We start from the raw sequence: 144179 nt of genomic DNA on the forward strand, positions 1-144179 counted from the left end.
TGCTGCATGCTGGTTTGCAGCAAGCATACGTTACTCAAACTGGCCACACCCTCAATTCTGCATAATTTTAAGCCTTAATAAAACGTAAACAGGTGAGTTGTATAAAATTCAGCCCTACAGTCGTCATGAAGAAGGAAATGATCTCTAGAGACCAGAACAGTTTCTGTACCAGGCTGTAAACATGTTTCTTTCTGCTGTAAAGTTGGACATTTGAACATGGGAGTCTCTGGGACTGACTCACTGTTGGAGCCAGACTCTAGTGGTTGTTAGTGGAACTGCAGCTCTCTCAGCTCTTCACTGTTGAAACTTCATTTATCAGCCCCGCAGGTTGACGCATGGTTCACCTTCACCACAGGGGAAAGCTGAGAAAGGCGCAACTTTATGCAAATATCCTCTGATGCAGTGTGCACGACAGTTAGGAGAGAGCCAATCAGAATCTTCTTGATCCCAGAGTTAAAGGTACTTCAAATAAATGATCATCACAGTCTTCAACTTCCCTGTTCTCTTACGACATGTCTTTAACGTGTTACCGGGACAAAAAAAAAAAACGATGCATGGAAACAAATCACTGACATTCAGTTACGTTCAGAAAGGACCAGTTCATACAACGATGGACAGTCTGTGTTTGCTCTTTTGGAGGAAGCAGATGGTCCCAGCTTCACAGAACATTTGGGCTGAGAAGTACTCAGGCACTTAAGCCAAGGATTTAATCTCAGTTATTACAAAAGCAAGGAAAGTAAATATGCAATGGATTTACATCTGTCTGAGTGACACGGTAGAGTGAAAGGCTTGAGGTTGATTGCATTTTTTAAATATTCTTTACATTCTCTGAAAAAAAAAGAAAAACACAGGCTTCATGGACTTCATGTGTTGCACCTGATCTAAACTGTACTGGACTGCTTTTTGTGGTACAAGGGGAGAACACACTGTCTTCTCCCAGCTGTGTGGATGTAACATACATCCACCTTATCAGCAAACATCACTGTGGAGCTCCACTTTACATTCACCCTCTTTGCTTGAACTAATTTCAGCGTTATCTGTGAGAGCAGGCACGAAATCTTCTCCACGTGGAGTAACAAGAAAACTTGAGATTGAAATCTGGGACTCTGCAAATTAACCCCCCAAATGCCAACCCCACTGACATGCACTGCTTCATGTTGTATTGTGTGCTGATGCAGCTCTTCATCATGTGCTTGCATTACTTTCTTTCTTTCTTTCTTCCTCTCATGCAGTCCCTCCAGAAGTATAGTTCTTCTTCTTGTTTTGCTGTGTATAAAAAATGAAATGCAGCCTTCATGACAGTTTGCCGTCTTGATCCCTGTTGCTACAGTTTACAGTTTGGTCTGCAGCCCACCTGTTCCTCTGCTCTGCCAAATCCTTAACCCCCCCCCTCCAGCCTGCTCCTCCCAGCCCGTCTCAGCCTCCCTGCTCTGAGGCAGGGCCGACCGTAGCAACGGATGACAGATCACGAGTGGCTCTGATCTGAGCCTCTCTGTCGTCTCTTCGTGCTTAAAGTTTTTAACTGACTGACATCTATGCAGGAGACTGGTGAGAGTGTGAGGCACTGCAAATGTTTTTGTTTGCTCTGCATCAGACATTTGGATAATAAAGGTCCCATGTTGTGTAAAGGTACTTGTCCATGTGTTTGTGATTATAAAGCAGGTCTAGGTTCTATATTAATACTGTGAAAGTATCAAAGCCTCAGTCCACAGAGAAATGCACACAGCCTGTATTCAGAAACTGAGCCTTAAAACCAGCCGTCAGGACTTCTGGAACTTTGTGATGTCACAGCAAAGCAGTCACTGCTGTCAGCCACGCCCCCAAGCCCTGCCCACCTGAATCCACTATCAAACCTTACAGGATTTGGTTTCTCTGAGTGTTTTTCTGAAATCTGCTATATTTTTATTGGATCACTCAGAAAACAGTCAGCCAATCAGAAGAGAGGCTCAGATCCTCTCCTCTGATTGGCTGACTGACCTGTTGTTACTAGAGCTCCAGAGAAAAGCCTGAGAGAGGAGATGTAAAACTACACTGAGATGGTTTTTGGTTCTTAAAACCACAAATATATCTTCTGATGGAGATCAACACTTCAGATAAAACACAGAAGAAGAGTAAAATATGGAGCTTTGAGAACACTGAAACACAGTTAAATGACTACAGCAACACAAGCAGATCAGTGTGGCTGTAGCCTTCATCACATGATGGATGGATGGGTGAAAGGATGGATGGATGAGGCAGACCAATAGTCACAATTCATGTGTAATGAGTCCACAGTTTTTTTCCCTCAGTCAGAAGTTGCTGCTATTTCCTCTGGAGCAGTTTAATCCGCTTCCTTCCTCAACAGAGTTCACAGACCAAAAACAATACAGACCTCATTTCACAAATCTGTTTTACCTCCGGCTTGAACTGTGGCCCCTGCTGTCGTTTAAAGTTCAGAGAGGTGAATGGTGACCGGAGCCCGAATGAGAGCTGCCCTAATGAACTCTACCTTTGTGTTGGCTGGATTACTGTCCATGTTTGAGCTGGAACTACAAAAGATACAAGTGCTTCCCTGACTTTGCCCTCGACTCCTGAACAGTAATGACATCCATATACTTTGTCAACAAAATCTGTATCTTGGGAAAAAATGCAATTGCATCATTTTTTTTCTTTCTTTCTTCCCAGAAAAAAAAAATCACTTGCCTCTCAGAGTTGTTTAAACAAATAAAAAAATTGAAAAATTATCTGGCAAAAAATAAAAAAAATAAAAAAATTCACTTGTCTCTTGGGGCTTGTTTTCACAGATAAAAAAAAAAAAAAAAAAAAAAAAATGTACCATGGCTTTCAGGGCTTCTATATAAACTCTTTATTCCGAAACACTGACTAGAAATCATCAATGCTTTGAATTGTATACACACTTACCTAAAGCATGTGAATGATTTCATAATCCTGTTCACACATAATAATAACTAATAGTTATGTAATTTGTTCTCCTAGGTTGAAAATAGCATCTGACATTTTGTCAAATAAAAAGGCAAAATCCCTCCACACATTGGTACTGCTCCACTTCCTACACGTCAAACTAAACAATCAAAACATAAAGGGAGAAACTTATAAATATATTTAGACATAAACCAGAAATAAATGTGAGTGTCTTATATGAAAGAGTCTAATAAATGGACGTCTTCAAACCTCCACAGGCTGAGAGGCAGCAGGTTGGAGAACCTACACGGAGCGACAGTGCATGTGACAAAGTGCAAAAGCCATCAGTAGAATCCCACACAGGACATAGTTCATCCTTCTCCATGCTGACACTGTGATTGCCATTTTAGACAATAAGAGTCAGGAGTTCTGCGGGACAGAAGGTCTTCAACAAAGGCAGCAAGAAAGTCTGTCTATTGACTATACCTGGTTATCCTGTGCAGGGTTTGAGCAACCAGTCCTCCACCCTGAACAACCATCAACCTTATGATACGACCCACAGCAGTGTCTCCTGAAATATCAGGTGTGCTGGACCTTGGTTGTCATGGTTACAATAATAAACTTACTGACAGTGGCATACCTTCCTTTGTTGCCATAATAGTGGTCATGGCTTGGTTAGGTTCAGGTAAAGATGGTGATTTGGGTTAAAATAAGTACTTCCTCAATATTAGAAGATCTTTGTTGCCATGGTTACAATAATAACAACGAACGGTCATGGATGATAGAAACAACATAAACTGCTCCTGTCACATGGGAATCGAACACCGCTCTCCTGTGTCATATTCATCCATCTACCCCAACCTCCTCCTGACGTGGACTTTGTCGCTCTATAAACTACGTCACCGCACTTTTCCCTTTGCTCCTGTCGTCATTACTACAACCACTAGATGTTGCCTAGCAACAACAGACTAGGGGGTGGGGAGGAGGGTCCTGGAAGAAGGTCCTGGAAGAAGGTGCTGGGGTCTTGCCACCAATCCTTGACAAAAGAAGGTCTTGGGTTTCGGTCCCACAACCTTCTTCAGCTTGGTTTGGAGGCTAACTCTGGTCTTGCTGGGGGGCTTTGTCTGGAATGCGCACGTCCCTCCTTTGTCTGTGTCGGTTTCCCTCTGGATGATTTTGTTTTCCTCCCAGAAAATGGGACTGTGGGAGGAAATGATGGGACCAGCAGGGAGCCAACACAGAGGCTCCAGCAAAATAAATACAGGGTCTCGTAAAAAATAATGAAAAAATAAAATAAAACTGAACCTGTCTGAACTTTTTTCTGCAATGCGGTGTCGTCTGGCAAGCTGCTGCCCTGACCAGTTAAACACGTGTAGGAAAACATTCCTCCATTCAAATAAATCAAGAGGCTGCAGTTTCTATTCTTGGTTCGGCTAAAGTTGGGCTTAACACAGTTTTACACAGAAGGTGGTTCCCAGATAGCAAAATAAATCTGGCCTATGCTCAGGCCACATGCTTGTTTTCTTCTGGCCCAGTCCACACCCGTTCCCATGACCTGAATCTTGCCCAAATACAGCACGACTTCCACATCTGGACCAATTCTGGTGGTACACACAGAAAATCTTGCAGCTGTCAGTCAATGTTGGAGAATAAGCACCAGACTCCGCCCAGAAGTATAGTATATGGGCCAGACTTGGGCTAAGGACCAAGGCATGTGCCAGAAGTTTCATTTTGGGATGGGTCAGCAATGCTATGACTTGGACAAGGAAGACACTGTAAATATTATGTTCACCAACAGGTGATGTTCTATCCTTTTAACTTTATTTTTGTATCCAAGCGAGTCAAACTGCATGTCGTGTTGTGGATGCATGTATCGGGTCAGAATGTACTCAGCAGTGACAGACAACCTGACGTTGAAAACCAACTCTGAGCCTGTCTCCAATACACTAGAAGTGTTGAAGGGGTTTTTCGCTTGACAACTGTGTTGCTTGTTTCTTAGAAAAGGACAAAAGCATCTGAGGGTCAAACACAGCAACATTTTCTGAAAAAAAGGTATTTCCATTTTTTTCCCAATGATATTGGCATTTTTCATGAAAGCAGATGACTTTCGTAATTCTTCTGTGGTCATCCCAGAGTCTAATTAATCATGCTAAAAGCTCTGCAGACACACAAAGTGCACCATTTGACGAACTGATCAAAAAGATGAGTGTGGGAGTCTGTGGTAGATCCTGCAGGGCACTGAGTTAATGCATCAGGTGATTAGTACGTTCAAAGGCTGAGCACGAGATGCAGTTTTGAGGCAAATAACCACTGAAAATATCTCACAGTTTGAAGGATGCAAAGCTGATCATTCCTTTTCTTGGCCCTCTGCAAGTATTTGAAGCTACAGGGTTCCATTAATTGCCCACAAATCTTAATTAAACTACTTATGAACAGTGATTCCACTCACTGTTATATTTAATATGTAACCATGAAGAACTTGAACTATGAGTATTGAGTCCTCAGGCTTTTTCTGTGCTTGTGCATAAGGCCTCTGGGGGAGAAGGGCATTATTCCAGGAAAGTCATCTCACTGACTCTCAGTGACCTTTTCATTTTTTAATGATTAATTCTCATTGGAGCTGAACATTGTAGTGTAGCTGTGACAGAAGGAGTGTACAGTCACACAAGCAGCTCTGCAAGGCCGAAATCCTCATTGTAAGGAAACTAAACTATGATTGATAAGTGTGATAAAAGCTGTGCAAAGTCTGTTTTTAATCCCCAGCAGTCGTAAAGGTAATATACAATCAACACGGTTCATCCTGTGGTGAGCATGAACGTCACAAGAGGAGGAAGCTTACTGACTTTGGTGTCCTCTGACTTTTTATCTAGTGCCATCATCAGGTCAACGTTTTAATGCTATGACAATAGAAAAATTCCAATGCTTTAATTAATGACCAAATTCTACATTATACCTGCTAAACATCAACATTTTAGGGTTGTCATTTTGAGCATGTTAGCATGCCGATTTTAGCATGTAGCTCAAGACACAATCGTACATTTGAACTTTGAGCTGGTAGCTTGGCTGTAGACTCTTAGTGTTGCTGGGTCCCATACGTTCACTGGAAGAAAGTGGCATACTTTAATGCACAGAAATTTACAGATGTGGTATATTGCAAGAGTTGCATACAACTGTAGTAATGAACGTTATTTATCTGTTGCAGTGGTTGCCATGCTAACATGCCCACATTGACTTCATTAGTTTTGCTGGAATTTGGTCATAAACGAAACCTCTTGTATTGTAAATACAGAGATGGCGGAAGCACTGTCTGCTCCATGCAAGAAACCATATTCAGCAGCAGAGAAAACTTACACATAGCCCCTTTATTTAAGATGTTGACCTGATGAATGTCTGAATCCATCCATCCAACAGTTGTCTAGATATTGGTCTCTTTAGACCTGAAATGTCAAACTCAGGGAAAAGTCCCAAACCTCCAAAGCCATCATGGTAACACTTACAATGATGTTTCTGAAACATTATGTTTGACTGACACATGAAAAAGGTATAAAACATACTTTAAAGAGTCTTTGCAGTGGAGTTACTGAGGAAATGAGAGATACAGCACATTTCCCATCAACAGATCAAACTCAGACGTCTAATGTAAAACAACATCAATGGAGCTTTAGGTAACAAGCCTAGAAACTGATAAAAGAAAATAGGAAAGTTTTCTTTGGGGATATTTACAAAACCTTCTTTTCTTGTTCAAAGGCAAAAACCATCAAAAACAGAGCTGCTGAATATTCCTGCATTACAGAGGTTCGACTGTTTGAAGAATAAAAGTCTTTGTTTCTCGTAGGTGTTGAAAGAGAGCTGTTTTTTTTTCAAAGAATTCGACTGATTGCACAGTAAAGCTTGTGCTAAATTAACCTACAGGTAGAACAATCAATCAGCTTTGACACAGCTTCCTATACAGTCTGTGCAGCAGAAAAGGATTTTCACATTTACCGATCTAAAACCAACTCAACACAATGATCAATGGAGGAGGATGAATTATAAGTGAAGAGTAATTTCACACTCCACCACCACTTCGTCCTGGTGGTTACATCTTGTCATGTGATGTGGAGGAGGTGAGAGCCGCAGCAGCACTCCGAACACACGCTCTTACATAAAAAGAAAATGCATTGTATTTCCTGCCATTAAAGAGAAATTCCTCCCCAGTTGGGCTCTGTCTACATTTCTGCTTGGGCTGGTGATTTCCTACATTTCCCAGAGGGCCACTTGACAAGTCCTGGGAAGGCACATTGACCTGTTGTTTTTAGCTGTCTCTGAAGTAAGGCCAGCTTGCTGTTTATGTGAGATGCAATCTTTGCTTTGATAAAGTCATGATTTCACAAGCATCCTATCATTCATCACATCCGTGTGTACAATTAACCCAACATTTGTGTGAGCATTTGTAGTTTAATATCCGTCCAGGCCATCCCCACCATCCATCAGCGACGCTTTAATCCAGCTGATGTTTGAAGCCTGACTTCGTTTGCTGCCTGCTGAGCTGCTCTGCGTATCTGTATCTGCATCACTGTAGCTTCTGAGACTTGCGTTTCGTAGCCCTGGGCTAACTTATATTTTCAGCACCTAGCTTAACATCATTTGACATTTGGGGGAGCAGGAAATGAAGTGTTAAAGAAACACTCTGGCATTGTGGGAAATATGCTTGTTTGACACCCTGAGTTAGATATGGCCACTGACATGAATTTCAGACTTTAGCCTAGTGTAGTGCAAAGAGTGGAAGCAGAGAAAACTGCTAGCCTAGCTTTAGCAAAAGCTAAAATACATACATTCTCAAGTAGGGCACTGCAGATGGATGAAACTTAAGGAAGTATTCACAATATGCAGCCTCAGCAAATTTTTTTATTTGTTTTTTTTGCTATAGCATCTATAACTGTAGATGTATATAGCATACCTTGCTAACACATGTAGAGAGCGGACGGTGCCATGAGCCTGTAATTAAAGAGTGAAAACTGAACACAAACATCAGAGGGTTCAGTATTTTGTTAGGTAGTGGGCCTAGCTTAATGTTGCTGGCTAACAAGACGCAGCACTGTTTGCACCAATATGCTAGCTCTGCTCCTTTAGCCACAGGATTTTATTTCTTCCTGTTTCATACAGAAGATGGCTCATTTTACTGTGTTCTTATGGTCCCACAGAACATTACCCAGCAGTTATCAACCTTTTCAGCACCTTACTTTACTGCGTTCTTTTTCTCTGGTACAGAGGGTGTCGATGTCTTTGCCCCTGGCAGCTGCTTTGCATCAGTATTTGTTGGATTTCCCCTGTTAATAGTCTGCTGAACGCACAAAGTCCTGGGACAAAGTATGTATTTGTGTTGTGTTGGCTCCTCCAGCCATCACATCATTATCCTCTATCCTCTCCCATTATATCCGACAGTGTTTTCTGTGACTGGCGTGAGCAGAGGAGTGAGAAGACAACTTTGATGTTCAGTGAAGCGCTCCACTTCAAAGTTCTGCGCCGCAGGATTAGCCAAGGAAGGAGATTACTGTAATTGGGGACCGTAGAGGTGGAACAAAAGGTTCCTCGCTTTGTCAGAGAGGTGGATGTTGTACAGTGAAAGCACACACACACACACACACACACACACACACACACACACACACACACACACACACACACACACAAACGATTACAGTGGAGAATGTTAAAGGGAAAATGCACTCTAAAACACAGCTATTTTATTAAAAAAAAGAAAGAAACAGCCACTTTATGGCTTATACAAGGGCTGTCAAGATGACAGAGTGTGTATTAAAGCTAAAATGAGCCTGTAGATAAAGTCGCAGATGTAGAGGACACTGTGCGGCAGCTGGAGAACATTGTGTCCAAGATAAATGGATAAATAACTCAGTGTTTAGCACCGTTGTCTCAAGTCTAGGCTGAAACCAGACCCAGCCAGCTGATATGAAGTTTGCATCTCCTGACATCTTTATGCAGAAATGAAAATTACAGCTGTTTAACCCCCTGTGTGTTTTTACCTTGAATAATAAGACAAGAACCTTGTCAGACCTGCAGCTTTTTCCCTGTAATCAGTCCTTTTTCTCTCACTGACACAAAGTGAACATTCAGTGTGGCATTCATTAACCTAACTTAATCACTGCTGCTGTGAGAGATGAGGACGAGGACGAGGAGGAGGATGCTGTAAATCCTCACAGTGACATCACAAACAACAATGCGCTGGAGTGCAGTTTGGAATAACCGAATTATCTCCTCATTACTTGTGCAGCGAGCTGTTCAAGTGGCAAATAGGTAACGATTTCTAATTGTCGGACTCGCTGTAGAGATTATGGGACAGGTTGGTGGATGACTTCCTAAGTGATTTTGTTCTGCCCGGCTTTCTCCCCAATTGACTGTTCATCTGTAAATTTTCACACGATGAGACACAGACCCAGGTACGCAGAGGAAGCTCCGATTCATCTCTCATCGGCATCAATAACGACTCGCTGATGCACAGAGGAGACGCTGATTCAATAAACCCGGCATTGGAGACGACACGTTACCGGGAGCGCTCCGCGATATCGACCCTGAGCTGGATTTAAAGTGAAGGATGCTGTTCTGGCTCATTGAAATTAATGAGGTGACAATCAAGCTCCTCTGAGCTCAGGGGAAAAAGTCCACAGTGCTATTTCTGTCAGAGTACTTCCTGTGTCTACAGCGCATATTATTTTCATAAAGTAATGTTGCACCCAGTGTCAGCATCTCTCTACCTAATATGGAGACTGTAAGACCATCTGTGTGTGAGAGAGGGTGAGAGGAGGTTTGGGGTTGGTCCAGTTGGTCTGACCTTTTCAGAGGGTACAAACTTTTTTTTTCAGTCAGTGCAAAAACTCCAAGGTCCCCAGTGAGAGATTTTTCTGTCTCCTGTTCATATTTATGCTCCAAGACCAGATCTCTGCACCATCACCTCGAGCTTCCACTTGTTATTCGACCTGTTTGAAGTCAAAGTTCAATATGTGAAATGCACTGTCCACCTGAACACATCACCTTGTTGACTTCGCTGTCTTTGCTGATGCAGAATTTAGAAAACTAACAAATAACACCATCTGAGGAGTGTGTGTGGAAGCATCTGGGAGATGGTTTAAATGTGGATCATAGTTCGGCTCTATCACCATGAGGTCAGGAGGAAGCTGCTGCTTTGAATTCATTCACATTTATTGTTTGTTGTTGTTGAACAAGTGGCAGTACCACCAACAGGCGGCTTTAAACGTGTGCAGCATTTTAAAATCATTTGCTTTTGACCAAGTGTCTCATAAACCTGACTTAATACTCATGATCCCCAGAGGAGGAATCCTAATGATTTTGGTGACCTCCTGACCCCGTCTCCCTCAGGCCAAGATGCCTACATCTTTACAAGCTTCTATACATCTTAAAATCAGATGTACAAATTGATGTGATATTTTCTGCGCACGGCCGCGCTCCCCAGAGGATGAACCTTTGTTATGGATGCAGAGAATGTGAAATTCTTATCTGATTCTGATGTTCGTTTTTATGATCTGGAACATGATATCTCAGTAACACCTCGGGGAACTTCATTTGGACGCTGTGCGGATGAACTCATTAGATTTTGGTGGTTAGAGGTCAAAGGTCAAGGTTAATGGGAACTAACAAACACGTTTTTGGCCATAACTCACAAATTCATACAGTAATTATGACACAATTTAATTCAAATGTCTGGGATATGTAGATAATGCGGATAAAATGAAGTGATTACATTTTATATCCAAGAGGGCAAAGGTCAAGTTCACCTCTGACCATTATTCAATGCAGTAACTGAGGAAGGGGAGTGACCATGTGACCATGTTGGCAGGGAAACAAAGAAATCTTCATGATAAAAAAGAAAACTGAACTGTTTTAGTCTTTCCCTTCATCACACCACGAGAACAAATTCAATCATCAAATTTATGAAACAATCTTTAAAATAACCTTCTTCCACATGACAAAGATTCCTCCTGCTGTACAACTACCCACTCAATGAAAAGAATTTTCCAGTATTTTGGATTTGCTCTGCGCTCCTCCTCTGCAGAGCGTCTCATCTCCAGCACCGACGCCAGGCTTATCCCGCCCCCCTGTGCACGTTGTTTCCTTACATCTGGGATCCTGTGAGGTTGCACAGCAGAAAATGGGATCAGACTCAATCTGATCGAAGTGTTTACAGCCTCTAATAATGTGGTGTGTGTGTTTGACGTCAGCAGACGTCAGCAGCCGATGCCTCTGATTTTCAACAGGTTTGCAGTGAGGGTTACAGGGAGGTCGTAATCTTTCCTTCATGTAGAACGTATTGTTCCACTGAGAGGCAACAACTTGCCTGCGAGTTACTTCATCCCCAACTGGTTCCGCTCAGCCTGCTGAGGCTGAACCTCTCTTCTGATTGGCTGACTGTTTTGTGAGTGATCTGTAATGGGAAATGTTGGTATAACTCATGTGTGCCTATTCAAAACTGTGTAACCAAAGACTGTGTGTCTATTTCTGATGAAGTTTTGAAGTGACCTATGTTTACCTTTTGTGGTTTTGTAAGAGACCTCTGTGTGAACTGATGAAGAACACATGTAGACAATATATGTGGATGCCTTTGCCCCTCTCTTAATGATAAGTGCTGCTCATTTGACCCCTGTGGAGACAGAGCTGTGAGTTACAGTGACATTGTGTGGGGGGGGGAGGCAAGCAGGTGAAGACTCAGGCCAGAGACAATCCCGTGAGAGAGAGTATCGTATTTTGTCTATTTGGCATGTGTTTTGGAACTATAAGACTGTGGCCCTGGGAAACATCTTCAGGCCACTCACTCACTGACTGTACTGCTGTTCGGTTGTGTTTGTGTGACTCCATTCATGAATGTTTATTAAAACTCAAGAAAGACAGCTGACGCGTGAAGATCTTCTTTTCCAATTCTTTATTGAACAAGGTAATATTTTTGCCACCACAGATCAAATAAAAATATAGCAGATTTCAGGTAAACACTCAGAGAAACCAAATCCTGCAAGGCTGGATGGTGGGTCCAGGTGGGCGGGGCTTGGGGCAGGGCTGAGAGTGGTGACTGTATAGTGACATCACAAAGTTCCAGAAGTCCTGACGACTGGTTTTAAGGCTCAGTGTCTGAATACAGGCTGTGTGCATTTCTCTGTGGACTGAGGCTTTGATACTTTCACAGTATTAATATAGAACCTAGACCTGCTTTATGATCACAAACACATGGACATTTCATTTTATGTAATATAGGACCTTAAAGACAATACAACCAGCATTATATTCTGATTTATGGGACTCTGAAAGCATGAAAAAAATTTGCAATGGACGTTATGAGAGACAGTTTAGAAAAACTATCCACTTCAGAAAACACTGCTAAGGAAGTCAGTTTAAACAATTTACTCTTTATTTTGTAAACTGTTTGCTCAGATTATTCAGAAAAATCTAAAAAAAAAAAAAAAAAGTCAGTGCAGATGTGAAACAGCAAGAAAATCATTTCTTAGACCTTACGTTTTTAAAACTGGCCTCTCAACCGTCACAGGTGACTGGTGCAAAGTTATTCCAGTGTAATGACAGCGTGCAGAGAGATGTATCCGTGGGCGGCTGTGTTATTGAGGTGTGACAGTAACACAGTCTGAGCACCCACGGGCTTCAGTAGAATCACTTAGCGAAGCTGTTTTCACCCTGGCCTGTGATCTTGACATATATATGTGTGTGTGTGTGTGTGTGTGTGTGTGTGTGTGTGTGTGTGCATGTGTGTGTGTGTATATGTGTGTATATGTGTGTCTGCTTAGGACATCTGAGTAGTGTAGAGTGAGATTTCCCTTCAAGCCTGTTTGAGATTCATAGCTTTAGAATTGGACTTTAAAGTGCAGGGCGGCCACGTTTTAAAAGCAGACACAAATTCTGGCGCCTGTCTGGAACCTTATCCTCTGGAGACCCACTTAAAAGTTTGGTTTTTTTCAAAGTTTGGCATCTGAAATCAGCCACAACAACAACAACTGGCGAAAGTGAGGAAGAGACAGTGTCTTAGAGTTGTCCGGGTGTTACCTGAGAACCGTCCAAAGCAGGCAGGAGGCTGGATATATCTGCGCTGTCTGTGTCCTTGGGGAATGTTACACCTGCAGTTAATTAAAAACAAACCGTTCTATCTCTCTGCTCAGCTCTTATTTTTATCGTTGCGTGACGTGTGTACGTTTTAACTTTCACGTGAAGAGAGTGAAACCAGGTTGATCTCCACCTGTTACCAACACAGTGTCCTAAGAAACTCTCACAGCTTAAACTCACCGCGACCTGCAGGGTTCACTTTAATTTGAAAAGCTACACACCTGTTTTGTTGAGGGGCTCTGAGGGGGGGGCATGATTGGCTACCTGCATCCCTGCAATGCAACACTGCAGAAAGATCCAAGAGGGAAGTCAGGTGAGGTTAATGCAGACCCACAGTGTCCACAGAGGGAGGCTTTTGTCTGGAGCTCTAGTAACAACAGGTCAGTGAGCCTCTCTTCTGATTGGCTGACTGTTTTCAGAGTGATCCAATAAAAATACAGCAGATTTCAGGTAAACACTCAGAGAAACCAAATCCTGCAAGGTTGAATGTGGGTCCAGGTGGGCGGGGCTTGGGGAATAACTGAGAGCAGTGAGTGTTTCATAGTGACATCACAAAGTTGCAGAAGTCCTGACGGCTGGTTTTAAGGCTCAGTTTCTGAATACAGGCTGTGTGCATTTCTCTGTGGACTGAGGCTTTGATACTTTCACAGTATTAATATAGAACCTAGACCTACTTAATGATTTCATTTCATCCAGATTAATGGACATGGCCTGAGTTGTGTTACATGTATATCTGAACACTTGAGCACACGACGAGGCTGATTCCAGACCTGTCCTCTGATGTTCTGCAGCTGGAGTGATGAAGATCAGAATTCATAAAACACCACTCATGACATTCAGCTGAGATCAATGTGAGAACGGAAAGCCCCCTCTCCACTCTGGTCTTTTGTGAAGTATTATTGTTAACTGACCCAGTACACAGATACTGAGGCACTTTATTTTGGGCTTCAGTCAGATTAATTTCATTCCCGTTCTGGTCTGTGGTAGTGGGTGTGTGTGGGTGTGTGGGAAACTGCTGATGAAAGAGTGACACTGTTTGTGCTGCTCAGCCTGCAGCCCACAGAATCTCTGTCTCATTTACTATGTACATTTTCACATAAAATGCTAAGATTCCCACCTCTCCCCCCGTCCCCCCTCTTGCAATCACCCTTCGGCTGCCGTGTCTCAGACCCTTGAACTAATTCTTAACAGTTAAAGTTTGTAATGTCAGCGGTCAGAAATCTTAAATGAAAAACAGCGGAGCTGAGAGCTGCTTCGGAAAATGACTTATTGATTTTCAAAATGACTGAATGTCTAATGTTTTCTGAGGAAAGTTCAATTGAATTGACTGTAGAGCTCAGGGGAAGTGTCAGCGAGCAGAGCTGAGGGGAAACGGCAGCTGATCCGTTAAAAAAAAAAACGTTTCCACGTACGACACAAGCTGTGTCAGCTCAGGGGCTGCGTCCTTTGGAAGGCTGCATCACAGCGGCGCCACTTGACTGTTTGAAGGCTCCTTTACCCGGCAACAGAGGCTCCAACAGGTGGATCCTTCATGGGCCAATCTATCCCAAGATTCATTGCGTGCTGGGAATGAAATAATGGCACAACTGTTAGAACCACAGGCCTTAAAAACCTCAAGGTTTTCTGAGAAAAAAGTAAAGTGCGGTCAAGTTTGTCAGGAGCAGCGCTTTGACTGTCTCATTTCGGTTGTACCTTCGCGTCTACGACAGCTGAAAAGGTGTTCTCTGAAGGATGCAGCCTCTGAATTAGGACACAGTTTTATATTTGGGCTGTCGAATTAAATAAATGAATGCAGATTAATCGCATTCTGAAGAAGAAGAAGAAGAAGATGATGAACAGAACTTTTATGTTTAAAAAATGACCAGATGGTTCTGTTGATAGGAACATTGTTTGCAATTCCTGATCTAATACCGTCGGAGCACTTCAAACCTGAAATATCACCGAAACACAAAGCACTTAGCAGCAAACCCGGGGGGGTCCGGGCTAGCGCTAGTGTTCCGACGTAAACTGAGTAAGTCTACCTGTGACCGACTAACTAAGTCCCCTGCAAAATGGACTGCAATGGACTGCAGGCCGCAGGGACTGCAGTGGTCGAGGACGGGGGGGTTAGCAGAGGTTTTACAGATTAGCATCTACTGTGCGCAACAAAGTGCTCTGAAATAAAATGTATTGGAACATTACAGTCTGTAATGTTGATTCATTGATTCACTTATATATATATATATATATATATATATATATATATATATATATATATATATATGTCATGTGAGACTCTTTTCATGTGAGTTTCTTTTCTTACTTTATTATTATAACCTGATTTGTGGTTTGGATTAAATTATGCAGCAGTGTGTGTGTAGTTCGGCTGCAGTGGGGGAAGAAGTATTCAGGTCCTTTACTTAAGTAGCAATAACACAAAATTACTTCATTAAAAGTCAAGGCCCTGCATTCAAACTCTCAATGAAGTAAATGTATGAAAGTATCTTCCACTGAGTGCATTAAAAGTTCAGATATTTGGTGAGCAGAATGTCTCCTTTTATTATTATTATTATCTACTTCTCTTATTATTGCTGATGTATAAAAGATATAAAAGATTTTTTTGTGTGTGTGTGCCAAATAAAAACTAACTATAAACTATGAAAGAAACAGGACTCCAGCAGTTTAGTGTTGGACTTTTTCATTTGAACTGTATTTTTATACAGATGAAGCAACTTCAACTTGAACTGAGAAAGAATGAACTGAAGTGAGGAAGCAGAAGTTGAGATGATGTGACCTGAAGTCTTAAGTATGGATCAAAAACTCTTTGCTGCATTGTAAAGGAGACTGAAACGATGTGATCGTTTTGCATTTCTTTCTGATCATTTTTTTTGGCTCTTTATGATTTATCAAAATTACTCATATCTTAATTTTGGATCCTTAAAGCATCAGCTGTGCTTTTGTTTAATTTTATGGCTCTGACAGCATCGTTTACTCTTCAAAACCTCAAAAATATCACTTCTACATTTTCTTCCTCTTATCCCATTCAAAGGCTGTGTGTTCGTGATGGGTAAGGCTGGTGGCGAGCAGGCCGATCCGTTAAAAGCCTGCCTGATTACAGCCTCTCTCTGATGGCAGCGGGATCTTCAGGCTCCATTAGACTCACAGATGCTCTCAGAGCTGCAGCCCTCACCTCAGAGCCCTCTTTCACAATGCCTCCTGCCCAACACTTCCACTTGATGGTCTCATGAGCAATTCGAGGGAGAGGCAGATACATTCAGACTTCAGAAGTTCAGAGGGAACTCAAGGAAACGACTCACATCAGGACCGATGTGCTCTCGTCAGGGCATCGGTTTTTGATTTGGCCTCAGTGAATCTGGAAACTGGGGAAACCTGCTCCTCTCCTCCAGTTTTCACCAAGTGAAGCCCACAGCAGGTCTGTTTTTTTTCCTTACTTTACTGCTCCTCCTGATGGAGCTGACCACAGCTGCCTTCCAATTCAAAGGAGCAGCCTACAAATGTCCGTCCAATCACATAACGTGTGGTTTGTTCATGTAATTACAGTGGGATGCTCCAACACACCTTCAGCCTTAAACGACAAAAACACGTGTGTGTTTTATGTCGGTGGTTTAGCCACTGTTTTTACACTTTTGAGCATCCCCTGGTAACCATGGTAACCTTGTGCTTTAATGTCACATCACTATGAACTTTGGGTAATTCCCTCAGGCACAGTCTGCAGAATGTGGACTTAGGCTGAACGTACACTGTGCGATTTTAGCAATCGTTTTGTTAAATTCCAACTCAAACTATACGAGTAAATCACAAGCCGGCTGGGAAGACGTGGACAATACGGTCTGTCCATTTCACAACGAGAACTGGAGTTAAGCAGCAGCTACATTATATTGCAGATATATAAGATCTCCCTGTTTTCTCTTTCTTGCTGCAAAGTTCAGACTAGTTATGCTGTGGTTGTTTTATTACTTACATTACTTTCATCACTTCAACTTCAATGTTATCCATAATGCACAGTCCATAAATCTCGCCATGCTGCTACTTCTGCTCCTGTTTGCTGTTTTCGTGCAGGCGCAGTGAGGGAAAAACCACAACCTCAACTCTGCGATATCCTCATGAGGGGCGACCAAAATTTCTGACAGGTCTGAAATCCATCCAACTGTCCAATTGCTGTTGGGAGCGGCTCAATGGCTGTCGTTACCCCCTGTACACTACACAAAAATGGACGCACGATGATGCTGAAATTCGGCTGAATCCAAAAGCAGTCGTACGTCTAAGGATTCGGTTCATTATCGGACCGAAATCATACGGTGTATGCCCAGCCTTACAGAAAGTTTTGTATAAAGGTGTCAAAATGTGTGCAATGGAGCCCTCATGGCCCTGATGGTCGGACAACGGGACAGTGCTAAGCCCTCATGGACTTACCGGGACTGCACCGGTGTGAGTCTGTGAGGGTGGACACTGGGAATCAAGCCCATCTTTGAGGCCATATGGACATTTGTACCAAATTTGAAGCAACTCCCTTGAGGAGTTCCTGAGATGTTGCGTTCACAAGGCCAAAACCCGTGTTTTTGTGAGGTCACCATGACCTTGAACTCAGATGGAAAGAGGTCCTCGGGCCCCGGATGTCACCGCCGACACAAAACAGACACAAACCGGTTTTCATATCAGATACTTCTAACATGTCTGTCAGCATAACCTGCTGGCACCTGAGTCTCATGTATGAGTGTGTCTCATTTTTAAACAGAAAATTAAAACAACTGGTCGAATAATTATTTACAAAAGTCACAACTATTTTTAGAAAATGACAAAATTTACCTGCTCCAGCTTCTAAAATGTGATGTTTTTTTGCAGGTTCCTTCATCTCATTTCTCTGTAGTAGAGGGTTAACCCAGGCTGAAAACAGTATCTCTACCTTTAACACACACATAAATACACCGGATGTGGATTCAGCACATCCATTATCATAATTACATCAGACTGATGTGTGATTTATGTTTAAATGTAATCTGCAGTCATAACTAAATAAAGACTTAGAGACACATTCATCCCCTGACAGCAAACACATTTAAAGTGATTTTATTACAAACTTCAAAAACAAAAACAAACAAACAAACTGAGGACTGTAACCATGACAACTGCTGTAGCTACTAGCATCCATCAGCTGTAACCATGGAATCTCTACTCATCCTCTAACCAGAAAGCAAAAGTTTCTCACTACTCTTAACAGAATAAATGTGTTTAGTAATAAAACCAGAAGTAAACATTGCAGAGGCTTTGACAGTTATTTCATCGTAACCTCCTCCCTCCTCCTCCTCCTCCTCTCAGTCTAAATGGAGCCCTTCTGTTTGCTGCTCTCCTCCATCCTGCTGTGTAACAATACCATTGATTTATTCTTCCTCACTAACTCTGGCCTCTAATGGCCTGTTGCCACAATGAACATCTCAAGGCTAAAAACATGAGCGCTGCTGCTCTACCTATTGATGAGCCCTGTGTGGCGGTGGCGGATCATTAGCCGCAAAAGACCACTCAAAGGACCAGCAAACAAAGGCCGGTGTGTCACTACGACACACACTCACTCAGCTTTTAGTAACCAGGTTTCTCAGTGATCTCGGTGTTGATTGTTTTGTTTTGTATGGAAATCTATTAATGACAAACTGCTGACCTTTATGGTCTAGTTTGACATGAGATCGGTGCTACTCCCATCTTGATATGTGTCATTGTAGAAGCATTGCAGCTTCACCAGAGTCACAAATCACAACTTTTTCTATCACAAATGAAAACTTAGTTGAAACGGGATCTATCTCACACCTTACAACAAACTCCTGGTTCTTCTCTGACTTTATTATCTGTGCAAATGGGCACAAACAACAGATGCCAAATGCTGTGAGGCCTCTGAGTTTGTTTAGGTGTCAGAATATCTCGGAGAAATGTATTCAGAGCACATGTGTACAAAAAAAAAACAAAATGCATGGGTCCATTCTCTGATCAATGTGTCTGTGTTTCTCAGTGACAGGTGGTGTTGTGTGTGAGCATGGCTGAAAAGGTGCAACTTGTTAGCACTGGCTGCTGGAGAAGTCTGTCCAAGGCTCAAAGGTGGACTGGGATTCAATTCAAGAGTTTTTTTAGTTTTTGGCTGTTGGAGCTGGACACATCTGTGTCTTCCCGTTGGTTTTATGTCTGGGTCCAGCTGTCTTCTTGATTTTCCATCGCACTGGGTGGCTAATAGCATTCACCTGGCATCCCAGCTGTAAATCAGCCCCTGATTAGAGGGATGAAGTGTGAACCGCATGGAGTTTGGGAATCAGGATTTTCCAGTCCTTTTTTTTTTCTTCTTGTGCACACGTCCTTGAAGTGACAGTTGCAGTTTGCATAACTTCTTTAAAGGTTATGTAAACAAGATTTTGAACAATAATTCAGTAGCAAGCTTTGTAAAGATAAAGTGTTGTGTGTGTGTGTGTATGTGTGTGTGTGTGTGTGTGTGTGTGTGTTGTAATCTGAGTTTCTCTGCTCCATGTTTTGGTAGTGCATGCATGTTGTGCACGTAAGTGTGCATGTAAGTGCATGTGAGTCCCTATTGTTAAACCGTTGGTCCTCCTCACATTTATAAACACACAGGCACCGGCCACAGGTGAGATGACACAGCGCAGTATGCTGCGTTCAGGTGAAAGCCATCTTCCAGAATTTCCTCCACTGAAGAAACATTCAGTTGACAGACAAGACAAGACCAGGGTGCAGGTGGACTGAATGCGGGGAGTACAGGCGCAAATCCTGGTCAGCTGCTGGAGCGTCAAAACATCCAGAGAGTTTTTTTTTTTTTTTTACCAGCTCCATCAGTGTCATTTGTGTGACCTGGTCCCAGTGGATCGGTCCAAGGCTGAATTTCTTTCACAGTCTGACTGTGTAACCAGTCCTGGTCTGTCTTTACTGAGGTGGAGAACCCTACGAGCTGCTAAAGGCTCCAGCTGGACTCAGAACTGGTTTTCTTCTCCTCCGTGTGTCAGTAACTTGATGCTACATGATGTTAATGTCTGTTTTCATAAGCGATGGCTACATATCGTTAGCTAACTTGCTGTTACCCATATTACAAATGTGTTTGGCAAATGTTGCTATCACTAGCTAGCTAACTGTTAGCACTGATATAGCCTATCACAGCAATGCTAGCGAGGGCTAATGGTTGTGGCTGGGTTGTTTTGTTAACTTTATTCAGTTGAGCCTCTTGTTGTGTGGTTGATGGGCGCTTTCCCTGGGCTTCGTAGTGGCTGACGAAGCGTTTGTTTTGGTCCGAGATGTTGCTGGTCTAGTGCGACATCGAGTGGCAGTGACGGTCGTTCACAGAAACTTTAATGAAAAGGGAAATCTTGAAAATGAACAGCAATATTAAATTCAGTGTTTCACAGTGGAATCAGAGAATTATCAGAGGTGCTGAGGACGTCTCCTTGATTGGAGTTAACAGCACTGACAGACCTGTTTAGTTTGAGCTCACCTTGCTCTTATTCTAATAATGGGGAATGAAGGAAAGCAGCAGAGTTTGTCCTGGCTGAAGTGCCTTTATTATTGTGTCCTGGCCGAGTGGTCAGGGCTGACTGACAGCAGTTTTGGTGAAAGGGTCTGAGTTTCAATTAGCTTCTCCCTCAGGAGGACAGAGGCTGCTCATCCACAGCACCGAGCACAGAAACCTGCCAAGACCATTTTCATCTCTCCAGGTCCAAAGAAAGAAAGGAAAAAAAGAAGAAAAAAAAGCAGTAAAACTCCATAGTTTCACTCCCCATTTACTCATTTACAAAGGTACATTTCCTGGTTTTGTTTCAGCAAAAATTAGTCGCCTGTAGCTGTTGATGTTTTTTTGTTTGTTTTTTTTTTTACTTCTGACTCATTTCCCAAAACCATCGTAAGGCCAGGATGATTTTAGCCCTGCGACCAAATAAAAGTTTAAAAGGAAATTACTGCCTTTAAAGAAAGGAGTCTGCATGCAACATAAAACAGTGAGGACAAAGTACGCAGTCCTGATTCTGTGTCCAACTGAGTTCCGAAGTTCAGCTAACGCCAACACGAGGCTTCAGTCGCTGCTGCTCTGTCTAATAAGGTCAGGTCAGATCTTGTTTTATAACTTTTAGAGTTTAATATTAACATTTTTCATATAAATATTTTGTTAATTTCTGATAATTGCTTAACTATCAATATCCCAACATCTGCCATACAGTTCTGGTCCTTTAATAAATTAGTGCAAATACAATCTGACTGTTCAGAAGCTACAAACAGGCCACAAATCCACCATAAATGCTTCCGCTTGAGTCAGTTTTTAAGAAGTGTGTCTGGAAATGATCAAATAGTAAAATCGTAAGATGAACACGTTTTTTTGTGTGGTTTTTTTACAGTCTGTGACTCAGAGAGAGAGAGCGCTGCGTCGAGTAGCACCAAGTTGCTTTTTAATGATATGACTTCGCACTTGAAAGAAGTGAAATGAAATAATCCGCACAGGTTAAATAAAGCCGCTGCAGGAAAACCACACAGAGAGCGGAGGCGGTGGAGAGGAGCAGCCGGAGGCGGGTAATGAACATCGTGTTGTGTTGTTTTCCTCGTCCCACTCTCCATCACAGTCGGTCGGCTCGTCATCGTGGCGTGTGGTCAGTGGAACCACCTGCAGACCGGATTAGAAAGGCCTCTGTCTACCTGCCGCACACAGCCGCTGTGTTTTGATTCACTGCCTGCTGCGTCCATGTATACTGTGTGTGTTTGTGTGTGTTTTTTTGTATGTGCACGGTGGTAGATGTGTGTCCGAGCCTTTGTGTGTTTGTAGGTGTTATAGAATGACAGAGCAGATGGAGGCAGATGGCGACTCCTACTGCTGCAGCGAAAAGGCATCTCATTACAGCTCCGCCGGTTTAATCTGCTACCAATAACAAAAATAAAATAAGAGAAATAAAACTCAGCAGAAGAGGAAATGTGGGGGCGAAGGAGGAGCAGGTGGTGGTCCGGGGTTGGGGGAGGGGGGACAAGACAACAAGACGCAGACTGCACAGGGAGAGAAGTCTGCTGTTGATGCAAATGTCCAGAGTATAAATTGATTTATTTGAAGATTATTATCACTGTTACAGGATGCCTCATCCAAACACTGACCTCATGTCTCATGTCTCCACACTTCCTGTCTGTGCCAAAATAAAAGCTGTAGAAGGAACAGCAGAGTACAGTTCATCCTGAGGGGACCACAGTCTTTACACCACATTTCAGCGAAGGGCCCAAACCTTTGTGGCTTCTGAATTGGGATATTACTTTTCAAGTGAGAGGGTTAATGGTTCATTTCTGATTGTCAAAGTCAATAAATCGATCGGTGAAATGAAATCTTTTTTTTTATATTTTATATATAAAACAATTGATTAATTGGAATAATCAGTAGTTCTATTCATGATATTTGCTGCTCTGGTACGGTGCTGTTGGCTCTCGTCTAGTTTTACAGGGCAGAAAGTTTGTCACATCTTAGTCAGAGTTTCTTTGCTGGTTGACCTTCTTGTCTTACATTAGGGGATAATGCTGCTGGAGCGGCTCACCCTTGGGGGCCCCTACAATCACACCGTAATGGAGGTCGAAGCAGACTGGAGCCGTCCTCCCAGGTCTTTATTACAGCTACACTTTGGCAAGTCACACCCGAGCAACTGTTCACCTCCGCTGCGCCGCCAGCTTGGGAAATGTCAGCGTGCCACTGTTGAAAGCCACAACGCATACACTTAAACGTTATCACACGTATATATGCACACACACACACACACGGCGCCACGGCTTTTCTGCAGATCATGGGGCATACAGCCAATACCGAGGCAGGGGGAAAAATGCCTCCGCAAATGGGGTAAAATGAGAATATTGGCGAACTGTCATCAGTGTGGAAAAGTGTCTCAGATAAAGCAGCATGGTTTCTGTAGCTGTGAGCTGGAGCGTTCCTCCTCTTCATCGCTTGTCCTCTTCAGCTCTGTGGGCTCACAACCACACAGGAGAAGAAGAAGAAGAAGAAGAAGAAGAAAGATGTTTCATCTGTGACAGTCTCAGTAACTTTTACTGAAATCATCTCAAACTCTGAGAACAAAAAGTCAGGAGATGATGATGATGTCACGGGCTGCCCCTCAGTTCCTCCTCCCTGTCTTCTGTTTGCCCCGCCCATCCTCACACCTGTTCCCACTTCCCCTCAGCGTGCAGTCACATGGTCTCTCCTCACCTGCACCTCCCTCAATAACCAACCTTGCACTATTTATACCGAGCAGGTTTAGAAGTTATCGAAGTAACTTCAGGTTTAACTCCGGGTATTCACTTGTTACCACGGTAACGGATGCTGAACTCCTAACCTGCCCCAGAGCAGGTTAACTTCAGAGCATCAGATCAAAACCTGCCAACAGCCCAACTACCAACCAATCAGATCACTGGAAAACCTGAGTCATCATTCCTACAGGATCCTGAAAGAGTTTACAACAAAGTGATAAATAATAAGGAGCCATTTATCACACTTACTCCTCTTCATCACTCTGTGACCAGAAGTGGAAATAAAAACTAAAACTCTGATGTCTATTTTTTTTGTACTAGTCATGTGATCATATTGTTTATATATAACTCAATGTTGTTGGGATTGTTGAGGTATTATTTTCATATTTTTCAAAGGAGGATAAAAAACAATTTTTGGACTTGTCTGTGGAAGTGGTGTCCAAGCTTCGGGCCATCCGTCCGGTCATGGCGGCTGCAGACTAAATCAAGGTATTACTGACATTTCCAGCTCCTCCTGGGGATCCCGAGGCGTTCCAGCTGGGATATATAATCCCTCTATTGAGCTGTGGGTCTCCGACTAGTTAGCCGTGGCAGAAAACCTCCAAGGGAAGGCGCCCAGGAGGGTCCTGTTCAGATGCCTGAACCACCACAGCTGGCTTCTTTCAACACGAGCCCTTGACCCTATCTCTCAGCACAATCATAACAATAATAATAATAAAATGAATAATGTTGAGTGTAGTCTGGAACGTGCAGCTCTAGAGTCAGAGGCACCTACAGAGCGAGAGTCTGCAGCTTTCATCTCTGTGCTGGTTAGAGAATCTGGGATTTGTTGATATGCAATCATCCAATCATGAAGGGGAAGGATTATGTGTTGTTCTTGATGCCGGAGGCAGCTGGAGCTCCGCTCTCATCGCTCTCCCAGCAGACTCGCTCGTGTACAAAAAAATATAAACACACACCAACTTGTATTGTCTGCTCGTTCAGTTCTTTCATCATTTGTTCGTACGTTCCTCGTGTTGGTCGAAGTGTCAAAGTTCATCCTCGTTCTCAGTTTGGCGTTGGCCTTCACAGCACTGAGAAAGTTCTTACTTGTGTTTTTTTCAGATTTCTACAAAATAAACCAAAATAACAGTCGAGATCTCACCGGTTTTCAATCTAAGCTAATTTGTTCCGAGTGTTCGTTTGTTGGTTCTGGTGTCTTGTTCCCTGAAGCAAAGTGTAGTCGTAACAAGTTACATTAGTTGTTGTTATGGCTCCTAAATGAAGCTGAAATGAGGCTGGATGATGTGTTCAGATGGATGTTTTTTTTTTTTTTTGGCAGAGAGACACAACACACATCTGTCAGAGGCAGATGGTTAATTTTTCCTCTTATCCAATTTTATGTTTCCCCATCGGACATTCACGTCTTATTGCTCAGATATTCTTAGTCTTTTTCCCCATTTAAAGCGCGTCTAATTCAGATTTGCCTGCACTAATATCCCAATTTTAATAATCCACATCTATCTTTAATGGCTGGTTTCATTTCAGCATTTAATAGAGCATTAGGTTTGGATGGCTCCACGTGCCACATACGCATCATGAAAGGCTGGAACAATATAAAACCTAATATCAGAGTTCATGTTAGAGGAACACACACACTGCACATCTGCTCAACATTTAACCTGAACTGTTTTCTCATGTTTTCGATGCAAAGAACCACATGGAACCAAACCACATGAGCACTGTTGCCAACACACAAAGAAAGTGATTTCTGCTTCTCCACCTGCAGGCAAAGAGCTTTTAAGATGCATCCTGACAGGAATTTCAGAAGCAGTGTGACTGTGTATAAAGTCAGTGGAAAGATAAGTGTGGATGAGTTTCAGCTGAAGAAATAAAATTGACTTGTTTTAATGAACACATGATGGCAAGAGTGAAAAACTGGAATACGCAGGTGTTTAGATGTTGAGCATCGAACGTGAACTCACAAATGGCAACCAGGACACCACTTCAAGCTGCTCATCTCTGTTTACCATAGACTGCAAATAAAGATGGACGTAGCCTCCATGACCGTCACCCACAGGTTTCTGAAGAGTGATTTTGAAGCTCGGAGTGGGCTGCTCCACTGTCGCCATCTTTGACGATGCAGTGGGAGGGGGAGGAGACATGTTGACCAGCTTTATATACACTGAACACACAGCTCCTCTTCCATGTCCATGTCATGTAGGATGCAAGCGATGGAAGAACTCACACACTCAGTTCTCACAATGAACTGTTGATGAATGAGCTGCAGAGTCGGAGGTGAGAGAGAGAGTGAGCGTGAATAAAACTGTCAGAGTTTAGTTTCACTGACTGATTGGACATCAGATGTGTGAGGTGTTGTTTCCTTTTCTACACACTGACAGATCGAATGTAGCAAATCACTCAGAAACCTGCTGATTCACAACCTCTCTGTAGAATAGAATAGATAGAATAGAATAGAATCATCTGTTTTTGACACGATTCAAAAATGTTAAAGTTCCTCCAGACTCTGTCTAAATCCTCCACACAACATGTTTATACACATAAAAAGAAGAAAAAAAAATGGAAAACTGGTCTGATCCCGTCTACTCTGACTTCCTGATTGAGGAACCTGGATCAGGCCTTGGCCCCGCCCACCACCTGCTGGCTCCAGGTGTCCAAGTGAAAGAGCAGAGAGGATGAAGATGGTTAGAGGAGGAAACATCAGAGACCTATCTTTTATTTGTTTATGCTGTTTGTTAGCTTGTAACTGGCAGTGGCTGACACAGTGCTAACTCTGGCTCTCTGTGCTGACAAGGTTTCAGGTGTATTTAGCCCCACCCCCTGTCCTGACAAGTTGACAAGATTGGTTGCTTAGGTTGTATGTTATACCTGATGTCATCCTCAGCCTTTGTCTCAGCACAACTCCTCATTTTGGCAGTTTGTGTGTGTGTGTGATGAATTATTGATGTGTGCGTCTGGGTCTTGATGTGTGTCTGCAGTTGGACTTGGTTTCTTTGATCACCGGATCCCCACCATTGAAGTGCACACACACACACACACACACACACACACACACATGTTGTCATAGGTCACTGTTGGGGACATTGCACAGACTTACTTAATCAGCTGGGGGACACAACTTTTGTCCCCAACTGGATGAGCTGTCCTCAGGTCTTTCGTCTGAAGTTTGTCCCCAAAAGTAGCCTATGACAGACAGACAGACACACACACACACACACACACACACACACACACACACACACACACACACACACACAGGTACCCTTGACTACCTATATTAAAGATGGTTATTAAAGCTCTACTGTGCCATCTGGCAGCTCATCAAATATTAAAGGTCTGTCTGCAGCAGCAGCCACACTGACGCCTCTGCACATACAAATACGCCGCGAACATGTGATGTGATGTGTGTTCCTGCAGCTGGTGACGACACATCCTTGTAGTCGTGGAGAAGTTTAATGTAACCTTGGAGAATTTTTTTTCTGCTGCAGTAGCACAAAAAGACAAGAGACAGAGATGGTGGTGACAGAGAGAGAGAGAGAGAGAGAGAGAGGGAGAGAGAGACACTGCAGAAGCTCAGGACTCGTTATTTTAGGGTTGATTTTAAAAAGAAATAATTTATGTGTGTTTATTTTAATTTGATAAGGCATTCAATAATGTGTTAAAAAACACCATTAGGTCTCTCCATGAATAATTAACTTATTTATTCTACTTACATTAAAAGACTCTGCTGCACCAAAACACATTTGGTTCAGAAATTGGGGTCGAGGTTTCATAATTATGGCTTCCATATTTTGTAATTATGACTTAGCATCTGATCAATATGCGTAAAAAAACCACTCAAATTTACAAGATCTATATGTATCATAATTAAAAAGTAAAAGTATCTCCTAAGGACAAGGTAAAAATCTTGTGATAGATATTTTTAGAAGATATTTCCAATAATCTTCTGTCCAATTGAATCTTTGTGTCTCATAATTTAAGTGTTTGCTCCTAATAATGAGATGCTGAGTCATTAAAACATATTAAAATTTTACTTTTCTTCTGTGCAAGTAGTGTGTATGATCAGCAGCCTATCTGCATTTAACCCCTTAATTTCTCTTTACTCTCCACTAGTAGAAGCATCTTGTGAGCTCTTCCCTGTAACCTGCAGAGTTCAGTGTCGTCTCGCAGCAGGAAGCACAAAAAAAAGGTTTTGGGTTTGAAGTAAAGACTTAAAAGCCACGGACCTGCTGAACCAAAGTGATCCTGAGAACACGGGCTGTAAAAGGTGTCAGCATTTTGATTCACAAATGATTATCAAGCACAAATTGCAGACACATTTCCAAGTTTTAAGAGCCTAAACCTGCCGCATTGGTCGAGACAATACATTTTACTGCAGCTCATCACCATGGCAATAAAAGCCCTGTTAAGATTTTAAAGGATTTCTGTCCATCCAAACACTGGGGAGCTTTTAATTTGAAACGGGAAGTCTTGAGTTTTGTGCTGATAATGTAATAGAAATTGTTTGTGCCAAAACATTTTAAAAGAGCAGCAGCCAATAAAACAAAAACATTTCTGTAAAAGACCAGTTTACAGAGCAAATTGTTGCAGATAAAAATTCAGGGTCATTAGTCAAATTCAGTCGTGTTAGGTTTGATTTTTGGAGGGACTAAAATAATCCAACGTTCCATGTTTGTGCATTTAAGTGTGTGAGTCTGGCTTGTACTTCTTCACATTAAAGATGCTGCTGTTCTGCAGCCTAACTCAGACATGGACGAATTACGCAACAGACTCTGCCCACAAATGCATTATGTGGCCAGAGTTTCCTGAGGAGACGGTTCAGCTGAGTTTACAGTAAACAGGCTCCGCTGCTGGTGAGGTCAGTCAAGACAAACCCTGCAGATGGAGTTATAGATTAGAGACATGGTAGAATTACAGCAGATGGTATTTTAGTCATCGACTGTTCACATGGATTTTTGCTTTTTTTGTGTGTGTTTAAAACTAAACTTTAAACTTTGAAAAACCTGTAAATAAACTGAAAAAAAAAACCGCCAAAGTTTTAAATGGAGAAGAAGAAGAAAGGAGGAGAGCTGCAGATAGCAGAAGGTAGGTTAGAGAAGGTTAATTATATTGTAAACCTGTGTGTGTGTGTGTGTGTGTGTGTGTGTGTGTGTGTGTGTGAGTGTGTGTGTGAGTCTGTGTGTGTGTGTGTGTGTGTGTGTGTGTGTGGTCCAGGTATTACTTGTGTTGTGGGGACCTAAATCCATTTACAGTGTCATGTTATGGGGACAAAAAGCAAGTGTCACTGTAATGTCCTCTAAAGTCATAGAGACATGACTGTGTGTGTGTGTGTGTGTGTGTGTGTGTGTGTGTGTGTGTGTGATGTAGTGCACAGTAACGGGCTTCTCAGGACGGTTGTCCAGCTGGTCTTTAGGCCTCTCATCTGACCTCTGACCCCACTGCTAACACAATCTCCCAACTACGATCAGCTGTCACACCAATAACCCTCACGGTAGACACACACACACACACACACACACAGGGTACAGAGTACCTGTGAGACTGCTGCTATGACAGGCAGCACATATGGGCTATTTGCATATGATGCGTCCTCTGAATCTTCAGCCTCACCCTGAATTTGTGTATATTTGTGTGTGTGTGTGTGTGTGTATGTGTGTGTGTGTGTGAAGCGTGGCTCGTCTCTGACTTGAGCTGCGGCTCAGTGAAAGTTGTCCTCGTCTGATTTTTTTTCATGCTCTTATAAAAACAACTTGTCTCTGAATTATTTATGATCTGCGGGTTTTCTGCTCCTCATGCTGCTTCACCTTCTTTTCCTCCCCAAAATCTAGTTTGTAAACTCTCCGGCTGCCTCTGTCTTTGTCTTCCTCTCTCTCTCTCTCTTTCACCAGCTCTCGGAGCTTTTATTTTTAACCTTCGTTTTTCAGCAGAAGCTTTTCTGATCCTTCGTCTCTGTGTCTTGCTGACCACTGACGAACACCGGGACGATGCTGCGGTGACATCAGAGCGCTGACACGCCACCATGGCTGTAGTCAGGATCACCTGCGGCCATTTAGCTGAGTCAGCATCTGATTGGCATCTGTGGCTCCTGGTTTTTCTTCAGCATATTATAAAGTTGCATTCAAATGAAATAAGGACATATTCAAAATGCACTAATGCAACAAAAGCCTTTATCCACAGGATCAACTCTAGGACCAGAACACAGACCAAGCACACACTGATCTAAAAACACTAACTGGTGGCTTCCTATTGTCTTTTAAGAAACTTTTAGCAACAGATACAGTGGGGGCTCAGGAGGTAGAGTGGGTTGGCAGTTCGATTCTCAGCTCTTCCTGTCTGCATATCCTGTCCTGGTCGATAAGACTAGAAAAGCTCTATGTATTCAACACAGCTTTTGCAAATGGGCTCAGCACTTACACAGAGATCAAAGGTCCCCACAAAGCGAGAGCCCTGAAATGAGAACTGTCTGGTCACTTATACTATAACAAGTAAAGGTGGTAGTTGGTGATTTCAGGCAGGTAGCTGTAAATTGTCAGGAGTAAAAACAAGCAAGAATCCAGATAAAGAACTACTCCTTCACAGTCAAGGGCAATTCAGCTCTATCAGGGATAGTCTATCAACTACAAAGGAGTTAAATGAGGTTAGATGAGAGCACACATACAGTGGCCTGTTAAAAGAAAAAGAATACAACTTACAGATACATTCACAGTGAAATTTTACCCACCAATGTCTTATCTACTTTTAAGTTTTGTTAAATTTCAGTCCAATGTACGGCAACATTTGTCATGTAAATGTAAGTGTAAGTGTTCTAAGAACCAAAACCATCTCAGTGTAGTTTTACATCTCCTCTCTCAGGCTTCTCTCTGGAGCTCCAGTAACAACAGGTCAGTCAGCCAATCAGAAGAGAGGTTATCATAAACTGTAACGCCAATGTTAGACTTTCTGCATTCAGCGAGTACGCGAGAGTCTGCACGGGGTGGGGGGTGTGGGGATGTACGCAAGTCTCTGGTACAGATGTCTGTTGCTGCCCTAACCTCTACAGTTCGTCTTTGAAAGAATAAGTACAGCAGACAAAGCCGCTCTTCTTCTTTTTCGTATTGGATGTCAATTTTGATTTGATTCGTACTTAGCATGTGCAGAATACGTAGATGACAATACACTGCACACGTATGGAACGCATTACAGGCTGGTATAAGTGAGGCCTCAGTGTGTTCCTCCTAAACTAGGAACTGAATTGGCTGAATTGGATCAAACACAGAGGGTTAATACTAAGTGATTCTCTCACTGCACAGTTTGTACTTCAGCTGGTCCGCTGACCCTGTAGGTTTCATTATTCACAGTTTTATCTCTGAGACCATTTTTGGTCTGATTGTGTTTATTCTCTTTAGAAAAATGACCGTCCACTGTCTGAAGAACGTTTCTGTCCCCAAAGATCCAGACTGATAAAACAGCTTCTACTCTTCTCTTTTCTGCTCTGATGCAACAGGATTAATCAGATCTCAAAAATGCTCCCATGTCGATCTTCAACTTATTATGAAAGCATCTTAAAGCAGAGTGCAAATGTTTCCTGTGCTTCATAAAGAGAAGATTTATCTAGACCCCGCTGCTAAACTGTGATGTGTGTGTTCAGACTACAGCTGCTGAAGTTTCCGCAGACTTTGGACTGTAGGTCTACAATCTCATGTCTCTGCAGATTTTCTGTTTGCATTGGCCAACTTGTGTCTTTGTGTTTACAAAGAGCAAAAACTTAATTACTCTCAGTGACAGTAATTTGACTTCTTCTGGCTCATTTAATGTTTCTGGTTCTCCGTGTTTTCACTATATTACCCTCAGAAAAATAAATTATTATTTATCCCAACCTTTATTTCAGTCAAAGGGCACAAGAAACCATCAAGATTATGAACATGACCTTTTTTCTCTGTGTGGTTGAACAGCTCAGGTCAAGTCAAATGTGATGTTTGAAAGTAAATAATTGACATACTAAGTCAATATGCAGTTAGAGATAAGGTTATTTCAGTCACAAGGTTCAAACTGTACCAACAGCAAACTACTCAGCAGCTCTAACTGAATTCCCAGTATATTGTATGTTCAACTCTGAAATTTCAACATTTCAAATTTGCATTACTTTTGCAAATATAGTTTTGAATGATGTCTGCACACCTACTAGTATATAATGGAACATTCCATTCATTACTGTATAGTTTATTGTGTAGCATGAGATTTTGGAGAAGCTGTTAATGGTGTTGAAAGTTTCCTGTCATGACTTTGGAGGGTTCTGTAAGTATAATAGTAAATCATCTGCGTAAAGACTGATTTCATGTTGTCATTCTGAAGTCCTTCAATTTTATTATATTGTTGTACTGCTGCTGCAAAGTTTGTAGGGTGTTGACTAAGAAACACCAGTTGACTTTGTCAAATGTTTTTTCAGCACCCAGTGATACAATTAAGGGTTCATTCTGTTTTTGTTGTTATATATTGATTAAGCTAAAAAGCCTATGAATGTTATCTGAAGCCTGTCTGGTCAGGGTGGATTAGCGTAGGAGTGACTGTCTCTAATCTGGTCTCTAATGCTTCGGTAACAATTAATAAATCAGTGATGATTAGAGAGAGAGAGAGGGTGGGTTAGGTCCTTATTGGGTTTAAATAGAAGAGTCATGAGGTATTCAGGTATTCATGGTGATAAAATATCCTAGAAGAGTCAACAGAATTCAGCCAGAAGTAAATCTGGTCTGGTGATTCATTATTTGGCATTTTATTCAGGGCTTTATCAAGTTCTTCAGAGGTACTGGAGCTTGCTTTCTAGGTATTGTTGGTTGAGTCTAGGTTTTTCAGAAAATCTATTTCTTATTGATTGGGTTTGTGATCCAAGGAATATAGATAGCTTTTTTATATCACTTGATGTAGTGGATTTGCTAGATATTTTATTACTGTAAAAGGTAAAATGCCATATTCATATTATAAGTAACTTTTTCTATGTATAATACTTTCAAGCTGGATTTTCTGTCCTCTCAATTCACTTTGTATTTTTTCTCTGGGATTATTGTACATTGCCTTGTTAGATGTTTAATCCTTTGCTCTGGGGTATTCTCCAGCTCTTGATGCTGTTTTTTTCTTGTGCAGTGAATATGATATGATTTTTACATCTAATTACTGCTTTGCTTGTTTTACATAATAGTGATGGTGAGATTTCTGGAGCGTCGTTCATCTCCACAAAGGATGTCCACTCTCTTTTTAATGAGTTGAATGTGGGATCGTCTAAAAGTGATGCACTGAAGCACCGTCTTGTAGGAGGCCTGAAGTGTATTTTGTCTATTGTTGGGGAAACAGAAGAGTGGGTGCTGATTACGACTGAATGATTTTGTTTTTAGGATATGTTGGGTGAGCAAGTTACACATTTTAAAATTAATATTAGAATTGTTTCATAACTTAACCCCAACACTAGAAATGCTAGATGTATCCCTTTCATAGCTTTTTGCGCAGATTACTTACAAACTCCTCTCGGATCATATTTGCTCTCCTGCATTGAAAAGTAACAGTATGGGATTGATTTTGATTTAGCTCTGAACATTATTTGGATCATTTCATAATTAACTAAATCATTAAATTTCATAGCATGGGAATTAAGAAACAATGGACAGTGTGATTATAGTAACCAGCCTTATTAATAATACAAATGGCTCATTTTTGTAGTAAGACTATTTAATTTATTCTTATATTTGTATAGTGTATATACGTGTATGAAACATATATCAACCATTCATTTATCATTTTTCATGGCTACATCTCACCACTCTCAGAAAGATGGCTGTCAGCCCAGATTTCAGGTACAACAAGGAACAACCTGAACAAAGTAGGTTTCACACACAACAGCCTGTCTCTGTGTTGTGGTACATAACAGTTAAAATGTGAAAATTCATAGGAAAAAAAGTTTCAAGGTTCAAGGTTCATTCAAAGTTCATAAAATATAAAATTTACTATAAAAAGATATGTAAAATATTTATATTTTAAGAGAAAAGAGCTGCAGTGTGTTCGGAATGAAGATGTGCACGTCTTTCCTGTTCTTCAGATATGGTATAAATAAGGTCTTGAGTTTGGTTCCTGGGTTTATTTGGTCAAACAATTCTGTGCAGAGCTGAGCTACAGGTGGTGACTCGGTTTTAAAAAAAAAAAGTTGTGAAATCTCTTGAATGTGGTCGAGTCAAATGTGGACAGAAGTGTTTCTGAGTGTGTGTCGGCTTGTATTAGAGGCTCAATATCTGTGATTGGTTCCTGCTGAGAAGCTGAGCCTTCGCCATTGTTGCCAAACTGTCTCAGAGTTCCTATTCCTGTGTTTTGTTGACCCATCCATCCACCCCAACCTCCTCCTGACGTGGACTCTGTCGCTCTATAAACTACGTCACCGCACTTTTCCCTTTGCTCCTGTCATCATCACTACGACCACTAGATGTCGCCTAGCAACAAAACCTAACGATGGGTCATGGTAACCTGCTGACAGACGACCTGGGGGGTCAGTCTCTTTGGCAGGTGCTCACAACTTTAAATGGTGGTTTGAAGGTTAAGACCTGGTTTTAAGGTTCAGGTTAGAATCAGGGTTAGTTCAGTGTCTGTGATGGTTAAGGTTAGGGTGAGGGGCTGGGGAATGCCAGTGTCCTCAGAGCTAACGTTAGTCAAGTAGGTGTGTGTGTGTGTGAGAGAGAGAGAGAGAGAGAGAGAGAGGAGAGAGAGAGAGAGAGAGAGAGGGAGGATAAGCAGTAACAGCGGACAGCCTCCGCCATTGGCTGAGCATGTGTGGGAGGGAGGGATTTGTCTCGGTGGGGGGGTGGTGCTGCTGCAGACTGCCTCATTTTCAGGGGGAGCTGAGCGGAGAGAGAGCGGAGTGTGTTCCCCTCACGGCGGACGCGGACCGGCCGGCGAACACACCGACGCAGACGGGGACTGCTGAGAACCAGCGACTGGATCTGACAGCCGCGCCGTGCGCGCTGCTCCGACCCGCTCAGGGTGCACCGTGCCCGGGTGGAACTGAGCCCTCCCCTGCGGCTCTGCAGCCTCACCCGGAGTCTCCGTTGTTCCGCCGCCGGGCTCTGCGTGCGTGTGGTGGTGTGTTGCATGAGCGTCTGAGGACACATCTACAGCCGTGTTCACACACACACACACACACACACACACACACACACTGACTGACTGTGGAGCCTGGATTGAGAACATTATCACCTCCTGCAGATGCGTTTTCTCTGATTCTGGATGGATTTTTGAATGGTTTTCACCCCCCCACCCCCCCGGATTAGGATATTGAGTGATTCACGGCTCAGAACAACAGTGGAAGTAACAACCTCCAGAGCTGCAGACACGGTGAGCGAGATTTCCACTTTGTGCCTGTGTAGCAGATGAAGAAGCAGAAACACTGAACTCAGATCAGAGTGGCTCTGCTTTTGCTGGATTATGTGCACGTCTCTGATCAGAGGTGTGTGTGTGTGTTTAAGGCAGGTCCATGTGACCTGTGTGTTGGATAAGGTCTGATTGAGCCACATTCTTATCCACTGAGCCATGCTCAGAAACCCCCCTCACCACACACACACACACACACACACACACACACACACACACACACACACACACCAATTTGAAATGCAAATAATTAAGTGCATAACAAATCACTCAGATAAGTCAATATTCTGTCTTGTATTGAGGTCCATAAATCATGACTGAACCAGATTTCAGATGCTTTCATGCAGCCGAATCCTCAGGTCATGGCTGTTGACCCACTTCTGTACTGGATGCATAATGAATTCTTGAAACACACATCCAGTTGTTGAAGATGTGCTTGTGAATGTGTCTGGACTGAGACCAGGTGAATGTTGGACTGGAGGCTCACATCTGTGCTGCCGAATACACTTATCTAATCTTCACAGTCCGTTGAATGTAGCGTCAGTTCTCAAATAATAACAACCTAAATGGAGTCTAACAGTCACCAGGGGCAGGTTTCACAGAACCCCCCCCCGGACCGCTCATAGAGAAAACTATGAGTGTTACCATATCTTTAATCATTATGGCTGGTTTGGCTGCACTGTGAATGGATGGACATGGTGTTTTTTTTTGTCTTCAGTGGTTGATATGTGCTTGATTTTTAAAGGTCCCATGTTGTAAAAAAGTTAGACTTCCATGTCTTGTTTTTGGATTATAAAGCAGATCCAGATTCTATATTAAGAAAGTATCAAAACTCACAGCCTGTACTAAGAAACTGTGTCCAAAAACAAGCCATCAGGACTTTTGGAACTTTGTGATGTAACAACCAAACACCCCCAAGCATGGCCCGCCTGGACCAGCCATTCTGTTGTTAAGCTAGCAAGCTACAAGACAGAAAAATTTTCCAGGCTTCTTTAGATGTCAGGAAGCTAATCTTCATCATTGCTTAGTTTTCGCACCAACAATAGAGACCAGTGTTATTGTTTATTCTTTCTCAAATACCGGAGCCTTTAAGACGGGAGCCTCAGAGGCACAAAACTTCCTGTTCTTGCTCGTGAGTTTTGGAATATAAAATCACAAATATGTATTCTTATTGAAATCCAAACTTCAAATATGACGTGGGAAACGTGAAATATGGGACCATTAAAGAGGCTTGAAAAGGACATGGGCTGAAATATGAAGATTGTAATTTGAAGGGTGTCATAGACCGTGTTGATCATCAGGTTAGAAGATGCTGTGGTTCTGGAGGGTTTTTGTGTGTTTGTGTCCAGTTGATCAGTCCTAGTCCAGTGCTCCCTCTCTTTTAGCTCTGGTTTGGTCTCCACCAGCTCCTGACTCTGTGTACAGGAGGTTTATCAGATGATTCCCTGCAGGTTCTCCACGATGAACGATACAGTTCATTATAAACAGTCATGATAAAATATTGATTAGAGCAGCTTTAAATGGAAAAAATGTCTTTATAGAAATAAACCTTGGTATTAAAATTGAATCTGTATTGACACATTTGAAAGAACCACTTGTTGAAACCATGAAAAGCATCGACACTGTGACTGAGATATCTCCGGGGTCCAGTTGTAACAGCTGTGGCGTCTTTAACACTCTGCTGCTCTTACCTACCTCCCTCCCAAAAGAAACCCCCGCCGTTTGCCATTTGGCAGATGAAATGCATTATGGGTGTATCTGTGACTGTCTCCTCTCTGCATTGTGCTCCCTCTGTTCGTTACGGAGGAGAGCTCCCAGAAAAAAAGAAAAAAAAAAAACAGTTTACAATCAGACATTTTGGTTGCCTCTGTCTCCCTCTGCCCTCCATCTCCTTCCCTCCCTTTTTCTGATAACGGAGCTGAACTGTCGTCCTGAATGTTTCAGGGAGCAGCGTTTACATATTCATCACTTGTTAGAAGGTGTGCCAAAAAACCCTGCGCTTGCGAGGGAACAGGCACCCAACCCCCCGGTAGTAGCACTTGGCTCCCATTGCCACTGACTCCGCACTTAACCCCATCTGGGAAGTGTAAAAATCTGATTTAGGAAATGAGAAATATCATTTGCATCCGTTCAGAAATCCCTCAAGTGTGCGATTGGAATTCCGGATGAGTCGCCCGGGGGTTCGGCTGCGAGGCCGCTGCAGACCCATTTCACACTTCAGCTCGAGCACTTTTATGTGAATGCCGTGGTTAGTGGGGGTGAATGGAGGGAGCCCGCGACGCATGTCAGGGTGGTGTGTGAGCGAGGAGACCAACCCCCCACCCCCTCCCGACTAATATTGTATCAATAATCAAGAGTTTAAAGGCAAATTCCACCATTTTTTTAACACATTCAGATTAGTTTACCCTTAATGTTGGGTTGTCTGTCTGTATCTACGATATCTCAGTAACACCTCGAGGGAACTTCTTCATATTTGGGGCGAACATTCACTTGGACTCAAGGACGAACTCATTAGGTGTTGGTGGTCAAAGGTCAAGGCCAGTGTGACCTCACAAAAGCCATTTTTTAGCCATTATTCAAGACTTCACACAGCAATTTTGACAAAATTTCACACAAATGGTTCATATTGTATATGACTGTGGATAAACGGGGGAGTTATCTGAAACTGGTCTGTCGAGTTCTAGTTTTTTATTTTTTAAATCTGTCTCTCACAAGTGTTTATATGAAACTGCTTAAATATCACTTTATAAAGATGAAATATAGACTAATATTCATGACATAGACATTTCTCATCAGGAAACTTTAAACATACTGTTTGTACTGAGGGATAAAAATTATTAATAACAAATACGACAAAAATACATTCAAGATGAACATTATTTCGATTTTTTTTTTTTTTTTTTTTTTTTTTTAAAGCAATGGACAGATAACAACATCCTCTGTCCACACAGGGGTGGAGTGTTCAGGTCTCCACATACTTTTGGGTGTGTGTGTGTGTGTGTGTGTGTGTGTGTGTGTGTGTGGAAACAAAACAATCCCAGCTCCTCACCATGAGGTGAGTCATTCTGCAGTGTAACAGAGCGAATAATTACAGAGCTGTTTTGTGTACATGTGATTACACCTCACTATCGATGGTCATTGCGATTAGCCCAGGATGCTGTGTGACCTGTTACCATGGCGACAGATGGCTGATTAGTTAGAAAGGCAGGAAGGAAAAATAAGTAAAAATAAAGAAAATGAGAGCGAGACAAAGAGAAAAGAGAAAAACAGCAGATGTTCCACAATTATTCTGCAGAAGTATCTGGGGAGGTTCAGGTGTCGGCATAATTGCAGCTTTTTAGCAAAGTTTAATTTCAGATCCACAGCCTGAGTTTCTTCTGCCTGTACCTGAGATAAACATGGGATCAGGGCTGTTTCTCTCTGATTGTACCTTTTTTAAAGAATTTCTCAAGAAGGCGCAGAACTGTTCAATTTCACTGATCAAAGAAATTAGTCGGGATTGTGAAGTCAGAAAATCTTCACACGCTTTATGAGCAAATATTTAAACATTATGAATCTGGTCCGAATCCTTTTGGCACCAGGTGAGGATTGTGTTAATATCCCAGTGTCCTTAGAGAAATCAGTGATTCCTTTTCAATGAAGTGTTGTTCATGTTGTAATTGAAACAGTGCTGAAACATTTTATTGTGGTTGGAGATGCTCATCCTTGAGGCTGCAGAGCTGCCAGCGGTTCATGTTGATGATTACTTTGCTGTATTCACTAAACTTAAAGCTCCATGTTTTACTCTTCTTCTGTGTTTTATCTGAAGTGTTGATCTCCATCAGAAGATATATTTGTGGTTTTAAGAACCAAAAACCATCTCAGTGTAGTTTTACATCTCCTCTCTCGGGCTTCTCTCTGAAGCCCAAATAACAACAGGTCAGTCAGCCAATCAGAAGAGAGGATCTGAGTCTCTCTTCTGATTGGCCGACTGTTTTCTGCGTGATAAATTTCCCAGAAAATATACTTCATTTGTAATCCCTCCCCCATCTCTGCTGCAGGCTGCAGGACACATTAGCTTCTTCAAACACAAATGTTGGGTTGTATTGTGGGTAATGTAGTGTGTGTATACCTCAGCGTGCTCTAATGGTTCCAGTGTGAATCTGCTGTCATTATCAGAGGAGGGATTATATCAGAGCCATTTGGCTTCCAGTTGATTGTAGCATCCCTTCAGGATCTTACTGAATCTTATTGATCACTGATAGGGAAGTGAATATTTGGATTCAGCCTCGTGATCCAAAGAGTTTAAGCCTGTCAAGCTTTAAAGTCTCATATCTCCTCATCCTAAAGCTCTGCTGACTTTTTAAAAAAGCCAAAGATAAACTCCCGCAGCGAAGATAATGAAACGGTGGAGTCACATTTGTGACAAAATCTCACTTCAACTTGAAGTTTTGCCTCATTTAAATTTGTCTTCCTCAACTTCTTAAGGTGTTTTCTCAACGTTTTTAGGGTAAATTTTAAGGCGGATTGACTTTTGGCACATGCCACAGACTGGATTTTACTGTGACATTTTCTTCAACTAATTCCCCAAAAAATCCAAAGCACTGATACTGATGCTTGTCACGTTCCTGTTTCTCTTCCCTCCACCTCCTTGTGTTATTAGATTCTTCTTCATGTTCTCTTTCTCCCATCACTCTGACACAGGCTGTAGTGTTGTAACTGACTCTGTGCCGGTCTCTAATGAGCTCCTCCTGCTCTATTGTCTGCTCAACTGAAAAGGAATTTAGCCATTAAGATATGACTGATCAATATTTCAAAGGTATATGCAGTATAATATTAATGTAACAAGCTCTGCTGAACGAGCCTTAATGTGCTCTGCAGCTCATATTGCAGAAATGTTATTTTATTCTTCCTCTAATTCTCTTATAATAACATACGTCAAAGATTTGACTGTTACAGGAACAAAAATCTTTCTTTTTTTTCCCTTAAAGGAAAAGTCTAGTGATATTTTTCTCATAGTCAACAAATCAAGACCAAATGCATCAAGGAGCTGATCCATGAGCGTCGTCCAGTGATGCCTGGAGGTATTCAGTTCAGGTGAAAAATGACAAAAGTAGCTGGAAGAGTAGTGTGTTTTGTGTTTTTTTTTTTTTTTTTTTTTTTTTGGTAACAGACACATGTCAAGAGCAGAATGATAATAAATAATAATAATAATAATAATAAACTTTATTCGTACAGCCCCTTTCGTACACGAAATGCATCAGAAAGTGCTTAAAACTGAGAAGCCACCAACGGGATTTACATGAAACATGTTAAAAACAGTAAAATCAGCTGGAGTCATAATAAAATCCTAACACAGGGTGTTAATCCACTGCTGAATGGTCCCGGACATATTTCCTCCTGTTTGAGTGACGTTCACTAAAAAAGAAAAAATACAGAACACCATCAGACTTTTCAATTTAAAAAAAAAAAAAAAAAAAAAAAAAAAAAAAAAAAATTATAATTGTGTTGTCATTTTTTTGTTTGATTTGATCCCGTTTTAAGTGCTGACCTCTCTCCGAGCGCTAAGCAGCAGGGTGGCAGACGGATTCATAATCAACCGAATTAACGACTAATATCTGCTGATTGTGCCCACGGGCTGTATTCGCCTCCTCGTCTCCTTTCACCGTTTCCCTCCATCCGTCCTCTCTCTCTCTCTCTCTCTCTCTCTCTCTCTCTCTCTCTCTCTCTCTCTCTCTCTCTCTCTCTCTCTCTCTCTCTCTGCTAATGGTTTCTCCATTAACCCCACCTGATGACTGTGTGGGTAATTACAGATGTATTTACGGCCTGTGGCCACACACAATGAGAAATAAATAACGGGTTTGACCGAGCAGAAGGAGACATTAGCCAGCCGTGCCTTTCTTCTTTCACAAATTTAACCACACACACACACACACACAGACTCAGACTTCTCTCTTTAATGGAGACTCTTGCCAGGAGGTCGGACTGTGACATCCTTGTACAGTATTGTCTCTAAATGTCCCTGTTGCTGCTGCATCAGTTCAGCTCCAGCTCTGCACGTCTCTCCCTCCCTCCACTGCTCTGTTGTGCAACAGGATGTTTAAAAATAAAATCCCCTCGGTGTAGGTTGAGCGGACGGCACTTTACTCCCTCATCGCTCGCTTTTTTCATCTCCTTTCCATCCGATCACAGGCTCCACAGGTTTTTCCTGCTCCCCAAAGTTCAGCAGATTTAACGAAAGGTATGGACCGGCGTACCGCAGCTGGACATAAACACCCACCACCTCTTGGTCTTGTTTTATCTGCTGATGGATGTGGGCTAAAGGACCATTTTGGTGATTTTCAGACCACATCCACACTAACCCGGCTAAATCTGGCAGTGATGTTGCTCCACTCCAGCCTCTGCTTCTTCTTCCCTTTTTCACTTTCTTCTTCACTGCTCTAAAACTCGTGCTTCGCAGCCTCTGGCCGCTGCTGTTATGTGCAGTGAAGAAGAAGTGATTTCCAGTGAACAGTGTAACGTTATCCCTGTTAGCAAAATGTCAGCAATTACACTGGCAAGGTGTACAGTATGACAGGCTTTCATTTGGAGGAGCGGCTCTAGTGTTAGGAACTGTTATTTATTCCTTCTTTATTTTTTTATGACTAAATTAGATCATGAAATAAAGATTATTTGCCATTTATGTATTCAACAATCAATCAGCCAATGCACAAGTTCAGGTATCAGGGCCTGCACATTTACCGGTTTCACTCTTGAAACCGTCATTTCCCCACCGCTCCCCTGAGAGCCTGCAGCCTTGTGTGGTCTGCTGGGCTGCATGCTAATAATCCGTCTGAAGCTCTGATTGATTTCAGGTCATCATCTGTTTGCTGTGTTTGTGTTTTAGCTCCTTGTGTTTTAGCTCCTTGGCTGAGAGCTGTTGTCAGATTTACGTTGGCCAATACTGAGGGTTAAACGTTAACAGGTGCGAGTCAAACTCTCACCACATTCACAGCACATCCGTGCATGTTTCTTTTTGATTTATGTGGCGTTGTAAAAATGTCTGGTTGGTGGGAGTTATATTGTCATTTATTCAATCATGAGCTTGTGTTAAGAGCGTTTTATTGTGATTTTTTTTTTTTTTTTTTTTTTTTTAAGACTGGTCGACATCATAGAGTGTGATGGGAGCTTGGGAGAAAATCCAGAGATTGAAATGAAATATGAAAATGTGCCTTTGTTCTCTGAGTGGTCTGAATGTTTCAGTTTTATGCTTTTATGTCAGCTTCACTCTCATTTCAGTGAAAGTTTGGTTTTGATTTGTCAAAAATATTAAAACTGCAATTCACATTTTGAGTTGCTTTGCATTTTGCAGCAGTGATATTTTAAAGCTCCACAGTCTAAAGGTGGATGTCCATGTGTTTGTGATTATAAAGCAGGTCTAGGTTCTATATTAATACTGTGAAAGTATCAAAGCCTCAGTCCACAGAGAAATGCACACAGCCTGTATTCAGACACTGAGCCTTAAAACCAGCCGTCAGGACTTCTGGAACTTTGTGATGTCACAACAAAGCAGTCATCACTCTCAGCCACGCCCACCTGGACCCACCATCCAACCTTTGCAGGATTTCAGTGTTTACCTGAAATTTGTTGTATTTTTACTGAACAACTCAGAAAACAGTCAGCCGATCAGAGGAGAGGCTCAGATCCCCTCTTCCGATTGGCTCACCGACCTGTTGTTTTTAAAGAGTTCCTCCACCAAGTTTACTCATCATGTTTAGCACTACTCAGCTGGTGAAATGCAATATAATCATATACAACAAAACAGAAGCTTGGATATTAATTTAACACACCGGTATCTCCTCCTTCAGCACCATGGACAGCGGCTCTAGGCCAGACCTGACAGAACACTTATTTCTAAACTTCAATATTTGATAGAAAATAATATCAGAACAACAAGTATTGTTATAGGAGCTCGGGCGCTAACGGTGAAAACCCATTTTCAGTTTTAATGTTGTTTGAGCCATAAACTGTTTTATAGTCTGACTTGCTGTTGGGGGCACTGAGATCCTGGTAAACCGTCACATTGGTCCGGTCATTCATTCATTCATTTATTCATTCATTCAGAGCATGCTGTGTGCATGTTCAGGGACTGGGCTCACTGTAACTTTAACAGGGCAAATGGGAGCAGATCAAAACTAGACATCAAACTAAAATACTGGTTTACATAACAAAGGAAATTAGAGGTTGCAGTGACTATCTTCCATAGAAGAAAGCCATTAAGAGGCTAAGTGGCCTCTTCACTGCGGCGCATTCATAGTTTAGTCCAGGTGAGTTTAAATACTGTCTGGTAAACAAACAGGCAACTGCAGACCGGTAATTGTTGTATTTCAATACTTAAAGCTAAATATGATGGTCATTAGAAAATATTGCAGCCCTCCTCACCCTCTTTGTCTGAATCCCGCCACACAAATGAGCAGGTAAATAATATCAGCTGTGTGTGCATCTCTCTGTGGACTGAGGCTTTGATACTTTCACAGTATTAATATAAAACCTAGACCTGCTTTATAATCACAAACACATGGACATCTACCTTTAGACTGGATGGAGCTTTAAAACAAAGTCACCAGGGTTTGTGTCAGAGTAAAATTCCCAGTCAGACATGTTTTATATTATTTATATTCAGTTTTGACCTCATGGTTGGCAGTAGGACAAAAAGGTCACAAAACTCTGCAGAGAGGTCATATGATTGGTCGAACATGGACCGAACCTGTCTTCCTTTCCTGATACCATCGCAGTTCTTTGGTCGTGAAAGGCACTCAGGTAACCAGTCAGTCGTCGACTGACTGTCAGCAGCAGCAGCAGCAGCAGCAGCAGCAGCAGGAGGAGGAGGAGGAGGAGGAGGAGGAGGAAGCCCTGACCTGTGTCCTCCTCTTCAGTTTGCAGGGCGACGCCGCTGCAGCGCTGATCGCCCTCAGCTCCGAGCTGCACGTGGGAGTCCAACTCCGATATGATGCCTTTTATAGAGGACGCTGCTGTTTTTCTCCAAGCGTTCCTATTTCTGTGGAGTATGAAAGGCTAGGTGGGTGTGGGTGTGTGTGGGGTGTGGGGTGGGGGGTGGGGGGGTGTAATTCTGACTGCTTATGCCCCGGGTGAGTGAACGGACTGTACACAGATGTCAGTGTTGTTACAGGAACACAAACCCAGTGTGTGACCTGTGTGTTGTGTTGTTCTGGGAAGAGAGCGGCCAGTAATGAATGAAACTAAATAAAGGAGAGTTCCAGGAACATTTCGACCTGAGCTGTGTGAAAACTTCAGCGTTTAATAGTCAGATAAATTACTTTTATATTGGTGAGAGACCTTTTGTGGCTGTAGAAGCTACGTGTCAAAGGTCACTGGATTTGATGTGTTTTTGCTGCTGTTTCTCTTTTTGTTTTATTCTTGTTTAGTTTATTGAAGAATAAAACAGAAAAGCGAGGTTTGTAGGGCATTCAGACCAAAAACAGCTCTGTGATGAAATAACCAGAGCTGTGCTGTGAGGGCGCGCTGCTTCATGAATCAATAAGATGAAATATTTCAAGTTTGAAGGTCTCTCAGAAAAAATGGTTCATGATACTTTTAGTTAAAATGACTGCTGGCGTTGTTAGGCTGTGTGCATTTCTCTGTGGACCCCCCCCCCCCCACTGCACTTTCTCCTCACCCTGAGTGTGAACCCACTCTGCACAGGCTGGATGGATGGAAATAACCTGAATGACCCCTGACCCCTGAAGAAGACACATTGTTCTTGTTTTTAATCATGCAGACATCTTTAGTATGGCATTGTGGTCTTCACAGTTTACCTCTGTATTTTGCTGAGCAGAGTAGTATTGGGGGGGGGGGGGGGGTTGGGGTGGCGGTGTGGGGTGAGGTGTTTTAGCCTTGGGAGGTGTCGGCCCCTTCCTGGTAGGGTCTTTTGTCCCTGTTAACGGCCTCTTCGTATTCAGATCAGATGGGGGGGCGGGCAGAGGCAGGAACAATTTTAGTCCGTGATGTTGCAGCTTCAACGGGGGGGGGGGCAGCAGCAGCCAGGTACCAGGGCTGTAGGGAGAGAGTGTGACGATGTTTCATTGTTCATCATATAGTTCTTATAATGAAGCCACATTACAGAGAGACCCCCCTGGTTTGTGTCTGAGATCATGTTAATGAGCTGCCCTCGCTCTGTCAGGCTCTGTTCCTTACATTTAAACCGACCGCGGTGTACGACCTTCTACCGGGGGCGACTTTTATTCTGACAGCTTCCTGTTAGTTGTCGGCTGATGCTTCAGACGGAGGGTGTCGCGTTTGTTCTAATGTTTAATCTGAGAAAAAAAAAAAACACAAACAGATGTTTGGTGATGAAGTGTTTCACTGGTTTGATTGATTTCACTGAGTAAATGCTGCACTGACGCAGGTGCTAACTTCCTGTTTACTCTGCAGACGAGCAGGATTAAAGATGAGCTTCTCCTGTTGCTGGTATGGAATCAAGTCTGTGGTACATGAACGATCATAAACCAAAGTACTGATTGACCTGATGCTGGTGCTGGAGCAGTGGTGCAGTCTTCAATCATCAATCAATCAATGATTATCAATCAATCATCTCCGTGTTCCTCAATAAACACGGAGCTTGTCAGAAATCTAATCCCACAGTACACTACACCACTGTGCCGGGGGAAAAGTCAGTGGATCCGCAAAGTCATTAAGAAAGATCCTGGAGGACGACTGAACCACACCCCGGATGCTAATACGACAGTGAATCCAGAAAGTGTCTCTAGTGAGGAGGTTTAAACCGTCACTTGTTAATATAAAACGTGTCTCACTGGGAATTTTACTCTGGAACAAACACTGGTGACAAAAAATAGAATAGGTTTGTTTGTTTGTTTTAAAGCTCCATCCAGTCTAAAGATGTCCATGTGTTTGTGATTATAAAGCAGGTCTAGGTTCTATATTAATACTGTGAAAGTATGAAAGCCTCAGTCCACAGAGAAATGCACACAGCCTGTATTCAGAAACTGAGCCTTAAAACCAGCCGTCAGGACTTCTGGAACTTTGTGATGTCACAACAAAGCAGTCACCACCCTCAGCCATGCACCAAGCCCCGCCCACCTGGACCCACCATCCAAGCTTTGGTTCCTCTGAGTGTTTACCTGATATCTGCTATATTTTTATTGGATCATTCAGAAAACAGTCAGCCAATCAGAAGAGAAGCTCAGGGCCTCTCTTCCGATTGGCTGAGAGCAGCCTGAGAGAGGAGATAAAACTACACTGAGATGGTTTTGGTTCTTAAAACCACAAATATATCTTCTGATGGAGATCAACACTTCAGATAAAACACAGAAGAAGAGTAAAATGTGGAGCTTTTAAAAGTTTATTCATATTTAAGCAACTTTCATCTACTTGGTAACAGTTGGTTAAAGGTCACAGTCATGGTCAAAAACAACTGGCTGTTGATTCTAAACAGGAAACAAAGAATTTCTACAGTGTGGCGCGACTTCTGCCTTCGCTCCCGACAGTCCGCAGTGATGGGTGACGCCACCTCTCGAGGTCAGTCATCACATGAATGTAAGTGTAGGTCGGTTGCAGCTTTTTTTTTTTTTTTACAGTTTGTATCTGATGCTGTCAGAGGTCATGTTTACACCCCCCCGTCTGTTTATCTCCAAAATGAATTAAGTCTGGTTGACAGCCTGATCTGAGCCGGAGGATACAGTGAATAGATTTTTAGCATTTGTTTCAGTCTCAATCACGACACAGTTGTTGTAATTGATTCATGATTTTAGCTCTTCAGGATTGTATTTGTGTCCTAATCTGTTGCAGATAAAGGTGGAAACTGTGGAAACGTTGCAGGCTTTGTTCACACCAGTATTTTCAGATCCCTCCTTTATCCAGCAGCTTTAACGTGTATTTTACAGTTGCAGTTTGTTGTGTGAGTTTGGATTTCTTTGACGACTAATGAGGTCCAGGTTAATGTAATTTTTCCTGTGATGTTGTCTAAAAGCTTAAAAAGGTCTGAGTGCTGCTTCCAGGCTGCTTGAAGTCGTCGTCTGAATCCCAGGAGAGGACTTGTCATCCTTCCTGTCTGTATCTGTCTTGTTTCCTCTTGTCAGTCCTACTGGAGCTGAACTTTGCTCCCAGCATGCCTTTATTGTCCCTTTGATTGACAGATCCACTCCTGAACGGGGCGACCAGTGTTGACAGCCGATGATGGATCAGCTGGAGACGACGCGTTTGCGTGAGATGCAGCCTTTCGTGGCGCCGCTCGTCTGCTTTGTTTCCTGTCCTGACACGCGAGGGTGGAGTTTTGATAACTTGCTGATGTGACCCAGCAGCCGGTGTGGACTGACACCCTGCACGTGGTTCAGTATTTCAGGAAAACGTGTGCATGAACAGATTGTGTGCGACATGTACTCAGAGAATAAAAAGTTTGAACTTATTTTGAACTTTTCAACAAACACCAGATGGCAATCGTTACAGTGGTCTACATATTGTATCTAATATTCCTTCAGCTGAAAGATGTGTAATTACAGATAAAGAGCTATAATTATGGACACTTTTCCCATTCCGGTAGCCTTTGACTGATATGTGATAATATTCAATATTGCAATATTTCCCACTATATGCATTTTTCTTTATATCTGGATTTTTTATTTTTTTTTGCCTGTCTGCCGAGACCGACCCTCACTTTACTGCTTTGTTAACTGTACAAAATAAAACCTTGAACTGCTGTTTAGCATGTCTTACACCTGAAACATAAAAGACAATAATATAATTATATATTATTTAAAGAAACTTGACACATTAAATACAATAATATAATTATATATTGTTAAAAAACACCTGAATAATAAAGTACAGTAAAAAGATTATATATTATTAAAGAAAACATGAAATATAGAATACAATAATATAATTATACTTAATGGAAAAAAAACCAAAATAATAAAGTACAATAATATCATTGTTATTTTAAAGAAACCTGAAACATAAAATACAATAATATAATTATATATTATTAAAAAATACCCAAATCGCAAAATAAAATAATATAAGGCTTATTGACTTGAGACAGACATGTAAAAATGTCAGCATATTTATTACAAGATCTTAAATTGCGTGATCCATATGATCCATCTCTGTCAGTTTCTAAATGTCTTGAGAAAGGAAACAAACCAAGCAGCAGCGATGGACGTGACGTCTGCCGCCGCCGGCTATAATCCTGTCGCTTCTTCTTCTGTCCTGGTCTGTTTGGGGACAGGAAGCAGGCCAGGAGGCGTCCGAAGGCTCCGTCCTCACAGACTCAGTCAAACTTTGAGGATCTGTCCAAAAAGTTGCTGTGCTCCATCTCGTGTGTGTGTGTGTGTGTGTGTGTGTGTGTGTGTGTGTGTGTGTGTGTGTGTGTGTGTGTGTGTGTGTGTAGATTTGTGAGACCCCAGAGCTGTTGTAACCCTGCAGTTTTTGCACATCGCTGCATCACCACGACCAGAAACTTCCTCACATCATCTTCAACATCTACGTCAGCTCGGGTCCTCTGGATTCAATTTGTGAAATAAAAGCTTCTCAGCTTCTCCAGTTATCTGATGGGAGACGTCCGAGTGTCTCCACCATGAAGCAGAGATGATTTTTTTTTTTTTTTTGAAATCATCTCTGCTCACAACTGCAGCACCACATTATGTTAATGTAACTTTGGTAAATGAAATTAAAGGCAGCAAAGTATCGACTGTGATGGATCATCTTTCTGCAGTGTCCTGAAATAAACCAGAGTCTGCCCAGGAGGAAGGAAGCTAATCCAAAATCTTTCAGACTGTTGATCTGAAACTGGTCAACAGGAAAAAAATATGATATAAAATATAAAATAAGTTTATGAGGTACATCTGGTTGAAACTAGTGTAGTCTATTCAGTGTTGATTCTACTTTATGATCATTTTGGCGGATTAGTTTGTGTGTCTGCTGAACTGTGTTGTGTTATACAGAGAGGTGTGTTGGTAGTTTAACCCCACCCTCACTGAGTTGAATGAATAATAAGCACAATAGTCGATATAACACAATAGATTCTATATTATGTAATTTATTTATTTATTTTATTTTTCAATAAACTAAGATTTTTTTCTCTCTTTATTATTCATATATATTCATATATTTTTCCCCCTGAAGCTGCTCATTAAAACTCCAGTCTGGATGCTGCACAGCTCTTGAACGTCCTCCGCTCAGATTTCCACCACCATCCCGGTGAAATCACTGATTTGGTTTTAAAGACACAGAGGCACAGCTATCATCAGCTGGAACAGGATAGATATAAAGGGATGTTCCTTATGCCCCCCCCCCGCTGAACCTGAGCATGACTGCAGTGCCATTTCTCCAGGTGCAGTGTGTGTGTGTGTGTGTGTGTGTGTGTGTGTGTGTGTGTGTGTGTGTGTGAAATCCTTTTCCTCCTTCTGATGCTGAGTCAGAGAGAGAGAGAGTTAAATATTTCAGGAAGGTCGATGGGAGCAGCAGCTCTGTGTGAGCTCCTCACCCATTCAGCCTTGTGTATGTGTGTGTGTGTGTGTGTGTGTGTGTGTGTGTGTGTGTCTGTGGATTGACAGTGAGGGCTACGGATGCAGAAATGGTTGAATTAAAGGTCCCATATTTTACTCTTCTCCTGTGTTTTATTTGAAGATGAAAACATATATCTGTGGTTTTAAGAACCAAAAAAAATCTCAGCGTAGTTTTACATCTCCTCTCTCGGGCTTCTCTCAGCCAATCAGAAGAGAGGCTCTGAGCTGTTGTGTAAATCCCCCGCCATGAGTACAGAAACCAGGTTTGTTGTTTACCTGAGGTTTTGATGCTGTTGTATAAAGCCCGACTGTAACCTGGTTACCTGACTCCATTGATATGGTGCTGACTGATGCTTTTTTCCTGTACTTGAACGCACCAGAATTATGTGCACAAAGACACACTCTGGTTACGTTCCTGCAAACACAACTTTGTCTCTGGGAAATATATTTTTCTTGCTCTGTGTGGGATGTGACTCAGGTATTCGGTGTGTGTGTGTGTGTGTGTCACGATGAGAGGTGTGTATAACCAGGGAAAGCTCAGTGACTGTTATCTGTTTGTGTCTCCGTGTGGCTCTGCCAGCATCCTCATTATCTCTATTTGATCCAACGGAAGGCACCGCCGTGCAGCTAATGAACCGGGGGAGACGAGACGAGACGCAGGCGCGGCGCTGGGCCGGACCGCCGCTCAGCTCGGTTGAGGCTAACATGATTGGCCCTGCTGGTAGCAGGGGAGAGGGGAGGGATGGGGTGAGAAAATGCAGAGAGGAGCCGGATGAAGATAATGTATGAGAGTTCAGAGTAAAAGCAGAGATGCACTAAACACGAGCTGTTAATCGTGTTCATAAATAATGCAGCATCCATTTGGCCGACTCTCCTGAACTCAGCACCCTGAGTGCACCGGGCGTGGCTGCTCAACTATGAGTCTGTGTGTGTTTTTATATTTTAGTTTCATGGAGTGTCACTGAACAAACTTGCAGCCAGAGCTTGTTAAAACTCACAGGACGTTTCTTCTGAAAGAAGTCGTATTGAATTTTGGGAAAGTGTTTCAGATGACACAGCACAAAACATCTCAGTGTTTCCATTTGAAAGGAAATGAGTTTAAATCTGCTTAAGAGGAAACAAGGCTCAGCTCAGCTGAGGGGTTAATGCAGCCTGTATCTAATTAGATTTTTAAACATCTAAAGTTGCTCTTCATCACTGATGAGAGTTTGAGTGTAATATGATGCGGCACTGATATGAAAACACTCGACTCTGAAATCAGCAGTGAAATCAGTTTCCTGGTTCTTTGCGACGGATTATCTTCCTCTGCTGAGGCTGGATTTCCTCTCCGAGCGGCGACGAGCAGCAGAAAACACTTTATTCTTAGGGAGAAAAATGAGCTCTGACTGTGTGCAGATGAATCTGAAGATGCTCGTTATGTAATTAAAGTCGTCTAAACAAAGTACTCACACTACATCAGAGTGTTGCCTCCTCCTCTTGATTGACAGATTTGACTGAGGGACATGAACCTGCGCTTCTGCTGCACTGTATTTAAACCCTCCATGAAATCACTGTTAATGAATACCATAGCTGTTGTCATGACAACAGAAATGATGGCAGAGGATATTTCTATTGCGACACCTGAGCTGTGTTTAGCTGTAATTAAACACAAAATAAGTGACTGTCGAGAGGCTGAAGGCAACGCAACAGAGCTGGACGACAAACTCAGTGCTGGTATTTCAATCAAACTTACTCATCACAGTTTTCAATAAATATATTGTCTGAATGTGACATAACTGAACAGGAAATGACCACGACAAAGGCATTGGTTTCTAATCAGAAGTTCAACCAACCAACCAACCAATCACCCAACCACCCAACCAATCAACCAGCCAGCAAGCCAGCAAGCCAACCATCAAACCGCCCAACTTGTCTGTTCAGTCAAGAGAGTCTGTTCATAATTAATTAATGTTTCCATACAAACATATAAAAAGTGAACCAGCAAAAGACAGCCGGTCAGTCTGGGTTTGGACAAGTATTTAGAAATGAAGTTGGGATTCAGTCACGTTGGCCTTTTGTTGGTCAGTAACATGGAGCCCACAGATGCGTAATCAGGGTAAACACAAGCTGTGACCATGGTAACAACATGGTGTGTGACAGAGTAATGCAAACTTACGTCAGTTTCGGGCTCGGGTTGGACTTAGGTCAGGTTTTCAACAGCTTGTTCGTGTGTTCAGCCTGGGTACACCTTCAGTGTGTGTGTGTGTGTGTGTGTGTGTGTGTGTGTGTGTGTGCGTGCATGTGTGTGTGTGTGTGTGTGTCAGATTTCACCTTCACACTGGTGTGTGACTGTAACACCACTGTGTGACAGGCTGCTTCAGTTTGTCTGTAACAACCAGGACGTTTAATTAATTTGGCCTCTTTGTCTCAACAGAGAGAAACTGAGGTGAGACCAACCTGAGGAAATGAAGACAGAGGAGACAAACCTGTCAGGGGGGGTGGGGGGGTGGTCAGTGTCCCTTTCATCTGCTCTGTGATTGGCACAGTTGGATCTGTCTTGTGTAAAGATGCCAGATGTGGTTTTAGGGCTGTGGAACTGGGCCAGAGTGGGTTGGGAAGCAGCTCTGGAAGGCTGAACTTATTTCACATCATTCTCCATGATGTGCCAGATTTCGCCTGCTGCTGTGGTAGCGTGCTAGCTTTTTTTTTTTTTTTTTTATAAATCTTATTAATCCTTCATAAAAATCTGGAAATCTACATGTTTTGACCTTTTTTCTGCCATGCCAGGACACGTGTTAAGCGTCACACCTGTAACAATACACACATATGAAATACACCAATGAAAATCTAGCATTAAGTTTACTATATTATGTTTTTGTCAAACTTTCCATCATCAGATGACAATAAAACTATATTCTAAGATTTCATAGTCTAAAAAGAGAAACATGCTGTCAGTGTGGGCGCAGATTATTCTCAACTCAAGAGTTTTCTTTTTAATTTAAAACCACAGTGACACAATTTTGCTCTAAAACGAGCTTTCGCACATAAAACGGTCTTGAACTCCGACCTCGCTCTGCGTGGAGCGGTGCTGTGATAACCTCATTATTCTCCACCGCTCACTGCAAACTCTCTGCCAGCTCCACCAGTTACTGAAGCAGCAGCAGAGAGCGAGTCGATGGGTTAATCATGCATGTAGGGTGGATATCTGTGTGTGTGTGTGTGTGTGTGTGTGTGTGTGTGTGTGTGTGTTATACTGGTTGTTCTGAATTCTTGTTTATTGGGCAGAATTAGATTTAGGATTTTAATTCAAAGGTTTCAGCTCCTGATATTTATTGTGGATATGAAAAATAAAATTCTGTTTAAAAAGAAACAAAAAAATAAACCAGTTCTTTCTCTGCGTGGAAACATTTTCCGATCTGGAAACTTTTAAAACAATTTAAACAAAAAATCTTAATATTTTAGCCATAAAGGAAACGATGACCCAACTCTGCGCCCCCCTCTCCATTTTATTGCTGTTTGCCAAAAAGCAGCAGCATCAGCAGAAGTGTATCTGTAGCTTATAACCCCCCCCCCCCACCCAGTTCCCCCACCTCCAACCAGAGCCAGGATCTCTCCCAAAGTCCCTGAACTCATCTGAAAATCTCTCTTATCTCGGCCCCTCCCCCCAGTTTCTCACCCAGCAGCAGCAGCTACTCAGCGCCTGTGGGCGCTTCACACCGAACACGCTGAGAATATCACAGCAGCTCCTGCAGAGAGGCAGGGAGGGATCTGACTGGACGGTGTGCCCCTGCAGAGGCTCATGGGTAGTTAACACAAACTAACGCTGATGGACAGAGACGTGTTGCTCAAGACAAACTCACCAGGACTGGGTCTCGTTTGAATTCTATTGATTTAGATTCTGTTTTTAAAAAAAAAAAAAAAGATTCTGGTTTCTATTGATTCTGCATGGAGTTGAAGCTGTGGGGGCCACCGGCTCTCTCACTCACCTGATGCTGTGCTCGCTTGCTCCCTGGCAAGTTTATAACCTTTGTTTGCAATAATAAAAAGTTCTCATGTTGAGGAACCAGTAAGCAGAACCAAAATGGACCCTGGTCCTGGTTCTACTTTGGAGTTTTGGTTCCCAACCCGACTGAGCTCCATGTATTTCCAAAGTAAGAGTGACGATGTAGAGATGTGTCCCTGAAGCCCTGAATAAACTTCCTTTTAACAATGCGTATGCGGGGGCGCCTCGGTGGCTCACCTGGTAGCGCGCATACCATTAAGGCTTAGTCCCACCCGCAGCGGCCCTGGGCTTGAATCCGACCCGCGGCCCTTTGCTGCATGTCGTCCCCCCTCTCTCCCTGACTTTCCTGTCACTCTCTCACTGACCTATCCAATAAAGGCATTAAAAAAGGCCAAAAAAAAAAACTTAAAAAAAAAAAAAAATATGTATGCGTGCACATCATGGCTGCCGTGCGTATCCTGCGTTCGTTTGGTTACGTGACACGTTCGCAAGACGCAATATTGACTTGAACGCTTGGGGCGGTGGCGTGACTACAGATCAATAGATAAGATAAGGTCGACGAAATGGTGGCTACGATGGCGCCGCTGCCTCTTTTATTGCTGTGATTGCAGCAAAAGCAAAACACAGACCTCTTCCAGTGTCACCAACGCTTGGTGGAACCAGGCCTTAGTGTCAGAGCGAACAATTAGATCTGATAAAACAAAAGTGTATCATATAATTCAGCATCACATCATCCTGAGTTCCCGCCTCACACTTTTAAATTCATCATTCTGTTTCTTTGAGTCCAACAAGTTAAAAAAAAAAGGGCCAGCATCTGAAAACTGATAGGTCAAGGCTGATGACAATGTCGAAGTGTTTTAGTGTGAATGTAGTTAACACAAAACATCTGGATGATATTAGCTTTAATGGTAATTAGCAGCATTGCCCAGTGATCTGAATCCGGTTTATCTCTCTACTGTTAGTTTTGACCTCTCTCTCTCTCTCTCTCTCTCTCTCTCTGTCTCTCTCTCTCTCTCTCTCAGATTTTCCCTCTCTTCATGTTCTTTCACTCGGCGTCTTTTCACCAGGCTGCACCTGCAGTGTGATCACAGATGATTCCTCTGTCATTTCTGTCATGTTGCTTTCAGAAGTCGCACATCAAAGCACTGATTGGCCGACCTCCTCTGTGCCTACAGAAGGCTGCTAATTGGCTCGAGTCCTGTGTGACTCACGTTTGTGTTTTTGTGATGGTGATTCAGTCGCTGTTTTTGTTTTAAAGTGTTTTTGTCTGATTTCGTCCACGTGTCGTCGTCGCTCGGCAGCTGGAACAAGCTGAAGCAGAAGCTCCGCTGAAGTGCTGTGCTGGTTACAGATAGTTAAAGGTTCTCTGCTGAAACAGATTCATTTTGACTTGTAGTCTCTGCTCTCTGTCAGGTTCAGTTTCAGTCAGACTCTGAATCGAGTTGTTTTAAAATCTGCAGATGCATCTTTCAGCTGATCCTGCTGCCGCCGCCACAGAAACACTTTGTCCGGCTCATACTTACACGCTGAAAGCAGATTACAAACCCAGTTATCTCCACGCGGCTTCGTCCAGGAGAAGTTTACCCCGGGGGGAAATCAGGTTTCTCTAATCCTCCGGCCTGATTACAGAAACCAGGTCTCTGCGTTAACATACACGTCATCAGTGATCCAATCACAAGTGGTCAGCTCTGAGTACGTCAGATCACACCTGGCTTTAACGTGTGTCGCCAGTCTCCACTGCTGATTGGATCTCACTTCCCTGCTTTGTGCACAAATAAACATGTAGGTGTTGTTGTTTACAGCCAATCTCATGGGTCTGGTGTGTGTGTGTGTGTGTGTGTGTGTGTCTGAGAGAGAGAGAGCAGGACATGGAGCGGTTGAGTGAATCACTGCTCTGCTCACAGCTCTACAGTGAAATCAGGTTTTCTCCATTAGAAATAGTAAAATATTTTAGGTTCATTATAAACTATGATGGGACTCATCAGACTGTCAGAGGACGTCAGCAGAGGAGGGGGTCCTTCATGTGGTCCAGACCACCTGTGAATGTGGTCTGAGTGATGGGATCTCAGGTACGTTCACACCTTAACTTAGAGCTGAACAATTTCTCCTCAGCTGAGGGAGTTACTTAAGGGTGCTGCACAGAATCTCTTAAAAAGTTTCCTTTTGTTAAAGAAAAAAGTCAAAGGCATTTGCAGCAGTGAAAGAGATTTTACAGCAGTAAAATTCCACAGTTTCCATGGAGACCGTTGATTTGCTGCCATTAGCACTTGGGACACCTGTTACCACTTTTAGGAACGCTGTCGCATCCTGTTGTTCTGACAGGAACTTGGTCGGAGTGAGTGAGTGACCCGGAACGCCGCTGATCTGTGACGGCGTGGACGACTGTACCTCACCGGAAAGATCCGTAGCATAAAACTGTAGAGAAATCATGACGCTGCAGAGAGTCAATGGTACCTTTAGTTTTTTCCTTACTTTGGTCACTCAGGTCTTTTGTGCAACAGTTTAACTGACTTTAAGTGATTCCTTAAGTATAAGACTAAGCTAAGGAGAAAACCTTAAATACGCCAGTGAACATTTTAAGGAAACCTTAAGGAGAAGACTTAAGGTGTTTTGTGGAACTGGCTCCTGGTGGTTTTTATTTCTTCCGGAGATAACCTGCAGCTGAGAGCAGTCGCTTTACCTCACATTTCCTCTTCTTCACAAAACCTGGTAGAAACATAATCAGCTCATCGCTCAGTGTTAAACTCTGTTAATCCTTCACCCTCACAGAGAACAGCAGATTTCTCTCAGATCACTGAGGAGCGTCTGAACTAATCTGTTTACTGCCGAAGAAACAAGAAAGAGGTAGAAATTACCCATGCTCACATGGGGCGGGGCTCTGTTTGGGGTGCCCCCCCCCCCCCCAGGTCTTATCAAGCAGCTTTAATGGCTGCTTTTGTTTCACACTACGAGTCAATCTGGCTGTGCTCCTGCAGCCATCAGTGGGCTGTTAGCACACAAACAACAGCAGCACTCTGCTATCAGCTGCAGTAAAAACAGCCCAGGACCCCCTCCCGCGGTTCAGGATGACCCCCCCCCCCCCAAATCCCCCTTGTGGTGGATGCAGATTAGACTGTAGGCATGCGGGCTGACAGTTTGTCACAGGCTCTGGTTCGGATCGGGCTCTGGGGCAGAATTTGGCGGGGGTACGGCTGCACAGAGGAGCTGCCATCTGGACGGAGCACAGCGAGCGTTGGGGAGGACGAAATAAAGACAAGACTCTTTTTGTTGAGTTTCTTTACTTTGTCTTCCAGTCCTCCCATCAGCCCCTCTGCACTGATAGCTGGTGATATTTGTGTCTCAGTAAACCTGATTGAAATCCAGGCTTTTCCATTGGCTGATTAATTGATCAATTATTTGTTAATGATAAAGCTTAAAAATATAAAAGCTGTTCAGTAAATTCACATTTCTACTGCCCCTCAGGGTAAGTCACCCAGAATTATCCAGCTGCCACATTCAAAACTGCAGGTTGTGTTGTTGTCTGGACGGACACAAACAGAGACCTTTGGAAACATTGACGCAGACGCCCACGGTGGCTCCTGATTGGCTCTTATCAGCCTGTACTAACAGGGGGAAACACCATGGAGAATGAATGAAAGTGTTACTGACCTTGTTGTCTTTGCAGCAGCTGTTGTTCAGTTCAGTTCTCTATTTGAACTCTATATTGTCTTTGCTCCTCTTTTGTGGTATTTTTTGCAACTAAACAACTGCAGAGGCGACAGTCTGCTTCCTGTTTACACCGGCTTGCACATGCTCAGTGTTCGTGTGTTTTCAGGCATGATAGTATGGATGGAGACCGTTTTGCATTGGGTTAGAGCCAGGTTAGGAATTAATGTAGACGTAGCGTCCGTCTGTTGAATCTGTTCCTGGTCATGAGGTCTGGCTCCCGGGCTTTGGTCCAGCTCATCTCAGTGTTTTCGATCGGGTCGTTCTGTGTTCTTCTGTGAAGACCAGCTGAGCTCTGGGTGAACCATTTCTCCATGAAGTTGTTTCCATCATCATGTTGAAACTGTGAAGGGATAATTGCCCTCAGAGGGTCGACGTCACACTGTGAGGAGTCCAGAAGGTTCCTTTTTATCAAATAATAGAAAAAAACCCAAATAAAATCAGCTGTTACAGATATCAGCACACATCTCCAAAACAGGCTCCACATTTTATCTTTGGGACCATGTGTACGGAATGAAAGGAAATAATAAAGATCGAGGATCAGTCATACAATAATGTACAAGAGTGAAACCTTTATTGTCCCCGACCCGTAGAGACAGAGAACTCAGAACATCACTGTGCCGTCTGTTTGATTGACAGCTGAAGCAGAGGAAGACGCCGATGAATCGAGCGATGGAAACAACACAACACAAATTAAGAAAGAGACTAAAACTTGACTGAGGACAGTAACAAGCAGCTCGTCTGCTGTTTGACTGACAGTTTCCTGTTCACGCTCAACACAAGTCTCAGTGTTTCTCTCTGTGTCATTATTGAATTGATTCATATTTAATGTCTGATCCATATTTTGACGTTGCATCAGTTGTCTCACACCTAATGTCTTCCTACAGACAGATTTCCTCCTGGAGGTTCCTGCTGTAGTTGGTGACTGCGACTGAGGAGCTGTTCCGTCTCTTCCCATCAGTTTTCACCACATTTGGATTTACATCTGCGAATCTGGTGAGGAGCAAATGATATATATATATTTTTTTGCTTCCAGTGTCACACTTTTTTCTCCTCGACTTTGTGTGTGTGGAGGTTTTTATAGCTGATGGCACGTGATGTGTAAAACCCGTCGTATGGAGACAGTGACAGGTGTCAGTGTCTGTGTGAGAAATGTGCACGGACACATGCATGGTTGCACGGAGGCGTCAGACTCCTGGTTGTGTTATTTTGGCTCTTTGGTGTTGATTCCTGCGCTCGTGACTGTTTTTCTGATTCTTTTATTGCTTCTTTTATTGTTCATGTGATGAGAAGAAGAAAAACATGGGATTTCAGCGCTGCAGCTTCAGTGTTTAACTCTGTGACAACACAGAGGTCGTGTGATAGTTCTGGCGTCGTGTTAATTGGCTTTCAAGTAATTTAAGGTTGTTTTTTTTCTGTGTTTTTTTTCTTCCTCCTCTGCTTCAGTAGCTCTGGAAGCTGCAGTGGAAATTGTTAATGTTTGCTTCAGGCGTTTTGGAGCAGATTTAGCACAGCAGCATCGAGCTGAGGGCTGAGCTCTGAAGAGAAATATCACAGACAGATCGATACTGCAACACACGTGGCTTTTTGAGATTGTTACCTGCTTAATATGAGCAGTGCAGTGTTTGACACATAAAGACAGTTTGTTTCCAGGCCTCTGAATCCCCATCCACAGTCTGTTTCTGTGATTCAGATAAGTCTGGTGTCTGCTGGACAGAGTGACGTCATAAAAAGCTTGGATGAGGTGTTTGCACCTCTACAGGTTGTTGTACTTTGACTTACAGAGATAAGAACCTTTAAAATAAGGACAGTCCACCTTAAATCTCCTTTATTCATCAGTTTCTCCCGTCGTTTTACCACAGCAGTGACGCTTGGCTTCATGTTTCCTCACAAAAATCGTCTCAAGGAGTCAATTAACATTTTAGGTTTAGGGAAAAAGCATAGACTGTTACTAAAGATGGGCGGAGCCTCTGAGAAGTCACCGTCAGTTTTCTGAGTGAACTGCTGCACTGTCGGCATCTTGGCAGTGCCTGACTCCACCCCCAACTCCCAGCTAGTACAAATATGGTTAAAGAGGTGGAGCTCAACGTGATATCTCAGCAACAGCTCGATGGAACTTCTTCAAATTTGGCACAAACAAGGATGAACTGGTTAGATTTTCGTGGTCAGAGGTCAAAGGTCAAATCATAAGACTTCACACAGAAATTATGGCAAAATTCCTTACCAATACTAATGAACATTTTCTATGATTCTGAATAAACAGGACTGTCCTGGAGGCAGGACTGGTATCAACTCACTGCCTCCTCCCACATCACACTTTCTCAACACACATGCAGAATGTCTTTGCTTTTTATGAGACCTTCTTGTTTTTAAGATGCACACCCTCCACAGCGTGGACACGGTGCCTGCTCCATGTGCTTGTGTGGCGACGGCTGCATGAAAAAGATGTAATTTCCGAGGCGCCCGGGCTTGGTTGCAGTTGTAGCGGTGGAAGGAGGAAGTGTGAGGCGGTGTTTTCATCCTGATGAGATAAAAGGAGCAGCGCTGTGTGATCCGTCCTGCCTCGCTCCTCCGGCTGCAGCAGATTATTTGGAATTTGGGAATAAACGGCCTCTGAAGTCTGTGCAGAGGATCCACCAGCGCGCTGTCAGCTCCGTCGCAAAACATCAAACTGTTGGTTGAATTAACAGGGGGAAGCTGTGTGGTGGTGTGGGCGGCTTCTGGAGGCGTTTCGATCTCATTTTAACATTTGGAACAAGAACCTTGATTGTTCTCCTTTCTGTAATTCGCTTTGGATAAAAGCGTCTCCTAAATGACTAAATGTAAATGTAAATGTAACTTTCCACTTGATGAAGCAGGAACATGTGGTTCCTGTACCACCTCCACTTTCTCTCCTGTCGTATATAAAACTACAAAACACAGTGAAAAGTAAAGCAGTAAAGTTATTTTATTCATTGTTATGAGAAAAAATATTGATCAGTTTAGATACTGTGTGTGTGTGTGTGTGTGGGTCCTTAAATCAGTGTAACCCTGCACCTGCTGTGTGCAGAAAGGCGACGCCTCTGACTGATTGATGTGCTCGCGGCTGCAGACGACCTGTAAGACTGGTAATGAGCTTTTACAAGGTGACACACACACACACACACACACACACACAGTGTTCTCCCCCGCCACAGTTTTGCAGACCTAGGTGACCTGACATGGCCACAGGGCACTCACCCACAATCCCTCACTCTCCCACACCTAATCCTCTGACCTCTGACCCCTCCATTGCAAACCCCCAACTCCCCCCACCCTCCCTCTGATTGGAGATAACGAACACTAGAGGTCATGTGATGTGCTGATGGGGTCTTCTGGAGCCGCTGGGAGGCTGGAGGCTTTGTTTTTAATTAGTTTGTATCCCGGGGGGGGGGCAGATTTAAGTCTGATCACATGTCTGCAAATATTTGACACACACACACACAATTTCAAGTGTGTGAGTGAAGAGGAAAAATCCTTGTTTCATAACTGCAATGGTCGGCCTGTTAATAAATAACCCTCCAGCAGCATCAGAAACACTGACACACTGGATGTAGTTGTTGTTTAAAGCTCCATGTTTTACTCTTCTTCTGTGTTTTATCTGAAGTGTTGATCTCCATCAGAAGATATATCTGTGGTTTTAAGAACCAAAAACCATCTCAGTGTAGTTTTACATCTCCTCTCTCAGGCTTCTCTCTGGAGCTCTAGTAACAACAGGTCAGTCAGCCAATCAGAAGAGAGGATCTGAGCCTCTCCTCTGATTGGCTGACTGTATAGAAAATATAGCAGATTTCAGGTAAACACTCAGAGAAACCAAATCCTGTGAGGTTGGATGGTGGGTCCAGGTGGGCGGGACTTGGCGCATGGCTGAGGGTGGTGACTGCTTTGCTGTGACATCACAAAGTTCCAGAAGTCCTGACGGCTGGTTTTAAGGCTCAGTCTCTGAATATTAATATAGAACCTAGACCTGCTTTATAATCACAAACACATGGACATCTACCTTTAGACTGGATGGACCTTTAAAGCCCATTAATGAACTTGAAATGGAAAGCTGGTCTAAGTCCTATGTGAACCCAGTGGAAATCAAGGTCACAGATGTAGATCATCAATTGAAATCACCTTAATAATTTCTTTAGATAATTTGCTTAAATATTGTCTCATATTGTATTATATTACAACATAAATACAGAAGTACAGAAAAAATCCAGAAAAAGTGTGCGGCGTGGGACCTTTAAACCTTGTTTCCGGAGCTGTGTCGTGTGATTTCAGCAGTAAAAATAAAACGTCCTCAGAACTGACAGACAGAAAATAAGACTCAGGTTATTTATTAAGAAAAAAAAATCCTTAAAGGTTGCCAACATCACAACCCTCCTCCCCATCTCCCACAGTGCTCTTCTTCACAGAGGGTAAATGATGAGGCCCTTCTGTGAAGCTATCGACCACATTTGTTGTGACTGCCAGAGAAATGAGGGGCAGAAGATTGAAGGGGGGGGGGTGTCGAACCAAGACAGAGAAAGACAACACGTACAGTGAAAAGATCTTATTAATGGATGTCTGCCACTCCTTCTCCTCACTGCACCTACTGTCACTGCCCACACACACACACCCACCCCTCCCCTCCCCTCCTCGCTGTCAGAGAGATGAATCTCTGTTGGTGGATGGGAAGAAATGGAGCCGGGGCTCCGCAGGGGAAATGAACTCACAGCTATACTTAATCATTTACCTCCACCTCCACCTCCTCTCCCCACAGCCCCTCCCTCCCCTCTCTCTCTCTCTCTCTCTCTCTCTCTCTCTCTCTCTCTGTCGCTCACCATACCTCTCTCGCCCTCCGGTATGCGACATCCAAACTGAGAAATCGCCACAATCTCAATTGAATCGGTTGGCGGCATTACACACGCGCCAGGTCTCTAAAACAACGCGAGAGCTGAGGCTGCCCGCGAAACGCCGTAGCTGCCTAGCTTGTATTAGCATGAGTGATAAACAAGGGACGACACGGAAAATGGAGGAGGTGGAGAACGAAAGCGTCAGCCTGACCGAAGGTGATAATGCACCGAGAAAGATTTCCAACGCATCGGGGGAAACAGAAATCCAAGGTGTGGACCGTTTTTGGGTTTTATAAGAAAGAGGGGAAGCTCGAACAAAGTTTGTTGTTACTATTCTGTGCTACTTTTACCTCTGGAGTTCCCATCCAACGATTCAGCCAGACTTTTTTTTGGTCCATGTCTAAAAATAAATACATTGACATGTGATTTTGTTGCTCTGTTTTTTTTTTTTTTTGCCAGTGCCAGTCTTTTACATATTTAAAAAGAAACTATTGCACTGTCTTTTTCATAGACTTGGCTTCTTTATTATATAAAATATCTACAACAAATATTAACCATAGAATTGAATCGTATCGTTCTTACACTGTATGGAATCGATTCGTATGGAATCGGTCTGTAATAAAAGGATATTGTTTTTGAATCGAATCGTAACCTGTGTATCTAGATGCACCCTACTAGCAACCTTCGCAAACACATAACATTTAATTTTTTTTCCACAAAAACTTGAGGTTTTCAGGCCCTTGGTTTGAACAGTTTTACCGTTAACTGTTGAACTGAGCTGAAAGCCTTTTTAAAAGAGTGATCCTCAGGCTCTCTGTTGGTCTGTCTGTGTGTTCTTTACACGCAATGAATCTTGGGAAAGGAAAAAAAAGATGCATTTCTTCAAGGGGCCTTCAAAAAACGAGACAGTCTAGTCCTCAAATGCAGCCTCTGAAGGACGCGGCCCCCCCTGAACTGAGACACAGCTAATTTTTCCAGCAAGAGTTCCTCTGGTTACTATGGCAGCCTCATGTTTTTCCTCTGGTTTCTCTTACGTCACTGTAAATCGTCAGCTGTCGGCCAAACAAACAACTTAAACTTAATCAAGCTATAAAATTGATAATGATGATTATTTATTTTCTGTCAAAAAAAATAAATAAATCAAAATGCATGTTCCAAAAATGGCTTAAAAAGATTTCAGGTGGTATAATATTGATTCAGATACAAAAAACTGCAAATCATTCATTTTCTCCTCGTCAGGTCTGATGATGTGATTTCACCACCTTATGATTCAGGCTCCTTTAGTCTGATTAGAAAACAGCACACCTCAAAAATGTCAGGCAAACCAGGGACACGGCTCTTTTTTTTTTTTTCAATTTGGATTAACTTCACAGTTGCGAATCCACCTTTCCAGGTGAGTCAGTGGATACATGACAGAGAGGAACACTGTGTCCACAGCACAGGCTGCTGAGTTCAAATTTAATCTCAGAATAATGGAAATTTTTAAAAAAAAGCATTTTTCTACCTGTGCAGGGAGAATGTTGAACTGATGAAGTTTTGATTTTGACATTAGTATCCTGAGCGGAGCCTGGGAGTGGGGGGGTGGGGTGGGCTGTTGCTGCAGCGCTAATGCGTCCTGGACAGAAATAGCAGCATGTGACTCACCACATTAGCCGAAGGCCTGATGAGGTCTCGCTGCATCAAAGTGCCATCATCACTTCATCAATTTCATCACTTCATTTTCCTCCTGAATGACACAAAACCCGTTGTCTGATCTCACCTCTGTGGATAAAATAACTGCAGTTACGTCCACACTAAAGCCAGTTCTGTCCTGCCCCCGTCTCTGGGAACACTGTGGTGTTGTGGGTATCTTTCACGTGGCATGGCTGCAGCCTGTTGTGCTGGACGTGGTGGAGGCTGGTGCTGTGCAGAGCGTGTCATGCCGCCGTCCGGTCCTGTTAGTGCTGACGACTGACAGCCGTGACAGCGGAGAGATCTGGAGAGAGCAGCTAATTAAGACGAGGGACAGGGAGAGGCTGCAGAGAGGGTTAACAGCTCTGTGTCTGTGTGTGTGTGTGTGTGTGTGTGTGTGTGTGTGTGTGTGTGTGTGTGTGTGTGTGTGTGTGTGTGTGTGTGTGTGAGTGAGTGATTCTTTGCAGCCTGAGCACAGTTTTTTGTCGCAGGTTTGGGTGAATCCGTTGTTCCGGAGATGACATTTCTCACTTGAAACTGAAAAGTTGTCTGATTTCTTATTGTTTGTCCAGGAACGACAAAATAAAATTGAATTGAAAATCGATCAGACAAAAAGATGAGTTTTCATTGTCTTTTAATTTAATTTAATTTCTGTTGCAAAATTAAATTTGAAAATTAACTTCACTAAAAAAACAGGATTATGATCTGGACCACACTGAAAACTGCCAACACTGAATGAAATAAACTTCTAGTCTCAGTATTTTAAAAAGTCTCTGCAGGGAAGATTGTAGCTGACTCCTCCCACCCTGGACACAAACTCTTTGAGACACTCCCCTCTGGCAGGAGGCTGCGGTCCTTCAGGACCAAAACCTCTCGCCACAAAAATAGCTTCTTCCCATCTGCTATTAGCCTCATCAACAAGGCTAGAGAGCCCCACTGTTGCTGATCAATTGTACCAATCACCAGAAAAAATTCCTTGTATGTGAAAACATACTTGGCAATAAAACTGATTCTGATTCTGATTCTGATTCTGATTCTGATTCAATAAGCAGCAGGTCACTATGACCCGTTGTTAGGTTTTGTTGCTAGGCGACATCTAGTGGTCGTAGTGATGATGACAGGAGCAAAGGGAAAAGTGCGGTGACGTAGTTTATAGAGCGACAGAGTCCACGTCAGGAGGAGGTTGGGGTGGATGGATGAATATGACCCAGGAGAGCGGTGTTCGATTCCCACGTGACAGGAGCAGTTTATGTTGTTTCTGTTATCCATGATCGTTCACTGTTATTATTGTAACCATGGCAACAAAGATTGTCTAATGTTGTGGAAGAACTTATTTTAACCCAAATCACCATCTTTACCCGAACCTAACCAAGACATGACTGTTATTATAGTAACCATGGCAATGAAGGTAGGTACGCCGCTCTCAGTACGGCCTGTGTGTTTGTTATTGTAACCATGACAACCAGGGTCTGGTACCAGTGGCTAATATTATGTTTTTTAAAATGGTGGTTAGAATAGAGAGAAATGGCATCGAGACAAATCTTTGATGTCCACGTCATTCAAACCCATGGAGCCTTTATTCGAGATTCTGACGGAGATGCTGGAAACAGGAAGACGTCTTGAATGATGAAATGGTGCAGTCAGAAGAAACACGGGTTTTAAATATTTCTGGGACTCACAGTCACTGACCTTATTGACGGCGTCTGGACTAAACCGAAATCAATTTCACACCATTTATTGCATCATGTTTCGCTATAGCAACAGGAGTGTGGCGAAAACCCCCGGACTGCTCGACCTCTCTTTTCCAAGCAAAGAGCGATGTCAACAGTGCAGGAAGGAATAAAAAAACTGCGAGACGTCTGCAATCAAAGAGGACAGCTCCCCTCTTCTCTCTGGAGTTCATGCTGTCTTCCAGAGTTCTCTCAGAAAACAAGTTTCTGCAACGGCAGAAATCTGAGCACCCGGGCCGAGTAACCGTTGAGTCACTGGTATCGATCGGTAACCCCCACAGGTTTTTTTATGATGGTGTATTTGCTCTGTAGGATGTGATCAACCTTTGTTTTTCTGCTCAGAAACAGCAGATGAATATACAGCAGCTGGCGGCTTATAATAGACTCTCAGCAGAACCTCTGACCCTCTCCACCATCCTAATGTGGAATCTGTGTATATGAATCTTCAGCATGTGGGCAGTCGGAGCCACAGAGTAACAGACAGAAGGGCCCTTGTGTGTGTGTGAATCTGTAAACTGTGAGTTGATTGTCATATTATTTATGCAGTCGGTGTGGGTGGGCGGCACAGAGCTAGAGGGCAGCGCATGTTTACACGGAAAGAGACGGGGAGAGATCCTCAGCTGTGCGATCAAATACTGATCCTCTGCTTCTTGAGCTGTTTTCCCTCCTCCTCTTTTTTTTTTTTTTGTAGGTTTATTTTTTTTTTTAGTTGGGCTTGGCATCTGTCTTTGGTGGCTTTGTTTACATCGGGGTTAGAGGTAGAGGAAGGTTTGGGTTGATATTGGGTCATATTGAATATCACATTATTTCCTGTGATATGTCTCAGATCATTGGGAGAAAAAATGTTTACCAGGACTCAACCGCCAACAGTTAATGTGGAGATTTAGGTGTGTTATGCGAGCTCACTTCTTTCTAACTCCACACCCCCCCCCCTTTTTTTTTTTTTTTAACTAGTCGTCAGACCCGACTGACGCTGACTCAGGTGACATCACCTGAGGAAATTCCCTCTGGAGACACTGATGTTCTCACAGGTGCAAGTTTCCCTCCATCATATCTCTGAAAGTCAGGACATATTTTATGTCAGGACTCGCCCTAAAAACAGCTCCTGTATTTTGTCCATTTGCATACAGGCTGTTTATTAATAGAAAAAATATGTTTTTCCTTATCAAAAAAAAAGGAAAGGCTTCATTTGTGATGAGCTTTTTAAGAGTGACATTCGACCGTCTCTGGAGCTGGACGAGGAGGAGGCGCAGATTAGACAGAGTCTGCAGAGTCTGGGGGGGGGGCAGCAGCAGGTGCAAGGGTGAAACCAGACTCCTCACCACTGCCTTCCCCTCCACTGACACCCACCCCACGCACAGGACACTGGACTTTGCCCAGGAAACTCAAGCTTTTGTCTGGTTTATGTGTCACCAGCCTTGCCTTAATGCCCCCCCCCCCACTTACCTCGCTGTGGGCCAGTAAACCTGACCCCCATAACAAGGAGGGAAGTGTTGGTGCTAAGTCCTCCGTCGTCTGGAGGATGGTCACCGGGCTGCGTTTGTTTGTCTCTCCAGGATCGAAGAGAGAGGAACCACAGGAGCTGTCAAAGCCTCATGGGAGCTGCAGCTGTTGAAAGCTAAGACTCATGGGACATGTTGTTGTTGTTGTTGTTGTTGTTGTTGTTGTTGTTGTTGTTGTTGGCTGTAACAGAGATATTTTTGTATCTTTGTTAAAGGGCCATGTCCAACTCCTTGAATTTCAATTTTTTGTGAAAAAGCTCAGTTTGCTTTTGTGTTATTCACTGACATTATGCAAACTGGTCACCTAAAAGTCGTCTTTATATACTAGAACTACCTTATATAATATATTATATTACATTTTTAATCATTACAGTTTCCAGTTGATAATGATTCAACTTTCTCACATTCAGGAAAGATCAGCATCTCGGTTTAATGTTGAAAAAGTCAAAAAGTGACCAGAAGCTTTAATGATTTACCAAAAGCAGCATCTTTCACTAACCTGGTTTATTTATAGTCCTAACCAATCACAGGACTGGACAGGACACATAGGATGTGATGTCATTGAGCAAGGGGTTGTCAGCAGACAGGATATATGTAAGGCAGCAATTTGAAGAATCCTATTCTTTTGAATTTCTTAATTTTTTTATTTTTATTTTTTTAAAGGTTGCTGACTGTAGTATTAAACATGAAGTGGTGCATTAATTGGGGACTGTTTTCAGCAGCGGATTCATCACGGTGTGTGGTTCATCAGGCTTTAACATACTGAATCCTTGTTAGTGTAGGTTTGCATATGTAGAATGGACTCATGCTTTAAATATTCCACAGTGCTGAAGGCTCTCTGTCTGTGTAACAGTGGATTCTTACCTCACAACGTCGGCATAAAGCCTCAGTATCAGGTTTCAGCTCTTTAGAAAAGTGATCGCAGACCATCGTCTGACTGAGGCTGGAGGAACAGGCGCTGCCTTGAAAAGTTGGTGAACAACAAGATATTTGTGTCAGTGATCTGCTGTACATCACTGACGATGACCTGCAATAACCTCCTGAAACAAGCGCAGGATCCAGATGGAACTTGCCCCCGGTGCTCTGCTCACAGTTTACGTTACAGGAGGTGATTACAGACGTCATTGCAGTTGTGCAATGTAATGCCTCCCCCCGCCGCCTCCCCGAGGCTACAGCTTCAGGTAGAGTGTGTGTGAGAAGAGATAAGAGCTGTGCTCGGTTCCCGGCCTCCCTTCTGCTCCAGCTCCAGCTGATCTCAGTTTTTAATGAAGCGTCCGTCAGCAGAGCGTGCTGCAACTGGTTCTCAGCCCGGCGATGCCGAGCACTGTGGGTCTGTGTGCGCCTGGCTCCCTCGCCGTGCATTTGTTAACACAGGGAGCTTCATGCCTCCAGGCAGCCAGGATGGATTCACTCCGGATGAAATAACATTTGGCGAATACAAAAGGCTAACGAGTGCATACCTGCACGCTGACTGCAGGTAGTCCAGGTGTGTTTGTTTAAAGGCTCCTCTGCCAAGAAGTGAGGAGAGCCCAGTTCAGCTTCAGGGGCCAGTTTCCTGTGCAGTTTATAAATAAAACCAGAAGTAGACCTGAGTCTAGAGAAGTTAGATCCTGGTTTAGAAGCTTCGCTCCGACTGTGGGAGGGTAAGAGATGAAACATGCAGGAGCTGGTTCAGGGTTTTGGTGCATCTGAGCTCTCGCAAGTGAATTAATGACTCTTGTGGATTAAAATGAAGATTTAAATTTCGACACCTTGACTTAATTAAAACTTTGTTAAAATTGAGCATCATATTGTCTAACGTTAGCGGTGCTAGCACCAGCAGCCTTCTTGCCTTGCAGGTTATCGTCCGTATCCCTGCACTCACCGTGGTTTGTTTCAGTCGTTATAAAACACTCTTTTTCTGACACAACCTTATTTTTTCATTTTCTAGATCAAAATGCTGCCGAACTGAGCTGGTTTTACGAGACGTCGTCTGTCCGAGTTTCTACCCTGATATTTTTTTTTTTTTTTTTACAACACCTGGGCATAAGTAAGGGGCGGCTGTGTAACACCTGAGGAACAACACTTTACCTGTGTTGTTCATGAATAAGATATTGATAATTAGTTTGAACTGTCATGACCAGTGGCAGGTGAACTGAACATTTCTCTGTTAATCTTCCTGCAGAGCCAAACCCCAAAGCTTCTTTTTCAGCCTCAAAGACTTTTGAATTCCACAGCTTAAAAAAAAAAACCCACAAAGCTCCTCTCTTTTAGTCCTGACAGTATGTAAGGTGACACCGCTCCTTTCTCTCTGTTATTCCTCCTCTTTCCACCTTTCTCCTCCCATCTGTCTGATGGAGCCGAACTGTTTCCGCGGAAGGAGACGGGGGGGGGGGGCTGAAATCAGAGCCGTTCCCTTGGAGATGGAGGCGATTTATGGAGTGTTTGTGCACAGGAGGAGGAGGAGGAGGAGGAGGAGGAGCAGTGGGAGGAGAGAAGGAAAGGAGGGCACGAAGCAGTGACAGAGGTTGAAGAACTGGGACAAAAGTCTGCAAAGAGAGAAAAGAGAGGAGCTGTGGAGTTCATTGTCAGAGCTGGAGAGCTGTGAATGAGGAGGAGGAGGAGGAGGAGGAGGGAGAAGGGCTCGCTCTGAACTCGGACTCGTGAGCACATGTTTTAGATCATGCTGAGCAGGAGAGGAAATATCCAGGTAGGACGACGGGGCAAAGGTCGTGGTGGTGTTTGTGTGTCTTTGTGTTACTCTGTTAGTTTGATTCAGGAAACGGAGGAACTGCAGGTAAAAGCTGAAGAGGAGGAAGAAACATACTGTGTGTGTGTGTGTGTGTTCAGTGTGTCCTCAGTCTTCCTCCATTCAGCGCCGAGCGGAGCGTTTGTAGTGCAGATTAAATCCACCTCTGTTCGACTTCTTTCAGCCTCTCCTCTCGTCAGTTTTCTGTCTGTTGAGTCATCAAAGGTTTTTTTTCCCATCTCTCGTGCGACTGCTGACTTTTTATTTGTTTGCCTCTGAGATATTAGAACAAGGCATCTTCACACCTGCCTCCGTCAGTGTGCCGTAGCAACGCCGGTTTTCTTGATATGCGCTGTGATGTTTAACAAGCAGACCCGCTGTGAAACTTTACCTCCAGTGGTTCAGTTTGATTCAGTTTGCGCAGATTTGTGTCTCTGAGATTCAACACAGTGGAGCTAAATGAAACTGAGCAGTAACATCTGGAACCACTGTCCCCGTGGCTCTGGGTCGTCCACAAACCTCACTGTGGGCAGTTTAAACTGGGACTATTTTTTTGGTAGAAAGTAGTTCCAGTTGGAAGTAAACATGCTTGACTTTACTTTTGACCTTTGACCTTTGTTAGACTGGAGGAGGCTGGTAGAGAGTTGGTTATCTGAAAACCTTGACACCCCTCCACTCCTAAGCTTTCAAAATATGATTGCAGGCAACAAAGGAAGGTTTGGGGGGTTGGAAAAGGTTTGGTTGGAGAAACATTTCAGGAACAATCTGAATGTCAAGGAATCTCAAGCTTAGAGCTAAATAATTTAGGAACAATTTGAGATTCAATCATTGTGTCCAGATTAGATGAAATAAATGGAAATGGCATCTCTGATAAAAGGTTAATTGACCAAACACACCTGAGTAATTACATAAATTATACAAAACAAATTATATAAATTACATAAATCCCTCAGAAAAGCCGGGTCAGTAGAACAAAGATAACATATGTCTATGAATTAAAAAGAATTGTCTCAGATAAAGTGACGGACACTTGCGGTGCAGTGACATAACACAACAAACACTGCAACAAGAACGCCTTTAACTCAAGTTACAGCCCAGTTTTCATGAGCCTCTTAAGGCAGAATTCACATCACACCATCTGGAGGATTACTCCTCAGCCCCATGGCTTCGTACATGAATGATCTTGCAGTGGTTTTACATAAAGGAGCACGATGTGACCACAGCAGGTGGTTTTCAGCATGAGTCATCACGTGGTCACTCGGCGTCTGGATTCAGGAATAACAACTATTACACCCAGTAGACACACACTACGGATTATTGAGGCCATAACAAGATGCTAATAACAAGTTACAGTTAGAACCTGCACGGTTGAACTCCAACAACAATAACACCCGGTGTGTTGAATAGAGTGTAAAATGAGAAATGTAGCCTGGTTAGAAAGAGAGAGAGAGAGAGAGAGAGAGAGAGAGAGAGAGAGAGAGAGAGAGAGAAAGAAAAGAGTGTATGATTATGAATTCCTGTCTGTGTCTGTGGGGCTGCAGGGAAATGAAATGAAAAGGTCATCCCCGGTCACAAAAGCCACTAATCCCTCCATACTCTGATAAATCACAAAGAAACACACTCGACCTCACGGAGCAGGCCACGCCGCTGACAGTACAGCAGATTATCATCGAGCGCCTCCGTGACCCCGAAGAAATCAAATTAAAATCAGAGCAGGAGAATTTATTACAGGATCTGTGTGTCAGGACAGGAAGCGTTCAGACGTCAGCGTGAACGACAACACGAGTCACGTTTGACCTGTGAATCTGTGACATGAAAAATGATAAACTGATGTTTAACGGGTGTAACGTTTACCATTCAATGCTAACATTTGCTAAGTAGCAATGAACACAAAGTAGCAGGGGCTGATGGGAATGTTCATAAACCAAAGTATTTGACAACATTAAATCTTGGCAAACAAAGCAAATGTTTGGGGCCCCTTACGACCCCTCACGTAAACAAGGCTAATTCTCTAAATCCACTGTAGCATCTCTATGAGACGCTGCTGAGCTAAATGCTAAAATCAGCATGCTAACATGTCCTCGTGCTAGTATACTGAAGCTTAGCAGGTAAAATGTTCACCGTCTCAACTTTGCGTGTTTGCATGCTAACATGTGCTAATTAGCAGTAAACAGCTGAGGTTGATGGGAACGTCGTTTAGTTTTGACATTGTGGAATGTTGACTTGGGACCCACTAGGGGAAAATAGGCCCCCAATGGCCCCTCATCTTGGCTGTTTGCAATGACAACTACAAACCACTGTAAACCCATAAAAGCACTACTGTTGCCCCAATAACCCCAGTCTTCACCGCTCATTCAGCAAATTTCATGTCTGAGTCCATCCAGTAGCTTTTGAGATATTTAAGCCTGGACCAAAGTGGTGGACCGACAGAGACCAACCCACAGAACCGTGCCTCTAGCGTGGCTAAAAATAAGCTGCTGTTTGTCTGTGCTTCCTCTGCTAGAGGACTAACAAGCCCCAGCTTAGCTGTGTCTTCATTTCATTAAATACAACTTGCATCAGAAATGCACAAAACTGAAATAATGAAGAAGAATCTTATCAGACACTTTATTCTTGACCTTGGAAATACTGGTTTGAAATATTGTTTTTATTTTAATCAGACATTTCCTGCTCTGACTCTTTATTTTACTTTGATCATCTTCTTTTTCAGCCGCTTTATAGTAAAACGGAATAAAACACTAAAGTGTTTAAGATGTTTGGCTCATTTCAAATGTAAAAAGTTTTTTTAAATTTTCTTCACACTGAGATATGAAAAGAAAATCGGTTTTAAAAGCTTATTTCTTCTTAATTGCTCCTGGTTCTTGACAATAAAAGTTGCAGTATTCTCATTCATCAGGTTTCAGTCATATTGACAATAGTATGATCAAATTTTGTTATTGCTGAATTGCAATTAAAACTCAACTAAATTAGTAACCGAAATTTCTTTGTTTTTGTTTTTGCTCATTTTAAGGTACGTATCCAATCAGATCTTTCTTTGATTTTCTTTTATTGAATATAATGATATTTTGCAGCCAAAGCTCAGTTTTTTGTCATTAAATAATTTGGTGTAAGAATACACGAGCTGTTACAGTTTGATTGTTATGTATTCAGAGCATTTGCTGTGGGTTCCTCTTGAAAAGCTGCTGCAGAGCCCTGATGTTGGCTGGGAGGGGGGAGCGGGGCAGCGACGACGGGGCTTTGAGGAGAGCAGAGTCATGAAACAAAGGAGGAGGAGGAGGAGAAAGAGGGCAGATAGGAAGATGCTGGAACATGATAACAGTGATGCTGGAGGGCTCTGAACTCTGACACTGACACCAAACTGATGAGAGACAGACCCGGACTCCAGCGTCCAGCGTTTTCTGGACTCACTCCTGAGGCACGGAGCTGATTCTCATGTGCCCTGACCGCCTCTGCGCTCACCATGACGCCCGGTCATGATCATGAAGATTAATAGCTCCGGATGTCAAACCAGCAGGTCACAGCTGTGCTTTGGATTCAGGGAGAATAGAAAGAATAAAATGGGACTTGATGGGGAAACATGTAACTCTGTGGATTCAGGCTGTTGTTAAGATTTTGGGCGGTGTTTTGAATGTTTTTTGGCGCTCGTTGAGTGAGTCAGCTCTGATTTACCCAGCAGCCTCCTGCTCGTTGATTGTCCTGGTTGTTGTGGGGTGCGTTCTATTACTCCAATACTAATGGCTGGTTTACTGATTACATAACAATCATGGCGGGGGCTGATTAGCAGGAGGCTACATGCCCTTAATTTAATTGAATGTGTGAATGTGTTAAAACTTAATGTGTATTTCGATCGAATGCAGAAAATTTTCTGAGATGGCTCAACGCCAGAAACACAGATTGATTCCTCTGTGGGTGGCTCGGTGATGGTGGAAGGCTTCCTGCAAGTGGAATATTTCCTGCAGGAAAATAAAAGACCAGAGTTTCTTGGGAGTTTGGAAAAATCAGTTTGAGTCAGACTGAAGGCACAGAGTTGATCCCTGTTGCTTCTTGTTAGGTGGCTACAGGTAATGTCGCTACTATCTCCAGCATCCAGTCTGCAGAACGACCACAAATCAAGTCTCGTTGTGTTGTTGTTGTCATTCTGCTCATATTAGCATAAAATGTGACCTGGTGTGGAGGATTCCTGAACCTCAAGACAACACAGAGAGGCAAACATGGCTCAACACGTGCCTGGGTCCTCGGCCCGAGTCTGGCCCATATACTTCCACATCTGGGCCGATTCCAGCTGTTATTCTCTGGTATTGGCTGACATCTGGAAGATTTTCTGTGTGTGTTGGTGTGCACCAGTTGTCAGTCTGTGTGGAAGAGACGACACTCTCCTGTCGGGCACGAACGCAGCACAACAATTAATAATTTAAAGGATCAGAAGCTGAGAGGGAAAATTAGATTCCTGTATATAAACGCATGTGTGACAGCGTCATCGATGGCAGCATGATGTAACACGGTGTGTATTCTGACACACACACACACACACACACACACTCTCACTCTCTCTCTCTCTCTCTCTCTCTCTCTCTCTCTCTCTCTCTCTCTCTCTCTCTCTCAGGAAATCACAAGTATATTTGAACATCAAGTCGACATGAAAGAGAAGGAGCAAGTGGTCTTGAGGTCTTGTCTTAGTGTGTGTGTGTGTGTGTGTGGGTCGGTGAGGTCAACAGACGAGTGAGTGGAGTTGATTGCCCCTCTCCACTCTTATCTCCGTCCCCTAATGCAGGAAGCGCCTGCTGATTATTCCCTTAATCAGGACTCTCCACTCTGTGATTAGCTCGCTGCTAAGAAGCCCTTCACTTTGAATGGGGATGCGGCCGCTGGACCAGAGCTGCTGCTGCTGCTTTCAGCTCTTAATTGCATTATCATACTGTATCACACTGACTGACAGGATTCACTGAGATAAGAAACAACGCGAGGTGAAACCCAGGAATCAAGGAAGTGATCTGTGCAGGATTTTCCTTTTTCCCTTCTTGTCTACTAAAGCTAATAAACTGACTGATTATTAGCTCGGCTTCCATCCACATTTAGTTCATATCTGAAGTCAATCACTGATTTCAGTAGATCAGGTGAGGAGCAGAGGAACTAAAAGCTCCTTCACCTGGTTCTGGTTCTGGGGGTCCCAGGAGACCTGAGGGTCTGGATGCTTCATATCAATCAATCAATCAATCAATCACACTTTATTTATATAGCACTTTTCAAACAAATCAAATGGCATTCAAAGTGCTTTACAAAGGGACTGACAAAATAAGATTAAACATTTAGAGACTAATGCACACCAAACAACAGAGGAGAATAAAATAATTAAAGAATATTTGAAATAATAAAAAGATAAAAACAATAGCATTGAGTAATATAACAAGAAAGATGAGTAGTTAACATGTTAAAAGGTAACTAATAAAGCAATATAAAACATTATTTAGAATAACTTGATTTCAATAAAATAGTAAAAACTGTGATCAAATACAATTGAATCAAATAATAATGATGAAAAAGATGCTAACACAAAAATAGCTAAATGATAACAGCTAAAAGATGAGAACCAGAGGATCTGAGAGGCCTTCCTGGTTCATAAACCAGGAAATCATTTCAGTTAGATAGTCGGGCGCAAAATCATAGTGGTGCTTTATAAACTAATAAAGGAATTTTAAAATCAAAGACAAAAACTAACAGGTGAGTCAAGTGTGATAGAGCTGAGTGTCCTCAGCGTAGCTGTGGAAAGATATCCAGTGTCTCCTGATGACATGGGGGGGGGGCGATATGAGATGGATGAGAGTGAATAAATGATGAGTTTGGGGTCTGTTAATGCAGAGATAACTCTTTCAGGAGAATATCGAGGAATGGGCCGAGTCTCTGTGGTCAATGTTATCTTTTCATTTCCACCCGTTACACCAGGTTATTTGTTGTGCCGCCGCCCACGCGGCCTCCTCGGCCGTCCCTCGTGTGCTGCTCTCAACTCGGATTAGACGGCGATGGAGGAGGCTGCTGCAAATGCGTCCTCACATTGACGGGCCGAGGCTTTTTGTTTTTACAGCTACAATTAGAGCCCAGAAGTGCAAAGCGTTTTGTGCAGCTCCTGCAGAATCAACAAAAGCTGCCTATTAAACTCCTCTTTAGTGGCACTGTCCCTCATTTTTATATCCTCACCAGGTTTATGAGCGATGGAGGCTGAAAGCCCAATAAACCTCCACAACCCACAACTCAACCTGGACCTTATTTACTTACTCTTCCCCTCTCTTTCCTCTTCCCCTCTCTTGTGCTATTTCCTCTCCTCCCTGTTGCCCAAATATTCCTTTATTGTCTCCTCTTCTCCTCCATCTCCTCTTCTGTTCTTTCCTTGTGCCTCTTTTTCTTTTTCTTTCTGCCATCATCTCTCCTCATCTATATATTTTTTTTATCTTTCCTATCTTCTCTGTCGCTCCCACTTCTCCTTTCGAAACCTTTCCTTTCCCCCTCCCTCTCATTTCCTTCCCTTTCCTTATCTCTCTTTCCCTCTCCTCTCCTCTCCTTCTTTGCCTCCTCTCCCCTTCCTCTCACTCATCCATCTGTTTGCTCTCTCCATCTCTCCTCTCCTCCCTTTTTATCCCCCCTCACCACCTTTCATGCTCTTAACGACGTACAGTGCATACATCAGCCTCACTAATGAACTCATAAATCATCTCCACGCGTTTGGAGAGGTTGAACGTCTGGCAGAGGGTCGGCGTCTTTCCGCACAGTTGGATCCACGCGTGCAGCTGATGGTTGTCGTGTTCTCAGTGACGAGCTACAGAGGATTAACCAGAAAACGACCAAATCTCTCCTCTGAAGCTCAAAAGTTCAACATTTAGTCAAAGAGGTCAAAGGTTTTAATGTGTTTCAGTGTCACAGACCTGATCTGTGTTGTGGTACATTTACAAAATGATCTCAGCAACAAACATGTATCAGCTGATCATCAATGAAAATATCATTGATATAAAAGCAACTAACACGGGGCACCTCGGTGGCTCCGGCCTGACCTCAGCGGCCCTTTGCTGCATGTCATCCCCCCTCTCTCTCTCCCCAACTTTCCTGTCTATCTCTCTCTCACTGTACCTATAGATAAAGGCATCAAAAGCCAGAAAAAAATAAAAGCAACTAACACCGGATTATCTATATACCTAGGACATAGGACATAAGGAAATATTGCGATATTCAATATTATTGTACATCACATTGTTTACAAGGTACAGTAAGAAAAGCAGTGAAATGCTGACAGACACCACAGGCTGCTTCTTTGTTTTCATTTACATTTTCACAGCTGTAAGAGTCGGAATAATTCACAGTTCCGCAGCAGAGTCGGTGCAAAGAGGACGTGAGAAGCTGCTCCCAGGGACTGAAGTCAACACCAACCTTTGTTTTCATGATAATGAGCCAAAAAGCAAACATGACTTCTTTTAACTTATATTAAAGACTTTTCTTCACACTAGAAAACAAAGTGGTCTCTGGGGAGAATCCACTGTGAAGAAATGCACGCTGGGAAGTCTATCACCGTCATGAAGGAGGCTTTATCACAGGACTGCTGTAGTAACTTTAGCTTCAGCGTGACAGCTGAGTTCCTGTGCAAACTTCCAGCTGATTCGATTTTGGTGGTCAAAGGTCAAAGGTCGAGGTCACGGTGACCTCATAAAACACAGTTTTGTGTTGTGTTGTGAATGCAGTATCTCAAAACTCCTCAAGGGAATCCCTTCAAACTTTTTTTTTCTTTTTTTCTTTTTGTCCTGTCCCAGTATCATTGGCAAGCAGTATGAGTGGTCTGGATGCCTTGCGTTGTTGGGGCAGATTTACTCTGCGAAGGGGGAGTGTGGGATACTCCTCTTGTCGCATATTTTAACTTTATTAAGACAACCGGACCGCATCAGGAATGAGAGTGGACAGGAAGAGGAAAACAGAGAGAATATGGGGAAAAGGAAACTGGGAGTGGGGAGACGGGGAAAAACAACAACAACAACACAACAACAGAGAAACAACCACAGTAACAATAGCTAATAATCTCCACATTTATGGTCACTCTATAGTCCTTAACCATTAGATGCTCCGTATGTGTATTTGTGTATATGTGTGTGTGTGTGTGTGTGTGTGTGTGTGTGTGTGTGTGTGTGTGTATGTATGTGTATGTGTTCATGTGTGTATGCAAGTGTGTAGCGATTTGTCATTGGATGTGGTGGGTAATTGATGTGGGGGCTGCAGTAACAGCGCCCCCCCAGACCAAAGGCACAGGTGGCCAGAAACCAGGCCACCGAGACTCCCAGCCACCCCCAGAGCCCCAGGGCCCGCGGCAGCATGCCCCCCCGGCAGCCACGTGCCCGACCCAAGGAGGAGCCCGCAAGGGAGTACAGAGGCAACAGCCCCCAGTGCAAGGAGGCCCACAGATCCCTTCAAACTTGACACAAGTGCTCACTTCAAGAGTCAAGATTCTTTGTCACATACTGAGAAACATGCACAACATCACCAGTGATGAAAATCTTTGTGCACAGTGTCTGCTCGACTTGTTGCAACACAAGTAAGAGGAAAGATGGAGGAATATAAGAGAACAGTAAAGATATAGACAGTATTTTATGTGTGTGTGTGTTTGTGTGGGAAGGGGGGGGTCAGCAGTTCAGAAGCCTGATGGCTTGTGGGTAAAAGCTGCCTCTGAATCTGCTGGTTTGGGTATGGATGCTCCTGTACTGGGGGGACTCAAGGCTGAACTATTAGTTCAATGCTATGACTCAGGAAGTAGAGATTGTGACCATATGTCCTGCGACTTGGCTAATTGGTGGAGGAAACAACCACAACCAGGAAGCTTAGCTGTTCCTACATCAGCATCATCAGTGATGGAGATGAAGATGTCAGGTCTGTGTCCTCTGGGTAGCAGGAATGTGCTCCGTCCATTTCACCTCCATCTTTCCATTAATTTCTGGTACTTGTTGAGTTCAGATTACCAAGCGGTAGTTGTGGGAGAGTTTTCTCCACCCACAGACGTCACGGTCACTTTAGGAATCCAGCACACATCACGGATGACGATGGTGAGAGGAGGAAGATCTGAGGTGGTGATGTGTTTTTTTTCGTCTTCGTCGTTCGGAGCTGTTTCTTGAAGGGCTGCAGGAGGTGACTTTCAGGTGCTGCCACAGAGGCGTCAGACGTAGCTGTTTGTTTTCTCCTCCAACACCAAGCTGATTCAGCTGGTGGAGGAGAGAAAAGAGCCACAGCGGCAGAAACGTCCTGACAGAGACGTATGGAGCGGGGGCGTGTCCTCAGTGTAAACACAGGGCTGTGGATCATCGTTAAGAGGAGCAGCTGATGACTGACGTGTCAGGAATGTGTTTGTTCTGAGGAGAGGTGACACTGTGAAGTCAGCAGCTCCGATGTGTTTGTCCCCTCTCTGTCCTTCACTTTGTCTTTGTCCCACTGCAGATGTCTCACTGAGACTCTGAGGGCCGAGTGTGTTTTGTCTCTTTGCTGTGCTGCTGTTTGTTCCTTCACCGTCTCTTCCAAACTGCTCCTAAAGATGATGCACAGACTCTCTTCAGTTCGTCCAGCGTCTCTCAGAAACACAGGACCAGTCAGTACCAAACATCATAATCAGAAACATCTGGACATGATTTAGTTAGGGGTTGATCGATATTGGTTTTTCATATTGGCCGATATCAATACCGATAATTATTAGTTAATGAGGCCGATAACCGATATGCATTTACAGTAAAAATGAAAATCTCTGTCAAAATCTTGAATTTTCGGACAGCAAGGCTTCAGCATTGATTGGCTATTACTCATGTGACATCTAGCCAATCACAAATTGTTGTGGGTGGGACATTAAATGAAGCAGACATGGCAGTGGAGCCACAGTAGCGCACTTTGTATTTACATAATAATATCGGTGATCGTTCAAATAAAACGCTGATACCAATAATCCAGGCCGATAATTAGTCTGTTAGAACACAAACAGTGGTGATATCCAAAATGTAATAACTAATAACCACAAAGTCCAGCCCAAATATCACAATATTATCAAATATGGCAGAAATATCACGATATTCAATATTATCGAATATTGGCCCAACTTTCTGGAAATTAATAAATATATATATATATATATATATATATATATATTGAACAAAAATATAAACAAAACTTTAATTTTTACTCCCATCTAAGATCTAAGATTTATAATGACCTTATAAAATAACTATTAATATTTCAGCTGAGTTAATTGTTTGATCAAAACAGATTCTAAACATGAAATTATTGATTTAGTTTTTTTTTCTTACCAAAAAAATCTGCTAATTCCTGTTTTCATATCTGAAATGTTCATGTTGAAGGTGTAAACTTGGTTTCCATACCTGTACATACATCCATAATCATTATTATTATTATATCATCTGTTGTGTTCTATGGTCCCAATGTCCTCTGTCTTTTTGTTTTGTGTTTCTCACTTTATGTTGCAAAATGATAAAGACAATCCTGTGTCTGTATTGTGAATGTATTGGTGGGAACGGAGGTCGACGCTGACACGTGAGGTGGTTTTGACGCGACCGTCGTTTAGTTGTGTCTATATCTGGAACATCGGGTTCCAGTTTCAGTGAATCCAACATTAATCGTGAACATTTGTCATAGTTTTGTTTCTCCTCAGCTGCTTTATCCTCAAACTGAAACGTGCCAGCTCTGTTTTTAATGAAAGTTTCCCCCCTTCTTCTTCTCCTTCTTCTTCTTGCTATCAACTCACACTCTGCTGTTTTCCTGTTGGCGGCAGCTTCTGGTTTTGTTTCCTTCGGGGCTTCTGTTTAATTAAAGTGGGATTAATGAATCACATTGTGAAACAAAGACAGACCTCCAGCTCTGATCAGGCTCAGCACAAAGAGGGAGACCAGCGCAGACACACTGACAGTGGGGAGGGTTTAGTTCCAGCTTGTTCAGGATATTCTCCTGTTCAGGGTTTTCCATGATACAAATGTGACACTTATTGATTCCTTCTTGTAGTTCACTTCAGCCTCGTTAGACCTAAACAATTCAGAAGCATCTGATCTCAATGTTCTGATGTTGTTGGGATTTTAGCAGAGAAGTTTGATTTCTCTGCCGCAGACATGTTTGTTTTGCACTAATTCATATCACGTGTGTCTCTCCTCAGCTGATCCTTGACCGAAACGAGATTTGAAGAATATTTTCTAAGTTTGTTTCCCTCCTTATCTACACGACCTTGGACACTACGGAGGACAGTCGCGGCTCCATCTAGACACAAACAGTCAGAACAGAAGCTAACCAGTGAAACATTGTCTAACAGTGTGAAGGTTGTTCTGACCTGAACTGTTGGTGTGAGCGAGGCCTCCTCCCCCACCCCCACCCTCCCACAGTTAGCATGTACAGCCTGACAGAGACTTTGTATCTGCACAGGACAGGCAAATGCTTGGAGCCCCCCAAGGGGGGAAAGTGGGCCCCTGTTGGCCCCTCATATTGGCACATTTCTCAAAGAGCACAACCCACATGCAGACTACTGGCAGAAGCTACAATTTACAGATGTTCCCTAAATGCCTCACATCCACTTAGAGGAGTTTTGAGGCAACAGCAGTGCACTGTGTAGTTTCCTCAAGGGAGTCTTAGGGGGGGGTTACAGGGCAGTTGGGAAGGGTTGTGGGTGTCTTTGCCTGGAGCCCTGCCCCCCCCCCCCCCCCCCCCCCTCAAAACAAGCTGATCTGAAATTGAACAGTCTGTTCCTCTCTCTCCTCCTCAGATAAAAGGATGCTGCAGGGACCTGACGAGGGACTGAGCCCTACCTGAACCCCCCACCCCCCTACTCCACCCCCTCCCCCTTCCTCTCCCCCGACCCCTCAGAGCCGTCCCTCAGCGCCGTTGTCCCACCATGAACCTGCTGTGTCGCGGGCGCCTGAAGCTGCTGGTGGCGTCTCTCACGGCCGTTGTCTTGCTCACCTGGCTCTACCTGCTGGCCGGAAACCTGGAGAGTGAGTATGAGAGATGCAGCTCCACCATTCCCAGAGTCGCTCACTGTGGAATTCTCATGGAGATCGGAGGTTTGGAAGAAGTCAGAAGCTGATTTATAATAAAAGACTTGAGCTGTGGTTTGGGTCAAACAGAGTCTCAGGAATCCAACCAATGGGAACAGAAAACATCAATTATCAGTCAGTTTTTTCAGCTTGATTTCTCTTCGATCCGACTATTAGGTTCAATTTTTAAACACACGGAGCCTGTGTTTTCTGTTTGGCTTGATTTGTCATCCTGACATCCCAGAGAGCCGCCGAGGCTGCGTCAGCGAGGCCGCAGTCAGCACTTTTGTTTGGGTGGCGGCAGCCAAGGTCACTTCAGAGAATTTCTTTGCCATGAAGCTCTGATGCTGTTTCCAGGAAGAGCTTTTATAACACACACACACACACACACACACACACACACACACACACACACACACACACACACACACACACACACACACACAGAGTCAGGAAGTCACGAGCTCATGAAGAACTGAACAAACAGTTTCCAAGATATTCAATCGATTAGAAACGTGAAACTAAAACTAACATGAAATATAATTATGTTAAATTTGAATCGTGCTCCTTGGGGAAGATTTGGTGACTTCAGTGATCCTCTGAACTTTATTCCAGCGCCACACAATGATCAAAAATCTCTGCTTTACCATAAGAAATCTAATGACCAGATACTGGATAAACCTCTCCAAGACTCGTGGTGAAAAATCGATGAGTGATTATTCTACAGGCCGATTGTTTGTCTTCCATTCTGCCAATGACCCACTTTACCCAGACGTAATTACACATATTTGGGCAGCTCTGAGCGTCCCATGGTTTCGATGTCACCCAGTGTCGAGTTTAAGTTCGCTCTTGAATCTTGGAAACAGCAGCTGGAAAAAAAACCCCAAAACATTTTCACCACCACCGTGTCAGTTAGTGGCTTTTCTGGAGTGTTCTCATCAGATGAATTGTAGAGGTTCAAATTTCCATTTTCCTAAGCGCTTCAAGGACATCTTATCTTGGCTTATCATCATTCAATATCAATATTATTGAATATCACAATATAATTTGTTGGTTTTTGTGCAGTCTTAAACAGTCAAGCCAAGCCTGACCCTCATTTCACTGCTTTGCTTACTCTACATTATAATATGGTATATGGTGATATTTGGGCTGGACAGAACCAAGCCTGTTCTCAGTCATCTTGACTTAAAGCTCCATATTTTACTCTTCTTCTGTGTTTTATCTGAAGTGTTGATCTCCATCAGAAGATATATTTGCGTTTTTAAGAACCAAAAAACATCTCCTCTCTCAGGCTTCTCTCTGGAGCTCTAGTAACAACAGGTCAGTCAGCCAATCAGAGGAGAGGATCTGAGCCTGGCTGACAGTTTTCTGAGTGATCCAATAAAAATATAGCAGATTTCAGGTAAACGCTCAGAGAAACCGAATCCTGCAAAGGTTGGATGGTGGGTCCAGGTAGACAGGGCTTGAGGCGTGACTGCTTTGCAGTGACATCACAAAGTTGCAGAAGTCCTGACGGCTGGTTTTAAGGCTCAGTTTCTGAATACAGGCTGTGTGCATTTCTCTGTGGGCTGAGGCTTTGATACTTTCACAGTATTAATATAGAACCTAGACCTGCTTTATAATCACAAACACATGGACATCTACCTTTAGCCAATAGGGGACCTTTAAAAGTTGAGATTGAAATTTCATTGTGTCAACAGTAGCTGCTTCTGCACAAACTGAAGTCACTAAACGAGGCAGATTTCAAACACAGGGTCCAGTTACAGTTTTGTTTCCATTAAAGGGGATTTCCATCATGTGAACATATTCACAGATACACAACCAGATGACATTTTAATTAAGCTGCAGTGACTCATGCAGATGACACATTTCTGCCGCTTCTGCTCAAGGTTTTAATGTGCATGTTGAAAAATGCACATGAAAACAGTCAGACTGCGACGTACCTGTCGCCTGGTCCATTGGAAAGTAGAATTATTCTCATATGTGTCAGTTGGCTGTGAAATGACTGTGTAATAAATAAACTTGCAAACCTGAGCAGGTGCCACATCAACTGTCAGGTCATAAAATATCTGAGCAGATGCTTGTGGGAGAATGTGATCCTCAGATATCTCAGATATCTTCTGACTCCCGTCCACGCCTGAGGTGCGGTTTGTCTGGTCCAGATCCTGACCACAGAATCACAGTCTATCTAGTGTGGCAGCAGTTTTCTCTCTGGGTGAATTTACCCTTTAATGTTGAACGTAACGTGTTTTTCTGAGATCCCACACAAAGACACATTCTGTACATTTCCTGGCTCAGATGTCTAATATTTGAGGTTAGCAGAGCAGAGAAAAAGGATTCCACTCACTCACGCAGTCGGACACAGATGACAGATGAGTTGTCGCGGCGCTGCATATCCGTTTTAGCTCAGAGTGGTGAGAGTGATGGAGTAGCTTTTGGAGATTGTTCGTGCTCTGAGCAGCAGCAGCTCATGGCTTCAGAAATAACCTGCTGCTGTTTTCTGCTGATCAGCCTCTGCTTAATCTGTAGCCTCTGGTCGAGTTTTCCTGTGCCTCCCTCTCTCCTTCGCTTTCCATCTCATCCTTTGTCTCAGATTCAAATTTGCTTTTGTCACATTACATGATTAAAACCAGCACTGCCAAGGAAGGATTTACATGGTTTGTAATGCGAGCATGGTAATCAAGAATGTAAAAAAAAAGAAGCTAAATTACTCCATTATCTACACCATACAACAGTATATACACTATACAGACTGGTGCATGATGACAGGACTATAATTAAAGGTCCAGGATTGGCTGACTGTTTTCTGAGCGATCCGGTAAAAATATAGAAGATTTCAGGTAAATAGAAATCAAGTCCCGCAAGGTGGGCTCAGGTGGACGGGGCTGAGGGTGTTGTTCGTGGCTTTAAGAATATTTGTGGTTTTAAGAACCAAAAAACCATCTCAGTGTAGTTTTACATCTCCTCTCTCAGGCTTCTCTCTGGAGCTCTAGTAACAACAGGTCAGTCGGCCAATCAGAGGAGAGCATCTGAGCCTCTCTTCTGATTGGCTGACTGTTTTCTGAGTGACTAGATAAAAATACAGCAGATTTCAGGTAAACACGCAGAGAAACCGAATCCTGCAAGGTTGGATGGTGGGTCCAGGTGGGCGGGGCTGAGGGCGGTGACTGCTTTGTTGTGTATGTAATATAGAACCTAGACCTGCTTTATAATCAGAATCACAGGGACATTTATACCGTATCTTTATACTATATGGACCAATTCAGAAGTACCTGGAGTATTGTCATGTCATGCTGCTTTATGTTCCCACTCTGCTGCATCTCTACATTTATCTGAGCTTGTCTTTAGATTACATCCTGCCATGAAAATATAAAATATGATGTATAACAGTAAACTAAACCACTCTATTGTATATAAACTGGTGTAAACTATAAACCTGTAACCAGTTTAATACTAACTAATACAACTGTCACAGACGTCATCATTCCTGCACAAAGACTTCATTTGTACTACAGTACTTTAACTGAAATAAAGGTTTGGAGTACTACCACCACTTTCTATACAGAACTACGTATGTAAATTACAATACTGCACAAATACATCGTTATACTACATAGTGTCCTGCAATGTAAACAGATGCTGCAAAGAAATGATAAATGAGATAAATAAGAGGAGTCAGATTTTAGAGGAGCTTCCTTCCTTCCTTCCTTCTCTGCTTTCACTTCGCCACAGATGAGGGGTGTGAACATTCCCAGCATGCCTCACTTCAGCTGTGGGCCAGCTGCTGCTCTACAGGGTTAGAGAGAGAGAGAGAGAGAGAGAGAGAGAGAGAGGGCCTTCTGTGGGAACAGAGGGATGAAATCTATCAGGCTTTAGGAGACATCCACTGTTGGTTTGGTCTTTTTGTGGGATTTGTTGTTGAGAATAGAAATGTGGAAAATCATCAGAAATCCTTTTTCTTGAGAGCGTGTGTGTGTGTGTGTGTGTGTGTGTGTGTGTGTGTGTGTGTGTGTGTGTGTGTGTGTGATGCATTAAGCTGCTGGCAAGTTAAAATCAGATTTTTTTTTTTTTTTTTTTTTTTTTCCCTGCTGTCCTCACTTTGCTTTTAACATTTCCATCCTGACGCTGCTGAACAGAGTCTGTGGTTAAAAGCGAATAATCACAGAAATAACTGCTTTTTTTTTCTTCTTTTTGCTGGTTGTGACTTTCAGATGAAACCGTGGCAGGAAATGAACTCAGGCGGGTACACAAGAGCCCCGAGCGTCGCAGCAAAAGCGCAGTTTAGTTTGTGTTGTTGGCTTCTCTCCTCTGTGGGTTTGTAATGAAACAATGTGAATCCTTAAATGTTGTTTTTTTAAAATCCAATGTGGGAAGACTTACACCTGGAATCATACCCAGCATAATATCAAGAGAATTCACATTTTCATACATTTAGTGTTTGAACTTTGTCCCCTAATAAAAATAGATCAGCTGCCCCCCGGACCTCCATAACTGTGACACCCCCCCCCCCCCCCCCACTAATCTGTGTTCCCATACACAGAGATGAGAGTTCCCACCTCTGGACTCCTGCTGAGCTCTGATAACATCTCTGTCATATCTAATACCTCGTTCTTAAGTTTTAATAATTTTACTGGCTCAAACGCACAGACGTTGCCCTGAAGCATTCTGGGATTTGTTCACACCCGAGTCTGTCAGAAAAGAGTGAGGGAGGGAGGAGGAGGAGAGAGAGAGCAGAAGTGCGAGACTTCTGCTGAACGTGTCACTCACAACTTCTCGGCGTGTTCGTAACCACAAAGTAGAACAAACTGTCTGTGATTAATTTATATTACTTGACCCTCATGTGCTTGTGTTTGCAAAGCATGAGACAGAGACAAAGAGGAGGCGTCGTCATGACGACGCTCTGTATGACACCAAATGACCTCAAACGTCACAGGGACCCTTTAAGAAAAGGACATAAATATTTAGCATAACTCCTTAACTCCCTGTGTCTCCCCCCTCAGATGGCCGCTCCCTCCTCCTGGCTCCCTGTCTGGCCGACACCCCGGCGGCCCAGGTCCTGGAGCGGGCCGTGCTGGAGTCGCGGGTCCGAGAGGTGGAGGAGGAGAACCGACAGATCCGGCTGCAGCTCAGCCAATCGCAGCAGGGCACCGCCGCCCAGCAGCCGGACGGCAACTACGGCAACCAGCAGTGGGGGGCCTCCGCGGACACTGGGCCGGAGGAAGGGGACAACACGGCGGAGGAGAAGAACAACCACACCGAGTGTCCCCGATCGCCCACCGTCCAGAAGTGTGAGGTGGGGGACAGGAGCCCTAACACTAACGCTGTCTGTTTCCATGGTTACAGTGCAAACAGGAAGTGGTTTTTCATGCTGAAAATTGACCAGAACTATTCAAATGAAACAGTCTGTGAAGAAAACTTCCCTCCCTGGTTTAACTGCTCACAGCTCAAACACAACCTGTGACGAGGAGACAAACAGGAAGTGATGTAGAGCGTGCACTCTATCATGATGCAGACGCTGCCACTCTTCCAGCTTCATTACAACCTAGTGTGAATGTTAGTTCTCAGAATGGAGGTGTGATTTTTATCTGTTTGTCACTGCTGCTGCTGCTGCTCACCTTCGAGGTCAAAGGTCGTCTCGTGCACGAGCACTGTGAGCAAACACAATGTGAAACAGATGCAGCAGCAGCTCAGCCTCTATGAAACCTTTCATACTGTTGTGAATCCAATGATGTAGTAATGTTTTCTCCACCCTACTATATTCTCCATCCAAATATTGAACACTGAAGTAAGTATAAATAATATTGCTATATTTTTTAGGCTGCATCTCGACACACAACATATGGACATGGGTGTGGCTAGTTTCAAATTTCCTCTAAAGCAACATTTGTCTGCATTAAAACATTTTGTTTCCTGTTAATTCATTAGTGGTTGAGTGGGAAAAAACCCACTAATCATGAAACCCAGAGCTGTTTCTGTCCTGAAGCTGCTCTGGTCTGAGACAACCATGCGAGACTGTGTTATGTCACAAATAAGATCTTAGGAAGGTTTTACTGTAAATACACCATCAGAGCAGGTTCATGCAGACTGATGGAAGAAAGAGGCAGCGGTAAGTTTCCTGAAGTCTGAGGGAACACGCTTGCTCTTTGATGTGGTTTCACCAGCCTTATTTAAAAACTCCAACTTTTTCCAAAGGTTTTTGCTGCTGAGAAGCGAGTGACACGAAATTATACATATTTGAGAAGCCAAATATGAAGTTTCACATCAGAGAGCGGCCTGGATTATACAAGGTTATGGAGCTGAACTCTGTGAGCTGTTCAAGGCTTTTTAAAGACAGAGCCGCTGACTCTCTCTGTCTCCTGTTCTCCGCAGCTGATCCACGTAGCGTGCGTCTGTGCCGGTCACAACGCCAGCAGGGACGTGGTCACGCTGGTCAAGTCCGTCCTCTTCCACAGGTGAGTCTGTTCATTGGTGAACATTCTTTCACTTGTTCTTCTTTCTCTCTCTTTCCGTCACCGAATCTGTACATTTATTTCAGCTCCACTTAAGATTTTTTTTTTATTCTTTGTAGCATTTTCTACAGGCTTTGAAATCCAGGGATCCTTGAAGCTGACTGGAGGGAATATTAAGATAGAAAGATCTGAAAATGAAAAGATGACCTTTTATGTGGCACCTGAATTAAAGGAAAACCCCCTGAACTCTCCATCTCAACATCATTCCTCTCCAGTCTTAGAAAACAGAATGAACCCTTGTGCATCCTTTTATAGAATTTACACTGAGGTCAAAAATGTCCACATCAGCAAACTGCAATAGAAATGTCATGTATTTCTACTATTTTCCAACATTAACCAACATTAATCCTGATCAAAACAACCACATATTCAGGATTTTAACTCTTTTTTCTGTTGAAATGCCGAAGGGGAGAAATTTTTTTTTTCGTCTTTTTTTGGATTGTCACAGAAACTGGTGCCGTGAAAACTTTTTTTTTTTAATTATTTTTTTGGGCTTTTTATGCCTTTATTATAGACAAGTGGCGGCTGACAGGAAAGGGGCTAGAGAGAGGGGAATGACATGCAGGAAAGAGTCGGACCGGTCGGGAGTCGAACCGGTGACTGCCTGCTAAGAACGTCTTGCACTCAACATGGTACGCGCCCTAACCACTCGACTACCGGGCCGCCCTGTGAAAAACCATTTGATCTCGGTTCATATAGACATGCAATCCACACACACACACACACACACACACACACACACACACACACACACACACACATACTTGTACTTCTATCTTTGTGAGGACACTCATTGACATAATGCATTCCCTAGCCCCTTACCCTAACCTTAACCATCACACCTGAGAGCCTAACCCTAACCCTGACCCTGACCTTAACCTAAACCTAATTCTAACCATAACTCTAAAACCAAGTCTTAACCCTCAACATGTGATTTGAAGGTGTCTCAAAAAGTGAGGACCGGCCAAAATGTCCTCACTTTCCCAAAATGTCCTCACTCTGTTAGTAAAATACTTCTTTTGGTCCTTACTATGTAGCAAGTACAAGTACACACACACACACACACACACACCACGTCGAAGCTCAATAACCCACTGTAACATATACAGAAATGTAAAGCACCTATAAGTTTAAATAATTAATCGTCTGTTGAGTTTGAAGGCCTGTACATGCACGTGCACATACACACCCGTGCACATCCACACACACATAAACTCACTAATTTCTCAACACACACATCCACAGCACTGTAGTTGCACACATGTATTTCAGTGGCCAACGGTGCAACATAGTAGAGCAGCAATGTTACAGGAGCTGAGGTTGAAATTCCAAAATGTATGTCGTTTACATTGACACAGACCAAATGGTAAAAAAAAAACCCAAATGAAATGATAAAATATTTCAGCTGTATTTCTGCTTTATTTGAGCAGATTTCAGGATCTTTCTCTTTTGGACCGTTACAGTTAAATCTAAGTGTGTTTCGAACACATTATTGCTTTTATAGCACTGACAGTGTGTTTCTGTGAGGACACATCAGTCCTGATGGTATATTTTTTACTGCTCTGGACTCAGGATTTACGTGTTGAGAAGATTTCGGGGTTTTGTCGTTGTATGCTGGATTGCTGTTTGACCTTAATCAGCTCCACTCAGACTTTTAAAGACGGAAACATCCACTGAGTTGTGTTTCCCCGTGTGTTTCCTCGGTCTGTCTGATGTGCTGCTGGTTTGAAAATGGAATTGGATGCACTTTTTTTTGTGTGTCCTTTAAACATATGTCTATAGTTATGTTTCCAATTAAATTGCAAATGGAAGTCTGAGCGGTTTGCTCTTGAAGATCTCCTCGAGGAACCTGGATCTGCGGCGTCATGGTCTGTGTGGCGGTTTCTGGTTGTTCCCTCGGGCACTGTTTACATAAAGGTCTCACAATACAGATCAAAGTAAAGTGTGTGTGTGTAGAAAAATACATCTGAAGAGTTTTATGATCTTTAAGTTAAGGCAGGAAACTTTCACATTGATCATCTTTAAACAGGATCCTTTTAAAACAACATATACTTCTCTGCTGTCGCTCCTGTCCTTGGGAAACAGCTGCAGACTTGGTGTCGTAGCAACTGGCACTGAAGTAAACTTGTTCACTCTTGGTTCCTTAAGCAGGGACTCACTGCTGTAGAGGAAGAGTGAAGTGGAGGAGTCTGCTGTGAGCAGGAGCAGGAGAGCTGGTGTTCCAGGGAGCAGTCTTATGCTAGCCTGGTGCTGGGAGCCTTGTTGCTCCTGGAAGGAGGTCCACGAGGAGAGGGGCTTGTTGCCTCTTGGAGATCCAGGAGGAGAAGAGCTTCCATTTAGCAGCTGTGCTGACCTGATTCTGGAGCCTTGTTACTCCCACCATGTGGGCCAGAGAGAAGAGAGAGAACAAAGGGCTCAGCTGGTTTTATTGTCTGGTGACACCTTGGGTCACATGTCACCCAGTGGCCAACACTCACTGGTCAGTAAGAGTCTGTATGGGAGGTACCCATCAGGTGTGAAAAGTGGAGGATTGTGGGGAATGATGTTCACAGGCCCTTCCTTTGTCTGTAGAACAAAGGAAGATGTGGTCTCCCCCACCCTGAATGGTCTGAGTCCCAACAACGTGGTCTAAGAAGCCCTTTATAACCGTCGTAGACCACAAAGGCTGAACCGAACTGAGACGGTCTGGCTTACAGATTTAAAGGAGGCTTCAAAATGAGACGGTCTAGTCGCGAAGCTGTGTTGAATCAGTTTTAAAAATGCAGCCTCTGAAGGAGTTGGGTGTTTTCATGGGTGTGACGACAGAAAACAAAATACAGAATATCACCAGACTCATGTTAAACCAGAAGGAAAAGGTAAAGATGGTAGATGGTCGGAGCTATTTGTAAGTTTTGCTCTCGCTACATAGCTAACGTTAGCATTAACAGCTGTTTACTTACCAGTTTAGAAGAAACTTTGTGAGTTCAGCTTCAAACTTCATTCCTTTACTCACCAACATCTGTCTCCAGAGGTGCAAAGCAACCCCAGTGTTAACTCTTGTTGCTATCACGTCTTTTCTTCTACTGAAGTTAGCATGCTAACCGGCTAGCCTCGGCCCGTCTTGATACTTTCCGACAGTGACTCACTGTGGCCTCCAATCTGCCCTGAAGACATGATGTATTATAACCTCTTGTCTTGTAAACGCAACAATGGCCGTAGCTCTTCAGTCACCACCAAGAAACAATGTTCAACGCCAAAGAAATTTAAAATGGGCCCTTTAAGGTGGCGTTAGTCAAAATGTCGGCCGGGAACCTCTTGACCTTGACGTCTCTCTTTCTTTCTGTTTCTCAGGAGGAATCCTCTTCACTTTCATTTCATCACCGACACAGTAGCCAATCGTATCCTGAGCTCTCTGTTCCAGTCCTGGATGGTGCCGTCTGTGCAAGTCAGCTTCTACGATGCAAATGAACTCAAGGTAAGAGCACAAACACACACACACACACACACCTCGTCATGAACACACCATGTCAGCCCTCATCCGAACACCTCCACATATCCCTGTTTGCTGCTCTCTGTGAGGACAAAGGTGAGTCAAAGTCAGATCCTACATTTAACATATCAAAGGAAAATCTCGTCCGTCCGCCGCAGCAGCGAGTTGTGAGGATGCGGAGACGAGTCGAGTTAAATGTGTTTATAAATCTCCTTCAACAGAAGAGATTCGCCTCAAAGCGGCATCAAAGAGCGAGAGACATCAATACAGAGACGGTGCGGGGCGGATACATCACTAACTCTGCAACAGGAGGTCGCAGCTCGAGTCTCTTGTGTCAGATCATGTCACATTAACAGATCAGAGCATCCTTAAAGCTGCATCAGTCTTTACTGGCTGTTGCTTCAGGATGTGGTCAAGGGGTCAAGCTTCAGTTTAGCCTCATTTTCAAACTGACGGCCAAACTTCACGTTGAAGTTAGTCATGTCAAACTGATATCTAAACAATGTCTGATGTTTATGATAGACTAGAAACACATTTCACAACCACGCCACAGCCTGAGAAGTGACCCTGGAGCAGATGGATAAAGTCCTCTCTTCTGTTACTGTTAATGTAGTGGACATGGTATGTAGTGGTATCTGGCACAATACAGATGTTATGAAGATGATAGTTTCCATAGTTTATTATATTACCATCTTTTTATTATCTTATGATCAATGGTGGAAGAAGTACTCACATCTTTTACTTCTGTTAAATTAGCAGTACCACAGAGTAGAGGTACAATTAAAAGTCCTCCATTTTAAATTTTACTTAAAGTTCCATATTTTACTCACTTCTGTGTTTTATTTGAAGTGTTGATCTCCACCAGAAGATATTTTTGTAGTTTTAAGAACCAAAACCCATCTCAGTGTAGTTTTACATCTCCTCTCTCAGGCTTCTCTCTGGAGCTCTAGTCACAACAGTCAGCGAATCAGAAGAGAGGATCTGAGAGTTTTCTGAGTGGTCCAATAAAAATATAGCAGATTTCAGATAAACACTCGGAGGAACCAAATCCTGCAAAGGTTGGATGGTGGGCCCAGGTGGGCGGGCCTTGGGGCATGGCTGACTGCTTTGTTGTGACATCACAAAGTTGCAGAAGTCCTGACGGCTGGTTTTAAGGCTCAGTGTCTGAATACAGGCTGTGTGCATTTCTCTGTGGACTGAGGCTTTGATACTTTCACAGTATTAATATAGAACCTAGACCTGCTTTATAATCACAAACACATGGGCCATGTCTCAACTAAATAACTACAGTTATTAGGGTTCTTCCTCTGGGGACCATGAACGTTGATACAAAGCCTCGTCGAAATGTAGCCATGAGTTTGTGACACCTTGTTGTGTGGGGGGGGGCATGAATATCCACAGCAGAGTTTAATGACAGCCTGTGTCTGTGGTGGTTTAGAAGTCTGATGGAAAAACAGAGAGAGATTCATGTGATCATACACAATGAAAAAAAAAAAATCCCTCCCTCTCTTTCTCCCTTTGTATTTTGCCAAAAGTTCTTCTTATTAATTCAAATCCATTCATTTATTCAACTGTACCCTCAGAGAAATGAAGTGAGGAACCAGAGCCCTGTTCTCCAAGTGTTCTGAGGTTACACATAACAAAAACACGTTAACATATGCACCACAAGATTAAAGCAAAGCATAGTACATGACGCACAAGGTTATTACCTGACAGCAGTGCACCATGTTTCCTAATGTTTTCCAAGGGAAACCTTGTATCTGTATCATGACCTGACTCATTGTGAGCTGCAGACTCACACCCTTAAAGTTAAAAGCTCGACAATCGCCACAAGGGCGGTTACAAGGTTTTCACTTGACGGCAACAATAGGTGATGGAGGTGGAGGAGCTGCGGAAAACTCGTTTTGTCCCAAAGTCGAGTGACACTTCAGCACAAAAACCCAGCATCATTTCTTTTAACGTAAAGCTGATGAATGTGCTCTCACAGTGACAGGGAATGTAAGGAGCAGCATGAGTAAGTTAGTGTGTGTGTGTGTGTGTGTGTGTGTGTGTGTGTGTGTGTGTGTGTGTGTGTGTGTGTGTGTTCAACTCCAACCTGCATCTCCATCCTTCACATCATCACATTCTCCTCCCTCACAGTCTTTGTGCTGAACAATGAGTCCTTTCAGATGCTGCGACCTGCACCCTCTCTCTCTCTCTCTCTCTCTCTGGTTTCCATTAACTCACATTAATCCAAAGAAAACAGCCGAGACTTTAAGCCGATTATATTTGCAGATGATGCACTTATGCAGATCCAATTACTGTGAATCAAGAGAATTAATTAAAAGACATTATTTGCAGTGTCACAAAAAAAAAAACCACACACACTGAGTCTTTGCTAAACTATGCTGAATGTAGCTTTGTGTTAGCCCACATGCAGAACACTGCACATGTATAATGAACAGTGCAGTGACAGTTTACCTGTTAAAGAGAAAAGAAAATTAGACGGTAAACAAATCATCCTGAGATTGTTTTCCTCTTTGTCGTTTCAGTCCGAGGTGTCGTGGATACCCAACAAGCACTATTCAGGTATTTACGGCTTGATGAAGCTGACGCTAACCAAAGCTCTGCCCTCCGACCTGTCAAAGGTCATCGTCCTGGACACGGACATCACCTTCGCCACCGACATCGCTGAGCTCTGGGGCATCTTTAGGAAGTTCACAGGTGAGACAGTGAACTCTGAAGAGAAGTGAGAGAGGTCAGGTCAGGCAAAGCAGTCGCAGTGACCGCCACATGCATGAGGATTTCCTGCACGACACTTCCTGTCACCACTAGGTGGCGATATGAGTGTGACTGAATATGAGCATATAGATGTGTTCAGGCCGGGACGCTTATAAAACACAGAAAGTCTGAGGCCTATTGGACAATGCATGCCAGCACTAGAGTGAGTTGATTTCTCATGGCGAATCATCAGAATATTCGCCACGCCACAGGTGGCGGGGATCTCCAGCCAAAACTCAAAAGCTTTGCAATTGAACATTGCAAAGGTGTTAAGATGACATCCCCAAAAAATGGCGGACTTCCTGTTTGGTTTAGAGTATGGGTGCAATGTGATCTGATGAAGACTGAACAAAGTAATGAGGAGGGATTTTAAAAAGTGTCCAACAGGTGATTAAGTATAGAAAAAAAGTAGGTCTCTTACTCCAGTTTTAGCTAATTTGTGATTTGATTTTAAACCAAAGCTGACTGACCACGGTCGCCGCTGAGCCTGGTCTTATGACACGTGTTCACCTGAATACACGTGAAGTGGTGACTGTTGCTAAGCAACAAGCGTCACTCTTACGTTGACCTTCAAAACAAGCTGAAAGAATCTTTCTCCTTTTGACGCCTGTTCATTGTTTATTCTGTAAACAAGACGCACTGCTGTCCTTGTTTTTCTTCCTGGTTGTGCAATTAATATTTTTCCTGCTACTGTTACCATGGATACTAGTCTGACTTTGCGACTTACATCTGCTCCATGCTAGATGTAAAAGTTACACTCAGGCTCAACACATAGAGAGCTGAAGTCTAATGGCGTGTCTCTGCTGAGGGTACCGGTTCAGCACCCATACTTGGTAGGCGGGGTGTATACCAGATGGCGAAAGCCACGTCAGCAAGATGAGTAGCGTGACATCATAAAGGTGCGACAACAAAGAACACAACATGGGATAAGTGACGGTCTAGCCTGGTCTAGCTCCACCCTTTAGGCACCGTACCATTATGCTTGGTACCCCAACGCAAGGGCGCCAAGAAATGGTACGGTACGGGTCGGTTGTTTTGGAACCATTAACTGCGTACCGTACCGTACTATACTGAACTGTACCGCTCGGTGGAAACGAGCCATAAGTGATGCACTGGTCATAACTTGACTTATTATAGTTTTTTTCCTGATCAGCAATTGGTTGCTTTGTTTGCAGATAAGCAGGTGATTGGTCTGGTGGAGAACCAGAGTGACTGGTACCTGGGGAACTTGTGGAAGAACCACAAACCCTGGCCTGCACTGGGACGAGGCTTCAACACAGGTAACAAATCCTGACTGCCTGGCTGGAGACGGTTAAAGGTTTTCACAGCAGACGTTCACATCCTGACTGGTCCGTCCACTGTCATGTGACCACACACCAAACACCTGCTGCTTTTTCCCGCAGGCGTCATCCTTCTCTACCTGGAGCGACTGCGGCGAATCGGTTGGGAGCAGATGTGGCGGCTGACGGCAGAGAGGGAGCTAATGAGCATGCTCAGTACATCGCTTGCAGATCAGGTCAGACACACACACACACACACACACACACACACACACAGAAATACGCCAAAGACAACACAAAACATTGAGTTTTGAAGATTTGAGCAAACCATGAAACGCATCAGTCACATTCAGAGGCGACGCAGTAAAAGTGAGTTTTGATTTGATTTCTCAGAGAAGCAGCTGCAAGAGTGCAATTATTCAGTTTGACATACAAGGTTTTAATATAAGAGCGCAGAGGATGAGATATTCAGAGATACACTGTAGGTGTATGAATGTTTTTCTAAGAAATGTTGATACTGCTGTTTTGTAATTGAATATAAACATGCAGAGATTTAGAGACTTCATTTATCACTGCACAAGAGTTTTCAACTCCATCTTATGGTCTTCATCAATCTATGATTTTCAAGGTCAACAATGAACATTAAAGGTCCAATATTGTTGATCTCCATCAGAAGATATATTTGTGGCTTTAAGAACCAGACACCATCTCAGTGCAGTTTTACATCTCCTCTCTCAGGCTTCTCCCTGCTGCAGGTCAGTGAGCCAATCAGAAGAGAGGATCTAAGCCTCTCCTCTGATTGGCTGACTGTTTTCTGAGTGAAATAGAGCAGATTTCAGTTAGACACTCAGAGAAACCAAATCCTGCAAGGTTGGCTGCTGGGTCCTCACAATATTAATATAGAATCTAGACCTGCTTTATAATCAAAAAACACATGGACATCTACCTTTAGACTGTGTGGAGCTTTAATGCTCAGTGACACACTCACATAGCTAAATAAAGTGTCAGTTGCAACATAACGTGGAATTAGATAAATGCCATTTTCAGGTTCATGTAAAGAGCCAAGAAATCACAGCTCTCCCTCAGAGGGTTTGACAGCATGTGACAGCCTCCATCTACACACTCCAGCACCAATGAGGAAACCAGTGAAAAAAACATCTGTTAGAGCAGTGAATCAGCTTATTGGATTTTATGGATCAAATAAAAGCTCAGTTTTATTTGTTAAATAGTTTGTTTGAAGCAGTTTTAAATAGACTTGAATTTATTGTCTGATACCAAAACTTCAATACTTTGCTGTGAGGAATTTATTAAAAAAAAGCAGCCAGAACTGTAGATTAGAAACCATCAGAGTAAAGAGTGAGGAACAAGAGTACAGAATACAGGAGTCCATGTCTCCAGACTCCAGTCCAGGTCCTCAACAGATTCATGTCCTTCCAGAACTGCTGTTCTTTGTTCTGAGGGCCGATTTCTTTTTGATCTGAGCTCCATCCTCGCACTTTATCTGTCAGTCTTGTCACACACCCAGTGGTTACAGTGTGTTTATTGAGCTTTGACCGTGATTGTATATTAAAAGGCACAATGCAGCCTGCGCACAAGGAAGCCAGCCTTTGTGAAACTGCTGGTGCAGATTGTAAAAATCAAAGCTGAGGCCGCCGTGACTCGTGCTTCAGGGAGAGAACCCAGCGCAGCTGCTCTAGCTGTTGATGACGCTGTGTCTGTCTGTCTGTCTGTCTGTCTGTGCAGGACATCTTCAATGCCTTCATCAAGCAGAACCCGGTCCTGGTGCACCAGCTGCCCTGCTTCTGGAACGTCCAGCTGTCTGATCACACGCGCTCTGAGCAGTGCTACACCGAGGTGTCCGACCTCAAGGTGCGCACACACACACACACACGCACACACACACACCATCGATTATTTACTGCTGGGCTCAGAGAGCTGACATCGTCATCCAGAGACACTTCACAGAGAGAAAGAAACAACAACAAAACAAAACACCATGAAAGCATCTGGAGGGAAACAGAAATGATGAAATATCACAGAAGGTTTTGATCAAACCAGTTCAAGTCAAAGAGCTGCATTTAAAATCTGGTGTTAGCAACAAAGTGGATGTCTGTATTAATTCTAAAAGAAATGCTGGAGAATTAAATTATTAACATACACCATAATGGTAATTCTCAAATATAGAAATAAAGAATGAATGAACTGAGGTTTTCACCATCTTCTCTCCAATTTTTTTTTTCCCAATAAATGCAGAGATTAGATGATCGCCCACAGGTTAGAAAAGTTCTGGGTAAATCCTCCCAAGCTCACTGTTAATAACACTGTCGTTTCAAAGATAAAAAGACAGAAGATATTTAAGCAGTTTAGTGGCAGAACCTTTAAAGTCTGATGAGTGTGGGGAACGTGCTGAGTCACCTGTCTTGCTGTGGCGTCAGGTGATCCACTGGAACTCTCCAAAGAAGCTCCGTGTGAAGAACAAGCACGTGGAGTTCTTCAGAAACCTCTACCTGACCTTCCTGGAGTACGACGGAAACCTGCTGAGACGAGAGCTGTTCGGCTGCCCAAGTCAGGCCAGTCCAGACACCGTCCAGGTGAGACACACATAGATTTACATGACACGTATTTGGGGGGGGGGGGGGGGGGGGGTTTGATGACGATTCATTTTAAACATGACACAAACATTTTCAGACAGGATCCAAAAATCAATTATCATTTGGTGGGATGTCAGTTTGCTTGCTGAGTGTGGTTGCCATGGTAATGCAGTCTCAGCTCAGGTTCTTCAAATCATGATTACAATCCAAATGAATTGAATTGGGTTGAATTGGTTGTGGTGTGTTTAAGAGTGGGAAAGATTAAAAAAAAGAAAACAAACTGAAACTTTGATTTTAAACGAAAATGCGAGAGAATTGTTGGGTCTGAAGCTGCAGGTGGGAACAACAGAGTTTATCTAAAAACACTTTCCTCAGAGAGACACGCTGAGTTTGTTGCTTCAGACGTCTGTGCATCATCCTGCAGGGCTTTGATTTCTGTCGTTCTGTATCCCGCAGCTGCAGAGGGCGCTGGAGGAGCTGGACGAGGACGATCAGTGCTACGACTTCCGGCGGGAGCGGCTCACGGTTCACCGTGTGCACCTCTACTTCCTGCAGTACGAGTACACGCCCACCGAGGACGACACCGACATCACACTGGTGGCCCAGCTCTCCATGGACAGGTACCCGACCAGTGAACCCAGAACCACCAGCGTCACCGTCACTGATTCAGACACTTTGTCGATTATCACTGAGGTTTAAAGTTTGATCTCACCATTTAGGAGCTTTCTACCACATCATGTGACATGCATCAGGCCAGGTCAGGGAACTGTAGACGTTAAAGTCGCCGTGTTTTTCTGAGCACGTTAAGGATTTCCATTTTTTAACATCAACACTTCCATAACAACCAGGCAAACACCACCTGCTGATGAAGACCATATGCTATGTTTGAAAGCTCTGGAACAGCTTGTACAATTGTCTTATGCAAGATTATTTTCTCAACACAGCTACTTTTGTTTCCTGGGATTTTTGGCAGAAAAATGGTTAAAAAATAACACAATGGCGCTAGATTTTAAAATTACAGTCTTTGTTAAGGTTGAAATAAGTAAAGTCACTTGTTAAACAAAATGTCAAAGATTCTCCATTTATTTCATCTCCAGTGTGTTTTTCTCTGTTTTGTATCATTGTAATCTGAATATCTTTGGGTTTGGACTCTAGAGACTTCCCATGGTTTTGTTTTTGAATATTGTTTTCTCACATTTAATTGAATACTTTTAAAAAACTGGAGAAAGTATTTGTTAGTGAAACTAATGTTAAGTTGTGTCTCTAACTACCGCCTCAGGCTGCAGATGCTGGAGGCCATCTGTAAGCACTGGGAGGGCCCCATCAGCCTGGCACTCTACATGTCCGACGCTGAGGCTCAGCAGTTCCTGCGCTACGCCCAGGCCTCCGAGGTCCTCAAGAACCGCAAGAACGTTGGCTACCACATCGTCTACAAGGAGGGCCAGTTCTACCCGGTCAACCTGGTGAGGAACGTGGCCCTTAAGAACGCCAACACGCCATACGTGTTCCTGACCGATGTGGACTTCCTGCCCATGTACGGTCTCTACGATTACCTCAGGTAAGACCAGCTGCTGTCCTCCATTACTGACGTCACAAATGCAGAAGCTGAGGTTTAGGTATAGACTTTGGCTGGGACACTGAAGGACAGTCAGACTTGTCCTGAAGACACTCCAGTGTTGTCTTGGCTGTTTGCTTGCGTCACTGTGAAGGGTGTTCACCAGAGTTTGAAGCGCTGCACAGAGACTTTTTGTCTCTGGGTCTCAGAGACCTGTAAATGCTGTTTGACAAACTCCAGCAGGCTGTCATATGACTTCTAGTCAAATTGGATTGCTGGACCTGGTCCTGCTGAGGTGGTTGTGCTTCCAGCAGGTTCATCTCTGCGGAGGACTCCTGAAGCTTCTGAAGCTCCAGGTTCTCGATCACACCTTGGACTAGTTCCTCAGTTTTCTAGGAACAGTCCTGGTAGATCCAACTCAGTTACTGAGGGGGACACTCAAAACTTTAGAAACTGTTTTATACCCTTAACCTGATCAGTATCTGACCACAGTTTTATCAGTGAGGTCTATAAAGAGTTCCTTGGAGTTCATGGTTTATTTTTTGTCCTGACACGCAATGTGAATTGTAGGACCTTATTAAACAAGCTTTTCTAAACTATGTTGAGTTAATTGACTTTACCACAGGTGAACTGAAACCATGTTTTAGACACAGTTAAGGATGAACCTGACCACAGTTTGGAGCCACAGCAAAGGGTCTCATTCTTAAATTTCTAAAGACATGTTTTCACCTTGTCAGTCTGGGTTATTAAAGAGAGACTGACGAGCAACAGTGAAGTGAAGAGGTGTGAATCCTACCCTGAAGCCGCTGTGAGTTGTGTCACCCCCAGTTTAAGACATGAACACTGTAGATCTTACCTGTCAGTGGTTGCTCCTGCTGTTCAGCTGCAGCTCAACGTCTGTTTGCTCCATGCAGAAAGTCTGTGGTGCAGCTGGACATGGCTCACACTAAGAAGGCTCTGGTGGTCCCAGCTTTCGAGACACTGCGGTACCGTCTGTCCTTCCCCAAATCCAAAGCCGAGCTGCTCTCCATGCTGGACATGGGCACTCTCTACACCTTCAGGTACCTGAATGTGAATTCAAAATCGACTCGATGAGTCGAGGAAATGAGGAGATCATCATTTAACCTTTTACACTCTCTCTCTTTCCAGGTATCATGTGTGGCCCAAAGGTCACGCTCCTACCAACTATGCCAAATGGCGAACAGCCACCACCCCCTACAAGGTGGAGTGGGAGCCGGACTTTGAACCGTACGTTGTGGTGAGACGAGACTGTCCAGAGTACGACCAGCGCTTTGTGGGCTTTGGCTGGAACAAGGTGTCCCATATCATGGAGCTGGACGCACAGGTAAAAAACTTTTTGTTTTGTGCACAGTCTGAACTGTGTGGATGCTTGTCTTTAGCTCTAATGCACAGTTTTTGTGCCTCCACGCCGGCACCAGTCAGAACCAGAAGCGTATTGTTATCTCAGTTAACACTTTGATGGAACTTCTTCAGATTTGGCACAAACATTCAACTGGGCTCAAGGATGAAGTGATTGGATTTTGGTGGTCAAAGTGACCTCCCAAACATGATTTTGGCCTTATGAACGCAATATCTCAAGAACTCCTAAAGGGAATCCCTTCAAACTTGGCTCAAATGTCCACTTTTGTGGTTGAAGGTCAAAGGTCAAGTTCAATGTGACCTCACAAAACACTTCAGCCATTACTCAAGCCTTCACACAGCAATTATGACAAAATTTCACACAAATGGGGTGCCTCGGTGACTCACCTGGTAGAGCGCATAGCATTAAGCCTTAGTCCTAACCACAGAGGCCCGGGATTGGAGTCCGACCCGCAGCCCTTTGCTTGCATGTCATCGCCTCTCTCTCTCTCCAACTTTCCCGTCTCTCTCTCACTGTACCTATAAATAAAGGCATAAAAAGCCATACAATAATAATAATTTTAAAAAACACACACAAATGGTTCATATTTTATGTGACTCTGGATAAACAGGGATGTAATCTGAAACTAATCAGAGTCGCGGAGGCATACAACTCTGAGGTGGTAATTCTAGTTTAAAATCAGCAACTTTAAGGAGGCAATCCATCATCTGGAAAAAGGAACTCTAAACATTATTGTCTTGTAATGATAATGAACCATTAAATATACATGAAACCACTTTATCACCCCATTTCTCTCATGATAACTTTAATGATTTCTTTTTGTTGTGTGGATTTAACCAACAGCGCTGTAATAATATAAGTAGTTTTTCAGATTCTGATCCTAGTATCAGAGATGCCTCTGATCCTGTGAGTCAACCAGTCTCTATAAACTTTATAGTTTCACACTCAGATGAAACAGTCTTCCTGAGAATCAGTTCTTCTTCACTGCTCTAAAATGGCCTGTGTAGCCGACACAGGAAGTTGTGTTGTGCAGCCGCTGGCAGCTACTGTTAAAGAGCAGCAAAGAAGAAATGATGTCAGGTAAACAGTGACCCAGACTAGCATTTATGGCTTTGGTCACATGATGCTGCTCAGCCAATCACTGCAACCCAAGACAAGAGACAGTCAGAGAGAGAAGTCAGAGCCTCAGCACATGACATCTGCAGAGTTTAAATTCTTTTTCCACATGTTGTCGAGTATGAAAAAAAGAAGTTAGCTGACTACTTGATTACAATGAACTAATTATTTAAACATTGTTTGTATTGAAACGACTCTGTCCCCAGCTGTTTGTCCATATAAGCAGCTGATCACTATAAGAGGTTTCCACTGTAAAAACATTGACGTTCATGCATCTCCTCATGTTTTACAAAGGGTTTAAACCTGAGCCACAAAACACCTGGAGAGAGGAGGAGAGATCAGTGATGATGAGGAAATGATGTTTGCTGCTGTGGAAATTCAAACTCATCACAATCAGATCAATGGAAACTTTGCTTTTTTTCATGAGAGTTTGTTTAGAGCCAACAACAAGTTTTGCAAACGACTTATTCAGGTTTGTGTAAAGATGGAAACCCGGAGAGGCCGATGAGAAATGCTAATTTTATCACCTCTGCCCGGTGTCATTAACCTTTCAGCTGTGTGGGAGTCTATGAATTCTTGATGTGGTGTTTGTGAAGGCGTCACGATGAGCCAAAACTGACTATCTGTTATTGAGATGAGGGAAAATAATTTCCATTTCTATTTTCTGCGCTCTCAGTTTGTTCTCCTCCCTCTTCTCAGGAGTACGACCTGATGGTCCTCCCCAACGCCTTCATGATCCACATGCCCCACGCTCCCAGCTTCGACATCTCCAAGTTCCGCTCCAGCTCCAGCTACCGCAACTGTCTGAACACGCTGAAGGATGAGTTCCACCAGGACCTGTCCAGGAAGTATGGCTCGGCCGCTCTTAAGTACCTTACCGCCCAGAGGAACATGTAAGAACCAGGACTGCTGAGAGCCAGCAGGTTCTTTGGCCCAACACCCCCCACCCCCCACCCCCCACCCCTCAACCCTGAGCTCCAGGAGCTCAGACACATACTGACACAGCTCAGGCCACATTGACGCCGAGCACGAGTGTGACAGTAAAGCTTTACAGCCCCTTCAAACATTCTCGGGCTCCCGTGCATTAACTCTCCAGTCGTCTCCACTGAGACGCGGAGACAAAAACCGGAACAGGACAGAGTGATGGTGGACTTCCTGTCGCTGGGCTGGAGGGACGACGGCAGAGCGGAGCGTGGATACCGATGGGACAAGCTTTACAGCCGGAAAATAACCATATTCTTACATTTTGTTCTGACAATCAGGGCTTTTTTCCAGAAGACATGAACCAGTCTGTCCTCATGGACATCTGGACTGTTAAATTCAAAGACACTAAATGACGGGACCCGTGTCTTTATTGGGGGGAAAAAAATTTAAAGGAGAAGACTGGAGAAAGATTTAAGCCTTATCACTTTCCATATTTCATGATATTTTCATTTTCATACTTTTCCATTTGATCTTTTTTTCCAGTGTAAATCAAACCAGTGAAAAACAAAACACTGACATTTACAGTGTTTTGATTCTGACTTTAAACAAGAATCAATTTTTCTTTTCCATTTTCTGACCTCTGGCACCTTCTGATAATCCATCACATCCCGCTCAAATGATTTCAGATCTTCTGTGGGCTTCAGGGGTGTGCTTTATGTGTGTGTGTGTGTGTGTGTGTGTGTGTGAATGTGTGTGAATGTGTGTGAATGTGTGATCCAGCTGCATCATATGGCATCTTCGACACGTTTAACCGCTTATTGTCAAAGTCATTCTGGCTTTTGTCTTGATCATATATTTGCCTGCATGTAAACAGATGCTCTACATGTTCTTTTCGCGTCAGGAAGACAGACGTCCTTCTGTCTGTTTCTTTTCGGTCGATCTTTCAGTGAGAACAGATGAATCACTGATTGGGGACCAACTCACGCGACCAACGCTGACGTCGTACAGTGAGTTGTTAGGAGTATATGAGACTGCTGCACAGCGACGAAGGGCAGGAGCTTTAAGGTTCTTGTATTTTTGTGCCATTATATCATAATGTGTCTGATTCACTGGATTTATGTGCCATCTACTGTACCACTCTACCCACAACCCCCTTCTTTTTGTTAGGTCCAACTGAAATTACAAACCTCATGAATTCAGTCTAATCTTAATCAGCTTTGATCAAGTAGCAGAAGAAAAAAAAAAATGTTTTTGAGGATCTATTTAAATCTCTAAAAAACAAAAGGTTCATGCATGTAATGTTTGAGTAGGATTTCTATGAGCCAAGCCAAGGACAGACAGATTTGTGTTGAAGCATCGAATTTGCAGCTAGTGTTTCCTGCAGCTCGAGGGTCTGAGTCAAAGGCAGCCGGACATGCTGGAGATTCTTAAACGGGACATTTGCACAACCCTGAATATCAGGGGCCAGTTCCACAAAACACCTTAAGTTAAGATAGAGTTATAAGGTGTTTTGTGCAACCGCCCTCAGACTCACAAAGGAAACTTATTGGATGAGATTTGAATCATCATAAAGACTCTGCAGTAAATCCAGCTGCTTTCATCTCTCTCTGATGCAGATTCAACAAACCAACGACGCACAACACATGTCCGCGCTTTGTCGATGTTAGCAAAGAAGCTAATATTAACCGCAGTTCACTCTGTTGACTATCAGTCGGTGACAGTTACAGTCTTATGCAAACACAGTCTTGACTGACTATATGCAAAGAAGCTGTGACCTACAGTATGTACATGTACATGTGTGTGTGTGTGGCACACAAAGTAGTTTCTGCACAGACCAAGAGGAGCTGCTGCTGTTAAACACATCACAAAGTAATTCCTTCTTTTTTTCCGATGGAAGAGCAGATCAGTTTAATGTAGCAAAAGGAAAATACACAATTCCATTTCAGTTGGACTTTAATCTTCCTGATTCCATTGTTTTTAATTTGGGTTTTGTATTGAGTTATTTTTTGGAGGATGGCTGTGTCGTTTGCCTGGTCTGTCTGGACGTGTTGCCATCACATTTAGTCTTGATCATCGCGATTCCTAATGATTCTGAGTCGGTGGCGTTAACTCTCATTTTGTCTCAAGCCAAAATCAACCAACTCCTTCAGACTCTACACTGGGGCTAATAAAGAGCTAATAAAACTGGGGATGTGACATTTTAGCCTCCTGGGGCCACTTGCAGAGCTTTAAAATTTCTCTTTAACCTCCTCATTTTTATTTCCGTTAAAAAATATTCTCATGCATCACAGCGTCCTTTTATTTCCCTGATCGCTGCCTGCATCTGGACAAAACGCAGGGAGAGAGGATGTTAAACCTCGTATGGTTTCCACTGATTTCGGAGCGGGGTATGAATCTGAGTGATGGCGTACAGACGGCTGACGGGCTCCAGTTTGTTGGGTGAGGAGTTGAGCGTGAACTGTGCCATGAAGAGCCCTGCCCCCTCCCCGCTGCCCCCGCCGCCTCCATTGACTTGTTGTTGATTGTGGTAAATGCTAGTGCCTTTGCTGTATTGTGAACTGGATATTGATTGTACTGTTGTACTGACAGGGCCTGGGGACAGTCAGGCGCTCTATTTATTATCGTTGACTCAAATCAATCATATTTTTCTATGTAAGTGCTTTAAATAAATTTGCCCTTTTTTAATCACTTTGTCTGGGTTGTTTTGTCAAATACAAACTTCTCTTCAATTAAAGCAGCGTTTCCATTGAATTAAAGTTACTGGGGATTACGGAGGCCTTGGGGATTTTTTTTCTTTTAATTCTTACCCGGACAGGGAAGGAAAATATCCTGGGATATCCAGGAATTTATAATATTTATCAAGGTCAGTGGTTTTAAGCCTGTGTGAACCTTCCATGTGTGTAATTGGTCCAGCAAAAATTTCCAATACAAACTAAGTAATTTTGGATGAACTCAGAGGTCTCCTGATAGTTCTCGTCCTCTTTAAATGCAAATTGCAGCATATTCATTTGGTACGTAACTGGCCCTGCAGCGTGTTTAACTGCTGCAGACTATTTCTGAACAAAAGCAACACTTTTCATTTTCTTTTGATTTCTAACTGAACAAATGAACCTACTTGCCAACACATAACACGGCATGTGCGGATGAGCATATAGAGCATGTACTGTATCTACATGAGACACAGCAAACAGGTTCCCAGCTGCACAAGTTGGGCAGAGAACATGCAGCCGTATTTACAGGGAGCTGTTGCAATACAAAGTTCTTACAGGAGAGGACGCTGACGTTTCTGGACACCCAAATTGTACTTTCTACCAAACTTTGATACTTACGGACAGACTGAGTTGGATTGATACCGTCAAGAATCGAAAAATTCCTTGCCATATGATCACCTCTGGAGAATATGATTCATAGGCCGGAGAGTCTCTGTAGCACAACAATGCTTCATTCATGGTCTGTTGTGACACATTTGACCTTTATCACAAAAACTACAGCACCTGCGATTTGGATATTGCACTTGGCCAGGTTGCGATTTCGATAATATTTCAATTAATTGTTCAGCCCGTTTATATAGATGAGTGAGTCTGAGTTAGAAAAGAGGCCAAACTTAAAATTAAAACAAAAATTTGTATCATAATTTTCTTTTTGTTAAATGGATTTGTTAAAAAAAAGTATCGTTAAGAATCATCTCGAAGCAAAGGTATTGTATCACTCCAGATATCAAAGGTTTTTGAACGATACCCAACCCTACGACTTGGTAGATGGCAGTGTCACAAAAACACAAACGGGTCCTAGAAATGCGTTCCCGAAACTGCAGCCTCCCCTGCTGCAGGAACATGCTACTCAGCTGAGGTGACCCACAACCACCTGATCTCCAGGAGAACTGATTGTGATAGGCCACAGCTATAAAACCAAGACCCATGTGGGATCGTGATGAGGTTAGTGGAGTGAATAATTCTTTGAGTTAGGTGGGGGCTTTGCCTGATGGGTGAGGTGTTCACATTTCGGCACTCTCATCAGGATCCTTGCAGTGCTGTTCTGGATGTACTGGAGTCTGTGAAGACTCTTGGCAGGGATCCCAATGAAGTAGTCCAGCCTGGAGGAGACAAAAGCGTGGACTAGCTTTTCAGCATCTGACGAAGTGAGAGTGGGGCGCAGTTTGGCAGTGTTTCTGAGATGATAGAAAGAAATCTTGCAGATGTGTTTAACATGGGTTTCAAAGTTGAGCTGAGGGTCAAGTCTTACACCAAGGTTGGTGACCAGAGAAAGTGATGCTAGTTACAGAGGATGACTGAATCTGATGTGGGGTGCCAACCAAAACTGCGTTTCAATGTCTTTTCCACATTTCCTGTTTGCATCAAACAAGCTCTGATAAGCCCCCTGTTCACTACCCACACACTGCATATATATAAAACATACAATATTCTCAGCACCAAACAGCAGACACTGGGATGCTAATCTTGCTCGAAGTCTGCAGGATATAATGGTACAGACCAATAGGAAAACATCAATGACGGTGTAGAGCTCTTCAACACTGTTCCACGTCCAGGGAAGCTGCAACAAGAGAGAACCACTTCAACGTACATCAACAGCCCACAGGGTATTCAACATTGCCCCCCCTCCCACTGATGTGACACAGACCCTGAGTAGAGTAAATGTGGGATAAGTCCCATTCAGACATGGTAAACAAACTAATGTGTAAGAGTCCACCACTTTCTCAAATATTCTGTGGATGAATTTGGTTCAGATTTCCAGTGCCCACAGGATGAATCCTGATGACTGTAGTGATCCCCTGACTTTTCCTGTATCACCAGGTCCTGTTTTTATTTGTCAAATACTTTGGTTCTGCAGAACTAATTCAATTCAATTCATTCATACAGCACCAATTCATAATATACATTATCTCAAGGCACTCTGCAACCACCAGCCTCAGCTGTAGCTTCCCTGTGACTCCTGTTAATTAAGGTAAACACACCCACTTATCAATCAGCCATTGCTAGAATGGTGTTATCATAGGCAAAGCAGAGCTATAAGCTAAACGCTAAAGCACAGTCTTACGGAGTCACTTGCATGGCTGTAGGTTTTTTTGTTTGATTTTTTGATTTTTTTTTACTCTTGATGAAGGCTAACGATGTCCCTCTGTTTCCAGTCCTGCTAAAATTTTTCCACTGAAACACTGGTGCAGCAGCAGCAGAACTATGGATGTGCAAACTGATGATGAAGGGTGTGTCTACATCCATTTATAGTGAAGTGTGGGGGTGGAGATGGGGCTGGAGATTTATAAAAACAGAACCATGCATATTCACTGCTTTATTAATCTGGTGAAAAGAATGCATATGTTTTTATTCACAGGGCCTTTAACTTCTCTGTGCTGCCCACACAGAGATGTAACAGATTCATTTTCAACCCAAGAAAGACAGACATGGATTTTTTCTAAAATGTTGGTATCTTCCTTGAATATCATGCACCGATGATATAAGAAGTCAAAGATGTTGCACGGCCTGCAACAACTGCTGTTATTCAAAGGATCCCGGCCCCTCTGTAGCTGTAAAATGTATTGAGAAGCCTTTGTGTCAGTGCTGTGTCTCTGTATGTGGAGCAGCCCTGCAGCGCTGCCCCCCCCCCCCCAATACACTACCACAGAGATGTAAGATCAGACCTCCTCGAGCTGCCAGTTCACAGCGGGAACACATCCACTTCCCCCCTCCAGGGTTCTCTGCAACAACTTATCAATTATTAGTCAGCCTCTCTGCATGTAGGCCACCCAACCCCGTATGTACAGACTGTCACCAGACCTACTGCACATATGTACAATGATTCATTAAAGACAGAGGCTTTTTTTTTTCAGCTTCCACCTCCTTTAAGTGCAGACTCACGGCATGCCGACATGCTGTATATTGTTCTTTTCAGAATAATTTATTGTTACTCCATTTATTATTCAGTGTGCAAGTTGTACTACACATTTTCAGAAGAAGAGTTTTTGATTCAGCCTTTTATTACGCAAATGTGCACCATGGAAAATCGTACTGAATTCGCTGAGATCAGCTCCTGTTTGCAGTGTAGCCATGGATGCACAGACAACTATCACTGTTGCTAAACTAATACTGTGATGAAGTAAATTTAAGAATCTGATAAAAGTGTTAATGTCAGAGATGAACTTGGATGAGAGACATGGACGAGCAGTCAAAATCAAAACTCTATAAAAAAAAAACCTGAAAATTTAAACATCTGTGATGATTTAGTTTCTGCATCCTACTCATGCTTGTATTCTTAGATTTGTGTTGCCTACTTTCTCATGCATTTCTATATTTTGTCTTTCAGTGTTAAGCACATCGATTTAAAGTGTAATGAAACGTGTGCGGTATAAATGAAATTGCCATCTGCTGGTGAAGATCATGTGATATGATCAAAAGCTCCAGAACAGCTACTAAAAAGGAGCTTGAGGTGAGATTATTTTACTGAAATGTAAAAGGTTCATCTTGTGGAGATCAACACACACACACACACACACAGAAAGAGAAAAAAAAAACAGATTAAGCAATTCTCCCTCAGCTGTTTCCTGCTCTGACATTTATTGCCACAGCCTGGAAATTGAATTGTCTTCAGTAGATGTGTTGTTTGAATAATGGGCTCTCTCTCTCTCTCTCTCTCTCTCTCCCTCCACTTTTCTTTCACAAAACACAGTGTGAAAAAAACAAACTGTGAAGTCAAGCATTTCCTTGTCTTCAATATCTGCAAAAACAACTGAGGTACAGTGATAGTCATCTTCTGGAGGAGAGGACGCCTCCCAGTTCCACAGTGATGTGCCGCTGTCATGGGAAAAGGAGGAGGAGGAGGAGGAGGAAGCATTTTCACAGTTTCCAAACTGACTTTAGAGCTGTGGTTTTGGAGTGTTTAAACTGTGACTAAGAGACAGATACTGTTTTTCTTCTTTCCATCTATTTGAATTACAAATTAATTATTGTGATGTGTGCTCAGCCTTCTCAACAAGTTTTCCACCATGAACTCATTTAAACATAAACTTATGCAGAAACATCACCAGCGAACCTCAGGGCTAACCCTGGGGCTACAGTACAAGATGCAAATTCATGAATTTATGAAAGATGTTTGGACAATTAAACATGTCTGTAGACTTAAAATGTTGCTCTGAAAGGTTTGTGCTTAGCATCCTCACAGAGGAAGGAGCAGCAGTCAGCCTGGATTCACAGCAGTTACAATGGATTCTGGTATTAATAGAAGAAAAAAAGGTGTCAAATCATCCATAGAAACTTCACTACTCTCTGTCTCCTCAACTAACCATTTGTCTGCTCAGTATGTACAAACTACGGTGGGCCAGACAGGTCAAAACGATGCAAAAACCACAAACACAAAAGCCACAACACAAATGCAAAAGCCAACACTAATACAAAAAAACACAACACAAATGCAAAGGCAACAAGACATATGAAGAAGCCACAACACAAATGCAAAAGCCACATCACAAATGCAAAAGAACAGAACACAAATGCAAAAGCCACAACACAAATGCAAAAGCCCAACACACACGCAAAAGCCATAACACAAACACAAGAGCCAAAACACAAACACAAAGCCACAACACAAATGCAAAAGCCACAGGACAAATGTAAAAGCCACAACACAAAAGCCATTACACAAGCACAAAAGCCACAACACAAAAGCCACAATACAAATACAAAAGCCATAACACAAGCACAAAAGCCACAACACAAACGCAAAAGCCATAACACAAATGCAAAAGAATACAAAAGAAATGCAAAAACCACAATACTAATGTAAAAACCAGAAGACAAATGTAATAGCCACAAGAAATGCAAAAGCCACTAAACAAATGCAAAAGTCACAACACAAACGCAAAAGCCAAAACATGAATACCAAAGCCACAACACAAATACAAAAGTCAAAACACTAATACAAAAACCACAGCAGGAATGGAAAAGCCACAACACAATTACAAAAAACACAACACAAACACGAAAGACAAACTCACAAACATGAACCTTCGTAGACTGCACCATCTGAAGTGTGCAGCTTCTGTTTCCCTTAAATTGTTCATGAGTGTGTTGTGTTGAAGATGGCATCACAATAGCTTTGCACGTTGTTGCTATAGTAACAATGCTGCATTAAGGGGGTTCTATCTGCAGTGGAAAATGAAATTACTGGAGTCAAGTTGAGTTGGGTCAGTACCATGTGCTGGGAAAACACTATCACAGTGTTGTTGTCTGGCTGCTGTTCTACTCTTACATTTACTCAGCAGCTCAGTCAGAAGATTAACCACACTCCATCCACCAGCTCAGCTTGGCTCGTTAATCTCTTTTCTAAGCAAACACAAAAGATCCTCTAGAAAACTAATAATTTACTTTTTCACACACATAATTAATATTGTCTTGTCTGGTTGTAATATTCAGCTTTTCTTGTGACTCTTCGAGACCTACTGCTTCTATGAGAGTCCTTCAAAGCTACTGTACTACAGCTATGTAAACAGGAAAAAGTTGAATAAGGTCCGTTTTCTATTAGTAACACACATTAATACTTTATTTCTTCAAATAGTAGAAAAAAGAGTCTAGTTCTAACAAATAGTTAACAGATTTCTTTCTTAGATATCCACAGCTGTGGAATTTCATAGCCTCCGATTCGGACTGCTTCCCTTTATATTCCCCCACGTCTCCATTACACTCCATTTTCAAGGTAGGGAAAACTTTAAAGCAGATTATATGTAGGATGTATAACCCTCTTGATCTATACAACCCCTTTAGATCATCTGGAAAGTAAATGGAAGAGTTTTTAAATCAACAAATTCCAGATGTAACTCAACAGAGAATTATCTGTAGGATCTACTCATCATCCATTTGGCAGCAGCTTGCTGTTGATGCTGTTGTTACACCAGCTCTGACAGGCAATTTATCTCAAAACTTTCTCTAAAATACTGCAGCAGCCATTGGATCCATCCCTTCTTATTGCTTTACCCTGTGTTGCACCACAGGGCGTGCATCTGAACAATAACAAGTGCAACACACTGGTCTTCTGCACTTTTGTTGGACAGACGGCTCATGTGTACTCATTGGATCAAAGAGGTTATGCAACATCTCAGGCTAGAGAAGATAAGAAACTCGCTTCAAGGGTCTGCTCTGAAATTCTATCTAATTTAGCAGCTATTCACAACATCTGTATGTTACCCTGTAATATCCATGTTTCTCCTCTTTGGTAGTCGTTATGAATGAATGACTTTCACTCAGTGGTGTGGGTTTGGTGGACACTTGGTATCAGACTGAAAAAAAAAACAAAAAAGTGTCTAAACATCTGTTATTTCTTTAAAATAAGATACAAATAGAAATAAATGTGAACCAGCTCCCACTGTGAAACTCATTCTCTTTCCTGTGATGCCATTTACATTTGTTTTTGTAGTTTTACAGCTTCATTTGAAGTAACAGCCAAATGTCAATGTGTGTCTTTTTATGTCATTTTTTAATTCAGACTTGTTAGAGCCGTTGTTTTCTGGGGTTTTTTTTTGTATTTATTGCAAATTATATTTTAAAAAATTTGATCATTAATTGAGCTGATGTAAACCCTTCTAATTTATGATTTGAATTGAAATTTAATGGTTTTATCATTTGATCTATTATCTTCTGATTAATGATGATCAGCTGTGATGGAGGGAAGGACGGCGTTTGGTTTTTTCGGGGGGCTGGTGCAGTCTTTGACCTCACATGAGACTTGAAATATTTTATTTTGTTTGAAGTATATAAAAAAATGTATGAAATATTGTTACACACAAAAAAAACTGACTTCATCTTCATAAATATGTTTGGCAGAAAAAAAAACTCCCGCTGGGCTTTGTGTTGAAGATGTAGTAGGTAGGTGTGGAGATGATTTAACTGCTGTATAAACAACATGTGTATCGCTCCACCCGGACCCCCAGCCGGTGGCGGAAAACACCTCCCACTCCAGTCATAACAGCATCTGCCATAAACCTCAGCTCATAAAGACACAAGAAGTCATCAGTCCTCACTGAATCCACAGTTCTCTCTGCTGCCACGTGAACATTGTCAGGTAAAAGGAAAAACAAAAACCACAATCAAAATGTGTGGTTAATTAGCCAATTAATCAGCCTTTCATGTGAAACCCTGTGCAGCAGTGTGATGCGCTTAAGCTCAAAGCCTTTTTGAGAGCAAACACACACACATTCTGTGCAACAGAGACATGGTTCTGCTGCTTTATCAGCCTCTGACTAGTCGTTAAATATCAACCACAGACGTGTCACTCCATCCAGTAGCCATAAGGTGATATCCAACATTGAATATCTCGATACATTCCAGCCCAACTATCATGATATACAATTTTTATAATGTAATTGCATTAATAAATGTAATTAAATATGTAAGAGTTGATATTATGAAAAATATTTCTCATGACAGGAAATATTGGATATTATTTAATATAAATATTCAAATTAATATGGTCTTAATATAATACTCAGATGCACTGTGAACGGTGGATTATTACCTAGAAAAAAAAAGAAAAAAAAACTTCCTGGTGCAGCTCATATGTTTCGAGGACTCATCGCTGCCACTCTGTGATGAGATCATCCAGGTCGCCTCCTGGTCCTGAGCCGGGCCGACAGGAGCTATGGCCCGTGCTTGGTGTCGAGCAGCAGGAGGAGGTGGGAGGAGGTGATGGAGCCACGGGGGGGGGACAGGGCTGGGCACAGGCCGATTATTAGTGTCAGAGCCGAGGCAGGATCGATGTAGCTCCAACAAAAACCAACTCCCAGCACCGGCCCAGAGGATTCCTCCTCCTCCTCAGATCAATGGTAATAACTGCTCCTCTCTCTTTCTTCCCCCCTCGATGAGCTCAATACTGGGGAGACTAACACTCTGTCTCTGGGCAGTGAGTAGGCTCACAGAAGGAGAACAGTGATGTATCTATCATATTTGCTCCTGGGTGGTTATTGTCCTGTCTCCGTTTTATTGACTGCTGGCTCTCTGGAGAGTTCGGAGCGTCCACTGATAACTGTAATCCAGGCCCAGTGTCAGCAAACTGTAGCTTAACTGTGAATGACTCGATCAAAGGTAACGATTTAATTAAACCTTTAACACAGCCTGAAGGAAGGCTGATGTCCTAGTAGTGATGATGGTTTTCATAGTTTCAAACAAATTACTATTTTTTATTGTGTATTGCAAATATTCTAAACACAGGTCTCATATTAATGTTTTAATGTGTTATGACAAAATGAACCTACAAAACAAGAATTTGACTGACGACCCATAATGCTGCTAACAGCTGCATGGTAGCTTGGTAGCCACTTATGCTAACGTCAACATTAGCTTCACCGCCCTGAATCCTGCAGCTCTCAGTTCACAGATTTTCAAGGTGACGAGCTGAAAACAAATGTGTGATATTTTAACGGCGATACCGACAACTCTGACCACTGACCGTCTGTCCATGTGCTCGTTTTCCACCAACATATCTGGTGCACTGTCACAGCACTCGGCTCAGGTTAGGGAAAGAGCCTGGTCTGGTTTACTACTGAAAAACTTCACAGTGATCTCAGACGACAATTTGATGTAAACCACCAGCTTTCCTCAACTGACAGGTTCTGTAAACGACCGTCAGTGCCACTAGATGTCGCACTAGACCACCAGCATCTCAGACCACAACAAACCCTCCGTCAGCCACACCTGCGTCGCATTGCTCTACAGCAATGCTAACAGTTAGCCAGCTAGCCATAGCAACATTTGCCAAACACATTTATAATATGGTAACAGCAAGTTAGCTAACGTTATCATGCTACTGTAGCCGTCGCTAATGAAAACAGACATGTAACATTATGTAGCATCACGTTACTGACACATGGAGGAGAAAACCAGCTCTGAGTCCAGCTGGAGTCTGTAACCAGAGAACTGCTGTTGTCTAAACCACAGGCAGGACTCGTGCTGTGAACCTGGTCTCTGGCGGGAGCTGAGCGGTCTGCCCACTCGCTAGCCACCCCCACCACCTCCCGGCGCCTTTAAAAAAACAGAACAAAATGCTGTCTCTGAACATAATCCAGCCCGCAATGACATTTCCACCACATCTTAATTAGGAAAAGAATTTTGTCGTGTATGAATTTAGTTTCTAGGAGACAGGGTCGGCTTCAGAGCAAAAACAGCAGCAGCCAATAGTTTCTTTTTGTTGTTTAACCAACAGGATTAACATTAATGAGCTGCAGCTGAGGAAATCTGACATTTGACAAATTTGCTTCTATTCAAGTCTTGAGTTTACTGTGAGAAACAATTAAGAGAGAAAAATAAGTATTTTCACTCTAAAAACAGAAAAAGGATTTAAAGCACAGTTAAAGAGTAACATTTCTGTTCATGACAGTGAAAGGAAACTGAAATTAAGTTCAAAGTACAGCATATCCACATTTAACTGCAGCATAGAACTTTCCTTTTGATAAAGCCTATAGCTGGGGCTGGCTCAGGCCTGAGTCATGCTGCTGTAGGCTCAGGCTGCGGGAGGACTTCCCATGATGCACCGAGCTCCTCTTTCCTCCCCTCTCCTCTACATCTGCACTGATTCACCTCCCATTAATACCCATTACTAACGCGGCTTGTCTCTGCTGGTATTTCTACCCCGTGATCCTGCTCAACACCTGCTGCTACAGTTATTATTAGTCTTAATAATAGGACAAATAATAAGACAAATAATAATTGTGGCAGTGGGTGCTCAGCAAATTAGCTTTATTAGTTTTTATTACTTGTCCTATTATTGTCTTTCCATTATTATTATGAGTGTAATAATAATAGGGTGGCCGCCCACATTCAGCCTGGTTCTGTTCAAGGTTTCTTCCTGTTGAAGGAAATTTTTTCTTGACACTGTCACATTTGCTGTGTTTGCTCATGGGGGAATGTTGGGTCTCTGTAAATAATATTATGAATAGTCTGGTCTAGACCTGGTCTGTATGAAAAGTGCAAGTATAATTCAGCTCTATATAAATTAAACTGACATGATTTGACAAACTTGGTGGGAAATCATCAGCTCAGTAATCAGAGTCCAGGATGTGGGTTTACTTTTTACATCATCACCTGACAAGTAGGGAATTCTAAGTAGTCAGTTTAAATAAAGAGTAAAGAATTAAAGGGTCATAAAGAACTCTTTATATGCCAAAGAGTAGTAAGGAACAGTTTAATCTTATGAGAGGCAGAGCTTGGTTTTCTCTGATGACTGTTCAACATTAATCAGTCAACGTTATTGGCCGAATTGTGATATTTGACATCTTCAGTTTGACATCAACCTACTCGGCTTGATGACACAAATTGAAAATACTGTAAGCTTGTGAGATGGTTTGTTTATTACTTTAATTGCACAACTGTCATTAAGAAACACAGAACTAATTAGTTTAGTACCAGGAGGCTGCAGGCTCTGCTGTCACTGAAAAGATGAATGTATATATATATATATATATTTGTGCGGGAGCTGTGTTTGTCTGCTCAGTTTTCATGTATAATCAGCTCAGAAACTAAATGAAACATGTAATTTCACTTATTTTTGATTTTCAGTGTGTAAAGTTTCCATCATGCACAAAAACAGTTTTTTCAGGCTCTATAGAATTTTTTAAATGAAATTATTATTATTTTTTCAGTTCTAAGGCTCCTCTGAAGTTCAGTCCATACGCAATTAAACACAAACAAGAAGAGAAAAACGCCGACTGTTGATATGACTCTTGCTTTATTACCTCAAGAACTGGTGAAAAAAAAAAAAAAATTTCTATACAAACTTTATTGTTATGGTTCTGTCGTAGCAGATGCTAATGCCTTAGCATATGAGCACCAAAAACATAGCACATAGACTTCCATGTTATCTCTGGGATAGGTCCTAAACATGTAACTTGTGAAAGCAAAAGGACGGTTGACATTAGACTAACCAAGCCTGGAGGGTTCAGAGATGTCTAGGTCTGGGTATTGTTTCTTTTTTCAATACAAATTTAATCAAATCCATTTTAAAGGTCTCATATTTTATTTGAAGTGTCAATATATAAGTAGATATATTTATGGTTTTAAGAACCAAAAACCATCTCAGTTTAGTTTTAAATCTCTTGGATGGCGGGGCTTAGTGTGTGGCTGAGGGCGGTGACTGCTTCGGTGTGACGGCTGGTTTTAAGGCTCAGTTTCTGAATACAGGCTGTGTGCATTTCTCTGTGGACTGAGGCTTTGATACTTTCACAGTATTAATATAGAACCTAGACCTGCTTTATAATCACAAACACATGGACATCTATGTTTAGACTGTGTGGAGCTTTAACTAAAAGAACATTACAATGCACATGGTTCAAATTTAGTGACAAGGGTCAAATAATCCTTAATGTTTGGTTTCCACATGACGGATAATAACTGCATTAAAAATCATAATTCATCCTGATGAATACCATGTAATGTGGTTGAAAGTGCCGTAAAAAGCTAATAAGTATACTTTACAGGAAGAACTACTGCTATGAACAACATTTCAAGAATAAATTCTAATATAAACACAAATATCTAAATCTCTCTCTATATATAAATATCTAAATATATTAAAAAAAATAAAAATAAAAAATAAAAATAAACACAGATATCAACTCCTTCAAGTCCTATGAATAAAATCACAACAGCTGACAGATCTTTTTCCATGACAACATCTGCCGATAAAGACCATGTGATATGATTAAAAGCTACAGAAAAATCTAGTAATGATACCTTGAGATGAGATTCTCTTGTCGGACTATAGCTGTGTGTCTGTATGTATGTCTGTATGTCTGTTATTACTTTTCTGTGTTCTGTCTACTCGTGTTTTTCTCTCTCTGGCTGATCACGTTGCTCATCTCTGTCCATGTTTACCTTGATCCTTCGACAGCATGTCATCTCTCTGGCAACAAAAACCCTGTCATGATGGGACTTGAACCCTGGGACGCCAAGTGTTGTAGACACAACACGTCCACCCACCGCTGACCTGAACATCACACCTTCCTGCTCAGAAAGATAATTAACTGGAGACAGAACTGCAGAGACAAGGCTCAGGGACACAACTGCTTAACAACAAAAAAAAAGCACACATATAACCTTTAATCATACAGCTCCTGAATAAGAAACACAATCTCACAACACCATGAAGCAAAAACGACAATATGTGTGTATAAAAAAAAAAAAAAGCACAGCTGTTCTTCAGATACCAGATTCAGCACCAAAGGCAGACTGATGTTTCCTCAGGGTCCTGCACCATGACGCATGTTAACTCTCCAGTTCTCAGCATGTTCACATGACGGAGGCCGAGCACCTCATTACAGCTGCACATATGTCACTCATTAGAACCATGAGTGCATTACTCAATGTGACACATTTTCAAATAAAAGCTGGTCTGAAGCTCATCTACTTTTACTTCCTGATTGAGAAACCTGGATCAGGCCTTGGCCCCGCCCACCACCTGCTGACTGCAGGTCTCCAGGTGAAAGAGAAGAGATCATCAAGACCCAGACTCAGATGAGGAGTCTGTTGAGACCAGGATCTGAGAGTAGCAAATGGATCAGAACGGTTAGCTTAATTAGCATCTTTTATTAGTTTATGCTGTTTGTTAGCTTGTAACTGGCAGCGGCTGACACAGTGTTGATGGTTGTGCTAATGCTAACTCTGGCTCTCTGTACTGACAAGGTTTCAGGTGTATCTAGTGTATTTAATCTCTTTAACTGCTACAAATGTGTTAACTTTTTTCATTAACTAAGGAAACCTTTTAAGAGATTCTGTACAACCCCCTTTAGAAACTCCCTCAACTAAGGAGAAATTAGACCCACTTAAGTAGAAAAGTTAAGGCCATACGTTTTTTTTGATTCCTCACAGGATTTCTGTCAGTGTTGGTCTTTCCACACTGACACTAACTTTCTCTGAAGAACAAAGAAAACATGAGGCCACTGTGGAAATTATATCTTTTATGATGGTGATTGGAAATAAAAAGGCTCTGAGCCTCTCTTCCGATTAGCTGACTGTTTTCTGAGTGACTAAATAAAAACAAAGCAGATTTCAGGTAAACACTCAGAGAAACCAAATCCTGCAAGTTGGTATGGTGGGTCAAGGTGGGCGGGGCTTGGGGCGTGGCTGCAGGTGATGACTGTTTTGTTGTGACATCACAAAGTTCCAGAAGTCCTGACAGATGGTTTTAAGGCTCAGTTTCTGAATACAGGCTGTGTGCATTTCTCTGTGGACTGACCGTTTGGTTATTTTGACCAAAATATGTCACATATACTTCATTGAAACATCAAAGAACTGTGTCAAATTTTGCAAAAATGGGCAAACGATGGGACTTTTAAAGGTCCATATTTTACATTTCTCCTCACCAGCAGATCCATTTCCTTTTTACACTTATCAATAAGAAGATATATTTGTTGTTTAAGAACCAAAAATCATCTCATGGTTTGATACTTTCACAGTATTAATATAGAACCTAGACCTGCTTTATAATCACAAACACATGGACATCTACCTTTAGACTGGATGGAGCTTTAATGTTTTTCACTGGACTTGTGCTGCTGAAATTTAAATAAAAACCTGTGTGTTCTTAAGCATTTCACCAGGAGTGGATTTTAAAGTTGCTTTACATCAGCTAATTTAGATTTTTACACAAAAATAATATGCACATTTTCCACCTCATTAAAGATGTATTTTTCCCACGATCCCGCCCCCCGATTGGAGGATTGGTAAAGGAGCCTCTCAGCTCCCGGCAGCTCTGCACCGAGGATCACGGAGCCCTCCGCTCATTTCTGACATCACACGGCTCAGTGAAGAGGCTGTGGCAGCGGCAGCCTTTAATGAGGGCGAAGAGGTGAGCGTGCATTTACCCGATGGATTCATTAGAGAGACATATTGCAAACATTTGGTAAATGAAGCCAAACCAGTGTAGTGTTGGAGCCCTGCTAAATTTGTGTGTGTGTGTGTGTGTGTGTGTGTGTGTGTCCAACCTGGCCCCAGGTCTCCAATTACAGACCAAGCTTCTCATCTGGAACAGAGGCCAAAACACCTGCTCTGAACATCTGCTGAGCTCACTGCTTGAAGTTTGTGTGTATTTGTGTTACTGTGTGTAGTTTGTGTGTATTGCGTGAGTTGCTGCTCTATCGGGACAACAAGCAGTTTCTGTGACAACATATGGGACTTCCACTTATTTTATAAACCAAATTCAGTTTACAAGTCACAGCCAGCAGTGAGTTTGAAACACACACTTATTTACCAGGCAGGGAGAGTCTTAAAACACACTACACAGTTGCATTATGGGGAATGTAGGACTATGCTGTGACTAAAAGTCACAAGACGTTCACTTACAACATTTCATTTGTTTTCATACAACATCAGCTTGTAGCAACTTAATCACCATAAACACATCTACTCTTATGTTTAGGGAACTTAAAGCATGTGGTGAAGATAAAGTCAAAGGTCCCTTACAGTCTAAAGGCAGATGTCCATGTGTTTGCGATTATAAAGCAGGTCTAGGTTCTATATTAATACTGTGAAAGTATCAAACCATGAGATGATTTTTGGTTCTTAAACGACAAATATATCTTCTTATTGATAAGTGTAAAAAGGAAATGGATCTACTGGTGAGGAGAAATGTAAAATATGGACCTTTAAAGGTCCCATCGTTTGCCCATTTTTGCAAAATTTGACACAGTTCTTTGATGTTTCAATGAAGTATATGTGACATATTTTGGTCAAAATAACCAAATAGATTAAAAAAAACTCCAGCTGTATTTTCAACCCTGTCTAGGGAGCCCATAACATTAGCAATAGCATTTCTGAATACAACATGCAACAGCTAAACAACAGTTTGCTCATCAGGTATCTTTTCGGACTCGCACATCAGGGATGTATGTTTTAGAGTGCATTCGCCAAATTGCAATAAATTATGAATGTGGATTTCCACCGCTAGCACAACATGCTAATGTTGCTGACCCAAGTTAATAACAAGCTGGTGCTAAATGACCAAGAAAACACATGATATGACTTAATTACTTCTTAAATACTTCAAGTTTCCTCAGCTGTAGGTGTGCCACTGACAGTTGGTACCGATCCCACCTTCAGTATGAGTTTGTTTGAGAGTTTTGCAGTGTGCTAGCCCGGGTTAGCAAATGAATCAGATGTAAAGTGATCGGCACATACTAACAGGTGTTGGCAGAACTTTCTGGTACTGGTACACTGTGGAGATGAATAAAATCAATCCATTTATCGCTTCTGAGGCTGGAACTCGGTGTGGTGATGGATGTTCCTTTGTGTGGCCAACAACATGTTTGCAGTGACAGCAAAGTAACTAATATGGCGGACATTCACAAAGATATATCAAGTTGTGGGTGGAGATACCAATGATAGAGATACTCATTTTATTTATTTCATCTAATTATAATGACTTCACAGATAGTTAGCTATAGCACATTAAACAGCTTAAATACCACTACATTTGAAGAAAGTCTGGTTGCACTGATGTAAGCAGAGATTAATTGGTTGGTTCTCGGTGGGGGTTGAGGAGGAACTCAAAATTCTTGCTCTTTTTTCCTCTATTTCTGTTGGATTCTGTGATATTTCTCCATTTCTGGCTTTGCACACAGTCCAGTTTTTGCAGAGTTTCCCTTCTGGACCACAATGCTCCACTCATAACCACTGATTTCCTTTCCTTCTTTTCTCTCACTGTTGTCTATTTCCCTACAAACATGTGGTAGCACCCAAAACACACACCTGTTCTTCTTCTTCTTCTTCTTCTTCTTCTTCTTCTTCTTCTTCTTCTTCTTCTTCTTCTTCTTCTTCTTCTTCTTAGTTTTAATAGCAAATTCCCACCACAGGGAACATTATCACCACCTACTGTTGTATTATAGATTCCTTATATTCTTGTTATCAGTCCAGTGTCATTTAAATAATAATGATTCCTTTTTGTTCCAGCTGTGTCCTTTATATGTTCCTCTCATTTCCATATGTTGGACAGACCAAAAAACACATGTCCCACAATTTCTTTTGATTGCAGAAGTCAGTTTCCATTTGGATGTTTTCCATTGAGATGCAAAGACAAATTGAGTTTGGTGTGGTCTTATCAAACTGCTAATCAAGCTTTGTTCTCTCCTACTTGTCCACATTGTCTTTTCCACCCCAACCCGCTGCTGGTTCTGGTGCAGATGTCCTCCTCATCAGGGAGCACAATATTAACTTTCATAGCTACGCTAACAATACACAACTATATATTTCCCTCGACCCAAATGACATCAGTGCACGACTCTGCCTGACTACCTGCCTGTCCCTGATCACTCAATGGATCAGCAGTAATTTCTTAAAACTTAACAAGGATAAAACAGAAATACTGTTTGTTGGCCCCAAAGCCAAAAGAGATACTCTTTCTACCAGGCTTGGAAACCTCAAACAATACAATAAAATAGAAGTAACTAGTGTGGGTGTAATTTTGGACTCTGATTTAACTTTCAGATCCCACATAAGTAAGGTAACCGAGACAGCTTTCTTCCACCTGGTCTTCCAAAAAAGCCAATTGAGAAATTACAGCTAATTCTGAACTCTGCTGCTAGGCTTTTAACAAAAGCAAGGAAGAGAGAACACATTACTGCTCTACTTGCCACATTACATTGGCTGCCTGTGTCTTTTAGAATTGATTTTTAAGTTTTTACTTTTATACAAAGCTTGTATACAAAGCTCTTAATGGTCTCGCACCTTCTAACATCACTGATTTCATGTTCCTCCACGAGCCCTAAGATCCTCTACAGCAGGGCTTCTAAATATTCCAAATGTTCCCCAAAATACCTTCATCTTTTATGCCCCTAAATTGTGGAACACCCTAACAAGAAATATTAGAGGGGCAGATTCAGTGGAAGACTGTAAACATACCTGTTTAGTTCAGCATTCAATTAGCTCTTAGAATTGTTTATTTATTCAATATTATTTCATTTTTATAGTATAGTGACAATAATAATAATATTAAATAAATAAATAAATAAAAATGTTTTTTATATTTGTCAAAGTACCTTGAGCTGCATTCTGTGTATGGAAATTGCTATATAAGTTTATTATTATTGTTTTAAATCTTTATCCCATAGTTTTTGCCACATAAATGATTTTGTTTCTGTTTTTACTTATTGGTGCGAGCAGCTCTATTTGCTTCTAATCCACTTTTTGCCAGTTGATCCACTGTTTCATTCCCTTGAACTCCTATATGAGCAGGTGTCCACAAGGACTTCACTTGTTTTCCTGACCTAATGATTTTATATAATTCCTGCATTATTGTCTGTGACCCCCTACCCTCTGAAGAGCTATACACTAAGTCCTGGTGACTGCTGGACAAACCTGTTTGAACACTGTACAGTTCAGTGCATGTCAGCACTTTGCTCCACCCTCTTTAAAGCCATTAGGCAAGTTTATCTATACAGCAGCATTCAGACAGAAGGCAATTCAAAGTGCTTCACAGTAGCATTGAAATACATTACCAATAAAACATCAAGATGTCGTTAAAAGTGCATTTAAAAACAATAAAAACACATTTGAATAATTCAAAACAGTTTTAAGACTGCATGAAACCAGAGACAAAAACCTTTCTTTTTTTCACTTCAGTCTTCACTTCTTCTGTTTAACGGCACCTCTGAGGCTCTGAGGAAAACAGCTCTGCACAAACTGGTCCTGATGACACCGGGGTCACTGGCCGCTGACATCGATACTTCTTTTTTTTTTTGTGCTGCAGTGATTAAAGACATTAAACACAAGCAAAAGCAAAAACAAGAAGAGGAGTTTATAAAGATTAAAAAAAGATGCTATTTTATCTGCGAGCTGCAGCAAACTGATGTTTGAAAATGGCCTGATCTTAATGAGCTGATGGTTTCAGCAGACCTCAGGTGTTCAGGGAAGCTCCTTCCCCAGGTGAGCAGCGTCACCTGGCTCACTGAGTAAATCTGTCCCTGGATGCTTCTTAATGTACAAGTGGATCAGTGGATGTGTTGAGGCCCAAGACCATTTAGTGTTTTATAGACAAGTAGCAGGATTTTAAAAAATCTATCCTCAGACACACAGGAAGTTAGGGCAGTGATTTAAGGACCATTAGGAAGCCATTAGAGCGGCACACTGCTCCACTGTGTCTGATGGTCTCTCTACCATCTCAGATTAGTGGTACAGGACCAGCACAGCTGATCCTGCTCTCTTTGTTACTGGGTCCTTTGATCCATCAGTGCTTGGACGTATCCTACATATTGATTCAACTCACTCACTAAATCAACATTTTTCAGTGACTTTCAAACCCACCTCAGATGTCTCAGGCATTAAGAGCTGCCGTAGGTAAATATATATATATATATATATATATCTTCTAAAGAACATTTTCTTTTTCTTTCCCCACTGAGAATTTCAATTGCGATCCTAAATTTATCCCTTTCTGCATTTTTCTTAACACGATCGACGTTTCTTTCCTTTTTCTCCACATCATCTAACAAACAAGTATTCACTGGAATACTATCAAAAAAAAACATCAGTTATCCCGTTTTCTATTTCATACGTTCTGGCACCTGAATAGATGTCATGCTCATAAACATAGGCATACCTTAATATACAGTATCAATACACTGTTGAGTCCATAATGTTTCAGTCTTATATAACACACCTCATCTGTCCCTGGTGGACTCAGTCACTCTCCAGATTTAGTTTTGGCCGTTAACTCTGTTTGTTCTTTATTATTAACACCATCATCATTTCCATTATTTAGACCTTGATAATTCCAGTCCTTCACCCACACCAGATTCCTCCCACCCATTGCCCCCCCCCCCCCCCCCCCCCCCCTTCCCGGTAAGATTTTTTTTTTCTTGCCTTATTGTCCTCCTCTCTGCTGGTGCTGCTTTTTTCTGTTCTATCACATGCTGATAATTATGAGTTCCCCCTTTTCAGCGCTTTACACGGCCTCTTCACACACATCATCCTCCCATGGAGCCGCTTCCTGCTTTACTTTGCTTTACTCTAAGGAACTGATACTAACACATTATTGTATAATTATGCCTTCTTTTATTTTGTTGTCAGCAACTTCTACATCCATATTATTATCTATTTATAGCAGTAATCTGCCACTTGCTGTCTTAAATACTCCTTATTTGCTTTTCCTTTGCTCCTTGTTATAAGTGGATTATTTATATTAATGTTGCACGGTGCAGGCTAACGGTCACTCCCTGTGGTTCCTCATTATGTCACACCAGTGTAGGATCAAGCAATGATTCCCTCCCTGAAACGATCTGTTCTGGTTTTACTACCATCGTTTCAGCTCACTAAATTCTTTTCATCCAACAAATCCTCTAATACCCGCCCGTACTTCAACTGTCATGTATTCATATTCATTTCCTGGACCCAGTATCACACCTCATCCCCCTCTGTCTTTCCAATCTCACCTGATTCCCACTAAACCATGAATCATAAAGCCTCAGCCATGTTTCCTGAGCCATGACTTCTCACTTCTCTTCTCAATAAATTACTTAAAGGTCCCATATTTGACTCTTCTCATATGTTTTATTTCAAGTGTAAGAAGATATATTTGTGGTTTTAAGAACCAGAAACCATCTCAGTGTAGTTTTACATCTCCTCTCTCAGGCTTCTCTCTGGAGCTCTAGTAACAACAGGTCAGTCAGCCAATCAGAAGAGAGGATCTGAGCCATCACCTCATCACCCCTGCAGAACTACACCTGCCTGCCCCTCTGCCAGGCTCCATCCCAGAACCTCCGCTCCACCTTTCCTCACCTGCCTGCCCCAGTAACGTCTATTTAACTTGTTCTGCTTTTGGCTCCTAAAGAACATAGAGGAAAAAATGAAGGAGTTAAAATCAGTAAATTAAAAGTGAATCACATGATGCAGAAATAAAAACAAACAAAACAAAAAAACCCAAACGTGTGTCTGGGCGTTTAGTTTTTATTCTGCAGAAACAGGCAGGAAATATGAGGAGTGAGTGAAGGAACTGACACACACATTACGATACAACTGTCTGCCAGAGTGGTGTGTGTGTGTTGTCTGTCTCTGGAGTGAAGGGCCCTTGAACACGACTCTGTCCGCGAGGCCTCGGCAGCGATTCGACATGGCGTTCGCCTGTCAGCGAGTCTTATCTGGTCTCGTCGTTTCTCAGGGCCAGCGGCGTGGGAGCTGCCCGGCCGCACAAATGGTGGCGTTTGAAATTGATTAACTTAATTTATATTCACGCCTGCTGCGTCTCTGAGCCAAGGCGAAGAGGAAGTCCCTTCAGCAGAATGAATAAATCACCAGCGACGGCGTCTTTTAATACACCAACACACAAGAGGGGAAGTTAATCCAGTCACCTTTTTTTTTTTTTTTTTTAATGGAGGAAGCAGGTTGATGTGAGCAGGTGGAGGTGATCTCTCCAGATCTGATGATGTAAGGTGTCGTTAGGAGAACTGATCTGAGACCAGCTCTCTGAGTTGTGACATCACGCCGCCTCTCCTCATTAGGCTGATTGAGCAGCAGAGCGCCAGGCTTAGTGAACAGTGTGGAGCATCCGCGTCCGCCCACTGACACGTCAATGACACATCACACAACAGCTGCCCTGTGTGTGTGTATGTGTGTTCACAGACTTCAGACCAAACTTTCTGTGTCCATCAAATCCTTTTGTTTGGAAAGACTCCAGCAGGTCAAAGGTCATACGAGACAACCAGACAAGTCTGTCGAGGCTCTATTCTTCACAGGCTGAAGAGTGTGGCAGTGCATTTAGGGCGTGTCCACATCAGGCGGAATAAACCAATCAGAGTGCTGTCTCCCATTCCGCCAACAGTGTGTCTGACCACGCCTCCTTTTTCCACCTGCTTCAGATAAAAATAAAGGTTTTAGTGCACGTCGGGTTGGAGGAGCTCGTTGAGGCTTTAGGGTTTTTTTTGTTTCATTTTTCTTTTAGGTCTTGATGGGTTCAAACGAGTCTGGAGAAGAACTTTAAGCAGAACTGATGAAGTCTCTTCTCCTCCCACGGTATCATCTACTGACAAAGTGCCTGTGCAGTCCAGTCAAACCACACTCCTCGTCTTCTTCTTCACAACAGCTAAATCGGATTGCGTGGCTCTGTGGTGCCTCAGGACCCCCCCCCCACCCCCCATATCTGTCCATGACAACCTCAACAAGGGCTCATATAGGAACATTTATAAACTGGGACACACTTCACTTTGTCGCCTGAACAAACACGACAGCGAGTGTGGCGACGATCGTGCCAATATCTCAGGAAATAAATGTTACCGCCTCTTTCTTTCTCAGTCAAAGCTGACCCTGCTGGGGTTGCACCACCTGCCCCGTTTCTTCTTAAACCAACATGTTTGTCTTGGTTTGTTTCATATCTGGTATCAATCTGAACCTGTTCGCTTTAAGTGTTAATGAGTTAATTTTCCCTCGTTCAGTAAAAACATAATTAAAAAAAATATATATTATTATATAAGAAGAATTATTTTGTTTTCAAACATTTAAAAACATTTATATTTTATATTTCATTTTATTTCTTATTACATCTTTTCACTAAGATTGGACTGTTTTGCAAATGATTTGTTGGCCCACTGGCAATGTCTTCACGGCTCACCAGCAGGCGCCGGCCCACAGGCTGGGGACCACTGGGTCACAGACGCCAGCGTGTGGCATCACATCCTGCAGACCATGTCCCGTTGTGGAGGGAAATGAAGGGTGAACGATTGATCACCTGATCAGAAATCTCATGAGTCCCCAGAGATTCTTGTGTTGACAGGAAAACAGCTGTAATATCAGGGCTGGAATCAGGGCTGGGATCCGGACTGGGGTTGAGAGGACTTACTGTGGTCTGATATCTGATTTTAAATACAGTTCATCATTTCAGAGACAAAGGGAATGTCAAAAGTAGAAATAAAAAACAAGGAGTGATACACAAGTTTCATTTTGCACAGAAACCTGATCATGATCTCATTACCAGGATTCCTTCTCTTTTTTTTCTCATGACTGGAAGAGTAACAGCGTTCAGGTGGCCAACTGGAATTTTTTAAAAGACACAGCAGCTGCAGAAATAAGTGCCCACTTAATTCATTTCATACATTTCTGCAGCAGCTGATCAGACCTCCAGCTGCGACGTGCAAAGCAACGTACAAATATAAAACTGAGCCACTCAAACACCTGAGTGCCTGTTAAAAATTACTGCTCCTGCTCCGACGCTGCCCAGCAGTCCACTCAGCAGCAGGCAAGGGAGTCGGCCTGAATCGCGACCCTCAGGGTTTTCTATGGGAACCGAGCTCTCAGCGAGCAGGAAAGGTTAACACTTCACCTACATTAGAGTAATGAGTGTGAATGTCTCACCTGCGTCACCATATTTGTGGACTTTGAAATGATTTAGATATTGTATTTTATATTTATTTAAAAATCTGGCTTTTCAACTGAAAATGTTGCTGGATTAAAACATCCACCGCCAGGGCCGGAGCTGCCAGTGATGAAGGTCATTTTCTGACCTTAACCCTAAAAACCTGAGAGTGAATTTACTCTGTAGAATGTAAAATATGTTAATACACTTAAATGTGAGTGTTTTTTGATAAAAATAGTTAATTTGTTTTTTATTAAAAGGAAGGTGTTTCATATTTCTCCACCAGAATTACCTTCCTGAGAGTCAGGAAGTTAGACATCATGTAATGAGATATTAAAGGTCCATATTCTATTTTCTCCAGTGTTTTATCTGAAGGGTTGATCTCCATCAGAAGATATATCTGTGGTTTTAAGAACCAAAAACCATCTCAGTGTAGTTTTACATCTCCTCTCTCAGGCTTCTCTCTGGAGCTCTAGTAACAACAGGTCAGTCAGCCAATCAGAAGAGAGGATCTGAGCCTCTCTTCTGATTGATCAGAGCCGCTTTAGTGTTACTTTGAATATTTCTTGTTGGAAAGTCAATCGAATGACTACAAAGACACAAAACAACCATAAAGAGACTATAAAACCATGACAATGAGACAAGAATCGACTACAAAGAGAAGCAAAATGAAAATGCACAATTTACACAACTAAATAACATGTTTCTGCTCCTCAAAACCCAAAACTGTTATTATAACACTGAAGCGGGGGGGGGCTTTGCAGTGGTTCTGTATCTGAGCCTGAAGATTACGATTTAACCCTGTAACCGCTGCCGATGGGTTGGAAAGAGGGATGTGATTGTGTTGTGCGTCCGTGAGCGTCGGGGTCTGTTTGTCTTCAGCTGTGTGAGCGTCACTTCACAAGCAAAGTGCACACGGAGGGGGCGTGGCTTCATTCCACCTCCACACTTTGCCTTTCTTCACTACATCTTCACATAGAAAATTGTAGTTTTGCTGCTGTTTTATTGGTTCAAATCTCATTTACAGAAACAGAGCAACTGCAGCTTCTCTGCAGAACATGCGCAGGATTGGTTTTTCACGTAGGACAGTGAGTCTGTGTGTCAGAGCGTCTGAAATCTCCTGTGAGAGTGAAATTGAATTATGTCGAGAAAGGATGAAAAAAAACAAAAAAACATTGGTGTAATAATAAAGAACAGACAATCATTGTTGGGCTGGAAAATGGATTCCATTTGTGGCGGAGGCACATTTCATTGTGGCTCAGACAATGAGTGACACAGTTCATGGTGCCGAATTCATCAATTAATCTGCATCCACCTCCGTCCATTCACATCCTAATCTCGCTCCTGTCTGTTATCCTCTTCTTCTATTGTACTCAAGGCGGGTCTGGGTTTTTTTTTTTTCATGTTGCCACTGAGCGGCACCTCTCCATTTTTAATCAACGACTTCAGGACTAAAGATAGCGCCGCGCTTCAATCCAGTCAAAGAGCTGCGGCTCTGTTATTGAATTATTCTATCAGTTTTCTGTCTGTCATAAAGACCACGTCCTATTGTCGGGAAATAGATTCTCATTTGGAGGATCTACAAGGAGAAGAATGGCTCTGTCGTACTGCTGCCGCCCCCATCTCCCGCATCCATTGTCACTTTGTCCATGTTCAGATTGACTTGAAATAGACGCAGGGGATAACATCAGAGTCAGAGGTGGAGCGGTTCAGTTTAAGGCATCTGTCAGGTGGAAGCATGATGAACTGCAATTTGTCCTCGAGATTAAAGTGAAAATGATTTGCCATTAGTCCAAAGAAAGGCTCCATTATCGTGATCAGAGGTGTGCAAACTGAGGAAATTCTTTAACAAAGGGACAGATATTGTGGGAAAGAGAAATACATTCATTATTAATGAGTAAAAAAAACATAATCTAAGCTATACTATATTTCTTTTTAAAGAATGTATATATATCTGTATATATCTATATATATTTGCAAAAGACTAATAAGAGTTCTCCTCGTGCCTGTTTGGGCTTCCTCCTACAGTCCAAAGACATGCAGGGTAGCTGGCGACTAAATTAGTTGTGTGGGTGTGAATGGTTGTTTGTCTCGATGTGTCAGCCCTGCGATAGACCGGCTGCCTGTCCAGGCTGTGTCCTGCCCTCGCCCATCAGGCTGTGTGCATTTCTCTGTGGACTGAGGCTTTGATACTTTCACAGGATTAATATAGAACCTAGACCTGCTTTATAATCACAAACAAATGGACATCTACCTTTATAATATGGGACCTTTAAGAACAGAGTCTGGTTTGTTTTTTTTGTGTTGGTTTGACCCAAACGATCTGAACATGTTTCATCGGAGCCTCTTTATAAACTGTCTCTTTACCTATGATCAGAGCACAAACATGTGAACACTGTCACTGACAGTGAAGATACAATGGAGCCTTTAACCTTCCGTCATTTGATATGTTGCCATCTGTGTTGATGCTGATCAGAATGTAAGCGGCTCTGACCCCATCCAGCAGCTTTAAGGCAAACTGTGAGTTCAGGTTATAACGTGAAAACAGCCAGAATACAACACCACCACCTGGCTCGGCCAGATGTTGACAGCTGGTCGTCGTCCCAGTGACAGCTCAGCTCGGTCACAGCTCGTTTTCCTGTGAGCCATAAATCTGCTGCTTGTTCTCTGAACATCTTCCCAGAAAACAAAGCAGCCGCCCAACAGCAGGAGGTGCAGATATGATGAAGTCATATCGTGACTGATTATGACACAATTTAACTCTATATGTCTAGATGTCTATGAGTATAAAATGAAGTGTTACATTTAATATCCAAAAGGTCAAAGGTCAGCTTCACCGTGACATCATAATGTTCTGACCATTATTCAACACTCTAAATTCAGGGAGAAGATTGTGACCATATTTCCTGCAGCTTGCAAACAACAGCGAGGTGATGATTCTTGTTCCTGTTCCTGTTTCATTTCACGATGAAACTCAATTTAAAAATCAGCACCTCAATAAATTCTGTCAGTGAAAACATAATTGTTAGCTGCAGCCTGGTGGGAATGACACTGATGCACCTGATCTCGTCCCTGCGCTCCTTCATACTGTGTGTGTGTGTGTGTGTGTGTGTGTGTGTGTGGTGAAAGTGCTTACCTGGAGAAAATCGTCAGGTTGATGAGCCCACCATGACCCCCATCTCCTCACCCAGTCACCTGCTGACATGCGCAGGAAAGTGGGATGGGATTGTGTGTGTGTGTGTGTGTGTGTGTGTGTGTGTGTGTGTGTGTATGTGTATGTGTGTGCGTGTGTGTGTGTGTGTGTGTGTGTGTGTGTTCACTCTCAGGTTTACCTCGTTGTGATTTCCTGGATGTTATGGCCTGATCTTGGTGATAACAGCCCTCCGTCAGCAGTCTGCACAAAACCTCCTATAAGCATTTCTGGTACCAAGTGAGCTTCAATGGGCTCTCCCCCAACACACACACACACACACACACACACACACACAAAGACTGCTGTACATTAGTTTCTTGATCTCTGCCGCTGTTGTCCACATTTCAGCTCCCTCTAATGAAACTAAATCAAAAAACGAATTCATTGCATCTCAACAGTTTTTTGTATATTTTTTGTAAAAACTAATTTCATCAGTGAGCAGAAGGAACATTCAGCTCAATATACATCTACACACACACACACCACCTGTGTTTATGGTACTGTGTGTGTGTGTGTGTGTGTGTGTGTGTGTGTGTGTGTTTTAGAGACATCCTGCTGTGCTTTGACGTATCAGATTGACTGATCTGAGGAGCAGCAGTAAGTGGAAGGTAAACACGCAGCTCGAGGCCTGATGGAGGTGTTTATGTGTCCTCTCCGTCTCACGCCTCTTTAGTCGACGCTGGTGTCAAATATTCAGCTCAGAGTCTGATCAAAGAGCAACTTGGCCTGAGGAGGAAGATTCCGTCTCTTGCTGAACCTGCCTCAGCTCAGCGTTCAGTCGACTGAGGAACAAACTGATGACAGTGAAGAGATTTCTGTCTGTTGCTCATGTTTGCAGGTTTGTGGTCTAAGTTTGTTCAGAGCCGTAAAGTCGGAATGAAGATTGGTTGCTAAATCGAGAGCTTTACTCTCAGCTCCCACTTCCCCACAACGGTCCAACACAGGGTCCGCTTCACTGGTGATGCCTCCCCCCGATCTGTCTGCTCCATTCTGCCCTCACTCGTGAAGAAGACCCCTTCACTTGGGGGTGGACACACCATCCCAACCTGAGCAGAAGAAACCCATTGAAGTTATAATGTCTTATAATGTCTTTATGGGAAGTTTAAGGGGTTTACCCCCTGAGGGCCCTTTGTCCGGTTTTCCTCTCCTGATGATGCACCTTAGATCATCTGCCAAGAGCAGAGAGGAAACTCTGAGGCCCCCAAAACAGATACAGACCTGAACCACTTTCATTTCGATCCCTCACTCAGCTTCTCTACAGTTCTTCCCTGCAAACACAACAGCTTTCTGCCTGATGATTCTCCACTGAGTCAACTGACGAGTCATTAAGTTGCTAAGAATATCCAGGCCTCGTTCCTTGGCTGTTTGTTTGTCGGTCAGTTGATTGGCTGTTTGTTTGTTGGGGCCGCTCAGCTTCACAGCGTCACATCAGCCGTGCGGCGAGTCCGGACCAGTTGTATTTATAGATCAGCCTGTCTGAGGACGGAGCCAGGAGCCAGGGAGTAATGATGCGCTACAAATGGGACTCATCCAAAACTCATTCTCTCTCTGCCCCCGCACGCAGCCCTATTAACCTTCACACACACACACACACACACACACACACACACACACACAAACACAGATGAAACAGACAACGTGTGGACGGACACAAACAAGTTTATGGTTTCTTTGTTGTAGATTTAAGGCTTCGAGGAATCATTCAAGTTGTGCGTCAACTGAGTTCTCAGACTCTCAGACTTTGACACCGAAGTTTTGCATTAAACACTGTTACTGCTTCTGCAAATGTTCTGATCTGTTAGCAGGAAAACGCAGGGTCATGGCTGCGTCTGCAAAAGGAAGAAAAGTTCAGTTTTCTCAAGCTGCAGTGTGTTGAGCTCTCAGGGCCACCGTATCATATAGAGTTATGGTTTTGCAACACACATGCTGAACTCGTGTTTCATCAGGTTTTAGACTCTTCTGTTTGGGCCATTTGTGGTCACTTTTGTGACTTTTTGAAATAACAGAAAATACCTTTTTGTCAGATGTGAGGGTGACTAGTAATTTTCCCGCCCTGCTGCAGAGAAATGATGAAACCAAACAACAATTACAAGCTTTGTATTTCATCCCAACAAGAGCAAGAAAAAAAAACACAATCAGAGACAGACAGCAGTTTGCAGACAGACTCAGTGAAGCATGTGGTCTCCAGAGACACACTGGCTGTGCCGCCGTCTCTCACCTCAGCCTGCGACATGATCAGTTTTAAGTCTGACAGGAAAAAAAAATACAAAGCGATAAACTCATGATTAAAAGACAGAGAGAAAACCTGCAAAAGGAAAAGTTATAAGAGGAGACAAAAGGATGTCATGTCAGAATTAAACACCTCTATCAACGCTCCAGATACATCCCTGGAGTTACAGTGTGTAACTACAGCACATGTTTCAACAAAACCCCCACACAGGCTGCACTTGAATATGTACAATTCCTCACCCACAGGCACTTAGACAAATATACACCTGAGCAGCGAGACGTCGACGAGCCGGTGCTGGAGGAGGCTGCAGGATTAGCTGAATTATTTCAGGCTCTTCTGGTGGAGTCTGTCGCCTGCTTCCACGTGAACCCGACTCTCATTGTTATTCTAACTCTCTGAGCCTTAATGTGCTTCACTGCTGCGGGCGGCCGACGAAGGGGCGAGCTGCAGGCTTTAATTTGCTGCCGTTTATTTTGCATTTTCACCACAGCCGGGTGGTGATGGTGATGATGATGATGACTGGTTGTAATGGTGCATCAGTCTGAGTCAGTGGAGGCCCACATTAAGACCTTTTTTTGCATGTGTTTATGTTTTACCAGATTTTTTACAGTATCATAGAGTTTTACGCACAGACTCAGCACAAGCTCAACTCATTATATATGCGACTCAATAAAGACTCTGTAACAGATGATATTAGCTCATCAAACAAAAACAGAACTTTACTTATTTTCTTCAAAACACCATCGAAACACCTTACACCTTAGGTTTTCCACTTAAGTACATCACTTAAGGTTGAATTTCTCCTTAACTGAAGGAGTTACTTAAGGGTGTTGCATAGAATCTTAGTTAAGGAAAAATGTTAAGGCATTTACAGCAGCATAAGAAATTTTATGGGGGTGAAATTCTACAGTTGCCATGGAGACCATTTGTTTGCTTGCATTAGCAGCTGGTTATCATCACCTGGTATTAGGTCACAAAGTTGGCCTGTAGAAAGAAATGGCAGAAGAAAAGAAGGAAAGAAAACCAAACTGTTCAGAGGAGGAAAAGGTGAAACTTCTAGGAGGAACATCACAAAAGAAAACTCAGGTCACTGAGGTCGGAGTGATTGATGGGTGAATGACACGGCACACAGCTGATTGATGGACATGAAATACTTTGCCAGTGACTGACAGGAAAGATCCTGTAGCATAAAAACGCAGATAAATCATTAACTGTAAAGAGCTGTCAACTACATCAGTTCCTCGTCTTCAAGGGTCCATCAGGTTCTTCAGGTCACAGAAAACTCTTCTTAGGATGAGTTCATCCTCTCATTTTTCACCATAAATTCACACATGTTGAGTTAAGATACAATCAGAGGGACCTCCTTAGTTTTCTTAGTTTGGTCCCTAAGGTCTTCTGTGCATCGGCTTAACTGACTTTAAGTGATTCCTTAAGTATAAGATCAAAATAAGGAGAAAACCTTAAATATGAACATTTTAAGGAGAAGACTTAAGGGTGTTTTATGCAACAGTTATTATCTTAAGGAAATCTTAAGATGGACTTTAAGGAAAAACGTAACTTAGTGTTTTGTGCATTATTATATTTCTGTCTTTTTTCTGTCACTAATCTATAAACTATAATCATTAACTACAGTAATCCAGTTTCTATACAAGCAACTCACAGCCAAGCTGCTGAGTCAGACACTCTGATTGGCTGTGATGTCTCCCACTGGCACCAACAGGAGCGTCCAATTCAGAAACGTGTCTCCTCCTGGTGACGTGAGCAACAAAGATGGCGGATGAGAATCGACTGATATACATACAGATAGAATATCCAAATTAAGTTCATTGACAGAAGTAAATGGCTCACATGATCAAATAGGAGCTGACTCTCTAACAGGAAATGGCACGAGTAAATGTCGCTCTGAAGACAACCTCAGAGGGTAAGAGATGTTGAGATTCGTCTGCAGATGTCCTGAGCAGTGACTTGTGGGTAGTGATGACGCGGATAAAGAGCCTGTATACTCGGCGGAGGAGATAATGTGACTTATTGACCATGAGACGAGAAGCTGCGGGCTGATTTAAAGGTTGTCATGGGGACGTTTCTGCCTGCCATCATGGACAGGCAACCAAGGAAGCATGAAGGTCGTCGTCTAACAAGGCCAGCCTGTAAGCATCATATGGTGCTGAAGTGAACACACACACACACACACACACACACACACACACACATGTGAGTGGTGCTATGACAAAGCTGTGTGATAAATCGAAGGTCTTATTGAATGTGATGTGATGACTGCCAGAATCTTCTCTGGAGGTTTGATTAACCTTTATTCATCCTGGTTTCAGCTCCTGCAGTTCATCAGACTGGTGGTGGATCAGAACAACCTCAGTCTAACAATGTTGGTCAATGAAGTCAGGTGATGCCTTGCTCAAGGGCATCATGGCAGCTCCTGAGCCAGGGGAGAGTTAGGCATTTCAGTTTCTACCTTTCTTCTTCCAATTTGGATTCTTGCTCTGTACCAGGGTTCAAAGTTCCAGGTCTGTTTATCAAATACAGTGACAGGTATGACAGTCACTGCTGGCAATGAAACATTAAGGCTTCAAGCTCTTTAAACAGTGCAGAGGAGTAAAAAAAAAGTAATAATGTAATAACACAATCAAATGATGTTTTTCCACTTCAAACTCCAGCTTTTTCAAGTAAGGTTTATCTATACAGCACAAAATCACAAGTTGGAGTCCAACTAAAGCTAGAAAGGTGCAAGTCTTATACGTTAATTTACATGCTTTAAAGCTCCATATTTTACTCTTCTTCTGTGTTTTATCTGAAGTGTTGATCTCCATCAGAAGATATATCTGTGGTTTTAAGAACCAAAGAACATCTCAGTGTAGTTTTACATCTCCTCTCTCAGGCTTCTCTCTGGAGCTCTAGTAACAACAGGTCAGTCAGCCAATCAGAGGAGAGGATGTCTCTTCTGATTGGCTCACCATTTTCTGAGTGACTAGATAAAAATATAGCAGATTTCAGCTAAACACTCAGAGTAACCAAATCCTCCTTAACTCCTGATTCACAGGAGGAGACGGAGGACGAGTGGCGGCGAAAATGAATCTTCAAAGTCTTTCATAGTGAACCTCGGCAGCTTGCTTTGTGCTCCAGCGTTGCACAGTTCAGGTGATGTGACAAGAGGATAATGACAAGCTTTGTCTACACAGTTGAGTCGCTGAATTGTGAAAAGGACATTTCCTTCCCCCATGTTAAAATAAAGGATGGAAAAGCTGCCCACATTTTAGCGAGGATTTGTTTCCTCAAGTGTCCTTTCAGCCCGGCGGTGGAGACTCTCCAGCCTGCTCCCGGCCTTCACATGTTTCATTACTGAACCCAGACTCTGGAGTCAAGCGTTTGATTTTCACACAGTAAATCAGCTCAGTCACTGTAATCAGCACACGACCTTGTGAGATGAGAACACAGATGAAAACATCTTCTGAAGCCGTGGTCACGTTACACATTCCAGCTGTCAAACCTTTCTCTCATTCACAAATTTCACACAGATGGTGTGTGTGGGGGTGAACCTGTGTATTGGTGTTCAGCTCAGCCTCACAAACTCAAGTCCACTGAGTGCTGAGTGATTTTTACTGTAATGGAAAAACAGCTGATGGGTTTTAAAGGGAGATCTGTGCTGAAGTATTTCATGCCGGACAACAGTTCATACAACAGGTCCAATATCCAGTTTGCTGGCAACTTCACTGTGACCATGACACTGTCGGAAGTCCCTACACCCGGCTTCTTATTATATTTATTGGCTCTGGCTCCAGCGGTAATGCAAATTTTCACTCCTTTTTCCAAGCTTTGATGTCCTTCAAACCACAAACACTATAAACACACCCATCACCTGTCCAGCACAGTGAGCTGCAGCCCCGAAATAAATTCAAAAATACACAATCACGCTGATCGAAGCGTCTCACGCGGAGGCTCCAACACTGACAGGAGCAACAACCTGGGGATGAGATGCTACAGATTTATCTGACCAGTCTGCACAGATTCTGCTTGTGTGCTCTGTAACTGTGAAAATAAAACCTGTACTGAGAAGGGAAACAATGGCACTGAAAAAGTCCCCGAACTGCAGATAAATCTGCTTCTTTCTGCTGCTGTTTGTTTACAAGTGACTGGGCTAGGTTAAAGTTAACTCTTGATGCACCTGCAGTTTGGGAGTTCCAGGTGAACTTGCCTAATTACCTAAATATTGGTTGGGGTCCTGTCAGGCTTCTGAATGGAATTAAATCATGCGTTTCTTCTCCAAGTGGAAGTAAAAAAAATTCTTAAAATGCTCAGATTTGGAGAAAAATCCAAACGTGGTCTGATGATTTTTTCACACTGTACTGGATATAAAATAAATAAATCATGAAATCATTTCAAAGACTCTGGAGGAAAATTCCCTATTTCTCAGCAGCAGAGTGAAAAGCCACTTTTACTTCATCCTGAGCTGCTGCAGCATCTCCACAGGGATAAAAGCCAAAGATTGGACCCAAAACTCTCAGTAATGTGGTTATTACCGTTATAGAACATCTCAAACTGCTGATATGTAACTGTGAGGGGGGAGTTTCTCCTTCCACAACCTTTTCACAAAAAGTCAAGTCAAGTAAATTTTATTTACACAGCCCAACATCACAAATAACAAATTTGCGTCAAGGGGACTTGTTTGTACAGTATACAACACAATACCTTGTGTCCTTAAAATCTCGAATCAAATTAGGAAAAACCTTATACAGGGAAAAAATGGAAAATCCTCAGGAAGAGCAACAGAGGTCAGGGATCCCTCTGCCACCTCTTCTGCACCATGGAGAGCAAACACAAGAATACAAACACAGGAACAAGAGGCTGAGGCGAAGATCCAGATTGAAACACTAAAACACTGCATTGTACCAACCGCCATGTTCAAACGCCAGAGCTGCTTCCTCCTGCTGGTTTATGCTTTAAATCACTGGCTGAGCTGCAGAAATGATAGAAGGGATTAATGCGATTAGACAGATGCCTGCTTTTCACTGGGCCTCTGCTGCAGGATGAACTAACCAGCTATTGATTGCTGAGAGCCAATAACTAGGCCCTTTTCAGTTCTATGAAGTAACGGTGCAATGCTAAATGTCAGAGAAATGTCAAAGCCTTCTGGGCTCCGAGTAAAAAGCGCAGCTCAGGGGTCAGACTGGAGTCAACCATTATCGTGCCACGGCGTCCATTGTGTTGACGTTCCTCTCTGCCGAGGCAGAAAAGGCCAGCGTTTTGGATATTTAGCGCGACTTGGCAGATCTGTCCTGAAGCCAGCCAGCAAAGACTCAACCAGGGATTAATTTATGAGTTCATACTGCATCACAGAGGCAAATATGACCAGGTAAGAGACAGAAGTGGAGTACAGTTTACAGATGGCATCTCAAGTGGTCTCAGGAAACTTCAAATGAGGTTGATGTAAAGGTAGAAAAGGAAACGTCTGAGCTTCACATCGAACCTGTTAAACTGCTGCTGATGTCGTCATTTACTCACATTTACTTACATCAGGAGAGACATGATGAAAATAGATGAAATACATTTAGAAACATCAGCCAGGTAAACAAACACAACTTTTTTTTTCTTCCATGTGACAGTGAAAAACACACTCTCATGTCTTATACGCAAAGAAAATAAAAGCTTAGAGGAACTGCAGTTTTCTTGGTTAAACTGTCTGGCAACTGAACAATTAGCCACACCTTCCAGCCAATCAGAATGAAGACATTTAAGACCAGGGATCACAGAGCATCGTGGGTCTTTCAGCAACAGTCCTGTCATGTCTGAATAAAGCCTTCACAAACATTTATGTAACAGACACCGACATCATGTCTGAGTGGGTAAAAGCATCACTGACGTTCTGAAGCCTGCAATGTGACCTGCTCCATGTCTCCATCAAAAGGACCTCAGGCTGCCACCTGCTTTGTTAAATTAACAAAAAAATCTCTGTATTAAATTCAAAGCCCATAAGTATCAGCACAGAAATCAGATTTATACAAGTCACATGACCATAAATCAGGATTTTTATTGTTATCTTCATCACAGAGACATTCATCCGTCTTTCTCCAGATTCTCCTCTGGGATCAAAGAGAAAACACATTTTTTACTTGTATTTGACAGCCAAATAAACTTAGTTCCAAACATCCACGCTCTGATCCTGTGTAAGGGCTCTGACAGATGATCATGTTGACGCTTTTACAGCTGAGATTAAATATGGACCCAGCAGCGTTGCTTTGTCATCACACTGAGGATTGTGTCAGACGGTGCACATTTGTGAGGATGGATGCTGGGATGAGAGACGACCATGGCGATCAGCTGCAGATACCAGTAACAACAGAGCCGACAGCAGGAGAAGCACTTTTCACCTCTGTGGGGGCTTGCTGTAAAGGGACAGACTGTGGAAGACCACCGGCCAAGTGACCAGGAGCTGTGGGTGTTTATGTGCCACAGGGGATCATCCCTAATGATCTGACTGTTTCTCCACTGCCACCATCAGGACTAAATTAACATCTAATGGTAAGATGGTTATAGATCAGAGCAAACAGATTCATGCTCCCCACAGGATGATCCCTTTCCATTTTGGACACCACAGTTTCACAGAACCCTTAGGTTGAAATCTCAGTTTTACAGACAAAATACTGGTGAGCAAAATGTACGATAAAGAGGCAAATACAAAATGTTAATATGTGGTTTAAAGGTTCTGTAAACAAGATTTTAAATAATAACAGGGCAGCAAACAACTATTTTCTATGTAAAGATATAGTGGAGAAATGGCGTCCTGAGCAGAGAATGAAGCCACACCTGAGTTATCTTGTCTTTTCTTTGGTAGCTCCTCTGGCAGCATGTGCATGTTTTTGGCTAAAAAGGCTCTGACAAAGAAAGAGATGAGACCAGAGCACAGGTGGACCGGCCATGGGGACAACAGGCTCAAATCCTGGTCGGCTGGTGGGCTGTTCAAACATCCATAAAGTTTTTAAAGTATCTACCAGCTCCATCAGTGTCATTCATGCGACCAGGCCAAGGCTGAATTTCTTTTCCGATCATGGATCCAGTCCTGGTCTGTCTGTCCTGAGGTGGAGAACCCTACGAGCTGCTAAAGGCTCCAGCTGGACTAAGAACTGGTTTGCTTCTCCTCCATGTGTCAGTAACTTGATGCTACATAATGTTAATGTCTGGGGGGGGGTTATGGCCGAAGGAAGGCTGGAGGCGTGCCTCACGAAGTATTTCTTTTGGTCTGAGATGCTGGCGGTCTGGTGCAATATCTACTGCAGGTGATGACTGTTAACAGAACCTTTAAATGTTAGGTTCAGGGGTGAGGCTTTACACCAGTGTCGGTCCTCACAAGTAAATGTGTGACAGAGAAGCCAGAGAGGAGAAAAAGGTGCATTGAGCTCTGCTAAGTTATTGTGCCAGTGGGTTGCAGCCTCACCCCTCAGTGTTCCCAGCTCTGGGTGCTGTATAGAGGACATTTTACAGTCGTTATTTGTGCACATGAGGTGGACCCAATCCTGGTGGAGTCGGTGAAGCTCGAAAATGGCTGGATCATTCCCCAGCGACCAGCAGAGGGAGGAGTTTGGTGAAAAATGCAGAGCATAAATTACTTCACTGGTGTGACCCCAGCACAGCTGTGACCGAGAGCAGAGCTGTGTGTCTGAGCAGAAACCTGTCTGACACCGATGACCGCTCTTAGTGGAGGTATGTCAGTGTTTGGTGATTAATGATGGGGAAGGCAGGTGAAACCAAAGTGAGGCTGAAACCAAATGAAGGTGGAAACAGAAAAGGAAGAGTCAGTAATCAGTTGCAGAGCTGTGTTAACTGTGAGCCTCCGAGGCACAGGAGAGCACAAACCATGAAAGTACATAATGATTCGGAGATGTCTGCATCCTGTCTGGCCTTTATCTGACCCATGCCTCTGCACTTTCCATCTTTAGCCGAGGAACTGCTGTACTTCTGTTTTTATTGACAACTTGAAGCTGTTTGCATGCAGCAAGTTGGATACTCAGGAGAGTTTGCAGAGTGCAAAGCTTGTAGGAAGACATGTTATCTATAACGTTACTGAAATCAACATTAACTGTTCACATATTCATGATGTCTAAATGTCTAAATGTAGCTGGCAGAAGTTCTTAAATGTTCAATGCTCTTAAAACAAGAATCTTTGCAACAGAATTATCCTGATTAGTAAAGTGTCTTTGTTCATTGCAAAGAAATGCGAGCTGTAGGTCATCTGTGCAGCAGATTATTATGACCCATAATTAGGTTTTATTGTTCTGTGATATCTAGTGGCCGTATGCTAGAATTTGCATTTAGCTCAAAGCACTGGTGTGTCCAAGCATTGCTCACAGAGATGCCAATCTGGTTGTAAACAATTAGTCTTGTTTTTTCACTGAGATTACATGATGTTCTGTTCAGTCTGGTTTGTGCTTTGGTCAGTAGTGATGATACAGAATGGTAAGCTGCTGTCAGAAGCATTAATGCTGCCTCATTGTTTAAAAAACCTGTTTGACCTGGATAATTATGGTGATTAATTTGATTTGTTACAGGATGAAACAATGGCCAAAAAAATATAACATTGGTTGCTATAAACTGATTTTATTCATTCAGGATGGCTTGTTGAGATGAGCGTCTCTTTTACAACAGAGACCAGCTACAATAAACACTCAGCCGAGCTGGTGCAGTCTGAGCTATCTGTCCTAGCATTACTTTTAACCTCTGTGGTGGAAAACTGTACATTTTTATAAATATTAAGATAAATACTAAAATGATTTCAGTGAGAAACTAAATACACATGTGATTTAGCTGTGAATGCTCTGGGTATTCAGTCTTTTCTGTTCATGAAATCTATATATTGGTATTAATGTTTCTTTTAAAGCAGATATTTTACAACACAACCAGATCATATTTAATGGCCAATCAGTTATTAATTTTTTATTGGCTTTTGCTCAGTTGACTTATGGCCCATTCTACTTTCATAAATCATCCGGTCGGACAATTTCATAATCTGTGTGTATCTGCCAAAGATGCTGCGGCTATAAAAACCAGGACAGTTCACACACTTCATCCCCTTGATAATGAAACAAGGGCCTAAAATATGAATAAAAATAAAATATTTTATGATACTATGAAAGACCAAATTTTCAGGTATCACAAACCAGTTAAAAATGTACAGAGATGCTTTTCTTCTCTTCAGGGGGATCGTTCAAGGTGGTAAGTTTTAAATAATACATGAGTTTAATACGTTGTCTACTGCTCCCCCTATTATATTAACCCATGGCAGATATATTGGTAGCTGGTATGCAGCAGCTGATAAGAAGCTGTATTACAGAAATGCCAAAAACTTTTTACTAGACAGTGTCACCATTACAATTTGTTCAGAGATGAACAAAGAGATGATCATAGACAAGTTTTCAACTGTAAAATGTCCCAGTTGGTCCAGCTGATTTTCACATGAAACGACATACATTGGCAGACAGGGCCAATGAGGTCCCTCAGAGCTCTGTTCAAGGTCCCATTCCTATCCCTTCCCACATATTCCCAGTTCAAAACATAGTTTATAGATACAGACATTTTGTCATTTCATTGCTATGCAGATGATACTCTTCTATATTAAACTTTAAAGTGACCCGAACTCCAAGTCATGCTGGATGCTTCACAGTATCATTTTTTAATCTCGTTTACACCCAAACAAATAATCTTGTCTTTCCCGGCCTCAGGTGTTGTGCACTAAAGCCTTGATATTCATTCCACAACTCATGAGCCCCGTGCAGCTTGCTAAGCTTTAATTGGTGCAGCCAATAAAAATAATCCCAAAAATACAGGTACACCGTTTGTACATGAGACCTGAGTGCAGTATTGCCAGCTTTTTGGCAACCCTTTGGTGCCCCACAACGGCAAAAGTGCAGTTGTATGGTAAATCAATTGTGGATGGGCGTAGAAAAAATATCCTTCAGTCTTGGAAAAGCACAAACTAACCATGTGGCCCAGTTGGATATTTAACTTTTTCTTCTGTGTTTTGAGTATGTTCTCACGAAATGACAAAGTAGGGTAGAATTAATTGAAACTAAACATGCTTGATGATATTGTATGATGTTAATGCCCACAACACAACAGAATGAAGAATATCTTACAGCTGAAGTGGGAAAGAAGAGTTAGTGCTACAGCAGCTGCAGCGCTTTGATGTACAGTCTTTCATTACAGAGCTATGACTGAATATTTAGAAATTTTGTTGCTGTCAGATGTCGAGCTGACTAGCTTTTACGCTAGTTTAATAAAAGAACACATTTCTACACAGTGCTTGGACTGGAAGTTTACTGAGTGATTTCAGGCACTGCTGCTTTTTCTTCTTCTCTCTGTCTTAGTGTCCCTGGGGTTCAGTGCCAGGTCAGGTGCTGTACATCATGCCAGCAGGGGGACAAGTTTATTAATAACAATCCAGGTGGGTGAAGCCACAGCTGCTAAACTTGACTCTGATCTTTTCAAAATGAACAGCAGGGCATCATCGGGGGA

At 42.7% G+C, this 144179-nt stretch overlaps 1 protein-coding gene across 6 annotated transcripts; it reads left to right on the plus strand.

Moving 5' to 3' along the window:
- The first annotated feature begins 34069 nt into the window (after nt 1–34069).
- On the plus strand, nt 34070–104199 carry large2 (LARGE xylosyl- and glucuronyltransferase 2). 6 transcript variants are annotated; one of them, XM_071489831.1, is made up of 17 exons: nt 34070–34596; nt 57708–57816; nt 59844–59927; nt 81060–81288; nt 86331–86623; nt 87700–87782; nt 91170–91293; nt 93840–94011; nt 95244–95348; nt 95472–95584; nt 97092–97217; nt 97784–97939; nt 98396–98559; nt 99219–99497; nt 100409–100555; nt 100644–100839; nt 102691–104199. In XM_071489831.1, the coding sequence occupies exons 4-17, from the start codon at nt 81189–81191 to the stop codon at nt 102886–102888; spliced, it is 2256 nt and encodes a 751-aa protein (XP_071345932.1). In that variant the 5' UTR covers nt 34070–34596; nt 57708–57816; nt 59844–59927; nt 81060–81188; the 3' UTR covers nt 102889–104199. The 6 variants fall into 6 exon arrangements, with proteins under 6 accessions (XP_071345932.1, XP_071345933.1, XP_071345931.1 ...); XM_071489832.1 differs by having other exon boundaries at nt 59870–59927; XM_071489830.1 differs by lacking the exon at nt 59844–59927.
- Nucleotides 104200–144179: the final 39980 nt, after the last annotated feature.

The sequence above is a fragment of the Trachinotus anak genome, unplaced genomic scaffold (assembly GCF_046630095.1).
Source record: "Trachinotus anak isolate AG129_WGS33_773 ecotype Australia unplaced genomic scaffold, CSIRO_AGI_Tana_v1 ptg000011l, whole genome shotgun sequence".
Lineage (NCBI taxonomy): Eukaryota > Metazoa > Chordata > Actinopteri > Carangiformes > Carangidae > Trachinotus > Trachinotus anak.

Excerpts from the sequence above, each read along its gene's own strand:
- large2 (XM_071489831.1), top strand. The coding sequence starts at position 81,189 with ATGAACCTGCTGTGTCGCGGGCGCCTGAAGCTGCTGGTGGCGTCTCTC. Across the intron at positions 86,624-87,699 it reads CCACCGTCCAGAAGTGTGAG|CTGATCCACGTAGCGTGCGT; the intron begins GTGGGGGACAGG and ends TGTTCTCCGCAG. Across the intron at positions 100,556-100,643 it reads GGCACTCTCTACACCTTCAG|GTATCATGTGTGGCCCAAAG; the intron begins GTACCTGAATGT and ends CTCTCTTTCCAG.